The 144,179-nt window shown below is 39.5% G+C and overlaps 2 protein-coding genes across 3 annotated transcripts; both read right to left on the bottom strand.

The window, feature by feature from the left end:
- Positions 1-32,313: 32,313 nt before the first annotated feature.
- On the bottom strand, positions 32,314-42,677 carry CAVIN4 (caveolae associated protein 4). 2 transcript variants are annotated; one of them, XM_007968574.3, is made up of 3 exons: positions 42,584-42,677; positions 40,989-41,345; positions 32,314-33,805 (listed from the first exon to the last, which is right to left on the bottom strand). In XM_007968574.3, the coding sequence occupies exons 1-3, from the start codon at positions 42,602-42,604 to the stop codon at positions 33,101-33,103; spliced, it is 1,083 nt and encodes a 360-aa protein (XP_007966765.3). In that variant the 5' UTR covers positions 42,605-42,677; the 3' UTR covers positions 32,314-33,100. The 2 variants fall into 2 exon arrangements, with proteins under 2 accessions (XP_007966765.3, XP_007966764.3); XM_007968573.3 differs by lacking the exon at positions 42,584-42,677 and having other exon boundaries at positions 40,989-41,792.
- TMEFF1 (transmembrane protein with EGF like and two follistatin like domains 1) lies at positions 41,898-136,749 on the bottom strand. The gene is made up of 10 exons (XM_007968572.3): positions 136,083-136,749; positions 112,266-112,375; positions 102,370-102,499; positions 98,446-98,472; positions 94,948-95,044; positions 72,602-72,750; positions 70,347-70,412; positions 58,655-58,778; positions 46,898-47,056; positions 41,898-43,023 (listed from the first exon to the last, which is right to left on the bottom strand). The coding sequence occupies exons 1-10, from the start codon at positions 136,279-136,281 to the stop codon at positions 42,939-42,941; spliced, it is 1,146 nt and encodes a 381-aa protein (XP_007966763.1). The 5' UTR covers positions 136,282-136,749; the 3' UTR covers positions 41,898-42,938.
- Positions 136,750-144,179: the final 7,430 nt, after the last annotated feature.

Below are 144,179 nucleotides of genomic sequence, written 5' to 3'. Positions count from 1 at the left end.
GTTTAGAGAAGAACATAAATGACCTGACGGAGCTGAAAAACATAGCACAAGAACTTCATGAAGCATACACAGGTATCAATAGCTGAATCGATCAAGCAGAATAAAGGATATCAGAGACTGAAGATCAACTCAATGAAATAAAGTGAGAAGACAAGATTTGAGAAAAAAGAGTGAAAAGAAATTAACATAGCCTCCAAGAAATGTGGGACTATGTGAAAAGACCAAATCTACATTTGATTTGTGTACCTAAAAGTGACAGGGAGAACAGAACCAAGTTGGAAAACACTCTTCAGGATATTATCCAGGAGAACTTCACCAACCTAGCAAGACAGGCCAACATTCAAATTCAGGAAATACAGAGAACACCACAAAGATACTCCTCAAGAACAGCAACCCCAAGACACATAATTGTCAGATTTGCCAAGGTTGAAATGAAGGAAAAAATGTTAAGAGCAGCCAGAGAGAAAGGTTGGGTTACCCAAAAAGGAAAGCCCATCAGACTAACAGCAGATCTCTTGGAAGAAACCCTACAAGCCAGAAGAGAGTGGGGGTCAATAGTCAACATGCTTGAAGAAAATAATTTTCAACCCAGAATTTCATATCCAGCCAAACTAAGCTTCATAAGCAAAGGAGAAATAAAATCCTTTACAGACATGGAAATGCTGAGAGATTTTGTCACCACCAGCCAACAGACCTGCCTTACAAGAGCTCCTAAAGGAAGTACTAAACATGGAAAGGAATAACTAGTACCAGCCACTGCAAAAACATACCAAATTGTAAAGATCATTGACGCCATGAAGAAACTGCCTCAACTAACGAGCAAAACTACCAGCTAGCATCATAATGGCAGGATCAAATTCATACATAACAACATTAGCCTTAAATGTACATGGGCTAATGCCCCAATTAAAATGCCCCCAGACTGGCAAATTGGATAAAGGGTCAAGACCCATTGGTGTGCTGTATTCAGGAGACTTATCTCACATGCAAAGACACACATAGGCTCAAAATAAAGGGATGGGGGAATATTTACCAAGCAAATGGAAAGCAGAAAGAAAGCAGGGGTTGCAATCCTAGTGTCTGATAAAATGGACTTTAAACCAACAAAGATCAAAAGAGTCAGAGAAGGGCATTACATAATGGTAAAAGGATCAATGCAACAAGAAGAGCTAACTATCCTAAATATATATGCACCCAATACAGGAGCACCCAGATTCATAAAGCAAGTTCTTAGAGACTCACAAAGAGACTTAGATTCCCACACAATAATAGTGGGAGACTAACACCCCACTGTCAATATTAGATCAATGAGAAAGAAAATTAACAAGGATATCCAGGACTTGAACTCAGCTCTGGACAAAGCAGACCTAATAGACGTCTACAGAACTATCCACCCAAATTCCATGCTCATGGATAGGAAGAATCAATATTGTGAAAATGGCCATATTGCCCAAAGTAATTTATAGATTCAATGCTATCCCCATCAAGCTACCATTGACTTTCTTCACAAAACTGGAAGAAACTGCTTTAAATTTCACATGGAACCAAAAAAGAGCCCACATAGCCAAGACAATCCTAAGCAAAAAGAACAAAGCTGGGGGCATCATGCTACCTAACTTCAAACTATACTACAAGGCTACAGTAACCAAACAGCATGGTACTGCTACCAAAACAGATATATAGACCAATGGCACAGAACAGAGGCCTCAGAAATAATGCCACACATCTACAACCATCTGATCTTTGACAAATCTGACCAAAAAAAAAGCAATAGGGAAAGGATTCCCTACTTAATAGAAAACTGGCTAGCCATATGCAGAAAGCTGAAACTGGATCCCTTCCTTACACCTTATACAAAAATTAACTCAGGATGGATTAAAGACTTAAACATAAGACCTAAAACCATAAAAACCCTAGAAGAAAACCTAGGCAATACCATTCAGAACATAGGCATGGGCAAAGACTTCATGACTAAAACACCAAAAGCAATGGCAACAAAGCCAAAATTGACAAATGGGATCTGATTAAACTAAAGAGCTTCTGCACCCCAAAAGAAACTACCATCAGATTGAACAGGCAACCTACACAATGGGAGAAAATTTTTGCAATCTATCCAACAAAGGGCTAGAATTCAGAATCTATGAAGAATTTAAACAAATTTACAAGAAAAAAAAACCATCAAAAAGTGGGCAAAGGATATGAATAGATACTTCTCAAAAGAAGACAACTATGCAGCCAACAAACATATGAAAAAAAGCTCATCATTACTGGTCATTAGAGAAATGCAAATCAAAACCACAATGAGATACCATCTCATGCCAGTTAGAATGGTGATCATTAAAAAGTCAGGAAACAACAGATGCTAGAGAGGATGTGGATAAATAGGAACACTTTTACACTGTTCGTGGGCATGTAAATTAGTTCAACCATTGTGGAAGACAGTATGGCGATTCCTGAAGGATCTAGAACTAGAAATACCATTTGACCCAGCCATCCCATTACTGGGTATATACCCAAAGGATTATAAATCATTCTACTATAAAGACACATGCACATGTGTGTTTATTGTGGCACTGTTCCCAATAGCGAAGACTTGGAACCAACCCAAATGCCCATCAATGTAGACCGGATAAAGAAAATGTGGCACATATACATCACAGAATACTATGCAGCCATAAAAAAGGATGAGTTCATGTCCTTTGCAGGGACATGGATGAAGCTGGAAATCATCATTCTCAACAAACTAGCACAAGAACAGAAAAACAAACACCATATGTTCTCACTCATAAGTGGGAGTTGAACAATGAGAACACATGGACACAGAGAGGGGAACCTCACACACCAGGGCCTGTCAGGGGGCTGGGGGTCTAGAGGAGGAATAGCATTAGGAGAAATACCTAGTGTATATGATGGGTTGATGGTTGCAGCAAACCACCATGGCATGTGTATACCTATGTAGCAAACCTGTATGTTCCGCACATGTACCCCAGAACTTAAAGTGTAATTGAAAAAAAGTTTAAAAAAAAAATGATTTTTTTTTTGCAATTTTTTTTAGCTCATCAGCTGTTGTTAGTGTTCATGTATTTTACTGTGGCCCAAGCCAATTCTTCTTCCTCCAATGTGGCCTGGAAAGCCAAAAGATTGGATACCTCTGCTTAATCATTTTAGCAAATATATATACACTGCCCTAACTTTCTGAAAGATTGTGGTCTAGCCAGCAGGGCCACCATTTCCATATATTATCTAATGCAACACCTGAGTGGTGAGCACAAACTTAACCAAATAATCCCATTGGTGAATTAATGATTACAAGCTTGATAAATGCTTGGAAAGAGAAGAACATGGTTCTCTAAGAAGTCGCCCTGCTTAGACGGAAGGTGGGAGGTGGGCTGGATAATCCAATCAGAAGATTGATTAAAAGGAGCATGACATTCCGTAGACAGAGAGAAGACCATCAGGCCCAAAGCAAAAGGAAAGCAAAACAATCCAAACTAAAGCTGGAGAGACAGGCAGGGGGTAAACCTTATAATCCAAGCTTTATAACCCAAGCTAAGAAATTTTGGTTTTATTCCAAGCACAATGAGAAACCACTAATAAGGGTGATTAGATTATTTACCTTATACAATTACTCTAGCTACGGCATTACTGGAAGGCAGAGGAGGTGGCCAGAATCAATGTGGGGAAAACAGCTAAACTATCACAACCTGCCTCAAGTGTCTCTTAAGTATAATTATAGCCTAACAAATACATAAACATAAATGTACAGAGCAGAGGTGACCTTATACAGAGGGAAGAATGATGAGAAAAATCAGCATGGCCATAATCAAGAGTTTTATAGCCCTTTTTCTAAAAGTTATAAACCGTGGGAATACTGTGATGACTTCTTTTTATAAATATATATCTGAATTTACTTTCAAATGCATACTTAACCTTCTTTACTGCGTTTTCCCTTGTTCTCAAAAGTTATATTTGAGTCTCCCTTCAAATGTCATTATTCCCCCATTTTCACAAAATCTGCTTTATGGAAGCAAACCACTTTTTGAATGTACGAGTATTCTTACAAATACAATGACTTCCCTCATCTGTGAATCCCAAAACAATTTCTGGAAAGGATGGAGGTGGCAGAGAATTTTTAGTTATAACCATGAATTAAAGGTAATCCATATAACTTATGATTTAAGACATCTAGCTTTTGCTGTAGATGCTACCTTTTTTCCTGTATCAGACATATTAATACATGGTAAAAGTTGTATTTCAGAGGAGGAAGTGAGGAAAGACAGGGAAAGGAGCATTGAACAGAAGAAGAAGGAAAAAGAGAAGAACACTCCTTCCCACGTGACCTTGTTTTGCTCCTGATTTGGCCTTGTTTGGATCCTGAATTGTAAACAGACCTTCTTAAGACAAACAGGGAAATTTGAATATGGACTGGTGGTATTATATGATCTTGAGACATTTTGTTAGGTGTTATAATGCCATGGTAGTATGTAAAAATATATTTAAGGCCAAGTATGGTGCCTCACACCTGTAATCCCAGCACTTTGGGAGGTCAAGAAAAGACGATCACTTGAAGCCAGGAGTTCAAGACCAGCCTGGGAAACACAGCAAAAAAATAAAATAAAATAATTAGCTGGGTGTGGTTATGTGCCTGTAGTTCTAGCTACTCAGGAGGCTGAGGCAGGAGGATCGCTTGAGCCCAGGAGGTCAAGACTGCAGTGAACCATGATCATGCCATTGTACTCCAGCCTGCATGATAGAGTGAGACCCTGTCTCTATGAAAAAAAGAAAAAATTTTTTTTTTTTTTTTTTTTTTTTTTTTTTTTTTTTTTTTTGTGACAGAGTCTCGCTCTGTCGCTCAGGCTGGAGTGCAGTGGCCGGACTCAGCTCACTGCAAGCTCTGTCTCCCAGGTTTACCCCATTCTCCTGCCTCAGCCTCCCGAGTAGCTGGGACTACAGGCTCCTGACACATCGCCCGGCTAGTTTTTTGTATTTTTTAGTAGAGACGGGGTTTCACCATGTTAGCCAGGATGGTCTCGAACTCCTGACTTCGTGATCCGCCCTTCTCGGCCTCCCAAAGTGCTGGGATTACAGGTGTGAGCCACCGTGCCCGGCTGAAAAAAATTATGTAAAAGTTTTAAATACAGATGCAGATTCAAGCATTATATGTAAACTAACATGATATCTAGGATTTGCTTTCTAATACTCCAGAAAAGGGATAAGATAAATAAAAGGTGATTGGCAAAACTCTAGTAATTATTGAGGATGAGTAGTGGGACACAGTGATTCATTATATAGTCACATGTCACTCAACAACTGGGATGCATTCTAAGAAATTCATTGTTGGGTGATTTTGTGGTCATGTGAATATCATAAAGTGAACTTAACACAAATCTAGATGTATAGCCTACTGTACACCTAGGCTATATGGTATAGTCTATTGCTCCTAGGCTACAAACCTGTACAGCATGTTACTGTACAGAATACTGTAGGCAATTATAACATGATGGTATTTGTTTATCTAAAAATATCTAAACAGAAAAGTACAGTAAGAATACAGAAGAATACAGAATTAGGCCGGTGCAGAGGGTCGTGCCTTTAATCCTAGCACTTTGGGAGGCTAAGGCGGTCAGATGGCCTGAGCTCAGGTTCGAGACCAGCCTGGGCAACATGGTGAAACCCCATCTCTATTAAAATACAAAAAAAATTAGCTGGGCATGGCGGCATGCACCTGTAGTCCCAGCTACTCAGGAAGCTGAGGTAGGAGAACTGCTTGAACCTGGGAGGCAGATGTTGCAGTGAGTCAAGATTGCACCATTGCACTCCAGCCTGGGTGATAGAGTGAGACTCCGTCTCCATTAAAAAAAAAAAAAAAATACAGAATTATACTCTCATAGGACCACTGTTAAATATATAGTTCATCATTGACCAACACATCATTATGCAATTATGCAATACATGGCTGTACTTGTTTCTTAGTTTTATATGTGCTTAAAAACTGAGGCAAAAGGAGGTAGAAGCCAAACTGCAGTGGGCTGAAGAGTAACAGGAAAATACTTTTACGTTTTGCTATCTCAACTTCTTCAATGCATCTTTATGAAATGCTAAGCTTTGTTCTGACTGGGATTTGGGAATTTAAGACAGTTCATGGTTGGGAGTGTGATCTGGTTTGGTTGTGTCCCCACCCAAATCTCATCTTGAATATAGCTCTCATAATTCCCAGGTGTTGTAGGAGGAACTTGGTGGGAAATAATTGAATCATGGGGGTGGTTTCCCCCATACTGTTCTCGCAGGAGTGAATAAGTCTCACAAGATCTGATGTTTTTATAAGGAGTTTCCTCTTACACTTGGCTCTTTCTCTCTCTTGCCTGCCGCCATGTAAGACACACCTTTCACCTTCTGTAATGATTGTGAGGCCTCCCCAGCCATGTGGAACTGTGGGTCCACTAAACCTCTTTTTCTTTATAAATTACCTAATCTCAGGTATGTCTTTATTAGCAGTGTGAAAATAGACTAACAGAGAACATACTGGTACAGCCTCAGTTTTAGGGAGACAGTGGTCTAGGAACCCCAGGAAGTGTCTAAGCACAGGACATAGCAGTTGCTGGTAGAACATTGAGCACCAGCCAGGAGTCCTGCCATGCTGGAGGTGGAGACAAAGGTGATAAGATGGATTTGTGGAACTTGTTACAATTCCTTTAAAGTCCTATATATAACTAGGGGAGGTGAACGTGGTCAATGATGCACTTACAGTGTTCAACAAACTGAGTGCACAGACTCAAGACGCAGGCTTGAAAGGGGAAGGCATGCCCTGGGGATGGACAAACCAGAAGCCAAGAAATTAGATACACATACAGATAAAACCTAACTTACAAAGCACTCATCTTGAGACATGAGCTGTTCTAAACTCTTTACGTATATTCATTTATTCCTCTGTGAGTAGATATTATTCTATTTGAAAAGTACAGAAACTGAGGAACAAAGAGATTCTATAGCTTGCCTAATCTGGCAAATTCTAACCCAAGCAATCTGACTTCAAACCCCTGTTTTTGACCTCTATTCTATACTATTCTTTACCCCAAACACACACATGCCCTTAGGAATAACAACCAGATAGACACTCAGTAATATGTTTGTGGGTGAATATTTTTTCTTTATGTTTGCCCATTTTTTAGGTTTTGTGAGTTAAACATATTATTCACATCTTTATTTTTAAATCCATAAATATATGTTTTAAATGAGGCCTTTCCTTGTTATAAATTCTCAAAATATTAATGTGAGATTTTGCCTCAAGTAAATGAAAGAAAAAGTCCTTTCTGGAAGCATTTTTGATTTATGCTCTTGAAAGGATGTTCCCTAAGAATAGGAAAGGACTATGAGATAGAAAATGTGACTATGAACATGGAAGAGCCCCAGGAAAATGTTCCTGTGTGGTCAGAGACCTCTTGACACTACAACAGAGAGATGGGATTAACACAGTGTAGTGAATTGCAAAAATGGCCAAAAATGTTTCCACCCTAGTATCTATGCTCCCTTGAGATGGGACTTTGCAGGAAGGGAAGGACCCCAGAAGGGGAAATAAAAGCCATCCAAAGACTTGCTACATCTCTGTTTTACTTTGAACCAGCACTGATCCAGGTAACCACAAGTTAGAAGGGCAGATTTGCTGTGGGAAATAAAAGATTAAGAAACATCATGCAGAGAGCTGCAAAGCTCCTAGTGTGACCACTAAGGATCATTGTCCGCTCATTTCCTCTCTTTCCAGTAAGACATTCTTAGTATTCAAATGTCAGGGAAGTCAATTTCATCTTCATAGTATTTTCCCACTGTTCATATTGCCATGGAGAACTGAGCATGGCCACTGGATAAAGATAACATTTTTATTTCTTCTTTAGTGTCATTCCCTGTGAGGATGTTTCTGAACTATGCAAATTTTAAACGTTACATGTTTAACAATATGTGGGGAAGCACATAGGGGTTTTTTTAAGTTATAAATAAACTATGGAAAGTGTATGCAGTACGGTTGAAACAGAATAGCCCTTATGAATTACATTATTGAGAGCCTCTCTATCCTCCATCGCTCCTATAGTCACACCATAGTCATCTCCTGAAGCAACAGTCACTGAGTTAGACCATAGCTTCCTAATCTTCTGACCTCATCAGAATTTACAGTCCATTGGCCCATCCACCTTTTCCCAGCCATTAGCCCATCCTGGCTTCCTGCTCACCCTATGCAATTCACATGCCAAGAACTATCCTTTCCATATTTCTTTCAATTTCTCACATTTCCCTGGCTAAACTCTATTACTGGATATGTCCAATCACCCACCTGCCCCTTGCACATACCTGAGCTTCTGTTCATATTTGAGAAAAATCCCCAAAGGCTTCTCTAGTCAGCTTGCTCTGCACTATCACTACTGTGATGGCTAATTTTAGGTGTCAACTTCACCTCAAAAGCTGGTAAAGCATTATTTCTGGGTGTGTCTGTGAAGGTGTTTCCAGAGGAGACTGGCATGTGCATCTGTTAACTGAGTGGGGTTAGATCCACCCTCAATGTGAGTAGGCACCATCCAATCGACTGAGGGCCCAGATAGAACAAAAAGACAGAGGAAAGGCAGATTCACTTTTTCTCTGAGACATCATTTTTCTCCTGCCTTTGGACATCAGAACTCCAGGTCCTCTGGCCTTGGGCCTCCAGGACCTACGCCAGCATTCCTCCTACCACCAACGCTACCGCCATGACATTCCTAGGCCTTCAGCTTCATACCAAGTCATACTACCATCAGCTTCCTTGGTTCTGAGGCTTTCAGACTTGGACTGAGCCATGCTACCAATATTCCTGGGTTTCTAGCTTGCAGGCAGCCGATTGTGGGACTTTCTAGCCTCCATAGTCATGTGAGCCAATTCCCCTAATAAATCTCCTATCAGATATCTATATATCTATACAGCCACCCTCTGTATCCAACAGTTATGAATCTGTGGATTCAACCAACTGCAGGCCAAGAATATAGTATTCAGATTGAAAATACAGTATTTGCAGGATGCAGAACTCATGGATAGCGAGGGTTGACTTTTTGTATCTATAGGTTCAGCCAGGCCAAGTGCAGGACTTGAACATCCATGGATTTTAGTATCCACAGGGAGGTCCTGAAACTAATTCCCTGCAGATACCAAAGGACAACTGTATATTTATATTGATACAGATATGAATATATAGTTATATATCCTATTGGTTCTGACTCTCTGAAGAACCCTGACCATACAACTACTTAAACCTAAAACATTCTTCTACTTTCTTCAAACATCTAATCTCCCCTTTAACCTCCTCACTCCCAGCAGATAATCTCACCTTGTACTTACCACAGAGAAAAAACACTATCAAATGAAAACTCCATCAACTTTCGTTTCCTCCTTCCCTCCTGTTATGATTAGGAGTACTCTCCTGTCTAAAAACTATCCCTCTCACCCATGTTCTGGATCCCATTCCCCCATCATCTTAGGGTCTTCTAGCTAGTAAATAATAGCCCACCCTCCCTCCAGCCTCACTTCCCATCTCTCTCTGCTCTACTGACTCCTTCAGGTCAGCATTTGAGCAGATCCAAGACTTTCTTCAAAGTGATAGTTAATTGTATGTGTCAACTGACTGAGCTAAAGGATGCCCAGATAGCTGGTTAAATATTATTTCAGGATGTGTCTTTGAGGGTGTTTTGGAAGAAACTGGCATTTGAACTGGTAAAGAAGATCACCCTCCCCAGTTTTGGTAGGCATTATCCAGTCCATAGAGAGCCTGAAGAGAAGAAAAAGGCAGGTGAATTTGCTCTCTCACTGCTTGAGCTGAGACATCCATTTTCTCCAGTCCTCAGACGTCGGTGCTCCTGACTCTAATGTCCTCAGACATCAGCACCTGATTCTCAGGCTTTAGAACTCAGACCAAGACTTAGACCATCGGCCCCCTGGTTATCAGACCTTCAAACTCATGCTGGGCTTTATATCATTGGCTCATCTGGTTATCAGGGTTTTGGGCTTGGACTGGAACTTACACCAGCAGCTTTCCTGGGCCTCCAGCTTGCCAATGGCAGATATTGGGATTTCTCAGCCTTCATAATCACAAGAACCAAAGCCTCATAATAAATTTTTTTCTCTGTATCTATCTATAGCTATATATCTAGGAGAATCCTAATATATCTTCCATCATATACACACACACACACACACACACACACACACAACATTCAATCAAGTAGAACTTATAATATATGTAACATCCAATCAAACTAGCATCCAAATCAAGTAGCCCGCCCCCATCCTCTGGTCCTTAATAAAAACCAATGGAATATATATATATATATCTCCACTCATGCCCCATCTACCTTCTTTTCTTTTCCCTCCTTCACAGTTAAACATCTCCAGAGAGTTATATACCTTAACAATCTCTATTCATCACCATCCACTCTTTCCAATCTGGATTCTACTCTTACCAGTCCTCTATAACTGCTGTCACTAAGATCAACAATGATCACCGTGTCAAAATCCAGTTAGAAGGGAAAACTAGAAAAATTTCCTCAAGGAGCTTAAATTGATCACCTTGTCATGATTGCCCATCTTCCCTTAGAAAAAACTGTAAATATAGAAATTATAGAAACTGTCACCTTATCACAAAAACTCTAATCAAAAATAGCTTACAGTCACATTTATGGAGTAACAACAAAAATTCAGCAAAGCTAAGTACTAAAAGTAGATGTTAAGAAAATTTCATAATACATACAGCTTGCTAAAGAAAGTCAGAGATTTGTACTTGTTTCAATCTTTTTCTTTAATAACTTTCACATGGTAAAAATAACGCCTGCTTGTTCAATAACTAAAACAAAAGGTACACAAAGAAAACAATCATCCAAATCAAGCAGTCCGCCCCCATCCTCTGATCCTTAATCAAAACCAGTGGAATACTTTTCCACATCTTCCTCCCAGTCACAAAAACATACACAAGCATGTAAATACATATAGAGGGGTTTGACTTGTTTGCTGGTTAGCTATTTGGTCAGTGTTGTTGGTTGGTTGGTAGGTTTTCTTCAATATACTTTATTTTTTAGAGTAGTTTTAGGTACACAGAGAAATTGAGCAGAAACTACACAGAGTGCTCATATGCTCTCTTCCTCCCACCCCAACATCGCTTCCCCTACTATCAGCATCCAGCACCACAGCGGTCCATTTGTTATCATCAATGAACCTACACTGACATATCATTATCACCCAATGTCCATAGTTTATATTAGGGCTCACTCTTGGTGTTATACATTCTATGGGTTTTGACATAAATAATATGTTATGCTATGTCATACAGTTACGGTATGGTACAGAATCATTTCACCACCCTAAAAATCCTCTGTGCTCTGCTTCTTCATCCCCCCTGCCTCCTAAATGCTGGCAATCACTGATCTTTTTACTGTGTCCATAGTTTTCCTTTCCAAAATGTCATACAGTTAGAATTACACAGTATGTAGCCTTCTCAGATTGGCTTAACTTTAATAAGCCTTTAAGATTCTTCCACGTCTTTTCATAGCTTGGTAACTTACTTCTTTGTATGATTAGGAGGACTCTCTTGTCTAAAAACAATGGAATAGTATTCCATTGTCTGGACATATCACAGTTTGTCAATTCGCCTAGGAAGGACATCTTTATTGCTTCCAAGTTTTGACAAATCGGGATAAGGATGCTATATACAACCTTCTGCTGGTTTTGTGTGAACCTAGGTTTTCAACTCATTTGGAAATACCAAGGAATGCAACTGCTGTCATGTATGATAACAGTATCCCAGCTGCCTTCCAAAGTGGCTGTACCATTTTGCATTTCCACCAGCTATGAACAAGAGTTCCTGTTGCCCCATGTAAGTTTGTTTTTATAGAAACAAAATAATTCTACACACGTTACTCTACATCTTCCTTTTTTTTCTTAACATAAATCATGGATATCCCACAAACCACTGATAAAGACCACATTCTTTTGTCTTAATAATTTGTGCATATATATTTTACATATATGTATGCTTTTATACATCTGTATAATTATATATACATGTATGATTTTATATATATATTTATATATGTATTTACATAAAAATATATATGAAAGCATTCATATTATTCTCAAATTCTGGCTCCTTCATTTTACCGTGAGCAAATTAAAATCTCAATGCCTTCATTTTCTCATCTCTACAATAAAGATAATTTGGTGAAGGTTTAGTGAGTTAAGATATATAATGTGTTTATAACTATACCAGATACACTAAACACTAATGTTATTATTGTAGGAAAAAGGTTATTAAAGACATTAAAAGAGCCAAAGAAATTACTAAGTGTCTGTCTAGCACACCCTTCCAGGTTATATTAACCTTTCATCATCTTTGAGCTATTTTACAACTCTGTAAGTTGTAGCAAATAGAAAACAATGTAAATTATTTCCATCCATAAAAATGCAAATTAATTGTATCTAGTAGAATATAACTGATTTTTCCCTCATAGATAGATCTGTTTTACATCTATTTGTAAATTCATTCCAGTATTCTTTATTTTCCTACATAATTTGTGGTGATTTTAATTTCCCTTTGAACCAACTGTAACATTTTAACTTCATCCTTCATTAATTAATGAGTTAAACAAACTCTTTCAAACTCTTTATACATGTTCATTTCATATCTGTATGAGAGTCATGATTTTATATACATTTTTAAATTGCCCTTCAACACTATTATTATAGTGGGTTTTTTTTCAAGGAATGCTTGTGAATCAAAATGTTACACCCACTTCTTTATATGTACAAAAGCAAAGATATTCTTATAAAGGCAAGTGTGCAGAAAATATGTGAAATACATAACACAAATATCTTCATTGTTAAAAGTGCTTGAAGAAATCAGCATACCGAAGCATATATCAGCATCAAGAATTCTGTAACAACCAAGAATTGGAGTGAAACACTAAAATCCCATAAATATGTATCATGTAAATAATTACAGCTGTAGCTTACAAATTCAAAGAAAAAAGGTTCTGAAATAACATATAATATTTTTTAAATAAATTTAACTACAATAATATGTCTCTCAAACCCTTCCGTGCCCCATCCTTTGGTAGACAAGAAATCGATTGCATAATTACTTTGGACTATAAGAAAGAGATTCCCTACATGCCTGAAAAACTTTCTACAAAAAAGGTACCATTAAGGGGAGGATAGACAGCCTGCCTGCTTTGTTCTCACAAATATTCACGAGCAGAGAATTTTCCTTCTGGAAGCTCCTTTCTGCAGACCTTGCCCGGGGAACAGACCCTCTTGTTGAGCCATAGCTATCATCTGCCTAAACTAAGGGGATCTAACAGGGTCCAGCAAATCTCTTATTTGTGTATGCTCAAAGATAATCGGCTTGATTCTGATTTGCCGGTTTTTATAAGAACACTAAGAAATGGTAAGGAATATCCACTATCTCCTCAAAATGTTTGGCAGGAAGAGGTTCTGAACAAAGTGGATTTAACGTGGATTACGTAAAATTTGCAAAATGAATTAACCTGATTCTGACTCAGCAATGTCTGAGCACTTACAAATTCATAAATGAGCACACCATCCATGCCAAGAATATTTTTTGAATGAAAGGTAAATAGCTATAGAAGTACAAGGCCTTTGATCCTTATCTTGACAAATGAAGTACTGTAGTCCCCCCTTACCTGCAGGGGATACATTCCAAGACCCCCTGTGGATGCCTGAAATCGTGAATAGTACTGAACCCTATATATACTATATTTTTTCGTATACATACATACAATAAAGTTTAATTCACAAATTACGAACTATAAGAGATTAAAAACAATAATATAATAGAACAATTATAACAATATACTGTAATAGGCCAGGCACAGTGGCTCATGCCTGTAATCCAGCATTTTGGGAGGCCAAGGTGGATGGATTACTTGAGGCCAGGAGTTCAAGACCAGCCTGGTCAACGTGGTGAAACCCCATCTGTACTAAAAATACAAAAATTAGCCAGGTGTGATGGTGCACACCTGTAATCCCAGCAACTAGGGAGGCTGAGGCACAAGAAATCGCTTGAACCCAGGAGGTGGAAGTTGCAGTAAGCCAAGATTGTACCACTACACTCCAGCTTGGGGGACAAAGCAAGAATCTGTCTCAAAAAAAAAAAAAAAATATATATATATATATATATATATATCTACACATATATGTGTATATGTGTGTGTGTGTGTGTTTGTGTGTGTATACACACTGTAATAAAAGTTATGTGAATATGGCCTCTCTCTAAATATCTTATTGTACTATACTCACCCTTCTTTTGTTGATGTGAAATGATAAAATGCCTACATGATGAAATGAAGTAAGGAAGCAGGACAGAGTGAGATTTCATCATGCTACTAGCACAGTGCTCAACTTAAAACTTATGAATTGTTTGTTTCTGGAATTTTCCATTTAATATTTTTGTACTGTAGCTGACCACAGGTAACTGAAACTGCAGAAGGCAAAGCTACAGATAAGGTGGGAATACTGTAATTAGCATAACAGTGACTTACTAGCCCCACTGTGGGAAAGTATGCTAAGAAGCTACAAGGAATTTACATCATATAGGCCCATTTTTTCCCCACTTAAAAGAGAAAAAGATATAGCACACTTGAATATTTAATTCCTGAAATGAATTTATAAATATAATTCTGATTTATATTTCCATTTCTAAGAAACCTTAAGAATCTATATCATTCTACCCAGAATGTTTGCTTCCCAGAAAGAAATCAAGTCTTTCCCCAAGAGGGTCAAATCACTATTTGTCATGAAAAGTCAGTTAAATGCTAACCAGATATTAAGGCTTCTAAAAAGTTTATATCCATCTAGACCAGAAGTTCCCAAACTTTGTCTTTAAAGGGTTAGATAGTAAGTTTTTGACTTCGCAGACCATATGGTCGCTGTCATAATGTTAGAGGCATTTGAACCAGAACAACTCCATCTTGAATAGGGGCTGGGTAAAATGAGGCTGGGACTTGCTGGGCTGCATTCCCAGGAAGTTAGGTATTCCCAGCCTCTAGATGCTTACGGTTAAGGGAACAGATTGATAATGTCTACTAAACAGACCTAGACTCAGGAATGTCCTGATATCCCAATATCTTGAGAAGAGAAGCATCTGTAATTTTGCTTTAAAGATAATAATATCAATTGCTGCAAAATATAGTAATTAAGAAAATTAATCCTTTATCACAAGCTGTATTAGTCCATTTTCACACTGCTGATAAAGACATGCCTCAGACTGGACAATTTACAAAAGAAAGAGGTTTAACGGACTTACAGTTCCACATGGCTGGGGAGGCCTCACAATCATGGCGGAAGGTAAGGAGAAGTCACATCTTACGTGGATGGTAGCAGGCAAAAAGAGAGCTTGTGCAGAGAAACTCTCGTTTCTAAAACCATCAGATTTCATGAGACCTATTCACTATCACAAGAACAGCATGAGAAAGATCTGCCCCATGATTCAATTACTTCACCAGGTCCCTCCCACAACACGTGGAAATTCAAGATGAGATTTGGGTGGGACACAGCCAAACCATATCACAAACCCTTGTAGTAGAATACATAATATAATATAATTAATTATATAATATAAGCAAGCAGTGTACCTAGTTGGGTGCATCCCTCCTCTTACTTTCGGGAATGCCCTGCTCTGCCTATGGAGTAGCCATTCTTTATTCCCTTACCTTTTTTAATGAACTTGCTTTCACTTTCACTTTACTCTATGGTCTCACCTGGAATTATTTCCTGCACGAGATCCAAGAACCGTTTCTTGGGGTCTGGATCAGGACCCCTTTCTGGTAACAATAACTATTCATAGTTGTGCAAAAGATTTAAGATATACCAACAAATGGGCATGGCTATGTGCCGATTAAACCTCATTCGCAAAAGCAAGTAGAGAGAGAAATTTAGCCCGAGGGCCACAGTTTGCTGACCTCTTTCTCTAGGCCTTTTAGAACTCACAGTTCATGCAAAACAAAGTATGAGATGAAGAGCAGTAAATATTATATACGTGTCCCTATTTTCAGAGCTCAGGGTTCTTTGCTCTCCCTAAAACTGTTTCCTAAATCATGCAGTAGCCTCTCAAGCAAGCAAAAGAGAAGCCGTCTTGCTTGATAGTATTCCATACAGTTCCTCTGGGTCAGTGAAGAAGTGAAGATGCAGCGAACATTTTCAGAGAAGTCTTCTGTGTTAAGTGACTCAATCATACTCACTTCAAAGAGATCTCCCGGCTCAAAGGCATTTTAACCTGAAGTGCCACTTCTTTCTCAAAGGACATCAAGTACCAGAGTATCTTAGCCTGCCATCTTGTGGCAAATTGGAATATGGACAGGAAAATCGCTGGACCAAGACTGGAACAAGCTGGAATGCCTGCTTTGTAGCAAGCCCTTTGTAACACGTGCTAGACACAGGGGCTCCACAGGGAGGCAAGAAAGCCATAGTCCCTTGCCTTCAGGGAGCTGACAACTGTAGAAGAATAGATATTAATAAGAAAAATTACATGGACATATGTAAAATCACAGGTGTGAAAAATGGTCTGAAGGAGCTGTCCATCATGCTTTGAAAGTGGATAAAGTAGATTCAGCCTAAGCAGGAAAGGTGGAGAAGATGTCCCTGAGGATAAGATGATTCAACTGAGGTCTGAGATGAGTAGGGATTTGCCAGGTCAACAAGTGAGAGAAGATGATTCCAGAGAGAGAAGCAGTAACTGTAAAAACCATGTGGTGGAGAAAAGCTAGGGGGACTCTGGTATGAGATAAAGCCAGGAGGTAAAGAGGGGTCAGATGGTGCAGGACCTCAGAAGGCATGAAAGGAGGTGTTTTTCTTTATCCCATAATCAGAGTGAACCCATAAAATAGTTTAAGTAAGGCAGAGTGACAGAATCAGGTTTGCATTTCAAAAAAGATCACATTCTGTATCAGTTAGGGTGCAATGAGGAAACAGAAACTATGCAGCAATTTGAACGGGGAAAATTTAACATCAAGGATTATTAGCTTTTTAACAGGAAATTGAAGTCACAAGGGATGGTCTGTGAGAAATAAAGAAAACTGGAGACGAGGAGAAAGAAAGAATTACAAGCATAGCCGATATAAGAAACTGCCACTAACCAAGGAGGAGCCTCCTACTGAGACCTGGAGCTTGTTGGAGATGCCATGGCCGTGGCTTACCGGACAACACAAAAGTCTCAGCGGTGGGATTTACTGAAAAACGCACCCTCTAGGGTACCAGGGAAAGCCATTGAAAAGGAGGTCACTCTCCAGAGGCACTCCACTATGAAACTGCCCAAGAGCATGCCACAGGAAGTTTCTGGCCACTGGGTGCTGCTGGCCATGGTGCACTACAGCAGCTGGTACCTGAGAAACTGCCCACAGGAGGTGAGCCCTGGGGAATCTATGTGCACTGCAGGAGGCTGCAGAGAGCCAGAGAGCCATACAGTCCAACTAGGAGAGAAAACTCCTTCCTCCTCCAGTGTCTCTCCAGTGCCCTCTGCTGACAAAGCTTAGCAACAAGCCAGTTGGCAAAGGAAACGTATTTAAAGAACCCAGCCAGAGAAGGCAATGCAGAGTGGATTTGAAACTGAGGGGCCGGCCGGGCGCGGTGGCTCACGCCTGTAATCCCAGCACTTTGGGAGGCCGAGGCGGGTGGATCACGGGGTCGGGAGATTGAGACCATCCTGGCTAACACGGTGAAACCCCGTCTCTACTAAACATACAAAAAATTAGCCGGGCGAGGTGGCGGGCGCCTGTAGTCCCAGCTACTCGGAGGCTGAGGCAGGAGAATGGCGTGAACCCGGGAGGCGGAGCTTGCAGTGAGCCGAGATCACGCCACTGCACTCCAGCCTGGGCGACAAAGCGAGACTCCGTCTCAAAAAAAAAAAAAGACAAGAAACTGAGGGGCCATAAATTGATAACCAGCAAACATTGGCCTCTTAAATGGAGAGCTTTCTAGAAGAAGAGTAAGAATGCATACAAATAAACCATTTAGGAGGTGCTTAAGTAGCCTAGGAGAGGGAAGAAAAGGAGATGATAACCTATAGGTTCTGGAACAAATACATGAGCAAGTTCCCAACGGACTATGGGAAGGACACCAAGTAGCATGGCTTATGTCCCTGTGCTCACTGACCTTGCAGAAGAGCTGCCTCGAAAGGCATGGCTAAGAGACCAAGGAGAGCCAACTGTCATACACAGGTCCTAAGACAAGAGATTGGCAGCACCAGCTGTGTGGAGTCCATTCTTTGTATACAAAAGGCAAAGGAGTAGTGTTGCTCCCAAGAGACAGACTTGCCAGGCTTAACAAGAACATCAGTTCCAACAAAAGCCAAGCCCAATCCATGCAAACAAACACTGTCATAGCCAGGCCCACGAGGGCAGGCCTTTGGATCTAAAAAATTACTAGACAACAGCGAGCATGACTTGTGACAAGGCCTTTTGGCTGATAGCCAGCAATCCTGGCCTTTTGGGGCTTCATACAGGCCTTTGATCTACCTGCTATCTCAAGAAAATGGGGGGAGGGGAGTCCAGGTGAGGAGGTGAAGAGTCACAGCATGTCTCTGAGTCATCCCTCATGTCTCCCAAACATTAAGTCGCCAAGTAGCAGAATCTGAGTACCCACTGAGAAGCCAGAGTTGATGTAAATTTATCAACAACTATAATTTACTAAACACAAAAATAAGCATTTAGAATGGTTTCCTCTAGGCAGTAGAACTGTGACTGGAGAGAGAAGTAGGGCAAGTGACTATTGCTTTTTTTTTTTTTTTTTAGATGGAGTCTCACTCTGTCGCCCAGGCTGGAGTGCAGTGGCGCGATCTTCGCTCACTGCAAGCTCCGCCTCCTGGGTTCACACCATCACACCATTCTCCTGCCTCAGCCTCCTGAGTAGCTGGGACTACAGGCGCCCGCCACCGTGCCTGGCTAATTTTTTGTATTTTTAGTTGAGACGGGTTTTCACCGTGTTAGCCAGGATGGTCTCCATCTCCTGACTTTGTAATCCACCTGCCTCGGCCTCCCGAAGTGCTGGAATTACAGGCATGAGCCACCGTGCCCGACCATTGTTTTTTAAATAAACCCTTCAGCGTGTGTGTGTTTTTATGACTTCACTGAAGGTGGAGAGTTTTCAATTGGATAAAGTTGTTATATGATTTTGATATTGGACTGGAATTTTAATAACTCAAATAAGATTACTCTTGGGTCTAAAAGTAACTAGAAGACTTATTATTATCTGACAGTGGCCAAAGAAGTTATAAGAATATGTCTGAGCACATGTATACATATGTAACAAACCTGCACATTGTGTACATGTACCCTAGAACTTAAATTAAAAAAAAAAAAAAAGAATATGCCTGAGATGGTCAGTGGGAAAACAGCAGTTTCTCTCTCCTGGTACCCCTCTGAATTCAGCTCTCTCAATTTAATGGCACACATAGGAAGCGTGCTGAGAAAGAATCGAGTTCTGCTGGTTGGTGGAATGAGGATTTTGACAAATCTGAATGTAGGGGTAGTCGTGGTTTTTGAGATTTGAGTAAGCTCTTTTGTTCCATGAAAGAGTTGCTTGCTTGTAGGTTGGCTTGCATAATGCTGCAGTACCAAGCTAAGATTCTTCTCATTTTGGAAGTGTGAATCCATATCTCAAAATCAGTAGTGAAACAGACCATCCTGGTGGATTTGCAAAGCAGGACTTGGCTAAAACCTTGAATTCATTATCTGTCCACAAAGAAGATATGAGGTCAAAGAGTAGAGATGGGAAGAAAGGTCAGGTGAGGATCCTTTGGGGAGATCTGCTGAACCCTCAACCAAAGGAAGTGGTGTGAGGGGCCTGCCTCTAACCTCAAGCTTACCAAAGAGGCCTCTGAGGGACCACTCAGGGAGCTTGCAGTCCAAGGGATGCAGTGCACTGCTGTTTCATTCCCATCCAAGAAATCTGGAGAATGGTGCCTTTCAGGTGTGGCAAATTCTCAAGGCTAATTTTTTTTTTTTTTTTTTTTTTTCCCTTGTGGAGCTCTCTCAAAGTTTCCTCAAGCAATGCCTCCCCTCCAGCGGATTCCTGACAACCACCTCAACTTACGCATCTGACAGTGAGGCTCCAAGCCCCTTCTGCTGAGCTCTCACCTTCGAGAGGAAGTGTCTTAAGGAGAATTTTTTTTTCCAAGTGGCCCCAGCTCCCTACCACTGACCCGCTTGGCCCAGGAAAAACTCACTCATCATTGCCCTCGTCATCATATGTACAGTTTGTTCCTAAGTCTAATTCAACCAACGAGACAGAAACTGCAAAGCTTAAACAGCTCGGTCGCCAGCCATAAATAGAACAGTGCCAGGAGAGAATAATTTTTCAACTATAAGGAGACCAAGACAAGGGAGTAATTTACATTTCTGGTTTGCGTGAGTGGTGCTGCAAAAATAGCCCGTCATATGTTCATCACTATATTTTAACAAATTTCCTATAGGTAGACAGCTAGATTGCGACAGGAATTAACAGACATTCCTACAAAAGAAACCGGACTGAAGCCAGGCACTGAACCTGGAAGCTGACGGACACGGGAAGAGAACACCCGCCCCGCAGACCTCGGCGCCTGCGCCAAGTAGCCGGACCGGCACCCGCGCTCCGCGACGCGCATGCGTTACGCCATTATCGCTTTTCGCTTGGTTCTTCCCCGGGCCGGCGCCGGGAAATGCAAAATTCCCTTCTCGTAGCCTGCGGAGCCGGTTTCAAGAGAGAGAGGTGGCTTCTGGAACCACCCGGTCCTGCCGGAGCGTACGCTCCCCCGCCTACCTGGGGACTGGGAGGGGTTCCGGGGAGAGAGCCGAGGTCCTGCCTCCTGCAGCCGCACCTGCTCCGGCCAGGTGCGTGGTATTCGAGTGTAGATTTGTTGTAAGGGTTAAAGTACTTAAAGTTCCTTGCCTGAAAGAGCATAATAAATTGTGGCTGTTGTTACCTGCTTCCGTCACTTCTGGCGCCTGAGATTTGGTTCTTCCTCTCCAGGAGTAATTTTGTTTGCTCAGTCATCTTCCACCTGCTCGAGAATTTTAACCAGTTGCCACACCTGTGGCCTTCACTTTATCCCTTCTTGGCTGGGCCTTCTCCTTCAGCCCGTCTCCCCCATTATTTACAAATACCCTCCTGTTTTCTGTGCTCCTTCCTATCCCTACCTACCTCTCCTGTCCCATCTCTTGAGAGTTATCAAAGATTATCACATTTGTCTCTTCTCCTGCCATCCCATCTACCCAACTCACTGGAATCTGGCTGCTTCTACCTACTCCACTCAAACTGCTACCAGCAAGGTCCTCAGCGACCTTGTCATGCACCCCAATGAGCACTTTTCCAGGCTGCTCTCTCTGCAGTTCCTGACACATATATCTGAAACTGCTTCAAATCCCTCTGTCATCCACAATGCTCACACTCCCAGTTTTCAAAACTCTCTGATCACCCTATTTGCCACGAGTGTGTCTTCCCTCCCCTGCCCATTTCTGTTGGCTCCCAGGACACATGCTTCCTGTTTTGTTTTTTTCACACTCCACACTTGTATGGGGTGAAGATCTCTTTAACGTCATTGTTTTTGCTGTGCTGATGACTCCCAGATCTGTACCTCTAGCCTAGACCTTTCCTCTGAGCTTCAAACTCCTGCTATCCCACAGGCACCTCAGACTTAGCACCCCTAAACCGTATCTTTTCCAGCAAACCTGCTTCAACTTCTGTACACTTTCTTCTTTGTCCCTCTTCTCACTGGATAGCATCATGTGCTGTCTCAAGCCAGAAATCCAGGAGCCACCTTAGACTCCTCCCTCTCCATCATGCCCAGCTGTGGGCCGGGTTCCCTAGGAAACAGACTCGGAGATATTGTAGGTGGTTTGCCTGATGCTCTCATAAACAGCACCTGTGAGTGCTGAAGGATGCAGGATGGAGACAGGAGTTGAACAGTTAATAAGGTTTAAACCGAGGCTTCAGCCAATGTTATGGCAAGCTCTGGACCCAGGAAGGTCCTTCACAGCTGTTCCACGCTGAAGCCAGGAGCCACACACATACCCCCCAGTCAACCTGTCACTCAATGTGGGCTGCTCTCAGGAAGGGGCATGACCTTGGGTGAGGTGGCTGTCTCTGCTGAGGGCAATTTCTGGAGACAGACTTGGGCGAGAGCCATCAGCCATCAAAACTCCCAGCATCTGGAGGGATAAGAGACAAGTCTAGAGGGAATCTAGAACCCACTACACCCCTCATACTCAGTCACCAAGTGTTTTACCTATTTCTACATTTTAATTTTCAAATAAAGTCCCTCTCTTTTCAGACCACTCTATCTGAGGCACTGTGGCAGGGACAGAGTAATGGGCTGAGCAAACACAGTGCCAGTGCTCAAGAGGCTTACAATCTAGCTGAGTGAACAACCACCTAAATATATACTTTTAAACTACAGTAAGTGTTCTTATTGTATAACAGGGGAGGCTTTCCCCATCAGGGAGTGATGTAGAGGCATGGAAAGCTTCCCTGAAGAAGTATCATTTTCAATGAAATCCGAAAGATGAACAGAACTAGGTGTGTGCTTAGTTGGTTGGGAGGGGAGTAGGAAAGGTGGGGGCAGGCAAGTGGAACTGCCTATGCAAAGGTCCTGAGACAGGTTGGATAAGGCATTGGAGGACCTGAGAGGCCAGTGTCTCCGGAATGCAGAAACTGAGGAGGAAGAATAAGAGATGAGGATGAAGTTAGGCATGTGGGAGCCAGATCCTGCAGAGCTCATATTTGAGCCTTTTTCTCCTAAAAGTTATGAAAGCCACTGGATGATTTTAATCTCTATGTAGTAAAAATGCTATGTCTTAGTTAAGCAGAATATTCAACTGCCCACAATCAAAGTAGATAAAATGGATCATATACATCTACAAAATGGTTTCAAACTAAATTCCATTAATGTTAAATGCTAGGAGCAAAAAAAAATTTTTGTAATGCAGATATCTTTATTACAATAGCCTGCTTCTCTGTCTCTAGAGGCTACTTGTAGTCCCTCTAAACAATAATGCCTAGCTATTTTTGACTGCTTACTAAATGCTAAGTGTGCTAAGTGCATTCCATAAAATATCTGGCTTAATATAACATCTTTAGGTGGGTACTATTTAGAAACTGGGTTCAGATAATATAATTTGCCCAAGTTCTCACAGTCAGTAAATGGCAGACACAAAGCCAGTTGTCCAGTTATAAAGCTAAAGCTCTTGATTGCTACACTGAAATACCCCACCTAAACTTTTGGAAACACTCAACTTCACGACTTTCAGTATCTCCATGCTGCCTTGAACTTCATTCCACCATGCCCTACACAGTAGACTCCCTTTGTAAATCAGTGCCAACCTGATGCAAGCACAGGTTTGGAATACACACACCCTTAAACACCATACAACGAACCACAGCTACCTTTGGAGGGCCACCACTAGAACCAGGATACTTTCTCCTGGCTCATCCCACCTGATACTTTTTCTCCTCCTTACCAACCCATGATTTTGATGCTCTAATCTCTGGCAGCTGAACCCACCAGCGCTAACTAATATATGATAATATATGCTAGATAAACGTAAATTTACCTGAATAAGAGCCAAAGAAAACCAAAGGCAAATTCACTATAGTATTCTACTAATCATCCAGTTTGTGATTTTCTGTGTCAAACCTCCGCCTCTATTAATCTACAGTGGATAGGTTCCAGACTCCATGTGCATAAACAATTATGAAAATATCCACTAGATGTCAGCCTTGAGCTGCAATGGGGCTTAGAGAGCGAGCATGGAATGGAAAACTCGGGAGTCTGGGTGAGTTTCTTTGCAGTGTAAACTACGGCAGAAACTATAGTTAGCTTTTTGTATGAACACAATGGCTTGATTTTTCAATGAGTATAAATAAAATAAATTAGATCATGTCGTTCTTCATATTAACACGTTCCCATGGGTCCCCTTCTCATTCAGAGTAAAACCCAAAAGTCCTTAGAACAGCCTGTGACAGCCCACTGCTCCCACTCTTGCCACCTCATCCATTTCAACCACACTGTCTCCTGAACACAACTGAAATTTTTCCTAGAAACACCTGTATGGTTGACTGTTTATCAGATTCAAAATATTCTGTTCACCTTACCAGAGTCCTTCCCAGACACCCTTTCTAAAATAGCACCAGCCTGCACCACTCCCACTCATAACGCCCTGCCCCTTTACCTGACTTCTTCACAGCACCTCTCACCACCTAACATACTATATTTACTAGTTATTAGTCTTTCTCTGAAATCTCTGAAAGCAAGAATTCTGTTCACTACTTTACTCCCAGAGCCTAGAAGAGTGCCAGGCTTAGAAGAGGTGCTCAAAAAAATACTCATCAAATAAATGATCTTAATTCAAAGATATTCAGAGAAGAGGCCATAGTTCAAAGAGGCATTAATTTGTTTTCATTCAGTAGATACTTATTAAATACCTATTATCTTATTAATGAGAAACACAGTAAGTCCTTTGCACTTACAGTATCTCAGAGAGAATGCACACACAATTTTAAAGGGCTTTACAAAGCGAGAGATATATAGGCCAGGTGTGGTGGTTCATGACTGTAATCCCAGCACTTTGGGAGGCCAAGGAGGGAGGATTGCTTGACCTCAGGAGTGTGAGACCAGTCTGGGCAACATAATGGACCTCATCTCTATTAAAAATAAAGAAAAAAAAATAGCCAGGCAGAGTGGGCACATGCCTGTGGTCCCAGCTACTTGGGAAGCTGAGGTGGGAGGATCACTAGAGCCTAGGAGATGGAAGCTGTAGTGAGCTGTGATTGCACCATTGCACTCCAGCCTGGGCAACAGAGCAAGCCCCACCTAAAAAAAAAAAAAAAAAAAAAAAAAAAAAAAAAAAAAAAAGGCCAGGCACGGTGGCTCACACCTGTAATCCCAGCACTTTGGGAGGCTGAGACGGGCTGATCACGAGGTCAGGAGATCAAGGCCATCCTGGCTAACTGGATGAAACCCCGTCTCTACTAAAAATACAAAAAATTAACCGGCAAGGTGGCAGGTGCCTGTAGTCCCAGCTACTCGGGAGGCTAAGGCAGGAGAATGGCGTCAGCCCAGGAGGTGGAGCTTGCAGTGAGCCAAGATCGCGCCACTGCACTCCAGCCTGGGCGACAGAGTGAGACTCTGTCTTGAGGAAAAAAAAAAAAAAAATGGGGAGAGAGGTGAATATAACAATATGGCTGCCCCCTATGAAAAACTGTGAAACAACAGAAACATGATGCATGCAACATCTCTCTAGGCACTTCATTTACTACTCTGCCTCCAAATACAAGATTGTTCATTCAATTGTTAGAACCTCCAGATGGAAATGTTTCTGCAGTAGAAGCCTTTCTTTGTGATTAACCCGATTCCCGTCTCCTGCATTTAAACCCATTTTCTTTTTCATTTTATTTTGCTCTGTCCTCAATGACAACAAAGACTACAGGTTACCCTTCTCTAGATTCCTCCTCATGCACAATTTACAGTGTTCTTGCCTTTGATCTTTAATTCAGTTGAGAATTGGGGTTTTTTTTTTTTTTTGCTTTTTTTTGGGGGGGAGGGGGTTTGTTGTTGTTGTTTTTTGCCAAAACTCCTAATTAAGTTTCATGATTTCCATATACAATTTCCCCATTCCTATACCTCATGCCCCTGGAAAAATGTAATAATTGTCATCCTTTCTACACAAAATTTTGAGACAAAGTCAGGAAAAATAATCCACCATATGCACATGGCTTGGTCTCATCAAGCCACAGAAGTAAATCACAGGCTTCCTTGGACCCGGGCCAATGCAGGCTTCTCCAGCTTCTCTACCTTGAGAGGGGCTGGCATTCTGGAGAATAAAGAGGGTGGAAGGATGCTTTAGCAGATTATCACTGGATAAGATGATTAAAAAAAAAAATAGGTAACTAACCAGCAAATCTTAAGTGATTTTACCCTCCAATAAAGGTTTGTCTGAAATGCTGATGATTTCCTTTTATGTAAGATGAACGAGTTTCAAGTAGAGAATATGTTGGCACATTTTCCTAATAAATCTACAACCTATGATTTATTGAGATATTTTCTCTCCTGTTAAAGAAAACACAGTTCTATTTCTTGGCAGCTGACAGCATATGAATGTTTCACTCTGAAATCTTTTCTATTGCTTTCAACTAGAAAGGAACACATCCCATGCATAATTCTGTAATTTATTTCTTCTCCTTATGGAAACTGTCCAAACAAATGTGGCCACTTGAAAGGTGCTAATACAATTAAAGTGATACACTCATTTCAATATATTATATTTTACCCTAAAAGAACGTATTACATAACCAGAGTTTCTTGAGAATTTAAAGCCTGTTCAGATAAAAAGCCTAGTTTGACCCTAGTAAGTTATGAATATTGGCCCATGACATTATTAGACCTTGGCTGCCTTATAACATGAAGCTGTGAGCAAACTTCAGCCAGGAGTAACACCTTAATGGATTCACAGTAACAAACTGAGCCAAACTCTTCAGACGGGGGTGCTCATTGTAGTTCTCAATTTCAGCTTAGAACAATATGTAATGTTCCTCTTAAAGTGATTCTATCGGGGGCTGGAAACCAGAATGAGGATAGACACTGTTTGCCCTTTCAAAGGTAATGCCAGTCACAGACTGATCAGCAGAATTTTTGAAATAAGAGTCCAAGAACAATTGTTCAGAAGAATACTTTATTTTAGAAATTTGACAAACAAAAGATCTTTATCCACTCCTTTCAAATTGCATGAAAACTCACAATTGCACTTATCTATACTTCAACAAATGTGTTATCCAGCCTTCGTCTCTGGGCTGGGATCTGTAATATCCGACTTGCCTACCTTCCACTTGGTCCTCACTTGGTCCCCGCGAAGACATACGTACCTCAATTCTGTGTGTCCACAACAGGCCTCAGAAGCACTACAGGCTGAGTATCCTGTAACTGAATGCTTGGGAACAAGTATTTGGGAGAAGTGTTTCAGGTTTTTTTTTTTTTTATTTTAGAATTTTGCATTACACAGGTTGAGCATTTCCTTAAAATATCTTCTCCTTGCTCAAGAAGTTTTGGATTTAGGAGCATTTCAGGTTTTGGATTTTTGGATTAGGGATGCTCAACATGGAGCAGCTAGGTTCAGAGGGCTCTGTTTAACTCTGCATAGTAGGCCTGAAAAGTGCAAATGAGGCTGTGGCTTCAAACTGGACCCTATGTTCTGTCCCAGAGGCCCTGGTCTCTCAGCCTCCCCTCTCCTTGCTACCTGCTCACTTGAGTTGGAGGTGACCACAAAGGGAAGGCACTCCATCCCCACTGCTCTGCCTGGCTGAAGATGTGAGCAGGCCTGCAGGCTTCACTGCTAGCTGAGAAAATGGACTCTGCTCCTGCTCTGCAAACCTTGCTCACCTACCACCACATCAGAGCATGCAGGTCCCACGGAGGGCCTAAGCCACATTCGCCAGCTGAATTTACTAAAGGCCCTACTTTGGGGGGATTTATTGAACACATGCCCAGCCTGTAATAAAGGTGTTCTCCATTTTGCTGACAATCCTTATATGAACTCTCCATAAATCAGAAACTTGGAGGGGAAGAAGAATGGGTTGCATCAAACCCACCTTGAACCTCTGATATATTTTTGGTACCATGACTCGTATCTAATATGACAGATATGGTGGGATTAAATTTGAAAACAAGTACCCACAATGAGATCGAGGCTCTTGCTGCCACCATGGCAGCTGACTGGAGAAGCTACGTGAACCTGGGCAATTGGCCCTGGCCTATGCAGCTGGTCACAGCAACTGTTATTGTGATGTTAGATGGAATAAAGCACAGCTTTGTCTGGAATCCTCAGGTGCCCACAAAAAAATAAGATTAAAAAATTATAATCCATTCTAAGAATCAGAAGTAGCCTCTCTTTGGACCACACAAACAGAAACAGAAATTCGGCCTTGAGCAAAGACACAGATGAGAAAGCAGCTTTCACAATGGCCTTAGATCTGCAAGGCAGTTCTGCTTCCCAAGGACTTCCACATCTTGGTGGAGATGGCAAGGCACCTGCTAGAGCCAGAAAAGGGTCCCTTCAAAGGAGGCTTCTTCACGCATAGGTGGGAGCCACAACAGCTGGATTGGGCAGAACTCTAGAAGGGGAACCTCTGGAGTATGGGCATAGTTCCCTTTTGTTCCTCAGCCACACTGAGGGACGAGTAATGAAGGCTGTCAGAGAAGAGACAGAAGCATCAGGAGAGGGCTGTATTAGAACAGTTTTATATTTCCTGTCCCAGTGAGTGGCACCACTTGTGACTTGCCCAACTCAGAAACCTGGCAGTCATTTGTTCCCATCACAACCCACAGCCAAGCTGACCCCTCCATAGCTCAGTTACTGCTTTACGTTAGGTACTCCTCTTACCTGGAAAAATTCAAGGCCCCTACCAACTGGTCCGTCTGCCTCTGGTCTGTTAACAGGACATCCTTTAAAATCTCTCAATGGCTCTCTATGGCCTTTGACATAAATCTCACAACACCCTCATACAATCTCTCTAGCTGCATCTTGCCTTGAATTCTATTCTTGACTCAAATGGCCTTCAAATGCCAAGCAACACTTTCTCTAGTTTTCCCTGACAGCATTTCCCCAGATTATGAGATATTTTTCCTCTATGTTCCCCTATCATCCTTTCTGCAATTTGAGCATGATGTGTCTATCTCCTCCACCAAGGGAAAAGTTCCTTAAGCATAGGGACCACGTCTTTCATCTCTGGATTCATGAGACAGACGGCTAGCACATGGGAGGCTCTCCAAGTGCTGGTGACCCAAAGATGAGTAAAATGCAGTCCCTGACCTTAAGAAGCACAGTCTAGTCTAGAAGACAGTTACACAAATAAACTGCGATACAGTGCAAGTGCTAGGGCAGATGCATAATCAAAATACTCCATAAACAGCTTCCATCTCCACAGTTCCATCATCTGACACATAGCACTAGTCACACTGCTGAATTTTTGCTTGTCTCCCAGAACTGTGAGCCTGAGATATGGGATAGGAAAGGGTGGGGAAGAAGGAACTTCTATTCATCTTTGAATCCTCAGTGCCTCACATAGAATCTGTGTGTGTGTGTGTAAAATATGTAGTAGTCATGCCCTTCCTAGGGGATGAAGGGACCAGGGAAAGCTAAAATTAGGAAATAGACATTCTCAGTGAACTTGAAGGGCATCTCTCAGAATGAAAGGGAAAGTGGTGCTCCAAGACATACAGCATGGGCAAAGGCATCAAGTGGCAGAGCATTTGGGGAGGGCCTTTTGACAAAAGTGGTTGATTTTAGGAAGATGCCCAAAGTAAATCTGAATTTGAGGATATTCTGCCGCTCCAGTCCACCCTCTCAGGGATCCTTGGATGTCCTAAGAGATGCACAGTGAAGTTGTGGTTATCCTAGATCTCCTAGCCACTGCTTATGAAATATAATGACAGATTCTGACCTGGGAAGGGCAACTATAAATCCTGAGACAACGTAACTCAGAGGTGGCCATAAGAACAACACACAAAATTTAGCATGAAGTTTTTCCTCTTTTTATTCACCACAGACCAGGGACTAGCATGCACCAAATTCAAACAGAATTGAGGGTGAAACCATAATGGTCACTCTGCCAATTTAGGAATCATGATCTGTAATTTTCTTAGCAGGGTTCAATAAGAGAAGCTATAGTAAACATGTCTCAGAATAAAAATGAGCCCAACGATTTCATGTAATGGAACTGCAGTTAACAACGGTTCTGTGGAATATTTTACATAACATGACCCATGATTTTTAGCTGATAGAATCACAATGAACTGCAGGTCTTGGTCTAAACCAAACCCTTTAATGTGCATGGAAGGTAAAGAATGAAATCAAAATGTTTTGTATTTTTATCTTGATTTGTATTTTTAACTTATGGAGGCTTCAGGGAATTCTCTCTCACACACACACACACACACACAAACACACCCCACAAGTACACTTTCAGCAAGCTGAATATACTTTTCTTTTTCTTTTTTTCTTTTCTTGAGGAGTCTCGCTCTGTTGCCCAGGCTGGAGTACAGTGGTGTGATCTCGGCTCACTGCAACCTCCACCTCTTGGGTTCAAGTGAGTCTCCTGCCTTAGCCTCCCGAGTAGCTGGGATTACAGACGCACGCCGCCATGCCTAGCTAATTTTTGTATTTTTAGTAGCGACGTGGTTTCACCCTGTTGGCCAGGATGGTCTTGAACTCAAGTGATCCGCCCAACTTGGCCTCCCAAAGTGCTGGGATTACAGGCATAAACTACCACACCCGGCCTTGAATTCTCATGTACTTTGTTGTTTGCCCTGCTTCTCTAACCTGTAAGCTAGAATCAGGCTATCACCCACTCACAGGAAAGACCTGGATCATCACGTGCCGGAGACAGACTTGCACCCCGCTACTCTGTCCTGTCTATTCTGCAGAAGAGCCTGTGTAGCTCTATGCACCCTGGTGTCTATAGATGCTGCACTGTTCTATCTCAGAGCAAGGAATCTTGCCAATGGCTTTATTTGAATACACCGTTTAAAATCTGGTATGTATAATTTCTAAAATATAGATGAATAAGTAAAATAATCTGTCCCTGTTATCTGAAACTTTTAAAATAGGAACACTGACAAGAATATTCCTTATATCAAATGGGACGTGTGAGTTTGCAGCCCATTATTTTTATATCAAGAAAATTAAGTTAAAGCGATAATAAATTATAAATGTAGAATTTGGGAATGTCCCAAATATGGGAAGAAATGTAGAGAGACAGAAGCAAGTACCAAGAAAGCAGTACAAGTTACAATAAAATTCCAGGACATGAAAGTGTTCAGTGTTTTGGGGTTGCACAAAGTCTACCACGATGAAGAGCTGACCAGGTTATAACTCCCTTCTCATCAAAATTCAAATACAGCTAGATGTGAAATGTTCCATAAAATGTCAAGTCTGGTTATATAATGAATCAGTAAGCAAACTGACTTTATAAAAATTCCCTGACAGTAATGTTTGCAGAAAAATATTTCAGGCCAACTGATATTTATTCTACATAGGACTAGAAAAAAGAAAAAGCTTGTAACTTCTTTACATTCACTGTTTGCATTATTAGTAAAAATATTTATAGGACACTAACATCAAATGTTGTAATAACATTTTCTTAAATTCAAATTTATTATGGCTCTTAAGAAAATATGTGATTAGGCATCCAAGATTTTTCCAAAATGTCATAAAAACATTTTAAAATTATTCACTTGAAAGTGTTATCCAATGTTGTATACACTTTAGTTTTCAATATAAAAAGGTAACAAGATGAACGATTTATGATTTTATGTATTCATGCAGGGTGAAGAGGAAATGATGCTGAATCAGACTCCCAAACCCAAACATCTGAGTAACTGAGTCAAATATTTTCAAGCCGATTTATGTATGCCTGTGTGTATATATGTATAACTTATTATTTCAACTACCACATGATTATCCAAAAAATGATCTGAAAGTGACAAAAAAAGTGGGAGAGCTGATCGTTGTCCCAACTCTTCAAATTCAACAATTTCATCATTTCTTCTCTATTACAACACCATGCCATATTAAACATCCTACAAGTACAGAACCAGTATTACCATTTCTTTTTTTTTTTTTGAGACAGACTATTGCTCTGTCGCCCAGGCTTGAGTGCAGTGGCACAATCTTGGCTCACTGCAACCTCCGCCTCCTGGGTTCATGCAATGTTCCTGTCTCAGCCTCCTTGAGTAGCTGGGACAGGCACATGCCACCACGCCTGGCTAATTTTTGTATTTTTAGTAGAGTCAGGTTTCGCCATGTTGGTCAGGCTGGTCTTGAACTCCTGACCTCAGGTGATTCACCCGCCTCAGCCTCCCAAAGTGCTGGGATTATTCCCATGAGCCACCACGCCCAGCCCATTTCTTTCTTTCTTTAGCAACAATAGACATTGTTCTACTTCCTGGATTCCACCATCTAAAGCTAACAGATAAGGGGAATCTGGCTTCCTCCCAAAGCAGCTATGATGAACTCCTATCAACATTGTTTTGGACAGTTGGACCCTGAAGGGTACGCTCAGGAACTAACAGGAATATTTGCGGTCATTCCAAACCCAATGCATCAGGGCCAACTTTAGAAGCATAGTCACAATTTTATGCCTCATACTGCTCAAACAAATTAGTGCTATAGTCCACTAAAGATCTTAATCAAAACGAAATTAGAAAGGGTTTGGCCAGGGAACATTTTGAGACCCAACTAAAACCCAAGGTTTAGTTAGTCTGATGAAAAAGTGGTCACCCAAACATTTATTTATTTTTCACTCCTGATTCTGTGAAAAGGCTTCTGAAGACCAGTTTTAGTTTCTGTCCAACCTAGGACCTTATTGATTGGTGGTTAGGGCTTTTTCAGAAGGTGTAACTCTTTCAATTCTGTTTTTGAAGAACTGGTGGGGCTTGTTTTCTTTGGGTGTGCTTCTTGTTCCCCCAGAATGTGTGCCATTTCCTTTGATCATCACAACAGTCCTCTGAGGTGGGCAACAGAGGCCAACCCTCTCCTTTTTCACTGACGAGAACAAGCAGATGACTTGCCCAGGGCTTTCTTATAAGTAAAGCTATGATACTAGAACCAAATGCTCCAGTCCAAAACTTCAATTTTTTAATGTGAAAGCATCAAAAAAGGGGTGTGACTGCTAATTTACTAACAAATCTGTTGATCTGAACATTTGGATGATATAACCCACACATGAGTTATTCCCCTTTGAGGCTGGCCACAGTATCAATCCTAACCAATATTTAGAGTCCTCTTGCAAACGATGGCCGCAAAGTTGCCCTTACCAAACATGTAACCGGCCCAACCTAGGAAACTATTTTTCTGGTGGACAAGAGAAAGGAACTAAAAAATCCACAGCTGCCGTGAAAAAAGAGTGAAAATAATATTTATATTATCTTCAAGATTTTAAATATAAGAAAAAAACATAAATTTATGTTTTCCTACATGGCACAGAAATGTAGATGACTACACTATTCAAACTAAAACTGCATGATTAGGAGTTTCATATTTAGGATATACTTAATTCCTCTTTACGATGAGTGCTTTAAATCTAACAAAAGAGATTCATCATCCTCTACTTTCACCTGAGATTTAAAAGTAACTTTTACAGGCTCAGGGGTGGGGATTTCCCTTTCTTCGTGGGCAGGATACACCGGCCTGGCTGCCTCATGTTCTGGTTCACTGAGCTCATCAGAGTAGAGCTCACTGATGGGGCCCAGAGACTCGCTCCTGGCAATGATGTCCACGCCCATCTCCCTGGCACATTCCTCACCTTCAGCCACTGTTCGGTCCTTGCCTTTCCTGAGGCTACGCATCTTAAAAGCCTCCTTTGAGGGAGCTGCATTAGAAATAGATTTCTTAAACCTCTCCCCTGACTGTCTCAGCCTCTCCCCTGACTGTCTCAGCCTCTCCCCTGACTGTCTCAGCCTCTCCCCTGACTGTCTTAGCCTCTCTCTCCTCTCCGGGGTCACTATTCTAGTTCTAATTCTGTTCACTTTCTTGTCCAAATTTTGCCGTGTCTTCTGCATGTTTTCTTTGGAAAATGCCTTCTTGATATTATCAATGCGTTCCTTGCCTGACTTCCTAAGCCTGGCAGATCTGCTTTCTTCAACATAATATTCTTCATCCGAAGAGAGATCTATTGGGGGATCAAAGACATCCTCCTCCTCTTCTTGATTCTCAGTTAGGTTTCTGTCTTTAACAACAGACAGGGATGTTGGACACCGAAACTTCTCCTGAAGGAGAGAAAAAACAAAGCATATTAGTGCTTCCTTTGCACTACAGATCAGCTCTTTTACCTTCTGGCCATGCCTTGTAAATCTTTTCCATGGGCTGTTTATCCTCTGCCTGCTCCTTAAATGTTAGCATTTCTTAGGGTTTCTCTTACCTTGGCCCTTTCCTCTTCTTCATCTCCCAGGCTCACCCTGGGCAACCTTAACCACTCCATTTTTCAGATCCAATTGTAAGTAAACTCACATGTATTTTATCTTCACTTTCCTTCTCTCCTAAGATGAAGACACATGTGTGAATGATGGGCAGACTGCTCCACAGTATGACGTAACACAGTCACCTTGAACTTACCAAGTCCAAAAATCAAGGCCCATCCACCATCCTCTCCATTCCTACTTCTTTCCCTTACCTCTCAGCACTAACACCCATCCAGGTGCCACATAAGATAGAAACTCCTGAATCACCATCCCAAAGATTTTCTCTCCTTCTCATTCCATATCCAACCAGTCACCAAGCTTTGTTGGTAATACTGCCTAACAATTTGTCCGTTCCCGCCTCCTTCCTCATTCCCTCTACCAATGTCTTGATTCTGGCCCTTGTCATCTCACTCCTGAACTTGTGCAATGCCTCCTCACTGATCCTTCTACCTCCAGAACATCACTTAAGTATTTTCTGAGAAATATTACTAAAGCATAGCTTTGATCACATCTTTTCTCTGCTTTAAACTTTGGAGAGCTCATCAATACTCAACGAAGAGTTCAAATTGTCCAGTATGATGAGAAGGCTCCTCAGCTTTAGCTAAACCTACTTTCCCACTCTTCTAGCCCAGAAACATACAATTACTCTCAATTCCTCAAGCACAAGATATTTTCATCCCTCTACGCCTATGTATATGTGATTTCTGGTATCTTCTTTTTTTCATAAAGACGGGGTCTTACTACATTACTCAGGCTGGACTCGAACTCCTAGACTCAAGGAATCCTCCTGCTTCAGTCTCCCAAGTAGCTGGAACTACAGGCACATGCTACCATAACCAGAAGTTTCTGACATCTTAGGTCCCCTTTCACCTCTTTTTGGCTTTGTAAATGAAATCTTTCTTCAATAATCCAAGTGTCCCCAACTTCCCCAAGTGGCTAACTCTATCTCAAATTTACACATACATCCTCTGTTTATAACATTTATCACAGTTTGAATTGAAGCTATACTCAAAAATGTGTGTCTCCTGGAGGTCTTCTCCAGATTCCTTGAAAGCAGAGATCATGTGTCTTATTTATGTTTTATGCCCAGCATCTATCAGACTGTCTTGAACATAGTAGGCATACTCAATGAATGATTATTGGATCAAACAGGTGTACACCTTCCTTCAACAAAGTTATTAAGCACCACCACAAACCAGTAAATTTTCTGGTTCTAGAAACTGTGAAGCTTCTCTGAAGACAAAAGAGTGAAAAAGCTTATATTCTCGGAGAGGGACAAACAAGTAAAATCTATATAGCACGTTAGATGGCACGATACACACTAAGGTGAGAACTAAAGCAGGGAAGGGGAATATGCAGTGACAAGGAGGTGCTGTTTGAACTACAGTGGTCAGAAAGGCCTCATTCATACGGTGACACCTGAGCCTAGTCCTGAAGGCTGCATATAGATCTGGGAAGAACAGAGAAACAGTGGGGAGGGCTGTGTGGTGACAGCCGAGTGATGAAAGGGCAAGAAGGGGAGGCAAGAGGGTAAGAGAGATAGCAGGTGGTCTGGGTCACGCAATGCTCTGTATCCAATGGTGAAGTCTAAGCATAACAGGAAGTCTTCTAAAAGCCTGGCAGGAAGCCGGGTGCAGTGGCTCATGCCTGTAATCCCAGCACTCTGGAAGGCCGAGGCAGGGGGATCACCTGAGGTCAGGAGATCAAGAGAAGTCTGGCCAACATGGTGAAATAGTCTCTACTAAAAATATAAAAATTAGCCGGGAGTGGTGGCACATGCCTGTAATCCCATCTACTCAGGAGGCTGAGGCAGGAGAATCACTTGAACCCGGGAGACGGAGGTTGCAGTGAGCTGAGATTGTGCCACTGCCCTCCAGCCTGGGTGACAAAGCAAGACTCCATCTAAAAAAATGAATGAATGAATGAATGAATAAATGGTTTGCAGGAGAGTAGTGCCAGGATTTGCTCCACATTATAAAAGGATCACTCTGTTGAAAACAGAGTGTAGGGGCAAGAAAAGAAGCAGGGTGAACAGGTGGAGGGCACTGAGGTAAGAAGCACTGGGTAAGGTTGCTGACAGGGTGGGGGGTGAGAAGCAGTCTGATTTGGAGCTGCTTTGAAGGCAGGAGCCAACAAGATTTGCTGCTAGATCTGGATGTGGAGTGCCAGAGTGTCAAGAACGATCCTCAAGTACATGGCCTGAGCAGATGAAAGATAGATCTGCCATTAATTGAGATGGGGGAGACAGAAGGAGGAAGAGACTGGAGGGGAAGGATGGGATCTGAACACGCTGTCTTGGAGACACCCACTAGCCATGCAAGCAGAGGCACTGAGCAGGCAGCTGAGTAGATGAGTCTGGAATTCAGAAGAGAGGGCTGGGCTAGACATCCAAATTTAGGAGTCACTGATGTAAAGATGAAATTAAAGTCATGAGACCAGATGAAAGAGATCACCAAGAAACTAAGTGAATGGATCTATGCTCTGTTTTACTCAAAACTCTTTGGCACCAAGGTGTGTTTCAGAATTCAGAACATTTCAGACTTTGGAAATAATATGATTTATTACATAACATTCCCAGCAAGATCTTGGAAGAAACATTTCTGTGGCAAAAAAAATATGAATATTCACACTAAGTTGGGATAAAAGCTAGAAATAGCCTCCTGCTACTTTAGGTCAGGTTTTTCTACTGAATAATTTCAGGTCAAGTTAGGTCTTGCTGCCAAATATGTTATTAAAAATATTTTTGAGAATTTTTGAACATGGGTGTTACAGAGCATGGATTTTGGACTGGTAGAGGGAAGAAATGAGAAAAGAAAAAAAAAAGGACAAACAGCTAGTGAGGCAGGGGGAACTCCCAAAGAGTGTAGTAACCCCAGAAGTCCAAAGGAAAGAAGTTTCAAGGAGAAAGGGAGGGGCTGGTTAAGGTGTCTCATACCTATAATCCCAACATTTTGGGAGGCTGAGGTGGGAGGATCACTTGAGGACAAGACCAGTCCAGGCAAAAAAGTGAGACCTCATCTCTACGAAAATTTTAAAGTGTAACCAGGCAAGGTGATGTGCACCTGTAGTCCCTGCTACTTGGAAGGCTGAAGAGGGAAGATCGTTTGCCCCCAGGTGTTGGAGGCTGCAGTAAGCTATGATTGCACCATAGAACTCCACCCTGGGCAACAGACGAAGACCCTGTCTCTTTAGAGAGAGAGACAGAGAGAGAGAGAGAGAGGAGGTCCAATCGTGCCAACTGTGTCAAAAGAATAAGGATAAGAATTGGATTTGGGACATGACACACACTGGAAACCTTGAGAGCCAGCCCAACCACAGCAGCTAGAGGAACCCTACTGAATAGGGAGCATTTCTCAAACTAAACAGACAAAAGTTGAAAAATTATGAGATTTTTAACTGAACCACAAGTTAAAATTTCTAAAAGAAACTGTGCCCCCACATGAGATCCAGATTAAATCTATTCAATCAAAAAATACATAAATATATACAAAACACATTTACGCATATTCCAAAACCTATCAGCCTGATAAGAAGATATCCCTGGAACCTTATTTCTTTTGATACTTATTTAAAATTAAATTCTTTGGCTATAGGATTAGAGTGTCTAGGAGCTAAAAAAAGGCAGGGGTGGGCGTCTCATAACTCTCTGATGAATCAGTTAGAAGCAGTGAAATTATTCCTCTCCTTTCCTGACACCTGCTGCAGGGAGTAGCTTCAGCAACACAATGTGGGTTGGCACGGCCTAAGAAGGTATAATTAGAAAGGGAAAGAGCCAAAAGTTAATTACTGTTAGGTAGGGGGAAAAACAAAATCTTGCTGTGAAGAAATCAGATATAGCTTAGCCCAGGAATCACATACCCTCCTTTAAGTACACAACAAATAATATAAAATCAGTCTTTAAAGTAAAACAAAACAGGGGTAGAGTCACAAAAAAGTACTTGTTATGTAGATCTATTAGTTGCAACTCCAATGAGACAGAGCTATCACGAGCTAATGGTGAATAGACCGTTATAATTGAAGATTGTAGATGTTGAATTATAGTTGACTTCCAAATATAACTGTATCTTTTAATATAAAACTCCAGGTAAAAAGACCATTTTTGTAACAGAATGAATACTGTGCATCAGAGTACTGTGGGCTGGACTGAACATCAAAGTAATATAGCTACGGGATGTAAGGGCGAGTAGCTGCAACATCTGTCACCCCACTGATTACCAGGGTTGATTCAGCTGATCTGGCTGGCTGAGTGGGTGTCCCCTTCCTCCCTCACTGCTCCATATGCATCCCTCTCGAAACTGCATGCTCGGTCAAAGAGGACGACCATCCACGATAGAGGCGGACTGGTCTTTGGTCAAGAGTATATGAGTAGCTGTGCTCCCCTGCTACAACCTCCAAACAAGCTCTCAAAGTAATACAGCTAGGGAAATTTTGAATATACAAAAGTCTGAGGCTTATTAGTGAAGATATAGTATGCTCGAAGAGAAATAATAAATGTATAAGAAATAGGTAATGTTTACTATGACTGAATTGCTTAGTTTCAAGTTAATTTTAGTAGAAGGGGCAATCTCAATATAACCATTTATATACCTTAACTATGATGATTAATTATAACTAATTTTAACTGCCAAGAATAACCATGTGACCATGTATACAGTGTTCTAACATCCAATGCATCTTTGAATCAGAGTTCTACGTGCATTATTCTTTTCTCTAAAAGCTCTCCCATTATAAATGATAGCAATTACTTTTTGACAAACTGCTGCTTACTCTGAACAACTTAATTATACAGAATCTTCATGGCATTATTTCTTACAAGAAAAGAGATGTGCCCTAAACTAGGACCCCTCAGTTGCTTTAAATAACTGCAAAGGATCAAAGAAAAGAAAAATCAGCAGTTAGTTACAGGGACTACACAGGTGAATACAGAAACATCTTAAAGTTTAAAGAAGAGTTATATCAATGAACAGAGTCAATGGAAACTTTTCAGAAACTTCTTTGCTCTTGCTTTTGTAAATCTTAATTGGCACTTAGTCCACTGCTTTGCACAAAGGTTCTCAGCAGTCATGAATGCCAAATATGTTTCCTGGCCATGCGCCCATGCCAGTCGAGGGTAAGATATACCCACAATTCCGAACGTCTTCAGAAGGCAAATCGAAGAATGGATACTACATTTCCCATTGCACTGGAACTGGCCTCTGAAAATCAGGTGACTGATTTTTTTCAATTTTTCAATTTTTTTTCTTAAGACAGGTTCTCACTATCACCCAGGCTGGAGTGGCACAATCATGGCTCACTGTAGCCTCAACCTCCCCACAGGTGACCCTCCCACCTCAGCCTCCTGAATAGCAGGGAACACAGGCACGCGACACCACACCTGGTTAACTTTTCTATTTTTGTAGAGACGGGGTTTTGCCACATTGCCCAGGCTTTTTTTTCCCCCCCAATTTTTAAGCCTATAGAAGGACTTCCAGGGACATGAAAGGAAAGGGAAATGATAAAGAACTTAAAATGGCATAGTCTGCCCTATCTACCTTTGAAATAAGCAACTCTTCACTCTCCTCCCTATTATTTTTCCTAAATAACCTACAGGCTTTTAAAAACAGACCTAAAATACCACTCAACCATCCCAGTGTAACCTTATCAGTCAAGAGAGGGCTATGGAGAATTGCGTAATATGTAAAGAATGCCATGGGGAGTTATAGGCCACATCCCTAGTGTTTTACAAATTATCTTCTACGTAATCCAACCGTGTTCCCATTTCATTTAGTTTATATTCTTCTAGTTTTTTTCCTATGTACATAAGTACTCATTTTTAAAATACAGGTGTCATTTTAAAAAATAACACTTTATATGCACAGTGAACATTCCTGCACACATTCCTGATTTTATGCATAGAACAAATTCTTTGACATGAAACTTTGGGGCCAAAAAGTTTGTGAATTTTTAAATTTCTGAATACATACTACCAAATTTGCCTTTCAAAAATGTTTTATCAGTTAATATTTCTACCAACAGAATATGAAAGTGTTTTTTCCCAATTCTTAAATTAACCTCTGGGTATAGGTTTTAATAACTGCCAACAGTTAAATAAGTGAAAGTAGAATTTTATTCTTACTTGTGTTTTGTAAACTGCCTGATAATGACAGTTTCCTACTTTTCTACTGTGAAGGAATGTTCAATTTTTTTCCTTTTAACTGTAAGAGTTTTAAAAATATACCATAGATATTACGCATTTGCCATGAATATGTTCCTATTTCCAAAAATATGAGTGCCAAGCACAGAATATGGGAACTTAGCTCAACACACAATGCCACACACAAAATACTGTATTAAATCACTTAAGTAAAAAGACTTTGTAATCAAACATAGGAAATTATTTATGTGACTCATATATTTATATTACTATAACAATAAGAAAAATAAGAATAATTGCCTCATTGTTCATTGGAAAATAGCTATCATTGTGATCTATATGTAAAAATTCCAATACACAAATTACATTCTGAAAAGTTTATATCTACTGTTTAGGCCTTTCCAGGCTCTCCACATAAGCCAAAAAAACCACATTGTGGAGCTACTGGTTGTCAGTTTCTTCTTTTAGAGAATAAAGAGGTGTTTTAAACTAGAGGCTTCTGAGTCTTCTTCTAGTTCTAACATTTTCAAAGTATATGAGAGGGCACCATGCTAATAAGGCTAATATGCTGAAAGGGACTTACCAATATTAAGTTTCAAAGGCAAGAAATAGCCTAAGCTATGAGCCACAGTTCATATTACATGAAATGGTTGAGAAGCTCAAAATTCCAAAATGATAGATAGCACTTTGGTTAACACAGAAATGGTTTTATTCTGAGATTGCTGCTAATACAGAACTCCATTGTATTAACACATACAATAGTTAAGATGTGACACTGGAAACCTCTGATATGACTTATTGGTAATTAAAAGATGCAAGAGATTAGAACATGCAAGCTGAACACAAGTGCAAGCTTACCTGGAATATTACCACGCGAAATTTGTTTTTCTTCATTATTTCCTCTTGCTTGACTTCAACTTTTTTAACATGAATTTGTTGCTTCTCTACCCGGGCTTTCACATCTTTAATGTGAGCACTAACTTTTCGGGTTTTCTCAAACAACTTGTTAATGATATGCCCTGTATTGCTATGTGACTGTGAAAGCTTCAACAGGTCAATCTGGACGGATTTTATGGCATTTTCCATTTCCCTGTGTCTCTCCTCTATTCTCTTCTGGCTTGCCTGCACACTGTCCACGATGGAGGCTACTTTGTCCAGCACAGTCACAATGGTAAGAGCAGCGTCTTCATCTTCTGTAACACTCGACAGGCGATTCTGGTGGATTTTATCAGCATTTGAAGCAGACCCATTATGTTCCATTTTATTTATTTCTCAGCGTAAGATGTCCTAACCACAATCAATTCTGGCACTTGGAGCAAAAAGTCAGCTTGATAACAGGCAACAGGGTTGTTTAAAGAGTTGGAAACCCCACCCCTGGAGAATGGTCAAGTATTTATAACTACAAATACCCATATGTGACTGTTCTGTAATCTGAACCCTTGCAAAGTACCGGGGACTGTTCCAAACATGCTTGCTGACTGACTAAGGGACTCAAATAAGACTGTGTGGGTAGAAGAGGAAAGCTTTTTTAAAAAGTTCACTAAAGCCACCATGTAACTAATATTAAACCTAGAAGCCAAATGGTCAAAAAAGCAAACTCCAAATGTTGGGTAAAGCTTTGGCCTTTAGATAATTTCAATCAGTATTTGTAACAGGAAAGGGGAATTCTGAACCAAAATCTGCTTTTTCTACTAATTTCACATATTAAATATACTGAAACACCAATATCAAAAAATTTAGTAAATAAACACACCAAAACAGAGTCCATATAGTGAAAACATTATATTATAACATGCTTTTCCAAACAAAATATTAAAATTAATAATTTTAAACATATTCTTTAAATTCTACATGCATACTTTTGAATATCTAAACTACATGTTAAACAGCTAAATACATTCTACTCACACTTCAGATCTTTAAACACCAACAATCTATGAATATTAATCTATTACTACAGGACAAATTTGGATAGAGGTCTTGGATAAATTTTAAGCTCACTTTAAGAGCACCAATCATTAACAATCATTTTTGTATTTTATTCACAAACACTGATACGATTTGTTTATTTATGTTAAAACAAATATTTTCTTGAAAAATGAATGTGTATTAAAGTAGTTTAACTGGTAGAGTAGGCTTTATTCCAATCTGTTAAACAGCCTATTCTCACAATATCTAAATCTACTTTTCAATGATCTCTTCCATCATTACTAACATACTTGTTCAAATTATTAGAATTATTTTTTCAAAGGGAGGAATAATCAAATTCCCCAGTCCATATATCTTATAAATATTTTACACCTAACACACACAGCTTTACAGTTCATGCGATAGGCAGTGTCTAAAAAATCAGTTACTAAATCTCAAAAACATTTAAATATCTATTTAAACACAGTGTCTTCTAGATTTTTTTTTTTTTTTTTGTAAGAAAAGTAATCTGTAAACATCTTTACCTTTAGTTCATGCTTGGTCATTTGCTGTGGTCATTGTGGAAGAAGTGGATATGACTTTATAACCATTTGTGAAGTAGTCCATCTTTGCAAAAATATTACATTCCATGGGTAAAGAACAAGTCTCATAATTACCATGTGGTACAAATTTGTGAAAGCAATTTCTGTATTTAAAAACATAAAACAAAGACTACTAAACAGTCCAAAACTGTCGTAGCTGAATATTCTAAATACGAGCCAACAGTACTACACTAAAAATGTCCAAAAATAAGGCCTCTGAAATAAATATTTCCATTCTTTAAAAAAAGACATAATAAATGTACATCACATGGTCAGTGTACATATAAAAGTCATCAGTTTAAACCATTCTGGATGATGTATCTGAAGTAAAATGACCTAGGTTTTGCTTCTGTCGACGTCCTCTATTGTTTTTGGGGCATTTTCTGTTGCATTAAAAAAAGAAAGAGAGAAAAATATTGTTTTGATGATTTTGTTTAGGATATTTCAAATGTTTCCAAAGTAATACACATTTTGCACATAAAGACACATTGCAAGCAATTACATGAAAGGGAAATGAGATGGTATCTGTTGCAAGACAAGATGAAGATGAACACAATTCGGACCGCTACCTCCCCTACAAAGCTGGGAGTTGAGAGGATTAGATATGTAATATAGGTACTGGCACAAGCAAAATTCATTCCCAGTGTCTATGCTACTATGTAGACATCCCTGACAGATATCCCACCCTTCCTCCAGCCTAGAAACTCCCTAGTCACAGTGACTGATAATATGAAACCCCTACAGTAGAAAGGACTCTGGCCTATGTACCTTCCCTGAGCATTATGACAAGACAGCTCAAAAATGATAAGAACAGGTTAGATGAAGGGAGAAATCAGGAAGAAGTGTGCTTATTAACCTCAGCTATGAATACACAGGAATGTCTACTGATTTTAGACAATGACTCAAAAGAAGCTGTCCACACCCTTCTGGGCCAAACCACAGAAGCCCATAAGCAACTGCCACACTGAAGATGAGGGACATTCTTTAACTCTGCTCTCATTTTACCATGTTTCTCAACAGCAGTACAAATCTCACTGTGTTGGAACTGCTCTTGTGCCTGCACACTAGACTGCAAACACAAGGTGCTGTGCTTTGCAATGTGGAATAAGGGGACTGAGATGAATTCTGGGCTCTGCTAATAACTAACTGTGCAACCTCAATTCTCCTAAATGTAAAAAATAAATTAGGAGTTGGACTAGGTTCTAAAATTTCTGCCAGCAAGAAATTTACAAACTAATGGCAAGAAAGTCTTATAACAATGAATACTCCTCATTTTGTTCAATTGCAAAGAGTACAACTTTGCCTTGACTTAAAAGGGTTGACAATACTTCCATTTTGTATATGGTTTTACCTCACTAATCCTCATTTTAAAAGTATGAGGTAGATAGAGTTAGAATCATCTCCATTTCATAAATGAGAAAACTAGCTGACAGATCAAGCAACCTTCTTTTACTGTCACTAACTCACCATGACCTTGGAAAAGTTCCAATTTCCTAGTGCCATGGTTTTTAAATCTATAAAATCAGGGCGTTTAGCTAAGGTGATGTTCAAGGTTCCTGCCAATCTGTCATTCTATGAGTCTGAAAACATGAAAGGAGATTCTAAGAAGAAAAGAAGAAAAACTGACTCATGCAGTCTTGATAAACAAATCAGTGGGAACATCCTTTTAAAGAAGATTCCTCCCATGTGACAGCCGCCATGGTATATGTCAACAGCTGTCCCATAATGGACTGTGTGGGAGAGATACTTAAAAATTCAATGGAAATAAATCCATAAGTACATATATATTCTAAATATTCTAAATCCAAGATAGCAAGACATTAAGACATTCTAGGGGAGGAAATACCATAATAAAAAGACAGGCCTCCAGGAGAAATCTGTGATAAATTCAATGAGATGACTCTTCAATCGTTAGAGACAGTGGGGAGTGAAGACACTGTGACACAGTTAGAAATACACTGTGATGTCTAAGTGGCTGTGAGGGCAACAAGGAGGGATCTGGAGTATAAACTAGAGGGTACCTACTTCAAAACGGCCTGCCAGGTAATTTTAATTGAGTAGTTGAGCATTATAGCACTGAAGGACAGAGTTGGGTAAAGGACTGTTGTAAGGGGGCTTTCCTAGCTCTAGGACCTTAGACCGAGGTACTTCTTATCTCAGGGCTTCAGTTTCCCGACTTCTCTAAATGAAGGGGTTGAACTCAAAGTTGCTTCCCATTGAACCTAACATCCTTTGATCCTCTTAAAAATGGCACTATCTGGCTGGGCACAATCCCAGCACTTTGGGAGACCAAGGCAGGCAGATCACTTGAGCCTAGGAGTGGAAGACCAACCTCAGCAACACGGCCAAACCCAGTCTCTATAAAAAAAATACAAAAATTAGCCAGGCATGGTGACGCATGCCTGTAGTCTCAGCCACTCGGGAGGCTGAGTAAGCCCAGAAGGTTGAGGTTGCAATGATCCAAGACCATGCCACTGCATTCCAGCCTGAATGACAGAGTGAGACCCTGTCTCAAATAAAGGCACTATCTCCAGGCCTCAAACATCTTCCCTTACTTTACCTTAATTTTTCTTCTGCCTTCCAAATCATTTGTTACCTCACTCCTATTTAACTCTAATAATGTCTTAAATGGTCTTCCCCCTACCTCACATGTTCACTACTTCAATGAATTTTTCTGATGACTCATTAATACTCTGAAAAAATGGTTTATACCAAGTCCTTTCCCTGCTCAAAAACCCTAAACTGCTACAATATCAAGTTTGAACCCTGCTCCCATGACATGGTCATACTGGGCAAAGATGTTTCCCAAAATGACTCAACATGGAACCTTTCAGTGGAAAGAAAAATGAATGGGAATCAAACTGAATCCAACAATTCCACTTACTAGTTGGATGACTACAGGCAAATTACTTAACCTCTGAGTCTATATTAAATGGCTATAGCCAGTCCTGCTGTTAAATGTTTTTTCCCTATCTTCTCTTTCTGTTATCATTATTTGTTACATGATTATGCCCCTACTTTGATCTACCGTCCAATTTTATATTCAGTAGTCTTGCCTAAGGGCAGATCATCTGTTCTGTGAAATAAAGCGCACTGACTTTAGTGCCTAGGTGTTATGAAAAATATCTGTTACTTGGAGAACTTTTTTTTTTTTTTTTATCATTTCTAGATTTATCATTTCAGATCCAGATGGCTGAGACTACTGAAGGTCTGGCTTCTATCCAGACCTTGGATAGAAGGGCCATAAATCCATTATGGCCTGCCAATATCTGTATTTGACATGCTTCAACCTTCTGCCCAGAATAATGCAGGGAAGTGGAGAGATGATGCTTATGAGACTTCTGAACCGAATCTTAAAGAAAGAGGTAAGCAGGAAGAAAAGACATTAGACTGGGAAGCACAAAGACAACATGAACTTGCTGGATTTACTCTGACTTTTCTCAGGTCCAGTTCAGTCTGACTTATGTATTTCCACTCAGTTTAGAAAAGACTCATTTTATGCCATTGCAATCCAAATAAGTCATTTAATTTATGACAAATGGTTTTATTTATAATAGAGAATTTTAAAGCTTATTACTTATTGCTGCAATCCAGAAAATGAAGTAATGTTAACACAGTGATATCACAATAAAATTATCTTCAGCCTCTGATTTCTTCCTTTCTTACTATATTAACTGTGAGTAAAGTACATTCTTAGGGCATAAAACACCCTGCAGTTGTGCAGGGCTTAAAAATTTTCTGCATGGTTCTTCTATGCATGTGCAGACCATTCTAGAAATTCTAAGCCAGTCATGGTGGTTGACGCCTATAGTCTCAGCTACTCTGGAGGATCACTTGAGCCCAGGAATTCGAGGCTGCAGTGAGCTCTAATTGCTACTTCACTCCAGCCTGGATGATAGAGTGATGCCCTGTCTCTTAAAAAAAAAAAAAAAAAAAGAAAGAAAAGAAAAAAAATTGCTACTAATATTATTTTCCCAAAATGTAGTGCTCAAAGACTGTATACAATCTCAGATCCCTAAATTCCTTTATCTCATTGACTATTCTCACTCCCTCTCTGCTTGTCACCCAGATATACTTGTAAGACTGGGAATTAGTCCTTGCCTGTATTCTAAAGAAGAAGGATAGAGAGAGACCACTGAAAACCTCTGGGAACTGATCATAGGATTTTTCCTAATAGATTGGTGGCCTCAAAGCATTCATAAATAAACAGTTGCCTGCCTCTAATTTAAAGTTGATATTTCTGACATCATTACCTACCTTGTTATGCACATTACAATTGCTACTATGATGGCGATCTGTACAGCTCCAATAATTGCTGCAATAAGAACATGAGTGAGCTTTTGCCTACTTGGCACTACATAGAGAATACTAAAGTCTGTCTTTTCACAGTGCTGTCCAGTGTAGCCAGATTCACATCTGAAAAAGGAAAAATATATATATTCCTATGAAAATTACAAATTTTGATACTCCCCAGCTTTTACATTAAAAAATACAAAATAGTAATAAAATGTAAACAGGAATAGGAAATCAAGCACTTTCCTACTATCTGGGGGAAAAATGTCATTTGTATATTTCCCTACTGTCTTTTTGATATGCCTACATGGTGCTACTTTCATCTAAGTTATATCACATTAACTTTAAAGTTGCTGAATATTGTTAATATACATCCATTTTGTTATTCTTGCTTTTGCTTTTGGTGTCAAATCTAAAACAGTATTGCCTCATCTAAGGCCACAAAGATTTACTCCATTTTTTCATTTTTTAGATTAAATTTGCTTAAAAATTGACAAATAAAATTACATATATTTATCATGTACAATAGGGGTCCTCAGCCCTCAGGCCATGGACCGCTATTGGACCAATAGTAGTTCATGGCCTGTTAGGAACCAGGCCACACAACAGGAGGTAAGTGGTGGGCAAGTAAGCAAAGCTTCTCTGTATTTACAGCCACTCCCCTTCACTCACATTACCACCCAAGTTCTGCCTCCTCTCAGATCATCACTGGCATTAAGATTCTCATAAGAGCACAAACCCTATTGTGAACTGCGCACACAAGGTTGACTGCTCCTTATGAGAATCTAATGCCTGATGATCTGTCACTGTCTCCCACCACCCCCAGATGGGACTGTCTAATTGCAGGAAAAACAAGCTCAGAGCTCCCACCAATTCTACATTATGGTGAGTTGTATAATTATTTCATTATGTATTACCATGTAATAATAATAGAAACAAAGTACACAATAAATGTAATGCACCTGAATTATCCCCAAACCATCACCCCCACCCCTAACCCCCAGTCCATGGAAAAACTGTCTTCCATGAAACTAGTCCCTGGTGACAAAAGGTTGGGGACCGCTGATGTACAACATGATATTTGGAAATGTACAGACATTGTGGGATGGCTAAATCAAGCTAATTAATATATGCGTTACCTTGTATAGTTATCATGTTTGTGGTGAGAACACCTAAAATCTACTTTCTTAGCATTTTTTTTCAAAATAGATACATAAAATTTCAAAATAGAAATACTCCATCCAGTGACTATAATATAGCTAGCTTATCTATTCCCAATTCTAAGACATGTCAGTTATTTTCAATTTTTCACAATTATAAATTAGATGTGGTAAACATCTTGGTGAATATGCACCTTTCTATAGTTAGTGTTATCCCTTAGGGCTAGGTACCTGAAAATTAGACTATTGAAAAAACAGGTATAAACATTTACAGTTCTCTGAATATAGCATCAAATTATATGCAAGACACTTTTCAGTGTATAAAATATAAACATGTAAGATGCAGGGGTATGATGAAAATAAGTTATTAATGACAGAAACAATGTCAAGCAGTCAAGGAGGTAAGCTGTAGGTGCTAATCTTAGAAATTATCTGAATTCCAATTAAAAGTAGATAAAAAGGGAACTGCATCAGCTGATGATAATTTGACAGGGAGAAATATTTAAGACACTTAACAGACAATTTACATTTTTAAGCTGACAGCAGTGAAATGTATAAATTAGCCAGTCTTCAGTTAGAACTGATTAATAAAACATTTGAAGTACAAAAATAGTATTTATTAATGTCCTACAACTCATTAACAAAAGAATTTGAGGCAGCTTATCACAAAGCACACATTAAAACAACAAAAAAGAAATGATAGAGGAGGGAAACAGGGAAATCCAGTGGTAGTACAAGTCTACCAATCCAGTCCCTGAGGTTCCTAGACACTTCCCAGTACATTTCACATTGGGCTCTATGCTTCCCAGCAAACAAACAAACAAACAAAACACAAGCAGTGGGCAGGTATATAGATCATGGAAGAGAATTGAGAGCCTAGAAATAAACCCACACATCTATGGTCAACTGATTTTGACAAGGGTGCTAAGATAACTCAATGGGGAAAGAATCGTCTCTTCAACAAATGGTGCTAACTGGATAGCCACATGCGAAAGGATGAAGCTAGACCTCTTCCTCGTGTCACACACAAAAATTGCCTCAAAATGGATCACAGATCTAAATGTAAGAGCTAAAACTACAAAACTCTGAAGAAAAAACATAAGATACAGTTATTATGGAAAACTGTATGGGAGTTCCTCAAAAAATTAAAAATAAAACTACCATATGATCCAGCAATCTCATTACTGGGTATATAACTAAAGGAAATAAAATCAGTATGTTGAAGAAATATCTGCACTCCTATGTTTATTGCAGCATTATCACAATAGCTAAGATATGGATTCAATCTAGGTGTCCATTAACAAATAAATGGATAAAATAATGAGGTATATATACAAAACGGAATGCTATTCAGCCATAAAAAAGAAGGAAATCCTATCATTTGCATGGATGGGCGTGCAGAGCATTATATTAAGTGAAATAAGCTAAGCACAGAAGAGAAATACTGAGTGATCTCACTCATATGTGGAACCTAAAATAGTTGATCTCATAGAAGTATAGTAGAACAGTGGTTACCAGGAACTGGGGTGGTAGGAGGTGGTTGAGGACATGTTGGTCAGGGGATACTAAATTTCAGTTAGATGGGAGGAATAAGTTCAAGAGATGTAGTGTACAACATGGTGACTATAATTAACAATGTAGTGTATTCTTGGAAAATGCTGAGGATTCTAAGTGCTCTCACCACAAAAGTGGTAACGATGTGAGGTAATGCGTATGTTAATCAGCTTGATTAGACATTTCACAATGTAAATATATTTCCAAACATGATGTACATTATATATATACATAATTTTGTAAATTTTTAAATACATTTAATTTTAAAAAGAGAATAAAACATAGGAGTAAATCTTTATCACCTTAGATTAGGCAATAATTTCTTAGATATGACACCAAAAAGCAAAAGCAGCAACAACAACAACAACAAAAGATAAATAGCACTAAATCAAAATTAAAATCTTTTGTACTTAAGGACATTATCAAGAAAGTAAAAAGACAACCCACAAAATGGAAAAAAAATGTAAGTTCCATAAATCTGATAAGGGACTTATATCTAGAACATATAAAGAACTAATACAACTCTATCATAGCCAAAAAATAAAACAGCAAAGGATGTATACTGACATTTCTCCAGAGAAGATGTACAAATAGCCAATAAGCACATGAAAAGATGCTCAACATCATTAGCCATCATGGAAATAAAAATCAAAGCCATCATATATACCAGTTTTTATAGTTACTAAGATGGCCTAAATCAAAAAGTCAGATAATTACAAGTGTTGACGAAGGTACTGTAGGGCATGTAAAATGGTGCAGCCACTTTGGAAAACGGTCTGGCAGTTCCTCAAAATGTTAAACACTGGGTTACCATTTGGCCCGGCAATTCTACCACTAAACTTTACCCAAGTGAAATTAAAACATGTTCACACAAAAACTTGCAAATGATCATTCAGAGCAGCATTTTTCATAATAACCATAAAGAGGAAATAACCTAAATTTTCACTGATTGATGATGAGTAGATTAAAAACATGTGGTTTTATCCATACAATAGAACAGTATTCGGCCACAAAAAGGAATGAAGTACTGATATACGTTATGACATGGATGAACCTGGAAAATGTTACGCTAAGTGAAAACAGCTAGACACATGAGACCCCATACTATATGGTTCAATTTACATGAACTATCCAGAATAGGTAAGGCTATCGAGATAGAAAATAAATTAGTGGATGCCTAGGGCTAGGGAGCATGAGAAGATTTGGGAGTAAAAGCTAAAGGGTATGAGGTGTCCTCTTGAGGAGAAGAAAATGTACTAAAATTGATTGTGGTGATGGTTGCACAACTCTGTGGAGAAGGAAGGAAGGAAGGCAGGGAGGGAGGGAAAAGTAGTAGGACAGTTGACACAAAATACAATCTCCATAAAATAAAAACAAATAAGTTGTTCAAAAGAAGCACAGTAATCAAACAAGTTGTTCAAAAGAAGCACGGTTGTTACTGTTATGAAACTTAAGGGAACTTAATCTCATTGGTCCTCATTTAAAGAGGGCACCTTCTAACATAAAGAACAGTATCCTCAACAACACAGCTGCAGTAAATTCTATGATATAATGAAGTCTCATGGGATTTTTAAAATAATGTCCTTCATGATAAGCTAATGGACAATAGTCAAAGCTCAGTAAAATAAAAGCAGTTCCATAGGGAACTGTAACAATGTCCTAGATATGCAGCTCTCTAATGGTTTGGCTTAAGCCAAAGATTAAAATCTGAGTATCAAAAAGAATGAATATGCCATATATCATCGCTGCAGTTCTCCCTGGGTATTATTTTCTCCAACTGACTTTCGGTTATACTATCTGATATGGTTTGGCTGTGCCCAACCCAAATCCCATCTTGAATGGTAACTCCCACAACTTCCATTATCGTGGGAGGAACCCAGTGGGAGGTGATTGAATTATGGGGGCAGGTCTTTCCTGCACTGTTCTTGTGATAGTAAATGAGTCTCGTGAGATCTGACGGTTTTAAAAACAGGAGTTTCCCTGCACAGGCTCTCTCTTTGCCTGCTGCCATCCACGTAAGATGTGACTTGCTCCTCCTTGTCTTCCCCCATCACTGTGAGGCCTCCACAGCCATGTGGAACTATAAGTCCAATTAAATCCCTTCTTTTGTAAATTGCCCAGTCTTGGGTATGTCTTTATCAGCAGTGTAAAAACAGACTAATACACTCTCCTAATACCTAGAGCACTAACTTCTAGGTTATTACTTCTTCTTCTGTTACTGATTAAAGGCAGATCCAGGGATTCAGTCCTCCACTTTCTACTTTCATCCCAAACACCTTCCACAGGCAATCCTATTCACTCCCACTGTCTCATGTGTGAATTCATTCACACATTCATTTACCACAATTATTGAGCACCTGCTATGTGCCACCTACTGTGGTGAGCATTTGGGATGCATCAGTGAACAGAATCGATAAAGATCCCTGGCCTGCTTACCAGCTACCAGAAGAACAGTGTCAATAAACAAAGGAAGTGAATTAAATGGTTATGTTAGAAGGTGATAGATACTATAGGGAATGTGGGGTGTGGGGTGTTAAGGGAAACTGCAAACACCAGGTATGAGCCAGGAAAATTGCAGGAAGGGAGGGTTGCAATTTTAAATAAGGCAGTCCGGGTAGGTTAAGAAATTGACATATGCCAGGCACGGTGGCTCACGCCTGTAATCCCAGCACTTTGGGAGGCTGAGGCGGGCTGATCACGAGGTCAGGAGATCGAGACCATCCTGACTAACACAGTGAAACCCTGTCTCGACTAAAAATACAAAAAATTAGCCGGGCGTGCTGGCGGGCACCTGTAGTCCCAGCTGCTCGGGAGGCTGAGGCAGGAGAACGGCGTGAACCCGGGAGGCAGAGCTTGCAGTGAGCCAAATTCCTGCCACTGCACTCCAGCCTGGGCGATAGAGCGAGACTCTGTCTCAAAGAAAAAAAAAAAAAAAAAAGAAAGTGACATATGAGTAAAGACTTGAAGGAGGTGAGGAGTCTGCCATGCAAACAACTGGAAGACAGTATACCAAGCAAAGGAAGAGCCAGTGCAAGTGCCCTAAGGTGGAAGCACCCACGCATGCATGGCATGCACAAGAACAGCAAGTGTGGCTGGAGAAAAGGGGGTGAGGGGGAGGAGAGCCAGACAGAGAGGTGAAGAAACAAAACTAAGTAGGGCCTTCTGCACTGAGTGAGATGAAGGAACCGCTGGAAGGGTTTTAGCAGAGGAATGATATGAACTGGCTTTTATTTTAAAAGGCTCACTCTGCACTTTGGGAGACCAAGGCAGGTGGATCACCTGAGGTCAGGAGTTCAAGACCAGCCCGGGCAAAATGACGAAACCGTCTCTATTAAAACATGCAAAAATCAGCCTGGCCAATGTGGTGAAACCCTGTCTCTACTAAAAATACAAAAAATAGCCAGGTGTGGTGGCGCACGCCTGTAATCCCAGCTACTCAGGAGGCTGAGGCATGAGAATCGCTTCAACCCAGGAGGCAGAGGCTACAGTGACCTGAGATCACACCACTGCACTCCAGCCTGGGCAACAGAGTGAGACCCTGTCTCAAAAAAGGGAAAAAGAAAAAAGGCGGGGACACTCACTCTGTCTGCTGTTTTGATTATGGACTATAGAATACAATCACGGAGGCTGTTGCAAAAACTCCAGGGAAATATTGGCCTGCACTAGGAATAGCACTGGCAATGGTGAGAAGTAATCAAATTTTGGAGATATTCTGAAACAGAATTCCCAGCTGATTGGATAAGAAAGAGAAGACAGAGATACATCAGAGGGTGTTTCGTCTGAGCAACTGAAAAGATGGAGTTGGAATCAACTGAGATGAAGAAGGTGGCAGGTAAAGCAGGTTTAGGGAGGGAGAACAGATCAGGAGATCGGCTTTAGTCCTGTTGAGATTGAGGTGTCAGACATCCATGTGGAAATGTAAAGGAGGCAGATGGATCTACGAGTTTCAAATTCGGCAGAGAAGTCTGGGATTTATGTAAATTAGGAGTTATTAGCATATGTCATGGAAAGCCCTGAGACTGGACAGAATCTCTAAGGGAAGAGGACTAGGACTAAACCCAAGTACACTACTACATTGAGAGGTCAGGGAGCAAAGAGGGAAGCAGCCAAGAAAACTGGAATGTCCAGCAAATCAGGAAAAAAACAACAGACAGTATAATTCTTGACACCAAGTGAAGAATGCATATCACACATGAGGGGGTGATCAACTGTGTCAAATGCTACTGATCATCCAAAAGTAATTTGAGACTAAGTACTGACCACTGAATTTAGAAATGAGAACAGTCCCAGTGGAGTGTTAGGGACAAAAGCTTGTTGGGGTGAGTTCAAGAGAAATGGGAAGTGAGGAACTGGAGACAGACTTTAGGCAACTCTTTCGAGTTCTATGAAGGAAAGGAAACGAACAGGACAGTAACTGATGGGAATGAGAATGAGCAGTTTTTTCCAAGATGGAAAAAATAAAAGTTTATCAATATATATGAGATATACTGATACCAAGTTCTATGACAGAGAAAAAGGGAGAGGATTGCTGGTATGTGATAGTGAAAGTGTGTGCAAGTTCTCATATTACTTCCATTTTCTCAGTAAACTTGGAAAGAAGATCAACAGCCAAGAGTGAGGATGAGAGAGGAGGTACGGCTAATCTGAGGAAAGAGGAGAAGGTACAAAGAAATCCTATAGGAGAGGAGGAGAATGCATAAACTGCAGGTGTAGAATGACTGCCGGCACAGCATAAAGGACTCACCTAGAGACCTATAGATATGTCAATGAGACTAGTTAACCTGGTGGTATGCTTTTCACCGACAGCCACGATCAGCTGCACGTATAGGTATGCAGTAGGTGGAGAGTTGGGAGGAACCAGGACTACAGTTTTGGCAAGTGAGTATGATGAAGCAACAGAGGAAAGAGGGATTCAAATGCAAAGGGAACTACAATGACTGGCCATGGAATTTACACTAACGAGGGAGGGGAAGAGAATATCCAGGGTGTGAGGGACACTGAAAAGGTGATAGGATCAATAAACGGGAGGGCTAGTGGGATAGAAGAATTGCTAGGTAGAAAGTAAAATGGATATGGTAGAGAGGGAATGATTCTCAAATGTATGTCTTCAATCACATCTCTCTCATCAGTTCCAAAACTAAAATATATCCAGCAGCCCACCAGACATCTGTAAGCGGATATCCCACAGTCATCTTAGACCAAGCACGTCAAACTGAATATATCATTTCCCCTCAAACCTTCTCCCTCTTCCCAATGCATTTCCCACTCAATCTTGTGTTAGCCAGAAACCCAGGAGACTCTCCTGACTCTTCATCCCACTAACCTCCACCAACCCCCAGGTTCTCGTGCTCATATCCAACCTAACAGGTCGGTCACCAACATCTATGAGTTCAACCACCTAATGATTTCTCTGCAATCCATTTATTTTATCAGCCTCACAACAACTCCTTCATACTTAATTCAGGCCCTTACTTCTTACTAAGTCTCCTAAATTTTCTAATCTACTTTCCACAATGTCACCAGAGTGACTTTCAGATTTGATCGCAGCATTGCTACTTAAAATCCTCTAATGGTGTCTCACTGCCTTTAAAATAAAAGCCAAGCTCCTGGGATAGGCCAAATGTTCCTATAAGATCTGACTCTTCCTCCAACAATGTCCCCCACCCATCTTCAGGCTGACATGCCTTTTCTGAAGTCCCAAATCACCTCATGTATACCTGTGTATGACAGCATTTTTCATATTATAATTACTTGTCAGTCTCTTCTACCAGGTTGTATGGTTTTTAAAGGCAAGATCCCTGGATCTCTGTCATAGTTGAATTTGACACCCCAATATCAGGGAGAATTTGGCATTAATGCATCAATCAATCAATCAATCAATAAAAAAACAAATCAGGCCAGGTGCGGTGGCTCACGCCTGTAATCCCAGCACTTTGGGAGGCGAAGGCAGGTGGATTACCCAAGGTCAGGAGTTCGAGACTAGCCTGGCCAACATGGCAAAACCCTGTCTCTACTAAAAATAGAAAAATTAGCCAGGCATGGTGGCACATGCCTATAATCTCAGCTACTTGGGAGGCTGAGGCAGGAGAATTGCTTGAACCTGGGAGGGAGGTAGAGGTTGCAGTGAGTCAAGATTGCACCACTGCACTCCAGCCTGGGCAACAGAGCAAGACTCCATCTCAAAACAAAAACAAAACAAAACAAAAAATCAATGGTACCATAATGCTAGAAGATTTTAACCTAATAACAGGACTATAGCTAAAAGCTGTTTATCCTTACTTGTTTACTGCTACACACACACACTTACCTACTAGCAGAAGTACAAATATCATGGCCTGATTCCTATAGACATTGCATAGACTCAGACAAAAGAAAAAGATCAACTGCTTTTAAGGAGTTACAATTGTGCAGAAAAGAGATTCTTTGGCATTTAAGATATTCCTTTTTTTTTTTTTTTTTTTTTTTTTTTTTTTTTTTTTTTTGAGACAGTGTCTCTCTCTGTCCCCCAGGCTGGAGTGCAGTGGCATGATCGCAGCTCACTGCAAGCTTCACGCCATTCTCCTGCCTCAGCCTCCTGAGTAGTTGGGACTACAGGCGCCCACCACTGCACCCGGCTAATTTTTTGTATTTTTAGTAGAGATGGAGTTTCACCGTGGTCTCGATCTCCTGACCTTGTGATCCGCCTGCCTCGGCCTCCCAAAGTTACAGGCGTGAGCCATCGCGCCCAGCCGATACTCCTCTTAAAAATTTATCATCATCACATGTCATTCAAAAATATTTACTGAGTTCCTACTGGGCTAGGTCCTACACTAGGCACAGGGAAAATACTGGTTAACAAAACAAAGAGCCCCTAATGGGCTTACAGTCTAATAATATCAACTGCTATTCACTAAGTACATACTACATACCAGGTATTAGGCTAAGCACTTTACATATATTATCTCGCTTAATTTTAACAACATGAGATAGGTACTATTACTATTCTACTTTAAGAAAAATGAAAATGAGGCTTAGATATTTTATGTAACTTCCAAAGAACACACAGACAATAATTGACCAAGTCAGTGTATCCAATTCCAAAGCCTTTAACCTGTACACCATTCAATCCTCTTACTTTCAGTTAGTAAAATACTAGAAAATGACCTGGTATCACATCATTACCAGAACATGATCCTCTCTCTCATCCTTCATTTAAGTATCTTGAAAGATGCACCATCCTAAGAGGACAAGATCCAAACCTCTATCAAGCTATCCATGCCACTGTAGGACGAACATGAAGAGCCCGCTGTAAGATTTCGTTTTTAAACTGGCTTGGGCCAGGAGCAGTGGCTTACGTCTGTAATCCCAGCACTTTGGGAATCTGAGGCAGGCAGACTGAATGAGCTCAAGAGTTCAAGACCAGCCTGGGCAACACAGAGAAACCCTGTCTCTACTAAAAATTAGGCTGGGCACGGTGGCTCACGCCTGTAATCCCACTTTGGGAGGCCAAGGCGGGCGGATCATGAGGTCAAGAGATCGAGACCATCCTGACCAACATAGTGAAACCCTATCTCTACTAAAAATACAAAATTAGCTGGGCATGGTGGCACATGCCTGTAGTCCCAGCTACTCAGGAGGCTGAGGCAGGAGAATCACTTGAACCCAAGAGCGGAGGTTGCAGTGAGCCGAGATTGCACCACTGCACTCCAGCCTGGCGACAGAGCAAGACTCCATCTCAAAAAAACAAAAAACAAAAAATTAGCCAAGCATGGTGGCACGTGCCTGTAGTTCCAGCTACTCAGGAGGCTGAGGCAGGAGAATCGCTTGAACCTGGGAGGCTGAGGTTGCAGTGAGTCAAGATCGCACCACTGCACTCTAGTCTGGGCAACAGAGCAAGACTCTGTCTCAAAAAAAAAAAAAAAAAAAACCTGGCCTGTTATCATTCATACAGCTGGATTTTTTAAATGTTCACAGAAAAAGAAGAGGAGGTTAGGGTTCTTCAAAGACAAGGAGAACTTTCAATCAGGAAAAAGCAAATGTCTTAACAAAGAACTATTCAACCATTAACAGTTTACAATGTTTTGTTTTGTTTCTTGTTTTTTAAGCAGGAGAAAGGCCGGGGAAAAAAATCAGGAGCAGGGAGTTAAAGAAGTAGAAGGACCCAAGATACTGGATTTCCAATTGCTTCCTCTTATTTTTTGGAAAGATTCACCGGCTTCTAGGTGGACCAAACAAAGGAAAAGTATACTATTTCTCCATGTTTTGATATTTTGACTAAGAAAGGAAAAAAAGGATCTGGTCAAACTCTAGGAGGCAAGGGTAAGCAAAATGACAGCAATGTCCCCTTGTCTATAGAAACATCACCTGGCCAACTAGACCAACATCAAGTAGATGATGAGCTCCTAGCAGCAGCAGCAAAAAAGTGTATCCATAGACAGGCAAGAGCAGCAAAAAACACCAAGATCATTAGGTAGGGTATTGGAAAGTCTGAGACTTAGTTTTTTCCCAGCTCTATTTCTAACTTGCTGTTGACCTTGAACAAGTTACATAACCTCTCTGGAATCAGGGAGTTGAGGATTTACGCCCTTTCCATTTTCATCTCTCAATTCACACCTGGTTCTTCATCCCCATCCCCTTATTTTTAGAAATCTACTTTAGCACCTATTTTATTTGAGTTACATGTTCTCTGTTCTTAATACAGTCTTTAGTCCCTCAACCACCTTGTGACAGATTGCCTAAAAACCAAAATAGTGTTGGAATATGGCACATTTATTTTTTATATTAAAAATGCATAGTATTATATTTTAAATTTGCCCATAATCTCAAAGCCCTTTAAAAAATTGTTTTTTGTTTTCTGCATATTACTTGCCAGTTTTCCAAATGATGCTGCTGATTTATTTTTTTACTTGTCTACTGCAAATAAACACTACTTTTTGGTAATATTTAGCCTACATTTCATTCCCTTCTATAGAGCAACAACCACTGATGAAAAAAAATGCTCACCACTGATCTGGAAGCACTGACTTACCTACAAGAAGCCTTCTGAGTAGAATAGATGAATTCACATTTTCCATGGATACAGTAACCATTGAGGTTTTCAGGGCAAGGCATGTGGTTTCCAATATAAACATCTTCTCTTTGATCACTAGCATCTTAAAAGAACATAAACCAGATCGTTCAACAATGAAACGCAAGCTGAAAAATAAGGACTTTTCAAATGTTCTGAAACAGCAAATGAATTCACCTGCTGTCAACCACCTACTGGCAATTTGAAAAGAAAATTTATCAGATAAGGGGTTAGATAAGATCCAGGGTCTCTTCTAATTCCTATTATGCCATAAACACAGCGGTAAACTTTAGATTCAAAGCATTTAAAAATACTTGCAGAATGTGACCGCTAAGAGTTACTGTTGTTTAAAAACAATCTGGCAAAGAAAACTAAACACTTTTGCTAAAGAAAAACATGCTAGCTCTAGAAGAAAGTTCACCTCTGTGACAGAGAGATGGTGTACACAGAAATGGCTTTTGGGGAATGAACTTAATCATCTATTTGAGGGATATGAAATTGAGGCCAAAGAACACTGAATGACAGAGAGCAAGTTATGGGATTCTGGAATTTTAGGGTGAAAGGTTTATTTTTGGAATGAAAATTATCAAGCATATTCATTTTTTTCCAAGTGAAAATAGCTTTGCTGCTCTTTTCATATAGTTTTTCTTAGTATATGGTCATTATTTTAAAAATTCAAATAATATAGAGGTTAAAAAAGAAATTCAAAATAACCTGAGATCTCGCTCTCCAAAAATAAAACACTATCAACATGTTGATGAACATCTGCTCAGACTTAAGTATAATGATTTGAACAGAACTGAAGTGAAGAAAAGGAAGAGAGTCAGGAAGGAGAGATGGAACGGGTCAGGAAAGATGAAAACATAGGAACTTGGTCTTCAAAATCAATCAGATTCATTCACTCATTCAGTCATTCTCCATATATACATCACATACTCACATATGCACACACACATACACAAATAAATTTGGGAATGAATTTTTATACTTTTTTTGGTATATGCACCAATACATTAATCCTAAGCTCGAAGGACCCAGAATTCCCCAATATTTACAGGCCTGTCCATGTGCAGGAAAATCCCCAGGCTTCCTGCCATTTCTGTCTTACACAGTTCTAGCTAACAGATTCTGTGCACTACAGCCATACCTTCAGCATACTACCCTCTTAAACCTGAGACTTCATAACTGTAAACTTAGAATAATAGGACCTATACTTCATGCAGTTTTGAGAGGATTAAAGGAGATAACAAACGCAAGTAAAATACCACCAAAACAACCAGCTATTTAAACAGTACATCACGTAACATCACAGGGCCTATCTCCCCAAAATACAAATAAAAGGTGCTAATAAAATTTTTTTAATGTTAATGGAAACAAATTAAAAAGGAATGAAATAGTGAGTTGTATGTATATGTATGGGGAAGATTAAGAGGAAGATCAAGGGAGAAGTGAGAATAGAGGTGTCAAGCGTAAAAAAAACCCTGAGAACCAAAAATACAGATTGTCTGAGGATAAAAATTTACATATAGACAGAAAAAAACCTTAATGATTATTGAGGTCAGTGATAGTGGAACTAAAGCAGAGAGAAACAAGACCAAAATGATATTATTTTTCCTCAAAGTATAGATATTTACATTGTGCTAATTTAATTTATGCCTAGAAAGAGAACAGATCTAAAAGTCAGGGAATCTAACATACAAATTCTCAATTTAAAAAATGTCTTTACTGCTTTGTGACCTTGTTCAAATCACTTATTCTTTCTGAGGGAGCTGAATGAGACCAGCACTACCCAACACAGGTATAGTACAACACACATATGTAATTTTACATTTTCTAGTAGCCCAGATTTTAAAAAGTAAATAGAAACAAGTAAATTAATTTTAATCATATAATGTAATCCAGTATAGCCAATAAATAACATTTTCACATATTACCAATATTAAAAATGGAAATATTCTTACTTTTTAAAATAAGTCTCCAAATTCTGATATTTTATACCCACAAAAGATCTAAATTCTGACTAGCCACATTTCAAGTGCTCAATAGCAACATGAGCCTAGTAGCTATCATAATGGAAAGTGCAAAACAGATCACTAATTTATCATCTACCGATCACCTTGTATATGCTGGGCACTCTGCTAGGTGCTGGGAATACAAAAATGAAAACATATCCTGTCGTCAACGGGCTTATAAGGTCTCCTCCAGCTCCCAGACTATGATTCTGCCATGGCAAAAGAAATCAAGCCCTCTTCTGGGTTGCTATGATCCTGAGCACTTACTCTTCTATTATAACACTCACAGTACTGCCTGTTTTATTGCTATTTGGGTTTTTTAAGTCAGCCTATACTATAAGACTGTGAGCTCCTTAATAATCTGGCTGCTTGGGTTATTCATTTCTGTATAACTCCTAACACTTAGAATGTAGTACATATAATGGCTAAGAACACAGCTCTAGAGTCAGACTGCCTAGGTTTGAATCCTGGTTACAACACTCTCTAGCTGTGTGACCTAAAGGCAGTTACTTAACTATTTCTGGCCCTCAGTTTCTTAATCTGAGAAATGAAGATGACAATGACGTCTACTTCTTGTAGGGTTGTTTTGAGGCCTAAATGAGATAATATATTTAGTGTATTAAATATGTAAGTGTTTACAGAACTTAGAACAATGCCTGGCAAACAATAAGTACTTAACAAATAAGTATTACCAAGTATTATTTCGTGCTCAACAAATGTTTGTTAAATGAATAAATTCTAATTTTCTCCTGGTAAAGGGAGAAAAAAACAGTTATAAATTGTATCTTTGTTGTTTTCCATTGACAAAATTATTATCCAATAAAGGTTTCTATCTTGAATCCCTTCATGAACTAGACTGTCTGTAGTAGTCCTATCCTGCGTTTTCTAACAGAGGTCAAAACTTAATTATCATATCTTTTATTTATTAATACTTGTGATCCAAGCAGAAGACTTTCCTAAAGTAATTTAGCTTTGATGAGAAATAGTTTATCAGAAACCAAATAACTGAAATCAAATATACTTTTCTTGCTACAGTTTTAAACTAAAAATGCCACTCTACATTCCCCATCAGACCATAAGTGAACTGAGGAAAGCGGTCATCTCCCATAGCATTTCTCAGAACATGGCCATGAAAGGGTATAACAACGGGACTATAGAGAATAAGGTTATGCACCAACCTATGATAATAAAGTCCTATAAGGATAGAGTCCTAGTAATAGGACTGTGCAGGTCTGTAGAGGCTATGGTAATGTACTAATGTACCATAAGGAAGTTCTTTAAACAGCAAGGAGTTTCAAGAATAACGCAGAGCTGAGAGCTATCAGAGAACTCAGCTAGGTGAAAGCAGTCAGAGAAAGTTAACTAAATTAAAAACAAAGTTTTGAGAAATTAATAGGAAAAGTATGGCACCAATAAACATACACTGGATGAATTAATGAAAGAATGTGGTATCAAGCTGTAGGCAAAGTGAAGCTATATAAAACATGAACATGTCTAATAAGGCTTTGAAACTTCTGCCAACATCCAAATTCACAGAGTCTAATATTCCGCTCAATGCCAACTTTATTCATCCCATTAAACATACATACTATTTCTGGGCATAGCTACATGCTCAGCTAAGCTACAGAGGATATTAAAAAAAAAAAAAAAAAAAAAAAAAAGGCATGCATGGTCCTTGCCCTCAAGAAGCTTAAAGTCAATTCAGAAAATCAGCATATACACATGAAAAACTGAATAACATAAGGGAAGGGGTCCCATGTGGCAGTTTACAATTAAACGGCAAAAGATGGTTTTATAACACTAGGTGCTATGGAAGTTCAAATTGAAGGAGAACTCACTGGAGGCTAAAGGATTTATTGATAGGGTAGGACTCAAGTTAAGACTCAAAGCATAAATAGATTAGACAGAGGAACGGTGGAAGCCAAAGGGAAGCTATAATGCACATGGCATTCTTAAGAACAAAGAGTAGCAACCTAGGTAGAGTATGATACATTCAGACTGGGGAAGGGTATATGTCAAAGTTGGAAAAGTAGGCTGAAACTAGATTATGGAAAAATTTGAATTCTAGGTAAGACATGTTTTCTTCATCATATGGACAAGGAAGACACTAAAGGTCTTTTGAAGACAGCACAAGGAAAGCCGGGTTTTACATGAAAATTAGTTGAGATAGTTGCCTAGAGCTGGTGGTTAAGTGAACGGGGAGTGACTGACTAATAATGGGTGTGGAAATTCTTTTAGGGGTGAAGGAAATGTTCTAAAATTAGATTATGATAACACTTTTACAACTCTGTAAATATACTAAAAACCACTGAATTGCACACTTTATAAACAGGCGAACTTAATGGCATGTAAATGGTATCTCAATAAAGATATTAAAATAATTGGATACCAGCATACAAGATAATGGGGCAAGGGAACTAGGAAGATTATATATATATATATATATGTATAATATATATATGATATATATTATACACATATATATCATCTATACATATGTATGTATATTATATATATTATACATATATATTGTATATATATCACCTGATACATCTATCAGGTGACCAATTAAAAGGTTAATACATAATCCATTAACTGGGAATGGTGGTACACACCTGTAACCTAAGTTACTCGGGAGGCTAAGGCACAAGAATCGCTTGAACCCAGAAGGTGGAGGTTGCAGTGAGCTGAGATCGCACCACTGCACTCCAGCCTAGGTGACAGAGCCAGACTGTGTCTCAAAAAAATAAAGAAGGTTAGTACATAATCCAAACTTGTGGCAATAAAAAGCTAAGCTAAATCTCAGCAGTAGGAGTAGACACTAGACACACAGAAAAAATAAAAATGGTTTGAAGATATTTTGGAAAGTGAATGAGCTCAGAAACTCAGATCTGGAAGGGTCCTTGGAGGCCATCTAGTTTGATAAAGGAGTATCTTTAGTTTTATAACCCTCAGAGCCTAGGTCTACTTGAACACTTCCAAAACTCGTAATACGGTTCATTCTAATACCATCAGATTTTCTTTATGTTGAATGAAATCTCGCTTCAACTTGATGCAGACTTCCCCACATCTGTTTACCCTCTCCCCTCTATTAACCAATCTTTTACTTTTAAGCTCAGATTTTCCCAGTCCCATTCCTATTCCAACAATTTACAACTATCTTGAAGAGTGGTACCCAGTACTAACCCCTGTACATTTAAGTGTTCAGTAGAACAAAACTGTTCTCTTTATTGAAGATGCTTGTAATACAGAATTATGTAAAAATGACTCCAAATGTGAGCCTAACGATGGGGGTTCTGTAGAGAGAATGTAGTAAGCTGAGGTCAAGTTTAGATCTCCAGTGATTCAAAAAGTATTTTTTAAGCATCTGTTATGTTCCAGGCACTATGGTAGTTCCACAAGTTTGAAGCAATGGCAAAACAAACATGTAAGTACAAGGCAACTGAATATGTGAAACCAGTGCTTGGAAAAAGATCCAGGCTCGAGAAGAAGTATTAAGGTTCACCAAGGTAATAGCTCAGAGGGGATTAAATATATGAAGGTAATTAAGAAAGCAAGGAGGCAGAAAAGAATTCTGGAATCATGGTACAAAGGGAAGTAGCAGCATTTAGGGCCAGAAAGTCTGAATTCCAGTCGCTGTTCTGCCATTCTATATGGGCAAAACTCTTGCAGTTTCAGCTTCTTCATCTGCAAAATGAGGATAAACTTGGTTGTTATGAGGACTAAATAACACAAATATGTGAAAGCACCTGGCACATAGTAGGGCACTTGATTAATAACTATTAAGTGAAAGAATATCCTACTGATGTCACTTATGAACAATAATATTAAATGGCAAGATAGATAACTAACTCACCAATGGTGAGACTGTTGAGCACAGCCAGGTTACTGAACATGAAACTAGGAAACAAAAGTTTTAAAAATAACCATAATAACACTGACAATGAACTCAGTAACACAGTGTTTAATATTCATAGTGATCTTAGGTAGTAGCTATTACTGTCCCTAATTACAGATGTGATCAATGAGGCTCAGAGAAATCAAGACACACAGCTAGTAGGCACAGACCAAGTCTGACTCCAGAGAGCAAGCTCTTAGCCATTACAGTATTATTTCTCCAAGCTATCCTAGGAGATGTGTAGGAAACAGATAAAAAGCAGAATGGCCAAGCACCTGCTCTCCAGGCCAAGTAAATTAGCCAACTTCAAAAAGGAAAAACAAAAAGGCTCAAAAGATGTAACATAACATGGTTTCAGAAACAACAGCAGAGACATCACCTGCACACAGTAAGAACTGAGCACAGAATGATCCTGCCTAAACAAGCCCTTAGTCAAGTGGTGACAGGCTCCATGAACAACAACTGCAACTGCTAGTCTCTGAACAGTGTGTGTGTGTGTGTGTGTGTGTGTGTGTGTGTGTGTGGTGTGTATGTACAATACAAAAAGTATACTTCGTCACCAACTGGCTCCTTTCACCCACAGAGGCATTCAGAAACAAATCCGCCACCAGCTGCAGTGCTTTCAAATACAAAGGATAGTTGTGGTTCTAAGGGATGATGTTATGAAAAAACCCAGTACCAGATGGCTTATCTGCAAAGGCTTGCTCCACTGGCTATCCGTCCTGGTCCAACAGTGTACAAGCAAAATAAAGCATGAGGAGTTGCTATCAGCAATGGAGACACATACCTGGAAGGTAAACTGCCGAGGTCACAACTATATCAACACTGCATCAGTAACCCTAGGGCTCATTATTTCTATAAATCTCTACAGTTAAAAAATTCAAAATATTCTGTCTTGCTTCCCCTATACTACCCTGCACCCCCCAGCCTTCATCACTAACATATCCCTCCACACATCCTTCCCTAACCACAGTCTGCTCGGACTCCATTAAAGAATTATCTTCCGCTATGTAAACTACTGCCCACACTCCAATGCCTCCCACGCTCCCAATTCTAAACCCCACTGTCCTCCATACCAGCCCTGATTCCTCCTTTCCTAGCCTGCCCACTGTGCTCAGAGAAACACCCCTTCTAACACGAATAAGTTCATCTACCTCAACTACTCCCTTAGAAAATAGTCCTTTCATCTTCCTGATGTACCAAGACCACATTACTTCCTAGATTCCCTTCCTTCCCTCTTCCCCTGATGTGCTCACCACTGTCACTTCCAGCCCAGCATTCCACTCTCAGCTCCCCAGCACCTTCCTCTCTTAGGAGCCTGCTAATCATCCTCTGCATGACTCTCCACCAAGCTCCATGACATTCTCTGATTTCCTTCATTGATCTTAGCGTTTAGCTCACAGTCTTTCCTTTTGATGAGGCATATCTGTCAAAATCATTTTTAAAAGGGCATATCAAAAGGGCTGGACCGAAATATCTAAACAGTCACCAGTAATGGAAATGATATCAATATCTCGCTATCTCAGGTATCCCTAGCCAGCAGCAGGAGGAGAGACTAATGAGGCTCAAGGATGAGACCAAAGATGGGGTGGGGTTTGGGACAAGGTGGAGTTTAGGAACAAAGTGAGAATGTCTTCATAATAATAAAAAGGGTGGTATGGTTAGATTATAGGCTGTATGAGCATATTTTTGAATCAAAATGGTCACATTAAAATGTCATATACCACAAAGAAACTTCCTGCAGGTGGAAATGGTATTGATTATAAGGTATGGTATATGTGAAGTATATCCATTGATCAAGATTTGTGCATTTCAGTGCTATAAATTACATCTTTAAAAACTATAAAACGAGAATGATGATAATCACATGGGTGGAGGTATACAAAGAATGACAATGCTGACAACTGTTGAAGGTGGGTACTGGGTTTATGAGGTTTATTATACTATTCTGTTTATGTATCATAAATACATGTTTTCTAAACGTCACAAACCCATCTCCCATACAACTCATGCTCAATCATATCCTTTATGGTAACTGTTGAAGGTGGGTACTGGGTATATGAGGTTTATTATACTATTCTGTTTATATATCATAGATACATGTTTTCTAAATGTCACATACCCATCTCCCATACAACTCATGCTCAATCATATCCTTTATGACTTCAACATCTACAACAGAACTTCTAACACTCCAATTTCAATATTTACCACAAGTTTTCCAACAGCCCAAGAAAAGCTCTAATTCAGCAGCTATTCTAGACATTCAAATGCTCCATTTCACAAGCACTCTTCTCTAAGAGCTAAGTTTTAAAAGACATTTCTTACTGAGCACTATCTTCCAATCTTTCCAGCTTCTTGCTGGTGCGGTGTTCCTGCTTTTCATTTTGTAGCCTCTATCCCCAGATCACTGCCTTACCTACCCAATCTTGGCTGTGTGTTGCAGACGTGGATATTTACTAAGGGCCTCCTATAAATGCTGTGAGAACAAAAAATAAAATAAAAGCAAATGAGGTAAAAATAAACAAATGCAATAAAAACAGAGTTACCTTTTAACCTCTATTTCCTATGAGAACACTTTTACGATTTGGGTTTCATCTTTCATCCTTCATGGAAGAAATTTGGTCCAAGATTGTCAATGATCCCCTTGTCTTCAAATTCTAGCATAGTTTAGTCTTTGTCTTCTCATACCTTTCTGTAGCTTTTTAAGCTACTGGTCATCTTTTCCCTCATAGCTTCTGTGTACTCTTCTTGATTTTCTTCCTCTCAGTCCTCTTTCTGCTTCATCCCAAGTTGGGCTTCTCTCCTTTCTAAATAATAGGGCATCCAACAGAACTTTCTTCAACTCTGAAAATGTTCTATATCTGTGCTGTCCCATATGGTAGTCACTGGTCATATCTGGCTACTGAACATCTGAAATAGGGCTAGCATGCTTTTAATTTTTTTTTTTTTTTCAAAACAGGGTCTTGCTTTGTTGCCCATGCTTAAGAGTAGTGGTGCGATCTCAGTTCACTGCACCCTCGACCTCCTGGGCTCTAGCCATCCTCCCACGTCAGCCTCCCGAGCAGCTGGGACCACATCACATACCACCACAACCAGTTAATTTTGTTTAGAGACAAGGTCTCACCATGCTGTCCAAGCTAATTTCATTTAAATTTAAATTTAAATAGCTACATGTGGCCAGTAGCTACTGTAACAGACAACACAACTCTCTCTCATTCATTCTTGTGGCTTCAGTTATCACCTCTATATCCAAAGACGATTCACAAATTTATACTGAACAAAGTGACCTGGATGAGTTCCACAAGCACCTCAAACTCTAAAATACAGTCAACCATCAACTCCTCCCTTACTTTATTCCAAACACCTTCACCTACCTAATATCCTTAGTTCTGTGAACAGAATTCATTATCTAAGCCATCTGAGCTTGAAGTCTTAAGTCATTTTTAACTCTCTGTCCCTCATATCTAAGAACATGTATATTCCTTTTGACTTTACCTAACTGATATCCCTGCCTCCATCCCAATGTATACAATATGCACAATATTTCTGCCAGGTATCATTCTTTCAAATGGTTAACTTTGTAGCCTTGCTTTTTTCAAATATATTAATGATTCCCCACTGCCCACAAATAAAGTCTAAATTCCCTAGAGTAGCACAGAATTCAACACTACACAATCTGGCCCCAAGCTATCTTTCTAGCCTTGCCTTCCACTTCTACCTCTTAAGCCTCCTATTCTCCAGCCCAAAGGAATTCTTACCTTTCTCCAACACATCCTGTCATAGCATTGTGTGCATATCTATGCTCATGCTCTCCTCTCCTTACATATCCTTCTGACTCCTGTTCATCCTTCATGGTTCACTCAAGTTCCACTTCTTCCACAACATTTCACAGATTCCCACTGTTCCCCACCAAAAATTAACCTCGACTTTTCTGAATTCCCATTGCACTTTTAAACTGTATTGCACGTATAGCAATAATCAGTTTCTACTTTGTTAGAAGTTGGTTATCTGCACTTACTATATCACAAGATCTTTAAAGATGCATATATTTTAGACATCTTTCTAACTACAAACAGTAAAATGACCAGTATAAATTAGGTATGTAATAAATTATATCTACTAACTATGATAATTTCATTCAAATTAGAGATCAATTCTTACGGGTAAAAGATTTTCAGTGTCTTAAAAGTGGCCCAGGCTCTAAATTATCCATTATCAATGGCACACAAGTGCTTTGGAACACACAATTCCCCAAACTGCCCTAAGTATGAGCTTCCAAATACTGAAAAATCGCCTTCCTATTCTAGTCAAGTACTATCAATATAGTGAATAAAACTGAATCTGACCTATTTTGTCTCCTACGAGAATACAGGAAATTTTCTATTTTAAATACAGCATTGTGTATCAACATAGGAAACATATTTCAGGAGCTCATACCAACCTTTTTATTATTATGAAGACATTCTCACTTTGTTCCTAAGCTCCACCTTGTCCCAAACTTCACCCCATCTTTGGTCTTATCCTTGAGCCTCATTAGACATATTTCAGAGCTCATCTAACTCAGGTTTGATATGATTCAAGTAAGAGAAGTAACAAATTACTCAATGATAACAGCTACCATTTGTTGAACACTTACAAGTATATCCAACACTGTTTGAAGCACTTAACATGTATTATCTCATTTAGTTTTTATGAAACTCTATGAAACAGGTACTATTATCACTCCCATTTTACATATTGTTTAGAAATTAGGTATAAAAGGTAGATCACATATCTTTTAATGGTATAACCAAACAAATGGATAGATGATGCCCCTGTGATTATATAGAGGTCCTGGCCTAGAAGGCCAAATATATAGACCTGTTTCAGTTAACCAGATACAACCTCACTGATCCTCAATCTTCCCATTGGTTCTTACCTATCAGAGCAGTTATAAGAATCAAACAAAATAATGGGTGTGAAAACAAGCAAGAAGAGCAATGGCTTTGAAGTCAAGGGACCTAGAATCCAGCCTCTGTTCTGACCTTTACTACATGAGACCTTGTGTAAATAAAACCTACTGCTTCTTTGAACCACATCCACTCTTTAGACAAGCACAGAGTACCTACTTATGTGCCAGATATTCGGCTAGGGTTAGGGACACAGAGTGAACATGACAGACAGGTTCTCCTCTCCTCACAGAACTCATAGCCTAGAGGGAGTTACAGATGAATAAAAAGGCAGTTATAATAGAGTGGGCTATATAAGGGAGTATACAGGAAAGGTATCTAATATAGACTTAAGAGTCAAGGGGTATTTCCCAAAATAAAATGACTTCCAAGCTAAGATTAAAAGGATAAGAAGGAATTAACCAGGAAAGGAAATAAAGAGTTTCAGGCAAAAGGAACAAGGTTCAAAGACCTGCGCATCAGGCACATGTTAACAGGAAACTCTAGAGGGGTAAAGAGGATTTTTATAAAACATATTGAGAGATCTTTCTGTATAACTTCTTACAAGTGCATGTACATCTAAAATTATCTCAATACAAGCTTTAATCAAAGAAAGCACATATAAGAGAACCTTATAAAATGAGATGCACTTTGGCTGTTTCTGTTACTATTAATACTAACTAACTGTGTTATGTATATTACCATAGAGAGCAAAGTTAGAGGTGTTGTTATAATGGAAACAGAACTAATAAGGACAGCTAGTGACCATATTTCCATAGCTGGCCAAAATTTGGAGACGCATGATTCAGTACCTTTCACATCTGGTCGATATTGTAGTCCATCATCTTTCTTTCCCAACAAACTATTGTCATCTGTATCTGTAAGAGAAAACGGTTCTCAAATTAAGATATATACAATGGTTAAGTCATATCATGATACTCCCAATAATTGCAAATCATTCCAAGTTCTTCTTAACCTCTGTCCCCTTATCCTGCTCACGTTGTCTACTATTCTCTAAATCAATTATGTCATTTCTGTCTGAGGCCTCCAGGCATCCCAGGTATAAGTGCTCTTTGCGTGCTCTTTGCATGATGAATAGTCAGTTTCATCTATACTTCAGCTCCAATGTCACCTCCTTTAAAAACTCTTTCCTATGCAAACTAAAACAACACCTACTCTGAAAAGAAAAGGTTAACCCTTTCTTTCTCTAAAAGACAACTGCCTCAAGATTTACCTTCTCCTACCCACTGTTACCCTGGAAACATCAGATTAAGATAAATGGGGACTCTCAGCTGTGTTATGAAACGCTTACTATAAAAAATGACCCCTGATTTGAGAACTGCACCTGGACTGGGAAGACTATAAATGAGCCATAACCACGTGTTTAGAAGCACAAGCTTCCCAATACTAGTGGGGCAGGCATAGGAAAGACACAGTTAAGTTTGTGGATGAAAGATTACAGAGGGGACTAAGACAAAACTTAAGGCCCAATCACTCCAAAGGATGCATTTCAATTAAACTCTCAAGCTTGACTGATATAGTTTGGTTCCGTGTCCCCGCCCAAATCTCATGTCTAATTGTAATCCCCAATGTTGGAAGAGGGGCCTTATGGAAGGTGACTGGATCATGGTGGCAGATTTCCTCCTTGCTGTTCTCATAATAGTGAATGAGTTCTCACAAGATCTGGCTGTTTATAAAAGTGCATGGCACCTCTCCCTTTGCTCTCTCTTCCTCCTTTTCCTGCCATGTAAGATGTGCCTGCTTCCTCTTTGCCATCCACCATGATTGTGTTTCCTGAGGTCCTCAGCCATGCCTGTGGAACTGCAAGCCAATTATACCTCTTTTCTTTATAAATTACCCAGTCTCAGATAATTCTTTATAGCAATGTGAGAATGAACTAATACACTGACCAAGTGCTCTGAACTTGAAATTCCAAAGAGTATCATTCAAACATGCATATTTTCCTCAGAGAACACAGTCCTTCCTTAAGCTAGTCTTCCCACCCAAGCGCTAAATGCCACCCCATTGGGGTGGGGGGACCATACTTCTTCAAGATCAAGGCTAAGTGGGACATCTAACCACAAGGGATCCCTGTCAGCAAATGGTGTCCTCTATCATGCCCACACTCAACTCCTACCTAAAAATTGTCTCATGAGCTTCTTGGGTATTCTTTGGTAGTTTAGACCAGAGGTACTGCAATCAATTGTGTAGTGTGTCACAAATAATTTGTAACCAATATAATGTACCTAATTTTGGCTTAAAACCTTTTCCCTTCAGCTCAGATAAAAACATAATATCCTTTTAATAAGTCTAAAAAGAGAGGAAGAAGGGAACTAGTAAGCAAGAAAGATGTATAATCCTAGTCCATGAGTGTGTGCCTGGCCCACATATGTGACCAAGGAAATAATCCATCTTCCCAGCTCATCTGAATATTACTGAGGAAAGAAAATTGGGAACCTCTGGCTTTAGAGACTGAGTATTTCTAGTAGGGGTGGAAAACAAAAACTCCTTATTATATGGTATCATGGTTTCTAAGCTACGACAAAAAGCAAGAAGGGCAAAAAGAATTTTAAGCAAAAGGCAATACATTTTCTTTACATTCTCTAACTTCACACCAAAATCTGTAATCACACATAATATGTACAGGGAAAAATGATACAGATAATGGGAAAACAAAGTAAATTATTATGCTCTATAAAAAAAGGTTTAACAAATATATGGTAATAACATAGTTTTACTGAAATTAAAATAAGTTATCTAACTCTTAAACAGCTATAATCACTCCAAATTTGAGATGACATTAGAACTATAAATAATAATTATAATTCCATGTTAGGATCAGTTAGCAACCAAGAACTAAATAAAAACCAAGAAGCATGGTTTATGTCTTGAAAAGATGAAAATAAATGAAAAAAAACTAAATTAGTAATTTAAAAATCTGAAACACAAAGTAATAAAATAAAGCTTCGAGGATTTCTCATTTTGCAAATTTGAAACACTACCAAATGTACAATTATATGTATACAATAGTAAAGATGGGTCTCTGAATAAATAAAATGGATTTTACCTGTGCAATGGCCAAGATGCCTTATATCAATTTGTTCTTGCTTTATACAAGATGCTTCTCGAACAAAACAGGGATTGTTATAGGAACTCCCATCAGAAGCACACACAGGATTAAAACTGTATCCACTGCAATCTATATTACATACACACCTGTTGGAAAAGACAAAAATTACCTATATTTTACAACAAAAATATTTCACAATGCAGCAACAGCAAAAAAGACCAATTCTTTCTCCTGCTTTCTGTAACAGAAGTCAACATATTGTTTTAAGTCACTGATAAAAGCTTAAACAAATATCTAAAAAAAAAATTTAGGTGAGGATTTAGAGATAATTTCATCAAGATATTATGAATCCAGTGGTTTCTCTAGAATTTTCATATCTAGCTAAAGTAATCAGGAGACATCAATGACATTAACTAAAAAGCAAAATGGTATAGTGGAAAGGACACAGAATTATGAGTCAATAGTCACGAATCTAAATTCTACCCCTACTTATCACCAGATTTGTGTCCAAATTCTTCCGCTAAGTCTTAGTTTACTGATCAGTAAAATGGAGGCGATAATAATGGCCAGGCATGATGGCTCATGCCTGTAATCCCAACACTTCGGGAGGCCAAGGCAGGAGAATCACTTGAGCCCAGGAGTTTGAGACCAAAATATAAAAAACTTAGCCAGGCACAGTAGTGTGCACCTGTGGTCTCCGCTACTTGGGAGGCTGAGGCAGGAGCATCACTTAAGCCCAGGAGGTTGACGCTGCAGTGATCCATAATTGCACCACTGTACTCCAGCCTGGGGGACAGAGTGAGACTCTATCTTAAATAAATAAATAACCTACCTTACCAAATAACTGGGAAGGTTAAAAAATATAATAGATATGAAATACGTAAAATGGAAACCCTCAAAAGTGTTTTCTAGCTACATGTCTACCTATGTAACTGAATGTCCACTGAACACTGACTGTTGTACTACGGAGAAGGCGAAAGAAGTCCAAAGCAAGATCACTCCCCTCAAGAATGATACAATCTAGTTGAGAATAGAGAAACAAAAATAAAAATATAGAGACTCTCCTGTTTATAGTAACACAGAGGACTAGGAACCTTTACTAACCTTCCTGATAAAAACAACAGAAAATACTGGGCAAACATTTAAAAACATTCTCTTAAATACATTCACAAGTTGGTAAGACAGTCAGAAATATTTAGGACAGAAGTTATAGGAACACAGGAACAGAGAAGGGCCAACTGAGCTCTCTAAAGCTGATTTTCACTTTGAAGGCATTTGCCAAACTGGGTAAATTCACTTACCAATTTTTTGGCTTTGCAGGCCTGATGTGGTTTGGCTGTGTCCTTACCCAAATTTCATCTTGAATAGTAACTCCTACAATACCCATGTATTGTGGGAGGAACCTGGTGGGGGGTGACTGCATTATGGCGGCAGGTCTTTCCTGTGCTGTTCTCGTGATAGTGAATGAGTATCATGAGATCTGATGGTTTTTAAAATGGGAGTTTCTCTGCACAAGCACTCTTTTTTCCTGCTGCCATCCATGTAAGATGTGACTTGCTCCTCCTTGCCTTCTGCCATGATTATGAGGCCTCCCCAGCCATGTGGAACTGTAAGTCAAGTTAAACCTCTTTCTTTTGCCCAGTCTCGGGTGTATCTTTATCAGCAGTGTGAAAACAGATTAATATAATAAATTGGTAACAGTAGAGTGGGGTGCTGCCAAAAAGATACCTGAAAATGTGGAAGTGACTTTGGAACTGGATAATGGGCAGAAGTTGGAACAGTTTGGAGGGCTCAGAAGAAGACAGGAAAATGTGGGAAAGTTTGGAACTTCCTACAGACTGGTTGAATGGCTTTGACCAAAATGCTGACAGTGGCACAAACAATAAAGTCCAGGCTGAGGTGATCACAGATGGAAATGAGGAACTTGTTGGGAACTGGAGCAAAGTGACTCTTGTTATGTTTTAGCAAAGAGATTGGTGGTATTTTGCCCCTGCCCTAGAGATCTGTAGAACTCTGAACTTGAGAGAGATGATTTAGGGTATCTGGCAGAAGAAATAACTAAGCAGCAAAGCATTCAAGAGGTGACTTGGGTGCTATTAAAGGCATTCAGTTTTATAAGGGAAGCAAAGCTTAAAAGTTCAGAAAATTTGCAGCCTATGTGATAGAAAAGAAAATCCCATTTTTTTGAGAAGAAATTCAAGCTAGCTGCAGAAATTTGCATAAGTTACAAGCAGTCAAATGTTAATTCCCAAAACAATGGGGAAAATGTCTCCACGGCATGTCAGAGGTCTTCATGGCAGCCCCTACCATTATAGGAGGAAATAATGGTTTCCTGGGTAGGGCCCAGGGTCCCCGTGCTCTGTGCAGCCTAGGGACTTGGTGCCCTGCATCTCAGCTGCTCTAGGTATGACTGAAAGGGGCCAATGTAGAGCTTGGGCTGTGGCTTCAGAAGGTGCAAGCCCCAAGCCTTGGCAGCTTCCACATGGTGTTGAGCCTGCAGGTACAGAGAAGTCAAGAACTGGGGTTTGGGAACCTCCACCTAGATTTCAGAGGATGTATGGAAATGCCTGGATGTCCAGGTAGAAATTTGCTGCAGGGGTGGGGCCCTTATGGAGAACCTCTGCTAGGGCAGCGTGGAAGGGAAATGTGGAGTCAGAGCCCCCACAAAGAGTCTCTACTGGGGCATCACCTAGTGAAGCTATGAGGAGAGGGCCACCTTCATCCAGATCCCAGAATGATAGATCCACTGACAGCTTGCACTGTGCATCTGGAAAAGCCACAGACACTCAAGGCCAGCCCATGAAAGCGGCCAAGACGGAGGCTGTACCCTGCAGAGTCACCTGTACCCTGCAGAGCCACAAAGGTGGAGCTGCCCAAGACCATGGGAACCCACCTTCTGCATCAGCATAACCCAGATACAAGATACAGAGTCAAAGGAGATCATTTTAGAGCTTTAAGATTTGACCGCCCTGCATGGGGCCTATAGCCTCTTTGTTTTGGCCAAATTCTCCCATTTGGAATGGCTGTATTTACCCAATGCCTGTACCCCCTTGGTATCTAGGAAGTAACTAACTTGCTTTTGATTTTACAGGCTTATAGGCAGAAAGGACTTGCCTGGTCTCAGATGAGATGCTGAACTGTGGACTTTTGAGTTAATGCTGAAATGAGATAAGACTTTGGGTGACTGGTGGGAAGGCATGATTGGTTTTGAAATGTGAGGACATGAGATTTGGGAGGGGCAAGCAGGGGAATGATATGGTTTGCTGTGTTCCCACCCAAACCTCATCTTAAACTGTAACTCCCACAATTCCCACATGTCATGGGAGGAACCAGGTAGGAGGTGACCGAATTATGGGGATGGGTCTTTCCTGCATTATTCTCATGATAGTGAATGAGTCTCACAAGATCTGATGCTTTAAAAAATAGGAGTTCCTCTGCACAAGCTCTCTCTTTGCCTGCCACCATCCATGTAAGATGTGACTTGGTCCTCTTTGCCTTCCGCCATGATTGTGAGGCCTCCCCAGCCACGTGGAACTGTGAAGTCCAATTAAACCCTTTCTTTTGCAAATTGCCCAGTGTCTTTATCAGCAGCGTGAAAATAGACTAATAAAGGCCTCTGGGAACAGAAGATAAAGAACACTGATCCACCTAAGATGGCCTCTGGGAACAGGAGACAAAGAACACTGACCTACCTAAAGTAGGGAGTCTGGAGACCCTAAAAAAGTTAGATCTTTAAATATGTGTCTGTGTGTGTGTATGTATGTGTGTGTGTGTGTGTGTGTGTGTATATATCTCCCTCAGCATGAAGGTAAACTGGAAATGAGCTGTCATATTCCAAAGGGACTATTTAAAAAATTAAAAAGGTTGCACTGACCCATAAATTTGAAAAACGAAAAGAAAACCAGCTCACCTGAGAATTCAAAGCCACAAGCCAGCCCTCACACAGATAACTACAACTTAAAATACTACTTGGTTGTTTTGAAAAATCTCAAACCCAGAATTAATTTTAAGGGATCAAGGACTAAAAGAGGCTCTAGGCCAAGCTTGTCCAACCCACAGCCCAGGAAGGCTTTGAATGCAGCCCAACACAAATTCATAAACTTTCTTAAAACATTATGAGGTGTGTGTGTGTGTGTGTGTGTGTGTGTGTGTGTGTGTGTGTGTGTAACTCATTAGCTATTGTTAGTTTATTTTAATGTGCAGCCCAAGACAATTATTCTTCTTCCAATGTGTCCCAGGGAAGTCAAATGATTGGACACCCCTGCTGTAGGCAAATGACAGAAGCAAATGCAGTCTTCTCTGGAGAAACTCAATTTCACCCTAGACCTAAATGATTTTCCACAGATACAATTCTGAGAAAAATATGCAGCTCAGCCCACAGAGATACATTCAGTCACATACCTACAACAAAGAGATAAAACAACATGAAAAGAAGTCGATTTTTAAAAGAACCAAACAGAACTTCCAGAAATAAACAACATATTACTAGATACAAGAAATGCAATGGGCAGATTTAACAGTAGATTAAAGAAACTAAAGAATAAGTGAATTAGAAGACAGGTCAGAGGAAATTAACCAAACCACAGCAGAGAGTCAAAGAGATGGTGCATATTTAAAAAAGAGCCATGGGCTGGGTGCAGTGGCTCACCCCTGTAATCCCAGCACATTGGGAGGCCAAGGCGGGCGAATTACCTGAGGTCGGGAGTTTGTGACCAGCCTGACCAACATGGAGACACCTCGTCTCTACTAAAAATACAAAATTATCCAGGCATGATGGTGCATGCCTGTAATCCCAGCTACTTGGGAGGCTGAGGCAGGAGAATCCCTTGAACCCAGGAGGTGGAGGTTGCACTGAGCCATGATCGTGCCACTGCACTCCAGCCTGGGCAACAATAGTGAAATGCCGCCTCAAAAAAAAAAAAAAAAAAAAAAAGAGAGAGAGTGAGAGAGAGACATGGAAGAGTCAGAAGATGTAACAAAAATCTGATTAGCATTCCAGGAGTTAAGAAAATGAGGCAGGAAAATATTCTCAGCAACTTCTCTTCAAACTTTTTAAAACTAAAAAAGATACTCATCTAAATATCCAAGAAGCCCAATGAATCCCAAACAGGATTACTAAAAATGGATCCACATACTGAAATATCATAGTGGAATTTTATAATGAGAAAAAAATTTTTTAAAGCAGCCAGAAAGAAGAGAAAGATTACCTTCAGTGGAGTAAGAATAAGAGGAAAAACTGACTTTTCAAAAGCAATACTGAAGCCAAATTGTTTATAGCTAAAAGTGAAATAGTACCTGCTATGTGCTAAGGTAGAATAGAATTCTATTTAAGACAAATCTTTTGAGAATAAAAAATAATAAAATAAAAGGAACTTGGAAGGAATACAAACTTACAAAATTTGTCACCTGCTGACTGTCAGTAAAGGAAATTCTAAAGGCAATAGAAAAATGATCCTTTAAGGAAAGTCTGAGATGCAAATATAAATGAAGAACAAAGGTCTAAACACATGGGTAATATAAGAACAACGGTGCTCTGTGTGGTTAAATTTTTTTAAGCTGGAAATTAAAATACATGATGATAACAATAGCACACAAGTTTGGAGAAATTGAAATTCAAGTGTTTAAGGAGAACAGTAACATTAAGCAAATTTAGATTGTGATAAGCTGAATACGCATGTTAAAATTGCTGAGGTACCATTACAAGAAGGAAAATCCACAACTTCAAAACTACCAGAGGAAAAAAATCCAAAAGAAGGCAAGAAAGGGAAAAGAAAAAGGAGAAGCAAGACAAAAGTATAAAATAAGAAAAAATTAAAATACATCAGTATTTACAATATATTTAAGTTGACTACATTTTCCAATTAAATAACAAAGGTAGTTGGCTGGTAAAAATACAAAAGCCAGCTATATGTTGCTTGTAAGATACATGTTAAAATGATGATAACAAAAGTTGAAAATACTAGGAGAGTGAAAGAGATACATCACCCTTGGCATAGAAGAAACCTCGTATGGTTATATTTAATATCAGATATAAAAGACTTTAGGTCAAAAAGGATTATAGGAATTAAAGAAAATCCCTTCATAATAATAAAAATATTTTATTCAGCAGGATAATACAATTCTAAACATTTTAAGTCTCAAAATCTAAAAAGTGAAAACTGATATAACCACAATAAGAAATTGCCAAATCCAGCCAGGCGTGGTAGCTTACACCTGTAATCCCAGCACCTCGGGAGGCTGAGGTGGGCAGATCATGAGGTGAGGAGTTTGAGACCTGCCTGGCCAACACAGTGAAACCCCGTCTCTACTAAAAATACAAAAAATTAGCTGGGTGTGGTGGCAGGCACCTGTAATCCCAGTTACTTGGGAGACTGAGGCAGGAGAATCCTCGTGAGATTTTGGTATCTGAGGGGAGTATCAGAACCAGTTCCTCCCAAATATTGGCAGATGACTGTACTGCTAAAATTCTGTTTCTGGCCGGGCGCGGTGGCTCATGCCTGTAATCCCAACATTTTGGGAGGCCAAGGCGGGTAGATCACGAGGTCAAGAGATGGAGACCATCCTGGCCAACATGGTGAAACCCCATCTCTACTAAAAATACAAAAACAAAATTAGCTGGGCGTGGTGGCAGGCACCTGTAGTCCCAGCTACTCGGGAGGCCGAGGCAGGAGAATCACTTGAACCCAGGAGGCAGAGGTTGCAGTGAGCCAAGACTGCGCCACTGCACTCCAGCCTGGCAACAGAGTGAGACTCCATCTCAAAAAGTAAATAAATTTTTAAAAAATTATGTTTCTTGCCTTGGTAGATTCACAAAAGCTCATTCCAATTTTGCACATTAAATCAAATGTGTACATTTTAGTTTTCATATACTTTTGAATATATATTTTATAATTTAAAAATTAAGGCAACAGAAAAAACTTTTAAATTCATAAGAATATTCACTAAAGTCAAAAAATATATATTGTACCAAAATTTTAATTTCTGGAAAACAAGAGGTGAAAGAACCAAAGAAAATAAAGTTAGCCAATCCCAGAAGGTGAGTTCAGGTGAAAGTTTTGGATAAGGAAGGGGCACAGACAACTGCAGAGAATAACAAGCTACTATGCATGGGTGAAAACATGTACACAAACATTTAGTCATAATATCTCTGTATCTAAACAAATACTGAAAGAATGCCATGCTGAAAAGGACTTTAGAAAGCCATCTATTCCGATCTTCCACTCAGTGCAGGGCTCCTCTCAGCAGTATTTGTGACCTTATTGTTACATTGCCCCTGCCAGAGTATTTGTAGCGATAGACGGCTTATTATCTCACCAAGGCAGTACATCTCATGGGTAGTTATTACCTGGGCTGAGCCCCAAACATGCATCCTAATTAATTTCCACCCATTGACTCTAACTCTGGCCTCTGAATCTATATGTAGTAAGCCCCAAATATCATTTAAATATTCAAAGATTATCATTATATTGAATACAAGTTTTCACCTGAAGTTTATTCAATGATTCCTCATTTGTTATATCATCCTGATAACCCTCCAAATTCAGTATCTCATAATATGAGGCCAAAAACAAAACAAGGACTACAGTACAGAGAAGCTATTACCTTAACTGTTCTGGACACTATGCTTACATAACACAGGCAGGATAGGATTAACTTTTCTGATAACCACATCAAATTTTAGACACATACTCAACTTCTTAAATATACTCAACTCTGTAGGTATGGCCTGCAAAACATGTCACCACTATTGTCCCAGGGTTAGGACTTCACATTTATCTCTATCAAATTTTAGATTATCTCAACATGCTGAAATCTTCTGGACTCTAATTCTATCATCTAACATCTCTTCTAGACTGACATATTCATAAAGTTGGCAAGTCATCAATAAACGCATTGACTAGAACAGGATAAACACAGTCATGTGTCATATTCTAAGAAACCTACCTTAATATTTCTAGAAAAAATAATCCATTACTGAACACCTTTTAAGGAAGTTGTTAACCACCTAGAATTGCAGCTATCATCTGACCTGACTTCCTATGTCATGTATACCAAGCCAGATTGATGATTATCCTGCTTAGATTCATATACATTACAATTAAGGCTCAGCCCTGGTACCGCAATCTTATCACACTACCAAAAAAGAAAAAGAGGTTAGCTTTAGCATGCTCTTACTAACAATCTCAGCATGCACTCAGAAATAAAGTTAATAAAACAGAAGACTCAAAAGAAATGTAATCCTAAAAGGTCAGAGGCTCAAAGATCATGGCTTGCCCATTACCAAAGTTAGTGACAATGCTTTTTATATTAAACAAATGTACAAAGACTTTTCCCATTACTTAAACAAAACTTGAGGTGTTGAATTAATTGTGAACCTCCCTGCTCAACTTTCCAAGGAAAGGCCACATTTCCCCTCATTTTTTTTTTTTTTTTTTTTTGTTCCCAGTTCCTCGTCCTCAAGGCTCAGCATAAAGGGGAAAAAAATCACACAATAACCATTTTCATTTAACAATTTTTTTGAGCCTTACAATATGATGCAAGGTCTGCATCAAAACTTCCAAGATATTATCCCTAGAAATGGGCTTTCAAAGATTCAATCTATTTTTTTCTACTAAAGAACAGTATTTCAGATTCTCTCAACAGGGTCTTGATATACACACAACATTAGTTTTACTTTTGAAATAAATGACACACTTCTAGCACTAATAAATATAGCCTGATCTATATACACATTGCTACATTTGAGAGAGCCCATGCTCATTTCCACAGAAGATACTGTTTTTTAATATATCAAAGTAAAACAAGGTTTTTCAAATACTCTCCAAATTCCAAATTACTATATTAAATATCGAATCTAAATATATACTTGCCTTTAAAGGAGTAATACAATAAAAACAATATTTGAGAATGATTATTCTCATGGCTACAGGTAAGCTGCAGTGAAATAACGTGAAAAAGAGTAGCAGAATAGAGGGGGTCAAATCAGGCAAAGGAACAGAGAAAATTAATTTCAAAGAGCAATCTGGTAAAGTTAACAGATTTTCTTTTTTCTTGTTGTTAGTTTAGTTTAGTTTTGTTTTTTGAGACACAGTCTCACTCGGTTGTTCAGGCTGGAGTGCAGTGGCACAATCTCAGCTCACTGCAACCTCCGCCTCCCAGGTCCAAGCCTGCCTCAGCCTCCCAAGTAGCTAAGATTACAGGCGCATGCCATCATGCCTGGCTAATTTTTGTATTTTTGGTAGAGGCAGGGTTTTGCCATGTTGGCCAGGCTGGTCTCGAACTCCTGTCCTCAAGTGATTCCCCCACCTCGGCCTCCCAAAGTGCTGGGAGTACAGGCATGAGCCACCACACTCAGGCCCGTTAGATTTTTCTGGTGAATTCCTATTAGTAAAGGAAAATGAGAGAAAGGTAACAAAAGGGATGATCCAAAAAAGGGAAGTGCTTCTTTCCTTTCAATATGCCCCAAGGAATGGGAAATACTTTTAAATGATATGAATTAAGTAATTAAGGAAAGGGATAAAGACAAAGTCTTCACTAAGCAAAACAGATTTCTTGATTCATGGAGAACACAGGTGGAAAACACAAAGGTGAAGAAAATGAAGAAGTAATGAAAAACAAAAGGAATTAAGAAACAACAAGTGGGGAAAAAGTACAGCTCAACCTGGAATAAAGGCACTATTTCCTGTCATTTTACCACATATTTTATATATACATATGGATGGTGTAAAGTAGGGATCAATCCTGGCAATTACAGCAGTGGGTCAATCCAGACCAATGCCTGTTTTTGCACACCCAGAAGCTAAAAATGGTTTTCACATTTTTAAAAGGTTAGGTATGGTGAAGACCACATGTGGCCTGCTAAGCCTGATATATTTACCACCTAGCCCTTTATAAAAAAATTTTGCCCACCGCAACCTAAAGGATAAAAGTGGGCAAAACTGGGATGGCAATAAAATAGAAATGGTGGTTAATGGAAGAGAATGTCAGTAACATAGCAAAATACCATACCAGTCCAATAAGAAACAAGTAATCACTTGTTTAACAAGTGGCATTGTTTACAGCGGGTTTTGCAGCCCGACCAGGAAATGCCTTGATCAAATGTATGAAAAAGACAGTGCTCCTTGGTGGGATGGTATCACTGCATCTAAGACTAACAACTGTGAAAACAATCGCTACTGTTTTCAATGGAATACAAAGAAGGAAGATTAAATTACCATCTCAAGTAAAGTCCAGCTAAGTGAAACAATGAGCGAAGGAGGAAAATATTAGACTCCAGAGGCCACGGGTACGACTGATTATAGTGATTACAGCTGTTTGCAGACTGGCAAGCGTAGCAAAGGTCAGGATGCCCAAAGCACAGAAGTGTGCACTCAAATGAACAGAAATCACTCTTCAGTAAATATGCTAAATTCAAAACATTTAACTACATTTACTCTGCACCTACTGTGTGGGTAGAGTCCCATTTGCCTCATCTAACCCTGACAATTATAAATTATCAATAGAGAAACTGAGTATGAAGGAAATCTAAAAGCCCCAGATCAAAAAACTAGTGAGGGGCTGAGACCAGTGTTTTCTCTATTCATTACAGCTGTTATACCAAATAAATATCTGAGCATGGAAAGTACCACATGAAAAGGTATTTTTCATGTTTATCATAAAATTTTTCATGAAACTCTACCACATCCACTTCTAACACTTCCACTTTTCTTTCTAACACACCCGGGACACTCCTGCCTCAGACTTTCCCTCTTCCTGAAACACTCTTCCCCAGACAGCCTCCTGGTTCCATCCCTCACCTCAAAGGTTTTTCTCAAATCTTAAAAGACTAGATAAAGGCCGGGAATGGTGACTCACGCCTGTAATCCCAGCACTTTGGGAGGTCGAGGTGGGTGAATCATGAGGTTAGGAGATCAAGACCATCCTGGCCAACATGGTGAAACCCCATCTCTACTAAAAATACAAACATTAGCTGGGCATGGTGGTGCATGCCTGTAATCCCAGCTACTCAGGAGGCTGAGGCAGAAGAATCACCTGAACCCAGGAGGCAGAGGTTGCAGTGAGCTGAGATCACGCCACTGCACTCCAGCCTGGTGACTGAGAGAGACTCCGTCTCAAAAAATAAATAAATAAAATAAAAAGATAAAAAAAACTAAGCATCCATTTAAAAAGTCAGAAAATGAACAACAGAAAAAAAAGCCAATAAAAACAAAAGGAAAGAAAATATATAACAACAGAAATTTAAAAGTTACAACAGAGGTTAGTAAAACTAAAAGTTGGTTCTTTGAAAAGATTTTCAAATTGATAACACAAGCTTTTCTGCAGGCTTTTTCCTGAGAGAGAAAAAGAGAAAAAGCAATATCAGGAATGAAACAGAGTAAAACTTCAAAAGGGATTATGACTTAAAAGATAATAAAAGGTTATTGTAAACAACATTATGCCAGCAAGTTTGAAAATCTAGGTGAAATGAATAACATTTTAAAAATGCTATCAAGTTCTAACAAAAAAGGAAATAGAACCTTAAGGGTACACTAATCATTAAAGAAACTAAATCAGTTGTTCTTAAAAAGTCCCTTAAACATAGCATCGGATCCAGGCATTTTTTAAAAAGACAATTTACGAACACATCCATTCCAATCTTTCAAAGTAGGTAATTCTTTTTCTTTTTCTTTTTTTTCAGACGGAGTCTCACTCTGTCGCCCAGGCTGGAGTGCAGTGGCACAATTTTGGCTCATTGCAACCTCCGCTTCTCAGGTTTGAGCGATTCTTGCGCCTCAGCCTCCAGAGTAGCTGGAATTACAGGTATATGCCACCACGTCTGGCTAATTTTTTTTTCTTTTTGTGTGTGTGTGTTTTTAGTAGAGACAGGGTTTCACCATGTTGCCCAGGCTGTTCTTGAACTCCTGATCTCAGGTGATCTGCCCACCTTGGTCTCCCAAAGCGTTGACAGGCATGTGCACCACGCCTGGCCAAAAGCAGATAATTTCAGTCTCACACAAAGTCATCCAGAGACTAGAAAAAAACACTCCCTAACTCATTTTAAAAGGCCACATAACATGAAAACTAAACAAAAGAATAATTATAACTCATTGACTACAAATGAATAAAAGAAAAATCCATGAGTCCTAACTGATTGATAGAAAAGAAAATCCCACTCTTTCAATAGATAGAATACCAACTAATAATGTATAGGTACAAAAACAGACTGCAATCATAAAATAAAAGTAAAATGCTCTAAAAATGAGTACTCTGAAAACAAAAATGAGCTCCTGGAAATTAAAAATTGCAGCAAAAATGAAAAACTCATAAAGTTGAAGAAATTTCTCAAAAAGTACAGCAAAAAAATTTAAAACAGAAAACGGGAAAAAAGATAAAATGAGAACTAGTCAAGGATGTCAATATCCAAGTAACAGGAGTACCAAAAATACAAAAAAATAAAAAAAAGAGGAAAGGATATCATCAAATAATTAAAGAAAAGTTTTCAAAATGGAAGTCAGTAAGTATCTAGGAAAGGGCATAACATTGTGAGATATCACTACACTGGAGACCAAAAGAAGACTCTACATGCTTCAAGAGAGAAAAAAATCATATACAAAGGATCAAGAATTAGAATGGCTTTAGACTTCAACAGCAACACTTGAAGCTAGAAGACAACAAAGCAACATTTTCTTAATTCTCAGGGAAATTTGTCTCACACCTTGAATTATGCACTTGCAAAGTTCTAAATAAAATATTAGGTGTAGAATAAAAATACTTAAACACTTCAAACAAGGTCTCAAAAGTTTTTAAAATCTTACACCTTTTCATAAGAAGCTGCTATAAGAAGTAATAAAATGGGAAAGTAAAACCAAGAAGTGAGAAGCAAAAAAAGAAACACGGTACCCTATATAGGAGGGAGAGACAAAGGAATTTCTAGGAAGATCCTAGTGGTATAATAAAAAATATTCTTGGTCTTTGTTCCCAGTTCCTGGTATAGAGTTCCCTTGATATTTCTTGAATGATAGGAAAGTTCTTATATTCTACTGAGATGACTCATGGGGTGAGGGGGCAGGGAGTTAATATCACCAGAGAAACCAACCACAGTGATTAGAGGGTTAGAACTTCTGCCTCCCAGCCCCACCCCAATTCTCCTACCTCTGGGAAGGGGAGAGGGGTTGGATGTTAAGTTCAGTCACCAATGACCAATGAGTTAACCAGTCACGATTACATAGTAAAACTTCAGTATAAAAACTCAGAATAAGGGGGGTTCGGGAGCTTCCGGTTGGTGAGCACATCTCAGTGGTGCACTTGACTCCATGGGGACAGACGCTCCTGCACTCAGAACCCTTCTGGACCTTGCTTTATGTACTTCTTCATTTGGCTGATCATTTGTATCCTTTACAAATAAATAATAAGTAGAGTGCTTTCCTGAGTTCTGTGAGTTGTTTTAGCAAATTAGGTAGGGCATGGGAACTCCAAAATTTATGGTCATCTGGGCAGAAGTGGGGGTAGCCTGGGGACCTCATTTGTAGCTGGTTATAAAGAGGGGACAGTCTTATGGGACTGAGTCCTTAACCGTGGGTCTGCGCTAACTCCAAGTAGTTACTGTCAGAATTTAATTGAATTGTTGGACATCTAGGTAGTGTCAGAGAGTTGGAAAATCGATTGTCGTCGGAAAAAATACCATACTGAAGGAAGATCCTGGGATGACAGCTATATACAAGATGTAGAGGGCAATCAGTCCACAATGAAATACTTTAACTCTAGACAGCTGCGTGGATGGCCATCACTACCAAGATGCCTAGTGCTACCGTACCCAACTTTCAGTCAGAAGACAGACTGCTCAGGTAAGCCTGGCCCAGATTCTTATGTGTAGTTGGCTTGTCTTGACCATAAGATAATGAAGTTCCTCATCACACACTGGGGCCTGTCAGGAGTGGAGGGCTGCGGGAGAGATAGCATTAGGAGAAATACCCAATGTAAATGACGAGTCAATGGGTGCAGCAAACTATCATGGCACATGCACTATATAACAAATCTGCATATTGTGCACATGTGCCCCAGAACTTAAAGTATAATAAAAACGTTAATAAAGATAATGAAATTCCTACTCTCCCCTCCACGTCCTGCTGCAAGAACAACTCAGCCCACTCAGTTAATTGACATACTCTTGACACCTGAAGGTGAGCTATGGGGAGATTATAAAAGTAAACAACACAGAGCACAGCAGTCCATTCTGATCACATTTCTACCAGTGATCCATACATTAGAATCCTATCAGATGCCTCAACTATAGTGAGCCCACATTCTCCATGACCCTGTGACTCCAATACTCATGGCTTTGTCCACTGACTTCCCCAAAAGGGAACTCTGTAAACTCTCCGAGGAGCTGAAAACCAGACCCTGCCACAGAGGCTGTTCAAAGTGTCTTCTGTAAGCCTTCCTCTCTAAGGGGGCACTATTACCCTTTCCTTCCATGGCTAGGTTCACACAAGGTACTGGAAATAATAGCAGTATTCTATTTTGTACCCTAGGTGTTATGTACATAGGTGGTTTTTAATCAGTATTCCTTAAATTGCACATGTATGTTTAAACACTTCTGTAAGCAGTGTACATTTTACAATAAAGATTTTAAATAAGGTACAGAATAAGGTATAGTGTGATGCCATTAGTTTTTTAAAAAAAAAAATATATATATATATATGTACATATTTGCTTGCTTGCACATACATAAAATACCCCAGGAGATTAAACAAGAAACAGATCACAGTGACTGTCTCTAGTGAAGACAACTGAGTGACTGGGAACAGGGGTGGAAATGAGACCTTTCACTCTAGAGCCTTTTTAAGCTTTTGAATTAGCAGCACTAAATTTCAAAGGCATGAATGCATATATACATACATAAATGAATGCATAAATTCAATGGCTTCTATGATTTAGCACTATAATTTTGGCAAATCACAACTCCAAGTCTTTACAACAGGGAAAATACCTCAAAACACTGCTGACAGGATCAAATAAGATTTTGTAAAAAGTCCTTTGAAATCTATCAAATACTGTGCACATCTGAATGGCATTATTATTACTGAAAAACATCCACCCTTTCACTTCCTTTCTTCTTAACCCTATACAGAAAGCACCATTCTTCTCAATATAGCAAGTTTATTTACCAGTTAGGAAAACATTGGCTTAAACTAATTCATGTCAAGTTACTGAGATTTAACAAACACCTAATAAAGCCTGCAACAAATTTAATGCTAGTCTTTTTCACACATCTTAAATCCTTACAACCACCCTGTAAGCAGCTCTAAGTGAATAATAAAGGCCTAGTGTTGATTGCCACTAATTCAACCAAGGCCTATAAAAGGACCCATCCTAAGATACCCAACCTTATGGGCAGTTTACCCAAGACAGAAATCAGCAAGACAAAGTCCCTGCCCTCAGGAAACTCACAATCTACTTAGTCTATGCAGAGGTTGCTTTTTCAAGACCAAGGAGGAACACAGAATATGGTCACACAACTCATAGGAACTGTGGGAGAACGCAAGGTAAGAAGAGGTGGTGAATCTGACCTATGTCACACATCACATGGCATCTAAGGCTAGAAGGAGGAATAGGAGTTAAAACAAGCTGATAAACAGGAATGGTACTCCAGGCAGGGGGAATAACAGGGGCAAAGTGGGTAAGAAAGTGTTCAATAATAACAGTGCATTCAGAAAACTGCAGGAGATTGTGGGGAGGCGGAGTTTTGCATTTTAAAGGCAAAACTCTCTTACTGGCAACTGTCAAAGGACTTTAAGAAGATATTTCTGGGCTGGGTGCGGTGGCCCACGCCTGTAATCCCAGCACTTTGGGAGGCTGAGGCGAGTAGATCACGAGGTCAGGAGATCGAGACCATCCTGGCTAACATGGTGAAACCCCGTCTCTACTAAAAAAAAAAAAATACAAAAAATTAGCTGGGCGTGGTGGCAGGCACCTGTGGTCCCAGCTACTCGCGAGGCTGAGGCATGAGAATGGCGTGAACCCCGGAGGCGGAGCTTGCAGTGAGTCGAGATCATGCCACTGCACTCCAGCCTGGGTGACAGAGCAAGACTACGTCTCAAAAAGATATTTCTGGAAGGCCAGGCGCAGTGGCTCAGGCCTGTAATCCCAGCACTTTGTGAGGCTGAGGTGGGTGGATCACGAGATTAGGAGTTCAAGACCAGCCTGACCAAGATGGTGAAACCCCATCTCTACTAAAAAGACAAAAATTAGTCAGGCATGGTGGCGGGCACTTGTAATCCCAGCTATTTGGGAGGCTGAGGCAGAGAACTGCTTAAACCCGGGAAGCGGAAATTGCAGTGAGCCGAGATTGCACCAGTGCACTCTAGCCTGGGCAACAGAGGGAGACTCCGTCTCAAAAAAAAATAAAAGGTATTTCTGGATAAAGGAGCCTGTCATTACTAACATCCAGATTATACTTTGAATAAAATAATGCTTAATAAGGTTTATGTTTTTAAAAACAACATAAAATTATTTTTCCATTATAATCTAAGGGGCTACAGTAGGGACTTATTAAACCTAAAAATAGTTTTAGAATATCCAGAAAAAGGCAGTGCTAAATGACAAAAATTACTACCTCCTAGTCAGAGGACTAGGAGGAAATAAGAGCAGAAGAATGGAAAAGGTACTTCTTCAGTTCTTGTTTTAAAAAGTACATGAAGCTTCCAGAAAGTAGGATATACTGCAGGACACAAATGTGTAGCATTGTTCTGTTTACACAAGAGAAAAGATGTCATTGCACCTTCTGAGGGAGACTCGTCAGATTGTAGTACTGAACAGGAATCTGCGTCAAAACAGAAAATGGTACCACAAATGACTAAGATCCCCAGCAGGTGGATTAAACTGGTTATCCATGTTGTCTGCCACACTCTACACCTGTATGATTCTCTGAGCAACTCTGAGATATTTATATCACTCAGGGGGATAAATGGAAACAGCATCTCCAAAAAGGAGACTTACATAAAAGAGGCAGAAGAGCAGGGGCTATTTCCATATAGTGCATTTGCAGACAAAGTTCAAAAGAAATAACTGGAGGATTTTTATAACTCACCTGTATTGACATTAGGGCTTATGATTCTACAGACTCCTCACACCATTCCTGGTTGGGATTTAGGTGGGGTATATAAAAGGTACTAAAGTATCCAAACAGCTGATGGCTATCTTACAGTAGTAACTTCAGCCTTGGACAGATCAGAAATACTGTTTAGAAAGAGAGGGGGTGTGGTACTAAGAATATGTGGTTTAAGAAATATAAGTTGCTGTAAAGGAAGTGCTGTTTTCAAGTTTTAAGACCAAGTAGGAAATCTATGCACTGTTTCACAGTGGTCACAGTGAAATACTGAAACCCACTTATGTGGGGAGTCATATTTCTTGGAGCCTCAACCACCTACATCTCTAGGTATAAATTTGAAAGGTAAGCATTAACAAACATAACTGTCACAAACCCAAGCAAAGCCCACAATGCCATCAAAGAAATGCAGTGAGTTTCAGGAAGGAAGGGTGAGGGGGAAGCCTCTTAGAAGCAAAAATAATTTAAATTATAAATGAATTAAAATAGCCATTGAGCAGACAAGACAGATAAAACAGATGTAATAAATAAAGTTCATGCACTTCACTCAGAAGAACCTATATACTCTTATTTTACATTTAGAAGTTATTCCTACTTTAGATACAGTTTCTGCAAGTGTTTGTTTCCTAACAGAGGAAGCAGAGAAGCAAATTAAAAGTGGAGGGCATCTACAGTCAAACTCATTGCCAAGGCACACTGACAGCATCTAGAAGCAGCAGCTAACAGCCTTACAAGACAGAAAAAAACATGTTTTTAAAAAACAGATATAGAACCCAAAACACAAAGCTAAATGAAGCCTTAAGTGCAGTAGTGAAACAACCATACATCATTGGCCTCTACATGTGTGTGCACAACACAATAGATTGATTCCTTGTCATAAGACCTATGTTCTGATTCTCCATTCAGCCTTTCTGAACTCACCTTCACCTAGAACAATCAGGATAATACTTCCTTGCCCTACTACCAAACAGAACTGCTGAGAATAGCTTAAAAATATATGTAAAAAGGGCCGGGCCCGGTGGGTCAAGCCTGTAATCCCAGCACTTTGGGAGGCTGAGACGGGCGGATCACGAGGTCAGAAGATCGAGACCATGCTGGCTAACACGGTGAAACCCGGTCTCTACTAAAAAAAAAACAAAAAAACTAGCCGGGCGAGGTGGCAGGCGCCTGTAGTCCCAGCTACTCGGGAGGCTGAGGCAGGAGAATGGCATAAACCCGGGAGGCGGAGCTTGCAGTGAGCTGAGATCTGCACTCCAGCCTGGGCGACAGAGCGAGACTCCATCTCAAAAAAAAAAAAATATATATATATATATATATATGTATGTAAAAAATGCTCTGAAAACTGTAACATACTACATGATATGTAACTGTAAGAATATGTTAAACATGTCCTGTATATTCTGTTTAAGAAGGCAAAGAAGTATGTAATGTATTTAAATCAATTTATATTTAAATGGCTAAATTAAAAAAAAAAAAAGCACTTCTCTTAATAGCAGAAAATTAACTTACACGGCATCACTTATCCCCTCACCAAAATACCAGATTTTTTTTTTAACAACTATTAGCAAGAGAAAGACTTTTTAAAAGCAAGAGAAAGATTTTAGCTGCTCTTTGCAAATCAGGTAGGTTGGATAACATTTTTTCTGACAGGAAAGACATTTCAAATTGAGAAAAGACAAAGTATGTTTGACTTTCTGGGTTGTTTGTTCATTTGTTTTTGGAGACAGGGGCTTGCTCTCTCACCCAGGCTGCAGCACAGTGGCATAATCATGGCTCACTGCAGCCTAGATATCCCAGGCTCAAGCAATCCTCCTGCCTTGGCCTTCTAATATTCTGAGATTACAGGTGTGAGCCACCACAGCTGGCCTACAATAAAATTTTAAATGAATACTTACACCTAAAAAAATACATGCAATACACATCTATTATACTTATACTATAGAGCAATACTTTTCAAACTGCAGGTCATAATCACTAGTGGATTATGAAGTCAATTTAGTGGTTCACTGCCAGTATTTTATAAAAAAGTAAGATAGAAAATATTAGAGTACATTGCATTTAATAAAGGTAAGTACTATTCCACAGAATTTTGTTTGACTTAATATTTACTAGTGCAATGTGTATGTAAACAGGAGTGCTGGATAACAATGCAAATGTATTTTTTACATGAAGTGTAGTCAAAAAAGACTGAAAGTCACTCGTAAGAAATTCAATAAATAGGTATTTGATTTCTAGATGCCGGCTAAGAACTAACAGAATTTAAAAGCAGCTACTACTCAGAGTGACCAAGACTCAATACAAAAGTAAAGAAATCACAGCTGGGACCAGGCTGATGAAAAGGGCAGTGTTTTTGTTTTTAAAAAAAAAAAAAAGTCACTAGGCAGCAGTCCTCAAAGTAGGAAAAAGATAACATTCCTTCCAGGAATTTTTTCTTTAAAAGAAAATTAGAAAAAGGTAGATGGTAAGAAAAGTACTGTACTGTTAATTAGAAGAATATACCCCCACCAAACCCTCTGACTTTAGTCCTCAATGGTTTCATCTTTAAAATGAGAGGATCAGACTAGAAGATAAATTTTTTATTTTTTATTTATTTATTTTTTTTTTGAGATGGAGTCTCGCTCTGTTGCCAGGCTAGAGTGCAGTGGCGCGATCTTGGCTCACTTAACTCTTCCTACCAGGTTCAAGCAATTCTCCTGCCTCAGCCTCCCGAGCAGCTGGGACTACAGGTGCATGCCACCACGCCCAGCTAATTTTTGTATTTTCAGTAGAGACGAGTTTTCATCATGTTGGCCAGGATGGTCTTGATCTCTTGACCTCATGATCTGCCCTCCTCGGCCTCCCAAAGTGCTGAGATTACAGGCATGAGCCACCATGCCTGGCCTGAAAATAAATATTAAGATCCTACCTTAATACTCTGATTCCAATGGATAATAATAATTAATAATAATTAAGTCATAACAGAACTACTTGAATTATAACTGAGCTTTTGTTCTTAATAACTAAAAGTTTATCTTTTAAAAAGAAAGTTATGTAACATCTTAATAAATAACAGGTTTTTATATAAAAATCAAGACTTAATGGCTAATGTTATATTTCTGCAGCTTTCCATTTTCCAGACCTAAACGGCCCAGCTGGATGGGTAAAAATTACCCTTAGATACATTACTATTCACCTGGCTAGCAACCATGAAAAACACATGGACGGTACCTTGAGGGAGTTACATAACCGCTATATAACTTTCTTGGTACCATGGCCCATTTAAAAGTTAAAAAAAAAATTAAATAACCACTGATACACATTTACACTGTTAAAACAACTGCAATCAGTAACAAGTGCTTTACAGACTAAAAGATTAGATATTAACAACATGTCTTTTTGTCTCCTTCCATAAAAGGATCAAACGCTTTAGCTTAATCACTTTTTTCTAAATAAAGATACTAACTGCTTCCTTCGTATTTCCCTCTTGTCACATCAATTTCCTTGCCTGATGTTGGCTGCTTGTCACTGTCTATGTGCTCCTTAGCCTGCTGGTAAGAGCCTGCATGCTCCTTACTATTGGTAAGCCCTTCCATGGTCTATGTCCACTTCCTTATGCTTAGAGCTGATATCTACAACAACAGTGGTAGCAAGCTGTCAGATAAATAGACACACAAAAAATTAATTTAGTACACACGACAGAATTGCTTTGATTGGGAATAGGCTACATATTACATTATGAGGAGGTGTTTACATAACGATATGTATTTTATCATGTAGATGTCTAGAACTCCTGACCTCAAGCAATCCTCCCACCTAAGCCTCCCAAAGCACTGGGATTACAGACATGAGCCATTGCACCCAGCCTATCATGTAGATGTCACATCTGGAGCCACTTCTGAGAGTAGATGGAATACGTTTCAATTCTAAGCAAAAGACTTCCATCTTTTTAAATTAGGCATGAAAAATGATAATAGAAAAATGTATAAAATAGGGATGCACAGAGGCACCATGAAAGGAATAAAAACAGACCAATAGACCAAGCCAGTCAATCACTGACAGCTATTTTGTCTCTGAACACTATTACAGAAGAGTACTAAGGAAGAATACAGACACACACACATATATTAAGGTGTTTCATCATGCCATATCATTAGTACAAAATAAAAAGAAGAAACAGCATAATATCTATTATCAGTTCTCTCTGTAAGTCCATATTGCTCATCATTTATTTCTCTACTGTTCTATAGGCCAGTATCTGCTTTGGAAAACATGTTCTTCCAAATCAAACCACTCCTAATGAAATGAATGGACACGGGTCAATCTATGTGACCAACGTGCAGAAACAGTAAATTCAGGTTTTGTTGAGTTCATTTTTTACTGAACTTACTTTCTTTTGCCAGTTCTCACCCACTTTGAAATATGCACCAAATAACACAGTTTTACCAAATGCCATCCAAATAGCTGATTTTGTACATAATAGTGAAAATTGAGTGTTCTTAATTTGCAAAACTAACTTTGGACATTTAATGCTAATTAGATCATATTATTACTGTTCAGTGAAAGGCTCAAATATGTAGTTAAGGGCTGAATAAACACGGAACTGGAGAATACACACCAAAAATATGTACAAGTAAGGAAGAAAGCACAAATATCTTATAGAAATAAATAAGTGTTTTAAAATAGATACTAAGTGGAAACTGAGGAAGTGAAGAAGATCCATTTATGCTCCCAGGTCCTAAAGTCAACATTAAAGCTTTTAGAATCAAATATACAAAAAGCCAGCACTGCAGGAAAATGAAAGAAGCATTAGATTGGAAATAAATAGAATACTGATGAAAGGAAAAATCAAACATGACTGTTGATAAATGTCTGCAGCCTTACTGTTCTACAAAAGAACACCATTTCTTACAGGGAGTGAATGGGAAATTGGACAGACAGTGCTGTCAGCTACAAAACCCACCTTAATGAAGGCTGAACATGAGTGACAAAAGCACTTGGTATAAAATATATAAAACTATCCAGAGGAAAAAAAGGCATAGATAAAACCAGAAAAACTATAAATGGATTCTCATTCTAAAATACAACGCTTAAACTGACTTAAATAGCCATAGTATTGTATCAACTTAAAAGTCAATAGACTAGCATTAAACAACAACAACAACAAAAAATTGAAAACACACAAAAGATACAGAACCAGGTAAATGATACCTTTCCACAATATAATCATACTGACGATTAATCTCTAAATAACTTTGTCCCTTCCCCTCAACCAACTCACCCAACATTTTCTGCATCTTCATCACATTCAGCTTTATATTTGCAGGGTCCACACTTGGAGTGTTTTCTGTGAACTTCTGCCCCTGACCCTTCCTCTTCTGTTTAAAAAGAAAAATCAAATTTTCAACCAAAAGTTGGGATCCTTTCCAGATACGCTTCATGTTTTCAGTAGTCATTATCCTGTTTCTGAGGAAAATGTACCTGAGCTCTTGAAAACAGTCACCTCCAAAATCTACCAATGCTTGAAGTTCAAAAATGTTGCCAGTACTGAGTACAACATATTTTGTGAGGAAAAGAAGTTTTGGTGCTGGCAAAATGATCCCTTAAACTATGTAGGCAGAACAACACAGTAGGTTTGATAATGAATTATTTTTTTAAAAAAATTACCATATAACACTGCATAAGGGAGAAAGAAAAGAGACAGGAGAAATACATTTAGTCCTGTGATTACCCTCCTGTTGCAATCAGGCTGTGCAAAGTTGGTCAGCAGATAAGCACCTGACCACAAAAGAATGTAACTCTCACCTTTTCCTCGCATCAGTTTCATACCTGTCTTTCTAACTACATAAAAACTAACTTCAGAGTTAAAAGAAATACTTATTTCCAAATTTTAAAATGGAAAAGGGTCTCTTTATAAAGGACTTTTTTTTTTCTACTTGGCCACTTAGCACAGCCAAAAATACACAGATACAAAAGTATGCAGGTCTCCTATGACCCAACGCAAAAAAAAAAAAAAAAAAAAAAAAAAAAAAAAAAAAAAAAAACAGTAAATATCACCAGCCCGAGACTCAGTTCACATCCCACACTGAAAGGGCCTTACATTTTGTGGGTCTCAACTAGAGTGGATCACATCCTTAATCTCAAACTGGCCAGGGAGATCAGTTCTGAAATCAACTTAAGGATTTCAGTTCATTCAAGGGATTTCCCTTGAATTTGGTTTGAAAAAGATTACTATTCAGGGAGTCTCTTTTTTTTTTTTTTCCAGATGGAGTCTTGCTTTGTCACCTAGGCTGGAATGCAGTGGTGCAATCTCAGCTCACCACAACCTCCGCCTCCTGGGTTCAAGTGATTCTCCTGCCTCAGCCTCTCAAGTAGCCGGGATTACAGGTGCACACCACCACGCCAGGCTAATTTTTGTATTTTTAGTAGAGATGGGGTTGGCCAGGCTGGTCTCGAACTCCTGACCTTGTGATCTGCCCACCTCAGCCTCCCAAAGTGCTGGGATTACAGGCATGAGCCACCACATCCGGCCTCAGGAGGTGTCTTATAATAAAGAGGGTGTTAAAAAGGTACACAAATTTGCCATGCCTGTTTGGTAATGCTGCCAAACTTCTAATTTTTGGTGTCTGCCTATCCTTAAGTAGAAATATTCCCCTAAACTCTCATGAATACTCCCAAACAGATACCAGGGATTATCATCCTAAGTAATCCTGAGGCCCCAAAACATCATAATATTCAGAAATACTACAGTTACCATGAGCTCATTAAGGTCTGTATATTAACTGGAGCAAACCACTTAGCCCTTCTAACTCATACGCCCTAAAAAAAAAAAAAAGGTCAACCTACATCCTCAGGGCAAGATACCCAGCAATTTTTGTTTGTTTTTTTTTGTTTTGTTTGAGACAGGATGCAGTGGCATGATCACCACTCACTGCAGCCTCAACCACCTGGGCTCAAGCAATCCTCCCGCTTTAGCTTCCCAAGTAGCTGAGACTACAACGCCATCACACCTGGCTTTTTAAAATTTTTTTAAATTTTTTTTTTTTTTTTTTTTTTAGGATGGAGTCTCGCTCTGTCGCCCAGGCTGAAGTGCAGTAGCGCAATCTTGGCTCACTGCAACCTCCGTCTCCTGGGTTCAAGCAATTCTCCTACCTCAGCCTCCTGAGTAGATGGGATTACAGGTACCCACCACCACGCCTGGCTAATTTTTGCATTTTTAGTAGAGATGGGGTTTCACTACATTGGCCAGGCTGGTCTCAAACTCCTGACCTCAGGTGATCCACCTGCCTCGGCCTCCCGAAGTGCTGGGATTATAGGCATGAGCCACTGCGCCCAACCTCTTTTTTTTGTTTTCTTTGTAGAGACAGGGTCTCACTATGTTGCCCAGGCTGGTTTCAAACTCCTGGGCTCAAGTGATCCTCCCATCTCAGCTTCCCAAAGTTCTGGGATTTTAGGCATGAGCCACTGCGCCCAGCCCAATATTGTATTATATAAGCAAATCTTAAGATGAACTCTCACTTCTTTAATATAGGAACAATGACAATGACGGTTTCCTAACTGAATACCTGACCACAGGGGCTAGACTATATGATCATCTAAAATCTGTTCCAGCTCTAAGATCTGGAATTTATTACCTGATCCTTCACATGTGATTATAAAGCTTTGGCTTAAACATGTCCATCTACTTCAAATTCTATTGTTTGGCAGCTTTAACATTTTTTTTTTTTTTTTTTTTTTTATAGCTGAGACTGTCATCCTTGAATGTCTCCTCAGGACAGTTCTCCTATTCTCCAGGAGACCTTCAAAGTCCCTTCCAACACTGAAATTTTAAGATTCTATGAAATGTAGAAGTATGGAGTGAGCTTTCAGGCAGTTTTGAAAGGATCATAACTGCAGTTTCCATTTGTATTAAGTGTGAATTGTACTGAAGTGGGTGTTCTTCGGTGTACCCCATAATACCTCAAACATTATTTTGTATACAGTACATACTTATTAAGAACTATAGCCTCATTAGACTATGATACAGATTAGTCAATCTCAATTCTGATCATTTAAACTCCATTATATGCTATTACCAAATATTAATCTTTTAAACAACAGAAATACTTCATATATTTGTAAAATAAAATTAAAAACATAGATAGGAAATTGTTAAAGGTTTAAATTAAACTCTAAACTCCATGAGAGTTGTTGGGCAAGTCTTCCTTTTTCTATGTACAACTTCCTCTGGAGTTTTTAACCCTGTACCATGAAAATTCCTTATGAGCAAAAACTTGAAAGCAAGGGATGGGAAAGAGTTACAAATACTCTGGTCCAAGCTAAGATCACTTGTGGGGATGATCCAAGAAGAAGTCACTTTGATGCAACCTCAATTTAACAGAAACTACAACATCTTCCCCTTAGTCTGACAACAAAGTTCCAGGGAAAAATGCGAGAAACAAGAATGCCTAGAGCTGAGAGGGAGAGTTGGGTTAGGAGTGCATATTTTCTTTTTGAGGTAATTAAAATGTTCTAAGAGTGACTGTGGTGATGAATATATAACTCTGAATATACTAATGAATATGTAACCGTGAATTTACTAAAAGTCACTGAATTGTACACTTCAAGTGGCAAATTATATGGTATGTCAATTATATCTCAAAGTTGTTTTTTTTTAAAAGAGAAAGAAAGAAAGAAAGAAAGAAAGAAAGAAAGAAAGAAAGAAAGAAAGAAAGAAAGAAAGAAAGAAAGAAAGAAAGAAAGAAAAGCAAATATCCTTTAAGAGGTACTTGAAACTTACCTCCTTCTCCAGATCCAGATCCATTATCTGAGAAGAAAAACAAAGAATGAATATGAACATTTTTCCTGGCAATTTCATCTTATCAAATAATAAAATTTTCTATCAAAAATAAAACTGTGATATCCATTCTCAGTTCCTTTCTCAAATTTTTGATATCTTACAATTTGTTCTTACATACCTATTTTATGCTGCTCTCAAAATATAAATTGCTTAGATACATAATCATCTATATTTCATATATCTTTGTATCCCATTAAGGACATATCCAGATGCTTTGCACAGAGTAAAGACACTAAATACTGAAAAGTAAATGGCTAAATATAAATAATTAATTTTAATCCACTCATTTAAAACGTAGGAGAAAATTTTAGTTTTGTTAAAGCTTGAGAGAAATAATGAATAAGCTGCTTTTATTAGAAAGGCAGGAAAAGAGCTTTGGGTCTTACTCCAAAAAAAAAAAAATCTTCTTAATGAAATCTGCGAATAAAGACCAAAAGCCAAAAGGTAAGAAAAGCCCCAAGGTTTAGGAAGCAAAGAACCAAAGGCTTGAGGTTTTTACATTACTAATAAAATTAACTTCCTCTAGAAAATCCAATCAGAAGGAAACTTACCTGACTTGTCGCTAGTGAAATTAAAAAGAGCCTTCATCAAAATTACCAGAAAGAAGCCAGTCTCAAGTATAATTAACATAAAATATTTATTCTATAATCCTAAAGGAACCAACATATTAGTACAGAACATGTTGAAAACAGGGTAATGATATAAAATCATGAGCACAGAGTCATGTAAAAAAAAGAAAGAGCAAGTGAGGAATTTGACACTTTATCTAGCACTTTCCAGGGGAGAGGATACCCTGGATCCTAAAGAACCCATGCTAGCTCTCCAAATTGTCCTCTAGAGCAGAAAACAACACTCAACAATACTGTTCCCTTCCCTTCAAGCCCCTTCAGACAATAATCAAATTCCCAGATACTGCAGAAACAGGAGGAATTAGAAAAATATATATTGTATACAGTACCAGTTGTAAAATCTTCATGGGATTTTATGGAAAGTCTTAAATTATGTTCAATTTTGATTAATCAACCACAAAATGACATTTTCTCTGAGTAAATAAGGAGGAAGTAAAAGAGTGATGGAACAGGAAAAAAAAGGAGAAAGGAAACTCAAAATTGTTTTTATGACCAAACTCTTCTTAGGAAAACACCCCTTTATTACTTCGATTCCACATACAATGATTGGGTACATATTATGTGCCAGGCACCATGGTAAATGCGAGGAATAAAAATGATAAATAAGACATATTCCCAGTATATGAAATACTACTCCCAATCTTTTATTCAAACCATGTCTAATTTTAATAAATATAAAAACTCATACCTTCCTTTGTCTTTTAGACTCCTTAAATACATTAAATACCGTGGCTACTATGATAACAAGGTAGAAGTCTCCCTGTAGGTTATATTTTGTAAATGGTATGCGTTTCCCCAACCTACAGGATTCCATCCCACCCTGAGATTATAATATACATCCCTAGGCAAGACAGTACCTTCCCGCTGAGAAAGCACTGATTTGGCTGGAGGTACTTATGTCAGATGAATGAAATACAATGTGGTATACGTATAGAGATACACCCAAGTTTGTTTACACAAACAAACTCTGCCAGGAGATGTCACAGAAGAAAGATTTCACAGAGGAGAAAAGGCTTAAGACCAACCTTAAGCATAAGAAAATGAGTTTTCAAGTAAGGAAAAGAGAATAGTATTTCTAGTTCAAGGAACAGGATCCACAAAAGACCAAATAACAAAACACTGCCCACTCAGAAAATGAAATCAATATAGCAGCTTATAACTTTGCTCATTCAATTCTTATTTAACAACCACAGGAGATAATATCCACTTAACAAGTTAAGGAATTGGGGCTTAGAGAGGTTAAGTGATTTGTCCAAGGTCACACAATAAATAAGGGTTGGAGTTAGGTTAAGGTGAGGTCTTGTAACCCTGGTGCAGTGCTCTTTCCAATCTACCACTCTGCCGCCTAATGTTTAACATTGACTGTTTATCAAAGCACTTAGTGTCTTAAACATATGTTCCTCATAAATGAAGCATAATTTGGGATTGGAAAGAACCTCCATATTCCTCTTTAATTTCTAGATCATTCTGTGAAACACAATGTACTTAAAGAAGTATATAAGAACCACACCAAATCATAGTCTACTAGCCTCAAAACATAATAATTTATCCAAGCACATGATTATTTTAGTGTGTATAGAAAGAATTTGGTCTTACTACAAGAGAGGTCTGGGTTTTTCCCTCTGTTTCCAGAAGGTAACCTACGTCATACCTGATAGGAGGATATTGATTAAGGGAGGGTGCTGACCACACTGGAACTTAGTGTTGGGGGTTGGGCCACATTTAAGTCTTAGGGTGGGGGTTGGTTACACTAGAAAGACCAATCATGAAGAGTAGACCAATCATGGAGTCTACGGGTCACACAGTATTAGTGGAACCAGAGTCTTCAACTAACCACACAACCAACTCATCAATTATACTTACACAATGAGCCCCAATAAAAACTATGAATAGCAGAGTACAATGGCTCACACCTGTAATACCAGCACTTTGGGAGGCCAAGGCAGGCAGACTGCTTGAGCTCACAAGTTCAAGACTAGCCTGGGCAACATGGCAAAACCCTGTCCCTACAAAAAAAAAAAAAAAAAAGAGCCTGGCATGTTGGCATGTGACTGTAGTCCCAGCTACTCAGGAGATGGAGGTAGGAGGATCCCTTGAGCCTGGGAGGTCAAGGCTGCAGTGAATCATGATCGTGCCACTGCACACCAGTCTGAGGGACAGAGTGAGACCCAGTCTCATAAAGAAAAAACTATGAACACTGACGCTCAGGCAAGCTTTCCCAGCTGGCAATACTCCATGTGCACTGCCACACGCTGTAACTAGGAGGAGTTAACACTGTCCATGCCCCCACTGGGAGAGAAAAATCAGCAACTCCATGTTTGGAACATTCCCAGAATCTGTCCTAGGCATCTCTTTCTTTGGCTGATTTTAACACGTATCCTCTCCCTTCATAACCATGCACATAATACCTGTCAGTGAGTCTGTCAGCCCTTCTAGCAAATTATTGAGCCTAGTGGTTAGCTGGGGAACCTCTTGATCTCAGCTGGTGTCAGAAGTGAGAACAACCTTGGAGACTGTCCCCTTTGACTTTGTAGTTGATTGATCCTAAAACTGTCACATTTAGTAAAAGGGACAATTTCTGAACACTGTAATATATAGGGAAAGAAAGGAAGTGGAAATCCCATAAGAATGGCCTTCACCTTTACCACTAACCTCAATATAATAATTCAAGTTACCTCACCTGCATCTCTATCCCCAAACATTAATACAAACACAAGTAAGAAAATAATATTAATAGTTCACCAAATTGACCACTACTAATTCAGGAAGGAAAAAAAAGATGAAGTAAATTCAAACAGCATGGGATGAAGAGGTGGCAGAGAAAAAAACTTGGAAAGCAACAATCTGTGATACTGCTAATGACTTTCTACAGAAATTCCTCACCTCTTTTTAAAAAATCATCAAGACCGATCCCCTGTCATTCCCCACTTCAAAGCTCACTCTGTCTAATGTTCAAATCATAAGGCAAAGGACATGAAAAGAAAGTCCCTACAAAAAGGGTGTTAAGCCTTAACAACGTAGTAACGAGTAACATAAGTCCATACAAGACTACCTGGGGTTAAAAAAAGCAAAAGCAACAACATTAAATGAGGGCAAAACAGATTCCCCCACTCCCCACAACAACCACCACCAATCCATGCAGCAGTTGTGGAAATATACCTCTGACTCAAAACTCCCTTTTAGATACGATTCCACCATATTTTCCAAAATTTATTCAGAAGAATATCATACATACCAGAGTAGCATGGTCCTCTTGCTACTACTGTTATCTCTTTCTGGTGCTTACAAGCAGCCCTTCTGAGAAAGCATTCATTTTGATAAGTGTCCCCATTTGATCCACAGACAGGAATGTAATTTGTATGGCACTGCAAAAGAAACAAAAATAAATTCTCAGAACTAGGCATGAATATTAATAGCTTATTTCACATTCATGAATGCAATACCATAGCATTATGACATACTTCACTACTGAATAGTCTGGTTTTTTTTTTTTTTGGTTTGAAAAGAATTATGCTACTTCTTATACCGTTTTTCACATTCATAAGGAAAATAACTACCAACTATCCATAAAAATGAGAATGAAAATCTCTATTTCATTTGCTTGCTACGAAAAACCACTGAGGTAAGAGGAAATTATTAACAATGTAAAGAGTGCTAGTTATGTAATAGCATTTTATTATTATCAAAATTCATTTATTCATTCAAACCTAATCATAAAAATAGAAAAAATTCATTATTCAAAACATCTAGTAGGCAAAGTCCCAAGGTAAATGGTATGGAAGACACAAAGAAATATAGGATGATCTCTGTTCACAGAAACCTTACAATCTTGTAAGAGAGTCATACAAGTAGGAAAAAAATCAATACTGCAAAGCTAGATCATGTACCAAATCAGTAAGCATGTAATGCCTAATACCGATTATTGTGAGCTGGAGTATTCAAGAAAAGCATGCTCAGAGAAAGTGGAATGTGAACTGAGCCTTGAAGGATGAGTAGAAATAAGAAAGATGAAGAAGAAAAAACACAATACACATCTGAGAAATGACACTGGACCTGCATGTAGGAAAACTTTAAAATATCTACATGTTAGAAATATCATAAATGACTAAAGTTTTAAAATCTGGGGAAAATGCTATAACAATATGATACAAGTTATTATTACTTAAAAAATAGAACATACAAATTAATAAAAATGGGACCAAAAACAGACATGAAATGTTTACAGAAAAATTACAAATGGCCAGTTAATGCATAAAAAATTATTGATCTTCACTAGCAATCAGAGTTGTCCACTAAGATGAGATGCTATTTCCAACTTATAAAATTGGCTATTAAAAAATTCAATTAGGTGGACATACCACCATACCAGTTTTGGTCATCTAAATTGGTTCTACTTTGGGGTAACATAATTAAAGAATATGTTTCAAGAATCCTAAAAAAAGAATGCAGTTTTTGATCCAGAATTACACATTTAGAAATCCATGTGACAGAAACCTATACACATTTATTACAGCCATTTCCAACAGAAATTTATAATATCAATAACCTAAAATTCTTAATGTCTAACAAGACAATGTTTAATTGAAGTATAACTGTTCAAGAAATTAATATTGCAGTCATTAAGAATTACCTTTTGAACTTAAACAATCCAACAAGCAAAAGGCAAATAATTCTATTAAAAATAGGTCAAAGGACATGAACAGACACTTCTCAAAAGAAGACATACAAGTGACCAATAGACATGAAAAAATGCTGAACATCACTAATCACCAGAGAAATGCAAATCAAAACCACAAGAAAACATCATCTCACAAGTCAAAATGACTATTATTAAAAAGTCAAAATAACAGATGCTGGTGGGACTGCAAAGAAAAGGGAATGCTACACAGATGGGAACGTAAATTAGCTCAGCCACTGTGGAAAGCCGTTTGAAGATTTCTCAAAGAACTTAAAACAGAACTACCATTCAACCCAGCAATCTCATTACCGGGTATATACCCAAAGGAAAATCAATCATTCTACCAAAAAGACACATGCACCCATATGTTCTTCGCAGCACTATTCACAATAGCAAAGACATGGAATCCATCCAGGTGCCCATCAATGGTGAATTAGATAAAGAACATGTGGTATATATACACCAAGGAATACTACACAACCATAAAAAAAAAGAAATCATGTCCTCTGCAGCAACATGGATACAGCTGCAGGCCACTATCCTAACTGAGGAACAGAAAACCAAATAACTCATGTTCTCATTAGTGTTAGGTAAACATTGGATCTACATGGACATAAATATGGGAACAACAGACACCGGGCACTACTAGAATGGGGAGAGAGGCAGAAGAGCCAGCGCTGAAAAACTACCTATTATGTACTGTGCTCACTACCTGGGTGACAGGATCATGCAATAAACCCATCTAACAAACCTACACATGTACCCCCTGAAATTAAAAGTTGAAGTTTAAAAATAATAATTGTAAAAAAGAATTACCTTTAAAAAAATATATTGTGTGACAAAAAACGCTAACAAAGTTAGGCAAAAAGTACATATATAATTTCTGGGAATTCTGTACTATTCTTAAATGCATTATGTATTCCACAAAGCTAACTGTAAATGTTTTAAATAATATGATAGTATAAAATAAAATATAGAAAGAAAATAAAGTATATTTATAGCCAATTTAGAAAAAAAAAAGAATATGCATAAAATAAATCCTGGAATTAAATGTCAATAAATTTTTCATATTATCTGTCTTCATGGTTTCCTAGTTCCCTATTTAAGATTTTCCATATTTGTCTATTTTTCTTCAATGAGCAAGACTTAATTTTATCATTTATCTACTTTTAAAAAGTGATCAGATTTACTTTATGAAGCATACATATGGCATGCTACCGTATGTATATGTATACGCACTGGTAAAAACAACTTCTAGTAAAATATTTTATAACCTAGTCGACTTTGCTATACATCCAGTATCAGCAGAATCTTACATCAACTTGTATTAAAATTATCTTTTTATTTTAGGAAGCCTCCCTATTATAAACATTCCTCCAGTTTTTCATGGATCACATTCCTTTCTTCTCTCTCCCTAAAATTTACACAATAACTAGTATGATGTCTACATGAGTCAATATGTTACTTTGTAATCATACAATACTCAATTAGCCAAGGAAACTACTATGAGCTCCAAGATATCAAATGCTAAATCCATGAACTTTCCAATCCCACTTTCATTCCTCAACAAACGCTTACTTTCTAAGGTACTGTTGTGTTCACAAAGGTGCCAATATCGCCCCCTAGGGGTGGCTGTCCCTGTGGAGGCATTCTTGATTGTCACATTGACAGAGGGACCTTACTGTCATTTACCAGACAGATTCCAAGGATGCCTGAAGTACTGCAAAGGAAAGGACAGTTCCATACAACAAAGACAAGTACCACATAACTTCTGGCTATTCATGTAGGAATTTTGACAAGCCTTTCCATAATACTACAAATCAGTCTGATCTGTTATATCTTACCCTAATATTGGTTTTTATTCTAGCATCTACTATACATCTACATTTTTGTTTCATGTACTCCTGGTATGAAATTACTTTTAATTTTTCTCTTTTTTTTTTTTTTGAGACGGAGTCTAGCTCTGTCGCCAGGTTGGAGTGCAGTGGTGCAATCTAGGCTCACTGCAATCTCTGCCTCCCAGGTTCAAGCAATTCTCCTGCCTCAGCCTCCCGAGTAGCTGGGATTACAGGCACACACAATCATGCCCAGTTAATTTTAGTATTTTTAGTAGAGATGGGGTTCCACCGTGTTGGCCAGGATGGTCTTGAACTCCTGACCTCGTGATCCACCCACCTCGGCCTCCCAAAGTGCTGGGATTATAGGCATGAGCCCCCATGCCTGACCTGCTTTTAATTTTTTTAATCCAAACATTTATTATAAGTAAACATAAACATCTGATGGCTGTATTTTCTTCTATGGTAATCACACCTAAGCATTTACATTCTGAAATATTTATTTTATTATAAATTACTTTTGTTTCTTCTTTACATTGCAATCATGCATTCATTTCTTTAATCATGTGTTTATGTAGGTTAATTTATCCATGAATTTCTCCTAAGGATGGTAAAGAAACTGAATATTAAAATGAAGCATTAACTCTGATAGGGCTGAGAATCTCAACATTTATTCAACAGTTTTTATCCAGTAAGCATTAGTCCACAACTTTAAGTGTCCTTTAACTTAACTATCATAACCATGAAGCACACAGTTTAATGTTTAGAGCCAAGGCTATGAAGCCAAAAACGTCTGAATTCAAATCCTGGGCCCACCAACCATGTGACTATGGGCTAGCACCATCACCATGTTCAACAGTGTACAATGGTGTACCTACCTAACAAAGTTGTTATGAAGATAAAATAAGATAATCTATCTTTGGCATTTCTATCTGACCATGGTACATTCTCAATAAACATTAGCTATTTTTGCTGTTGCTTGTATCATTTCTCAGTCATAAGTATTTGCCAACAGTCACTAATAAGTGGAAGAGCCACCAATTCCTCCCAAATGATGTATTTTAACCACTACACACTCAAGTTAGTCAGTGGGGAATTGCCATCTGTCACTTGGTGATACTGAGCAGAGGACTTAATGTCTCTGAAATTCACCCTCACGAGCACATACCTAGGAGTGAGTGTAAGATGGGAGAAGCAGACCTGCTGTTGGTCATTCTCAGTTTCCATGAGTCTCTCCTGGAAGCTTCTAATTATGCCAATGGACAAATTATGGGATTTAGACAATTTTAACAACATGCAAATTCTGACTTATGCACTGATGTTGGATTCTAACTCTAACCTAAAGTCTGCTTCCTCTATATTGCCACCCTTGCTGGGAGGAAGAACTCTCCCCTATACCTTTTCTTTAGCTAGAAGAATGTGATGATGTTGCCAGCTATTTTAAGTAGTTTAGAAAGATGGAACAGTGTACAACTCCAGAACTGCATCCATTCAAGCATTTATTGTGTACCTACTGTGTGCCAGGAACTATGCTGAATACAGCAAGTAGAAAATAATAACAAGGTTGGGATGGTTAATTTTATGTGTTAACTTGACTGGGCCCCAGGGTGCCCAGACTAAACATCATTTCTGGGTGTATCTGTGAAAGAATTTCTAGATGAGATTAATATTTGCATCAGTGGATCAAGTAAAGCAGACTGCCCTCCCCAGTGTGAGCGGGCACTATTCAATCCATCAAGGAACTGAATAGAATTCTTCTCTCCTTCTGCTTGACTGTTTAAGCTGGGACATTGATCTTCTCCTGGTGCCCAGGCCTTCAGTCTCAGAAAGGGACTTATACCACTGGCTTTCCTGGGCTAGTATACAGATGACAGACTGTAGGACTTCTCAGCCTCCATAATCAAATAACCTAATTCCTTATTGCTCGCTCTCTCTCACATTCATGTGTGTGTGTTCGTGTGAGTGTGTGTGTTTCTCCGGAGAACTGTGACTAATAAAAGGTCTAATAAGAGGGCATGGCACCTAGCAAGAGCAGACATTGATAAATACAGGAAGAAAGATACATAGTTCAGAGAATGCTAGAACAAAGACAAAGAAAGAAAACAGGAAAAAAAGTCATAGACTCGACTCTACACAAAGTTTTCAGGGAAAGATGCAGTATTAATCATTTTTCTGTATACCAAATTAACAAAAGTGGCTTTGTTTATATATGTGGCAAGATAATAGCTCTTATTAGCAGACTGAAAAAAAAAACAATTTGAATTTTTATTTAAAATCCTGTCATCTGTTAAAATGTATTCAAATAATGTCCCAGAAAGCTTCTATTTAGCACTAAAAGCATGCTGAATCATAAGCAAGTTTTTAAAATGAATTGAAAGATATTGCTAAAGCATCCAGCAGAGAAGGGTTTAATGGGCATGTCAGGTCATTATTTTTAAGCTGGCAATAACCTAAGTCTAGCTTGAACAGATTTATAATCTTATAAAGGAAGGTAGAATGGTCAAAGGAAGGTTCACTCGGTAGCAAGATCAAACTATACTGTAAGCCCTGAGGCAGTTTGCTCCTACAAGGCAAAGAACCAATCTTTAAACATCTTTACATCCTCAGCATCTAGTCTCATACCCAGCACAAAGTAAGCACTGGATAAATGTCTAATGGTGTCAACTCCTAATATATTTTCCTTCCTGGCTTTGCCACAAGGTAAAAATGTAAGGAATTCAGACAGATCATGGAAGGATTTTCTAGCTGTTCAAGTATATTTTTTAAAAGGTCAAAAAGGCTGTTTCTTTATAATCTTAGAGTTTCAGGGAAATACTTTTCTCAAAAAATGAAGAAAAGCAGGGCTGGGCATAGTAGCTCGCACCCATAATCCCAGCATTTTGGGAGGCCGAGGTGGGAAGATTGCTTGAGCCCAGGAGTTCAAGACCAGTCTGGGCAAAAAAAAATTTTAAACTCAGCCAGGTGTGGTGATGGACACCTGTTGTCCCAGCTACTCAGGAGGCTGGGGTGAGAAGATCACTTGAGCACAGGAGGTCAAGGCTACAGTGAGCTCTGATTGTGCCACTGCACTCCAGCCTAGGCAACAGAGTGAAACCCCATCTCAAACAAACAAACAAAAAAAAGATAGATAAATATGATGTGAAAATCTAAAATTTCTTTGTGTCTAAAATATAAACAAAATGAAAATGAAACTAAGATACACAATTATTTTTGTCAATTAAGAATACATACTGTTAAAAAGAAAAACAAAAAAATGAAATTAGGATAACTTCTTTAAAATATAGAGTTTTTTGGAATCTATTCTTACTGGAAAGGAACAATCTCTAAGATAAAAACCATTAAATGATTTAATACTTATAAGGGGAATTAAACAAGTTTATAGACACATAAAATATTTCTAGAAGGAAATGCAAGAAGTAACAGATGTTGCCTCTGAGAAGTTGATACTCTGGAGTGGAAGCTTTTTTTGTTATATATCTTCTTATATTGTTCAAGTTGTTTACTATGGGCATACATTACTCTTTTTTAAAAATAAATCAAAGCAGTCAGGCACGGTGGCTCACACCTGTAATCCCAGCACTGTGGGAGGCCGAGGCAGGCGGATCACGAGGTCAAGAGATCGAGACCATCCTGGCCAACATGGTGAAACCCTGTCTCTACTAAAAACACAAAAATTGGCTGGGTGTGGTGGCACGTACCTGTAGTCCCAGCTACTAGGGAGGCTGAGGCAGAAGAATCACTTGAACCCGGGAGGCGGAGGTTGCAGTGAGCCAAGATCATGCCACTGCACTCCAGCCTGGCAAGAGTGAGACTCTATCTCAAAAAATAAATAAATAAAAATAAATAAATAAATCAAAGCAGCAGGTTCTCTTGAGAGTTTATGCGTTAACAAATATCAAATGCTCAGGTAATAAGCAATATATATATTCCAGTATTGTACTATATAGAGTGTGTGTGTGTGTGTATATATATATATGCATACACATATATGTCTTTACAAATCAAGATGAGGGAAAAAGAAAATACCCCAAAAACTAGACAAAGAATATGAAATATTAATTCACAAAAAAAGTCAACAAATATATGGCACATTTTTAATTTCTCTAGTAATCAAATGCAAATAAAAATTGTTTTTGCCTTTCAGATTTATTAAATTTAAAAGGACCAACAAAATCCACTACCAAAAGGTTGAGGGGAAATAGGACATCTGATATGAGGCTACTGGTAAGAATGTTAATCTGCGCATGAGCATCTATTGGCCCAACAATTCCACCTCAAGGAATTTAACCTAAGGAAATACAGCAACTGAAGAGGGGAACAGCCCCAGTCTTCCCCACACAGGGTGGCTAAATCTCCAACAACAAAACCCACCATCTTTCTTTTAACAAACCAGAGAACAGAGTTGAGGACAACCACAGCCACTAAAAAGTGAGAGGGAAATCTCAGAAAGGAGAGAGTTTGAGGGGAGTCCCAGGTTCCACATACAAACACAGAGCACGCTTCTGGCTGACCCCTAAACCACACATGGGATAGACTCCAAGTAGCCCCAGTGAGGCTAAAAGAACTGAATTGATACTTGTGTTGCTGCCCACCACAAGTAAGGCAGAATTTGCAGTTTGAGTTCAGCCAACTGTTTCAAAAATAACAATAATCTTCAAGGAACATAACAAAACCCACACACTCTAAAACATATGATTCACAATGTATAGGATAAATCTAAAGTTACTCTAATGTGAAGAAACAGGAAAATATGGTCCATTCTCACATGAGAAAACAATCAACAGAGGCAATACCTGAGGATGTCCTAGATGTGGACATGAGCAGACATATTTTAAAGCGGCAATAACATGTACGCTCAAGGAAAATATGCTTACACTGAATGAAAAGAGGAAATCCCAGCAGGTAAATAGAAACTCTAAATTCTAAACATAAAAAATCTACAATTAAAAACTCACTGGATAGGAAGAATTGAGATGACAGAAGAAAGGATTAGTGAACCTGAAGACAGATGAATAAAAATTATCTAATGTAAAGAACAGGAAAAACAATTGGGAAAAAAATGAACGGAGTATCAGGGACCTTGAGACATTATCAAAAGGTCTAACATACATCATGGAAGTCCCAGATTACAAGAAATAATAAGCAGAAAAAAATATTTTAAGAAATAATGACAAAATAATTCTCAAACTGGGTAACAAACAGATTTCAGAAGCTCTGCCAACCCCAAGCATGATAAGTTCAAGGAAAACCACACCATAGTACTTAATAATCAAACACAGTAAAGACAAAATCTTAAAAGCAGTCAGAGAAAAATGATGCATTAGGTTCAGGGGGAAAACAGTTCGAATTATCATGGAATTCTCATTTCGTTCTGGCTAAAGTCACCTTCCATGTTATGCAGAGTTCTATAGAAAGGTGCTTTTGGCAAAGAAATGGTGTCCCCAGCCAACAGGCAGCAGGGATCTGAAGCCAGCCAAAAGCTACCTAAGAAAGGTTGGCAGAAGGTGGCTGATGTGAAAATGCCCAAGAGAAACCCTCCTATCATTCTATGTAATTGAATGTAAAGCCCCTTTGGACTATGAAGAAACTGGCTGGACAACAGTATACCTACCTACCCTTCCTCCTTTACCTAAACTCTCCACTTCTTTTAATTAAAATAAACCACCTGATAGTTTACAGTTTTCAAAGATGTTTCATATGCAAGCTTTCTTTCCAATTTTGATTCTCATTACAGAATCATAAGTAAGGGTAGGAAACGTGCCTTCACTTTTCTGATAGAATACCGATGCCAAGAAAATTACCTGAGATCATACAGAAATTTGCCTGAGGTCACAGGGTTACCAGAAATACTAACTCTCCTATGCTTTCATTCTGGATTTCTGTACCCTTTCTTCCCCTCAAAATCCAAATGGTGGGCATGTTTAAAAGAAAAGTGTGAGTAGAAAAAAAATTCTAGTTCCTTTTTCGTCTCATATTAAATCAACCATCAGAGACCATCTTGTAAGAAACATTCTGAAGTCTGAATACCATTTAACCAAAGAAAATAAAAAGAAAGAATTAAACATAACATATTTCCTTTGTTTTACTTTTTTAGACAACAGAATCACAACTAAAAGAGCATCTGAAAAGCAAAAATATTTACACTCTTAGTTTGAGGTTCCACTTGCTATTCCAGCTCTAACCTTGACTTACCCCGAGTCTCCAAGTGAGTCAAGTTCTGTGGCCTGAAGAGATGATACAGCAACAAATAAGAATGGAAGGGAAAGAGACAGACTAGAAGGAGAAGAAAAGGAAAAAGATGCCAACATTTAAAATAAGAGACTCTAGTTCAACCTGTACCTTCTTTCCTTTCAGTGACAATTATACCTTACATTTAAATAGAAATTTGATATTTTTTCAAAGAATTGTTACATCTATTATTGTCAATCCGCTCTCTCAATTCCATGCAAGAAGCATGGAAGACACAAATAACAGGGCATCATCTGACAAAAAAGAACTGAGGGACTGTGAACCCAATTTCTTTATGGGGTTCAAGATGTTTTCGATTTTTTAATTTGAAGAATTTAGAATTATAAAATATGAATATAAAACTTTTCAAAATAAGTTGGGTTTCCTCACCTGAAATTGGCATGCACATTTCAAACCATCTCCATCTTCTTTACAGACTCCTCCATATTTACATGATGACTCATCACAAACTCTTACATCAGACTCCCTCACATTTAATTCTGCAAAAGAAAAAAACTGTTTGACATATATATTTGGATTTCTATTACACATATGTGTGTGTGTTGACATATATATTTGGATTTCTATTACACATACGTGTGTGTGTATGAAAAAGTCCTTAAAATGTATTGAGCCCCCCCATTCAGAAGTGTAATAAGACATAAATAAACAAAAAGAAATTCTGTAAGACACAAAACGCTCAGTATTCCCCAAACAGAATCCTGCATAATAATGAGCCTAAAAGTAACTCAAAATAGAACTCGAAATTTCAGGACTTAACATAATTTCCAAAGGTAAATCTGTAGAATTCTTCTATTTGGCCTTCTAAGACCTTAAGATAACAATCCTACTATTTCTTATTTAACATTTTAGGTTATTTTTCTAGTAAGTTACTTTTAAGGCTAACGAAAATTAACAGTAATATTAATTAAATAAGATAAAAAATTATCTTAATTCTTTTGGTATTCAGAATAAATTTTGGGTGATCATTATTAATTCTAGACAAACTATTTTAACTACAAAAGAACAGTGAATTTGAATTTCAGACAATAAATATGGAGCATTTATGTATACAGAATTAAAGATTCAAAATCTTACTAGACTTAAAACTTTTAATGGACTGATTTAAGTTGACTCTACCAAAGCAAGCAGAGCCAATCAACAATACCAGCATTCTGTGGTCATTTTGCTCCTGCTCCGACATTAAGCATCAAATTAAGCTTCAAGGTTGTGCTTGAAGCTGCCAATCAGTGAAAGTGGATGAAAATCACTACAATGCAATTTTCATATCCTTTCTATGGGAAATGAGAGCTTACAAAAACAAATGCACTTAGGTAAACAATAAACAAATGACTGTTTTTAAAAAAAAAGAAAAAATCCCAGTGTAGTGGTGAATACGTAAGTCTGGGAGCAGAGAGGGTCCTAGATTAACAACTAATTCTCCTACTCAAAAGCTGAGACTCTGGGAAAAGAGCAAGGACTCCTGTATCTCTAGATCATGATGAGGTCCTGGCAAAGAGACCTAAGGGAGCACTTCTCCAGTTATCCCCATTCCTGGTTGCTTTCTATTTCTAGATTTCAAAGCAGACTCAGTAAACTAAGTCAAGGGAATTCTACGTCCGGTGACAACTGTCCTAGTGACATTTCATTACCTCTCCCTATCCCATTTGTTCTCACTGCTCTGCAGTGGTGTCTTGGGTCTCCTACTCCCAGCTGACCCTCCGAGGAGCTGGCAATCAAGTACCTGAATCCCTAAGGAGTTGATAGTCAACAGTACTTACTTGAGTAGTCACTGTCAACTAAGCACTTTACAAGGGTAGGATCACGTGTAGGTGGGTTGCAAAAAAATTATCTTCCTTAAATGATCTCAGGTGGGTTACAAAAGCTTATTTTTCCTTAAATGATCTCAGGTGTACAGAATTGGATTAAAGTGCAAGCATTTACCAAAAAAAAAAAAAAAAAAAAAAAAGACATGAGTGGAAACTTAAAGCAAGAGAAAGCTAACACAAGCATTTTGTTATTCTTACTGTTCCACAAACTATTCTAGGTAGAGAAGGCCATCTTTCATTCCTCATCACCCTGGCTGTAGGAAGCTTTATGTCCTTGGTTCTCCTTACCGCCCCATTTTTGCTGTCTCTTCCCTTTCCCCCTTGACCATTTGCTTTAGCTCTTGAGGCTCAATCCTACGTAAAGGATTTTTCACCCTATCTACCCACACTTCTGCTAGGAACTTGAACAAGGTCTGGTTCCAATTACTATCAAATACACATCTTCAGACCAAAGGAAGATAACAAAATATTAATAAAGAACTGCCCTGGAAAAGAGGGTAAAAATGTACAATATCTGCTCAACTAAGAACTTAACCAACTTTAGGGGCTAGAGAAACAAGAACTGCACAATTTGACTAATGAAATACAGTGCATTTGTCTTTTCTCCTTTCTTTGTAGGCTTAAAATTCACACTGGGTTCTATTACAATCAGACATAAAAAAACAAGAATAAGTCAAGTTTTTATTTTGTCTGTGAGGCAAGATAATGCTCTGAGTTATGATTTGCCACTTTGAGACTCTTGAATTGTAATGTTTTATCTGTTGTACTTTACAGGTACAGTGGATTGCAAGCTAGAACCTAAACCATCCCTGCCACCAAGAGTCATGTGTGGTAACCCCAAGGAATGTTTGTATGAGGGACTACAGAATACTTTAGGGGAATAATCATCCCTGCTAATGTGAGGCAGAAAAGCTTGGTCCCACGGGCTGGGTGCGGTGGCTCACGCCTTTGGGAGGCTGAGCCAGGTGGATCACCTGAAGTCAGGAGTTCGAGACTAGCTTGGTTAACATGGTGAAACCCCATCTCTACTAAAAATAAAAAACTTAGCTGGGCATGGTGGTACACACCTGTAGTCCCAGCTACTTGGGAGGGTGGGGTGGGAGGATCGCTTGAACCCAGCAGGCAGAGGCTGCACTGAGGAGAGTGTGCCACTGCACTCCAGCCTGAGTGAAAGAGTAAGACTCTGTCTCAAAAAAAAGAGCTTGGTCCCATAAACACAGCCTTGAACAAAAGAAGTGACCCCAAGCATAGTCCCTTCTCAAGACTTGGTTTGCTCCTCCAGCCAGCCCCAAGAACTCGTAACAGAGACAGAGGAGCTACAACAAAGAAACTAAAGAAAGATTTTCACTAAAAACGAAGTGACAAGCTCTGCTTTGATGCTCACACGACAAGACATAACACATGGTGAGAAAGGAGCTGGGACACATCAACAGCCCCCGAATATCAGCAATGCATCTAGCAGGACCGCACAAGACCAAGGAGATGGTAGTGTCAGGCAAAGAGGTAGACCTCTGATATCTGACAGGAGGTACCAATGTGCAACTGCAGAGGTAGCAAACAGCACAGGAAGAAAAAGACAGGTGTCATGTAGCAGTGGCCAGAATGCATTAGTGAGCACACATCAAACACAATTTGGTGACTCCTGGAATAAATCTTGGAGGGAGGCATTTATGAGGGAGCTAGAGGTCCTGTATTATTAATAGGTAAGGGTAAAAGTCATGAAATTCTGATTACTCTGGTTATTAGTCATATTTTATTTTATGCCTATCTTGCTATCAAATCCATGCTAGTTTCATGTGTGTTAATGCATAAATGTGATTAGTTTATCATCAGAAAGCAATTACTAAGCATCTACTAGGTACTTAATATGCTAAGAATTTTGGACACACAGGAAAAAAATGTTTAACAGGGAATGACCTTGCTAATATATGCAAGAATTAGTGATGAATTAAATACAGTCTATAATTAAGGGGATAAATGTGTCATACAGTCTATGACTGCTGTAGGAGTTCAAGAGGTAGGGGACAAAACTGGATTTGAAGCATAGGGTGCAGTGTCAGAAAAAACAAGACTTGTATTGACCTTGAAAAATTAATAAGGCTTTTTTATCATAATAAAGCTAATATAGGATCATTATAAAGAATTTGGAAAAGATATTTTAAATAAAGAATGTTCTAATTGCCCAAAATATACGAGTAATACTAAAAGACAGAAAAGAAAAGAGAATGTTTTTATGTAGGAAAACAATGTAAGTGAAAGTAGAGAGAAAGTAATTTCATAGTACACACAAACAATATTAGTATCAGTGGTTCCAAAACCATGTTCCTCAAAGGCACACTGGTGTCCTGGACTAGTGTACCTTCATTAAAACCAAATATGAAATTTTCTCATTTGCAAAGGAAAAAAAATCAACAAAAAAACTGTTCTCATTTTTAAGGGGTTTTTTTCCTTTATGTTTCTTAAACCTTCAATATCAGATTATTTCAGATTTGTTGCTGGCTATCAACTAACATCAGATGATTTCAGATATTTTGCTGGCTAGCAGTAAAAGTATGTTCAACAAATAGGTAAGGAATACTAATACAAATATTCCAACAATGTTTCATGAGAACATAGGTCAGGTCATGAATGTCACAAGCTCATGAATGGACATTTTAAATTGTTTTGTAGTTGTGGCAGTCACTGCTAATGCCTACCTTTGATCTATTCTCTCCTTCTTACTTAGTAAGAGAACTCCAATTTTGTTCAGGGAAACAAGGTACCAACTAAATAACATATATTTCTCGGCCTCCCTCAATCTGTGTTCATATGTAGGTACTGTCCCTTTCTCCTTCATTCTTCCTCTTTTTTTTCCCTTGACTGGAGACCAAACCTGTTGCCTAAAGTTGCAGCAGCCCAAAGATGACACAGCAGAAAGACCAGGAGCAAGACAGTAAGATGGAAGAATCATGAAATCACCATACCTCCTGTGGATCTCCTCTTTCCAGACTTTCCATTACAGAAAATAATGTATATAAATGAATACATTTTTTAAAAAGCCCTTATCATATAAGCCACCACTGGTCACACCACTGATACATGCAGTTAAACATAATTCCCAATAGAATGACTGTGTGTAAATTTAATAAGATAAATATTTCTAAGCAATGGTCTTAAAAACTTTTGTGCTACATCAGAGATCATATGATAAGATTAATTTATCAAGAGACCCACAACTTGCTGGTGTTCTGACTCCTCACAATTTTTTTTTTTTTTTTTAAAGACAAGGTCTCATTCTGCTTCCCAGGCTGGAGTTCAGTGGTGTGAACATGGCTCACTGCAACCTCTGCCTCCTGGCCTCAAGTGATTCTCCCACCTCAGTCTCCCAAGTAGCTGGGCCTCAGCCTTCTGAGTAACTGGGGGCCACAGGCGTACACCGCCATGCCCAGCTAATTTTTGTATTTTTTGTAGAGACGGGGTCCACCATTTTGCCCACACTGATCTTGAATTCTTGGGCTCAAGCCATGTGCCCACCTCAGCCTCCCAAAGTGCTAGGATTACAGGCCTGAGCCACCATACCCAGCTGATTCCTAACAAATTTGAGAACAGAATCACTGCCTTAGCTTAAACCCAATACAGAAGGAATCTATTTTGGGATCATCTTCTGAATGTTCCTTCTTTTCAAGTATTCTGTACAGTACCAGGCATCAAGAGGACACTCTACTACCTGTCAATGATTATGATGATTATGCACCTGCCTTCCTGAAACCAAAATGGAAATTCAGTAAAATGGATGAGCCATTACTAAGTCCCTCAAAAATCAATTCTCCGAAGAGAAATGTTTTACACAAAGAAACACTCATAAAAGTTGCTCAAAACAAAGTATTTTGCTCTTGTTGCAAATCTGTCCCACAATTCTCAAAATGTACAACTTGTCTCGAGAATTTCATTAACATTTCAAAGCTCAGAAACAATACACACTAGTGGCAGAAACTCTGCTTTCTATGAACCTGAGCTGCCCAAATTCCCAACTTCTGGCATCAACAACTAGGTTCAGGCTCTGACTCAAAATGAGATCCAGCAGCCTTCCAGAATGATACGACTTTTCTACCACCCTTCCATTAAAAAGAAGGTAGTTCTGGGGATCTTATGAGTTAGCTAACACTCATGGAGAGCCAAAAGGAAATAAACTTCATTAGATGTTACAATAGAATTCAGGGTTTCTCAATCTAGGCACCAGTGACATTTGGAACCAGATAATTCTTTGTTGTAGGGAATATCCTGTACACTGGAGGTTGTTTAGCAACAGCCCTGGCCTCTGCCCACTAGATGCCAGTAGGACCACACCAGCTCTGACAACCAAAATTGTCTCACCACGTCCTGGGACGGGGGGGTTGGGGGGTCGAGGGGGAGGGGCAAAATTATCCCCAGTTGAAAACTACAGTAAAGGGAAAGCAAAGACTTTACATCTAATTCTCTGACACAATCACTATAAGGAAAACTAGTCAAATAATCAGTAGTCTCAAAAGATCTCAACACACTGCCACAGCTATTCTCCATTTCAATAGAGGGACTTAAAAATATTGATTCCAAGTTTATGTTAAATCCCCCTCCTTTAATAGTACCTTAACCTCCAGCAGGCCTCACTTCCTCCTTCTTCCTATAGCAACTCTTCTTCTTCAAGATCAAAGCAACCTCAGATACAATGGCTTTTTTCTTAAGTCCTCCAATCCTTTTCGAGACCTTTCTAGAACAGTTGATACTTCTGGCCTCCCCTTGTAACCAAATAGTCTTCATTATCCCCTCAATTTTCTGACCTCTTTTAATTTACCCACTCCTTTTTCCTTCTCCTATTGCCCAGTCTGTGTCAATAACACTCTTAGAACGTATCTCCAACTTAATTAACTCTCCAGATTAACTGAAGTGTAGCATTCTCTATAAAACCTACAGAACAATGCCTATGTCACAATGAATTCTCAAGGCTACTAGACCCTCTCTAGAACATCCATGAGCACTTTAGCTCCAACCAGGGTAGCTGTTCTTGTGCTTCAAGAGTCAGTTACCCAGCCTACGTAGTTGTTACTACAATTATGTGATTTCAACATTTCATATGAGTGAAAATAAATTACTTTTATGAAAACTAAATTGAAAGACTTGAATAAGGTGAGCTACTTTTTAAAAAAACCTACAGTTGCACTTAGAATTCTGCATCCACAGGTCTTTAGCTTCCTTTTTAAAGGGATTAAAACTGCAATTTGTAATCAATGCATTATACAAGTGGTTTGTTCAAGAAAGAGGAGGCCGGGCGCGGTGGCTCACGCCTGTAATCCCAGCACTTTGGGAGGCCGAGGCGGGTAGATCGCGAGGTCAGGAGTTCAAGGCCAGCCTGGCCAACATGATGAAACCCTGTCTCTACTAAAAATACAAAAATTAGCTGGGCACGGTGGCACATGCCTGTAATCCCAGCTACTCGGGAGGTTGAGGCAGGAGAATTGCTTGAACTGGGGCCCGGGAGGGAGAGGTAGCAGTGAGTGAGACTGTGCCACTGCACTCCAGCCTGGGAAACAGAGCAAAAAGAAAACCATTTTCAAAGAAAAAGCATGGGCCCTCTTTCAAAACATTTAATAAATATGTATATGTTAAAATAAAACGTTACATGCATTTATGAATCATTTTTGTGACTCCCTACTTTAAATAACTTTCCCAATTAACCAAATAACTACCAAATTATTGTGGGACCAAGACAAAAGGACCCCTACTGTATAGTAAATGTTCTGCCTTCAACCATCCCATGTGTCATCTCATTTTGTTCATTCTCTGGCAGTATTCACATTCACACCCATCACTTCGAGTCTTCAAACCTAGTTTTCCCAACCATATTAAAGCCATGTCATCTGTTTTTGCTAGTGCTATTTCCAGTCTTCAGAGCATTGCTGGGGAAAGTCCTATAAATTAATGTTCCCTAAGGCCTTATTAACATGTAGAAAACTGTAGTTCATCTCTAGTGGATTCTGTATTGACTCCCCACAGAACATGTTCAAACTTTTCACTTTGTCCTTTAAAAAAATTTTTCATGAGTTTATACTGACTGTCTAGATGTCAGCAGTATTTGGAGAAATCTGCCCTTTTTCAGAAAAGCAAACCAATCCAATCTGACAGGACCCTGCTGGATGGTTTCACTCCCAGAACAAGCCCAGTTTGTTCTTGAACCTGTACCCACCTGCCTACAAAACAATTCCATGATCTCTATACTGAAAATAGCAGAAACATTTAAAATATTAAAATATTTAAAATACTGCACACCAGGAAATGGTATGGTACAACTATGGAATATTATAAAGCTATTTAAAGATGTATATTATATAATACGGAAATAAGCTTATGAATCTTAAAGTGAAAATGCAGACCACAAAACTATACACATAGACTATGATTTTATATGAAAAACCTGCCAGGAACTGCGATACAGGCTTTTAGTCCCAGCTACTTTGGAGGCTGAAGCAGAAAGACCAAGAGTTGAAGATCAGCCAGGACAATATAGTGAAACTCATTTCAAACACACACACACACACACACACACACACACACACCCACCCCATACATATAAAATAATCCAGCCAGGAATAAACAAAACCGGTAACAGTAACCTGTTACAGCAGTTGAACAATGAGTGATTACTCCCCTTTTCAATTTTCTATATTGGTTATTATTTAACGGGGGAAAAAAAAAAAGAAAACCTCAATGTGATTTCAAAGACAACCCCAGAGACAGTTTGCTACACAACACACAAAGCATAAGTTTCAAGATCAGGAAGGGCCAAATTCACGTGGTAGTCCTCCTTTTAGAATAATACTTTCCCTTGATATTGTAATGATTAGATAATGTATGCAAAGGCAATCATGCCTAGAACAAGTAGTTATACAACAAAGATTCACTTTGTTTCTTTTCCCAGATATGACTTCAACTCCCAACCAATCTAAGGGGCACCTCTAATGACACAAATCACTGAGAACACATTTCAGGGTATAAAATCAAGCAATAGATTTAGCAAATGTTGACTTCAAGTCCAAGAAAATCAGAAGAATTAGAAATTAAATCCTCTTCAACTTGTTTACTAATCACATTAGTTATCTTCTAGTATAAAGATATGAGGAGGAAAAATAAACTTTACCTAATATTATATGATACAAAACCAAAAGCAGTTTACATTAATATTAAAAAGCATCAACTGCAGAGATAGCTAAAACTTCTCTAAGCTATACTTAATGAAAGAAATTTCACATATGCCACACAATCATCTGACTCTGATATTTTTCATTCCATTTTGCATACTACTGCCAACTACCCTGTTAAACCACACTTTGCTCCTGTCAATCCTCCACCCCCACTCCTGCAATCTTCCTCCGCTGCCTACTTCAATTCTAAATGCCTGTATCAGGACTCTCCAGGCAAGGTGACAGGGAGAACTACTGCAAGATCAGATGGAAGAAAAGGCCTGGGTCCAAAGTTGAGTGTTTAAGGCCCCCAGGGTCTTTCCAGGCCTGGCCAGTCCTAGCCAAAGATGTCATGGTTGTGACATTCTCTCCCTCACGGATGTTTCTGATCTCTGGGGTTCTGACACTAGCTTGGCAAACCATAACCTGAATCTGTTATGGTGCAGTTATTAAAATTAATGATGAAAAATCTCTATATTTTCTGACATGACACATTTAAAGGCAGACTTTTTAAAATGTATGTAACACAAACTTTTTAAATGCCTATTTTAAAAATCTGGAAGGTACACTCACCAAAATAGGAACCACAGTTATCTCTTGGTAGAATTTAAACCTTCTTCATTATTCTGTATTTTTCTGAATTGAGTTTTACAACAAATTTGTATTACTTTTAAAATCAGATAAAGCAATTACATGCTACAGTATATAAGAACCTTGAAAATTATGCAGGTAGGGTGTAGTGCCTCGTGCTTGTAATCCCAACACTTTGGGAGGCCAAGGCAGGAGGACTGCTTCAGCCCAGGAGTTCGAGATCAGTCTGGGCAACATGGTGAAAGCCCCATGCAAAAATTCGCCGGGCGTGGTGGCGCATGCCTGTAGTCTCAGCTACTGGGGGACTGAGATAGGAAAATCACTTGAGCCGGAGGTCAAGGCTGCAGTGAGCTGTGATTGCACCACCACACTCCAGCCTGGGAACAGAAATCTTGTCTCCAAAAAAAAGAAAAAGGAAAAGAAAATATTATGTTAAAAGAAAGAAGTCAGGCGCAAAAGGCTACACATTGTATTATTCTATTTATATGAAACATCCAAAATAAATAAATCCACAGAGAAAGTCTCTATGTGGTTACCAGGGGATGGGGGCGGGGAGTAGTGGGACTGCCTGTTAAAAGGTAGAAACTTTCTAGGGTGATAGAAATATTCTATAATCAGATGGTAGATAGTGATGATCATTGTACAATACAGTAAATGTACGAAAACCACTGAATTGTATACTTTAACATGCTGAATTTTACATTATGAAAATTATCTCAATAAAAAATAAAAATTTTTAAACCATATAAATCATGCTAAATTTTGGAAAAACTGAAATAAAAAAATTAAAAACAGGCATTATAATACGCTTTTTAAGAGGCACACCCTGGCATCAGACCACCTTGTTCAGTATCCCGGCTCTACCACTTATCACAGTTGTGTGAGCTTAGTAATTTACCACTTGTGCCTCCATTTCTTCATCTACAAAATGGGGACCATAACAGTACCTATATCAAAATTCTGATGGAGGATTAAAGGTATAGAAAGCACTCAGAGCAAAATAATAATACACATCATAAGTACTCTATTAAGTGTAAGCTACTATTGTTTTTTATTAGCACCAGTTCTGGAGAAGGCATAGAAAAATGAGCACTCAAACAAACTGTGGAAGTACACAGTGGCACGACCTCTCATGTGTCCATATGTATTGCCATCTTAATTGTCTTTATCCTTTTATCCAACATTTCCAGGAAATTATAACAGATATAAAAGAAAAACATATAAAAACCCATGTCCAAGATTGTTAACGTCAGCATTTTCTGTAAAACCAAAGTGGAAAACAACCTAAGTGCCCATCTTTTGGGAATTAAATTATTGACATAATACTATACAGACATTGGTAGAAACACACGTAGTGATATGAAAAGACAACTAAGACCTATTGTGGAAAAAAACACACACACATTGTAAAACCATACACACAGTTTTACTCCCATTATTTTGAAACATATACCTGTTTACATATATAAGATTTTGCAGGTATATTCAATACATTTCCTTCATTAAACTATTTTTTAAATCAATAATCCAAACACAAGAACCCTGTCCTCTGGTTCTATTTCTAACCACTATCCCTTAGTGTCTCCAACACTAAGTGCAATAGGAGGTAGCCAGAACCCAGCAAAATCACCCACAAAGACAAAAATCTATACAACAACTTGCATACTGGCACTGAAAAACCTGGTATTAATCATTTTAAAAAGAGAATTTTTTAAAGACTTCACAAAATTCTGGTGCATTAGAAAGAGTTCCACACTTGGGGTTCCACTTATCTGATTAAGTAAAAGTAACTATATGATCTTGGCCAAGTGCTAAATCTGAGAATCCCAGTTTCCCAGAATTAAAAAAAAAAAAAAAAAAGGAGCATAATAGTCCCTTATAGGATTCCAATGGTTATAAGAGATCCTTACAAAATAACACTGCAAACTATGAAGAAGACTGACAGTTACTCTTTGGCTGAAACCACCAAAAACAAACTTAAAAAGACACTACCATAACCAGAAACCCTGACAAATTTTGTTGTAAAACACTGAATAATTTTTTTTAAAAAAACTAGGTCTAAATAAATGGGAATTTGGATGTGCTTATGGTACAACCTTGAAGTAAACAATGGTAAACACAAGTGTGCCACCTAGAAAACACCTCAAACCACTTTAGAGAGAGAAGGAGGCTGGGCACAGTGGCTCAAGCCTGTAATCCCAGCACTGTGGGAAACCAAGGCAGGCGGATCACCTGAGGCCAGGGATTCGAGACCAGCCTAGCAAACATGGTGAAACCCTGTCTCTACTAAAAATACAAAAGAAAATTAGCCAGATGTGGTAACGGGCACCTGTAATTCCAGCTACTCAGGTGGCTGAAGCACAAGAATTGCCTGAACCCGGGAGGCAGAGGTGCCACTGTACTCCAACCTGGGCGACAGAGTGAGACCCTGTCTCAAAAAATACTAATAAATAAAAATTAAATTTAAAAAAATAATAAAATAAAGAGAAGGAAAAAAGCTATAGAAAACAAATATAGGACACTAAAAGATTGAGCTGACTTGTGAACAATAAAGAATCATCAACTAGGCTATAAACAACAGAATTGACACAGCAGTATCAGCAGTTTAGTTTCACGTGCAAAACAATATTAAATGAAAGCTGACAAGGCAAAAATAAACTGAACTTAAAAATCCCTAGCCAGGCACAGTGGCTCACGCCTACACTTTGAGAGGCTGAGGCAGGAGTATCACGTGAGCCCAGGAGTTCAAGACCAGCCTAGGCAACATAGGGAGACTCTGTAACTACAAAAGATAACTTTAAAAAATTAGCTGGACGTGGTGGTACACGACTGTGGTCTCAGCTACTCAGGAGGCTGAGGTAGGAGGATCAATTGAGCCTGGGAGGTCAAGACTGCAGTGAGCCATCATGCCACTGCACGCCAGCCTTGACAACAGAGAGACACCCTGTCTCAAAAAATAAAAATAAAATATCCCAAAAGGAGATCTGACCTCTGAACAACAGTGGCTCCAGTATCAACAGAAAATGCAAAGCAAAACAACATGAATATTTTTTTAAAAGTTCAGGCCTGGCGCTGTGGCTCACGCCTGTAATCCCAGCACTTTGGGAGGCTGAGGCAGGCTGATCACCTGAGGTCAGGGGTTCAAGACCAGCCTGGTCAACATAGTGAAACCCCATCTCTACTGAAAATACAAAATTAGCTGGGCATGGTGGCATGCGCCTGTAATCCCAGCTACTCAGGAGGCTGAGGCAGGAGAATCATTTGAACCCAGGATGCAGAGGCTGCAGTCAGCCGAGATCACGTCATTGTACTCCAGCCTGGGCAAAAAGAGTGAAACTCTGTCTCAAAAAAAAAAAAAAAAGAAAAAGTTCAAAATCTTTCTGATGAAAAATGAAATAATTTAGCATAAACACTGAGATTAAAGAAGAGAATGGCAATTATCACAGATTTCCTCCTATTTTTCCATATTTCTCAAATTTTCTACACAGATTATATATTGCTTTTATAACAAAGAAAAAAAGGTGTGGGCTTTTCCCTTTTTTAATCCATGTAAAAGACAGACTCAATATCTGCACAAAAATGAGAGAAATTGAGCTGTGGTTGAAAGTATAATAACCTGCCAAAGTTTTTAAAGGTACAAGAATATGTTAAGAACTTTTAGAACCTTAAATGACTTCTGAAAAAAATGACAAAGCTACTGAGCCATGGAAAATAAATGATACTTTTTTAAAAATAAATGAATTTGAATAGTAGCAAAAGATTTATAATAAATTAAGTCACCTAATAAACTAAAAGCATATAAGGAGAGAATTTTAAGATTTAAGCATAGAATTTCCAATGAGAAGTATGCCAAGCTCTTAAGAAGCCAATAATAGAATAATATGAATAAAGAAAATAGTTAAGTTAAAACAAGCTTTCTAACAATGTAAAAAATGAAGGGGGATAAATGGGTTGAAGTTATCTCCCAATCCAGCTTAAAAGAAACTGAGAATTTAAATTCCATTAAAGAAACCACATATATAGGGAAAATGAAGGATAACAAATAAGAACTTAAATGAAGATGGTTAGTTATAACAAAAAAGACAACAAAGGTTGGTGAGGATGTGGAAAATGGAATGTTCACACACAGCTGATGAAAATGTAAAATGCTGCAACCATTTACAGCAGTTTGGCAAATCTTCAAAATGTTAAACAGAGTTACCACTTGACCTAGCAATTCCACTCCTAGGTGGAATATATACACCCAAGAGATATGAAACCACATGTTTACACAAAAGCTTGTACACGAATATCCATGGTGGCATTATTCATAATAGTCAAAAAGTAAAAGCAACAAAAATGTCTATCAAGAGATGAATGGATGTTAAATGGATAAACAAAATGTGGTATTATTATGAATTATATATTCAAATATATATTGAAATATTATTCAGTCACAAAAAGGAATGAAATTCTGATACATCCTACAACATGGATCAACCTTAAAAACATCATGCTAAGTGAAAGAAGCCAATTATAAAAGGTCATATTGTATGATTCCATTTATATGAAATATCCAGAATAGACAAATCTACAGCAAAAGGTAGTAAATCCTGGCCAGGGTTGGTGGCTTACGCCTGTAATCCCAACATTTGGGGAGGCCGAGACAGGCAGATCACCTGAGGTCAGGAGTTTGAGATGAATTTGGCCTGGCCAACATGGTGAAATCTTGTCTCTACCAAAAATACAAAATTAGCCAGGCACGGTGACAGGCATCTGAATCTCATGCTGAGGCACAAGAATCTCTTGAACTGGGGAGGCGGAGGTTGCAGTGAGCCAAGATTGCATCACTGTACTCCAGCCTGGACAATAGAGACTCTGTTTCAAAAAAAAAAAAAAAAAAGATAGTAGGTCAGTGGTTGCCTAGGGCTGGATGAGGAGAGGTGGGGATTGGGGAGTGACTGCTAAAGAATGTAAAGTTCCTTGGCCAGGCTCGGTGGTTCACGCCTGTAATCCCAACACTTTGGGAGGCTGAAGCAGGCAGATCACCTGAGGTCAGAAGTTCAAGACCAGCCTGGGCAACATAGCAAAACCCTGCCTCTACTAAAAATAAAAAAATTAGCTGGGCATGGTGGCAGGCGTTTGTAATCCCAGCTACTCGAGAGGCTGAGGCAGGGAGAATCGCTTGAACCTGGGAGGCAGAGGTTGCAGTGAGCCAAGATCACGCCATTGCATTCCAGCCTGGGCAACAGAGAGAGACTCCGTCTCAAAAAAAAAAAAAAAGTAAAGTTCCTTTTGAGGGAGATGAAAATGTTCCACAACCTTGTGACTATAGTCAAAAACACTGGATTGTGCACTTTAGAAAAAAGATGATGATGGAGGGGCACAGATATCAATTACTTAATTTAATGTAAATGAGTTGAAAGAAACTGAAAGCAGAATGATCTATAACTCTATTGGGAGACAAATCTCAACACTTTAAAATATAAACACAAATCCAGAAAAGGTCGGGTCCTATGATAACTTTCGGAGATACTTGAAATCTACTCTATACAAAGGTAAAAGTACAACGAATTATGATACAAGATAATGTTCAATGTATATGCCTTACATAGAATAACAAAAATATAAGAAAAACTGAAAAACTGTGAAAAATAAACCTATCATTATAAGCGGAAGTTTTACTATTTAATTAAGAGGAGATGACAAAACAAAAAATGTAAAGTATGGAACTAATATAAAAGATAAATTAACCCTCTTCCCTTGGTAGGGGCCAACTTGACAGAGCCAAGTTCAGGGGAAAAAAAAAAAAAAAAGACAGATAGACAGATGATAGAGAAAAAATAGATACAGAAAGAGAGATTTAAGGCAAATGTGGTAAAATCTGAATTGGGGAAACTGGGTATACTATCACATTTTTCTAAGTTTGAAATTATATAAAAATAAACTTAAGTAAAACTAATAGTTAATATAACACGGAGACTGAGAAGTCAAGGAAATAACTCTTCTGGATATAAGAGTCTTTCACAAAATTTGTTTTCATACTAGGATACAAAGATACACCTTGTTTGTTTGTCTGTTTTCTAAGACGTTGTTTCTCTCTTGTTGCACAGGCTGGAATGGAATGGTGTGATCTTGGCTGACTACAACCTCCACCTCCCAGGTTCCAGTGATTCTCCTGCCTCAGCATCCTGAGTAGCTGGGATTACAGACATGTGCCACCATGTCCCGCTAATTTTTGTATTTTTAGTAGAGACTGGTTTTTGCCATGTTGGCCAGGCTGGTCTCCAACTCCTGACCTCAGGTGATCCACCCACCTCGGCCTCCCAAAGTGCTGGGATTACAGGCATGAGCCGCCGTGCCTGGCCACACCTAGTTTTAATATGAAAACCCAGAGATTCCATATGACACATTCTTGGCCCATAATGCAAAATCATGAAACAATACATCTGTAACATATATAAACTCATGTGTTTCACAATGATGAGAGAAATTTTATCATAAATGTCAATGGAGTTAAAGAAACATCATGATCTATATCCACCTAAAGAATTTAGAAAGAGAGAAAAGGGAAAGTTTAAGGGATAAAATGAATAAAAGAAAAAATAGACATAAAAACATCAGATAGTGTTTCAAGGACAATGGTATAATCAGAGATAGCAGGGTAGGTTTCAAATACAAAGAAGGAGGAAGTGGATTCAAGGAAAGAGTTAAAAAGAACGATACAGTGGAAGTTACAAGGAGTACAGGCAGGAGAGGAGTTCAGACCAGAAGAACTAGGCACTGGAGAAATACAGTCTCCCATCCAACCGTGTAATTATGAATAATAGGAATGAGGGAATATATACCAATTTTGACTCTCCTCCAGACAGGCTCTCCATCTCAAAGAGCATCACAATTCACTCCACTATCTATAGGAGGAGATCCAGAAGTTTAGAGAGAAAAAGATCAATAAAAGAGGCTGGCTGGTTGAGAACTGGGCAAAGTAAAGAGCTCATGCCTCACTAGACAGGACTGACTGATTTCACAATGTGGAAAGAAAAGCCCAATGTTGACAGTACCTCCAAGTTTAGAAGAGAATGCAGGCCAGAAGTGATGGTTCATGCCTGTAATCTCAGCACTTTGGGAGGCCAAGGCGGGCAAATCACTTGAGGTCAGGAGTTCAAGACCAGCCTGGCCAACATGATGAAAACCTGTCTCTACTAAAAATTCAAAAATTTTTAGGAGAATGGCGTGAACCCGGGAGGCAGAGCTTGCAGTGAGCTGAGATCCAGCCACTGCACTCCAGCCTGGGCTACAGAGCGAGACTCCGTCTCAAAAAAATAATAATAAATAAATAAATAAATAAATAAATAAATAAACAAAACAGACAAAAATCTCTGCCTTCATAGAGCTAAATACAGACAGAAAACAAGTAAAATGTACAGTATGTCACACAGGAAAAGGTGTTCTGGAGCAAGAAAAAGCATGAAGGAAGGTTAGGGTGTGAGAAAGACATTGTGGATGAAGGGTGGAGAAGGCTGTAATTTAAGGCATCACTGAAGGTGACATTAGAGCAAACACCTGTAAGAACTGGGACAAGGAGATTCCAAGCCAAAGGAACATCAACAGCAAAGGCCTCAGGCAACAGCATGTCTGATGTTTCCAGGTGATGTTCTCTCCCCATACAGCCCAGCTCAAGTGTCATTCCAGGAAACCAGTTTTGATTACTACAAATCAGAAATTATTCATTCCCATGACACAGTATCTGTATCTTCCTTAGGGCACCTTGTACAGTGGAAATCCTCTTTTCAAACGTATACAAGAGTGATCATTGATCTATTAATCAAAAAAGTCAGTTAAGGCAGAAACCATTTAAAATGATACCTATTTTAGCCATTTTAGTCTTAAATACATAATTATACATTCATTTCCCAATGTATCACCAAGACCTTTTTTTTGAGTATAAGTCTGTCAATGGCAGTTCCCTACTTCCTTAGATAAATCACACCCATAATCCATTAGAACTACAATGTCCATTTTCCTTTCCTTTAAGTAGAACAGGGGCTTAAAAATACTTGCAATGTTTTCTGCGAAATCCTTCCAAAACTTATAGGGTTTCTCCATTCTGTTGCAGTTGTCTTGACCATAATTTAATTCATTCAGGGCAATTCTTTCAGCTTCTTGTCTTTATCAAGTCTTTTCAAAGCATTCCGTAAAAACAACTTTTTGTAATCATTATTTCATTGATTTGAGTAATATTTATTAAATTATACTCATAATTGCCACTCGTATCAATAAGTTTGAAAACAAATACAACTGACTCTTGCTTAGTAAGCAGAAAAATCAAATGATACACAAACAATGAGAGCTAACTTAGCATTTGAGCATCTGTGTGCCTGCTGTGGGAATTGATTAGTATGATTTACTAAGGGAATGATTACTCCAAGATGCCAAAATCAAGCCCGGCAAAGGATCTGAATAGATATTTCTCCAAAGAAGATATACAGATAGCCAATATATTCATTAAAATATGCTTAATATCAATAGTCATTAGGAAAATATAAATAAAAACGACATTGATACAGAACTTCACACCCACTAGGCTGGCCAAAATCAGACAGACAATAGCAAGTGTTGGAGAAGATGTCGGAGAAATTAGAATCTTCAAACATTGCTGGTAGAAATATAAAATGGTGCAGCCACTTTGGAAAACCATTTGCTAATTCCTCAAAACGTGAAACACAGAGTTACCATATGACCAAGCAATTCCACTCCTAGATACATACACAACAGAACTGAAAACATGTGTCCACACAAAAACCTGTCCATGAATGCTACAGCAGCATTATCCATAACAGCCAAAAAGTAAAAACAACTCAAATATCCATCAATAGAGAAATGGATATGCAAAATGTGGTTTATCCATACAATGACTATCATTTGTCCATAAAAAGGAACGAAGTTCTGATACACACTACAACATGGATGAACATTGAAAACATTATGCTAAGGGAAAGAAGCCAGACACAAAAAAACACACCTCATATGACTCCATTTGCATGCATATCTAGAATAGGCAAATCCATAGAGACAGAAAGTAGATTAATAGTAACCAGGGACAGGGGACATGAGGAATGTAGAATGACTGTTAATAGGTATGGGGTTTCTTTTTGGGATGACGAAAACTTTCTGGAATTACAGAGTGGTGACAGTTGTACAATTTTGTGAATCCATACAAATCCACTTAACTGTACACCTTTTAAAAAATTCTATCTTGTTCGTGCTCAATAAATGCTTATTGATGGGGAATGTTGGGGGGAAGCAAGCCCAGATGTGGTAAAAAGAAACTTTCACTGTATATATCTGTAAAAGGCTAACCACCTCTGTAAGATTATAAGGCCCTTGAAAGCAGGGAATCCTTCTCATATATTACCCTTAACAGCCAGTATATTAGATTACACTATGCAGTATTCAATCAAGGTTTGCTAAATTAATTATTATCCATCCACATTTTACACACCAGGGATCTAGAAGAAAAAAGCCCTGCCTGAGATTCCCCATTAATCAGAAAAACTCACTTTTTATTCCCGAGAATCCTGAATTGACATAAATAAGGCATGTCTCATAATCTGCCATTTATATCACCCATTAATACCATTCCTACCACCATATAACAATCCAGAGGACCCACTTCTAGTTAAAACCCATTTCAAATTCTCTACCTTATATCTATCACCAAATGCCACTAACTGATCTCTCAATATGTTCTTCTACCTCTTTAACCACATTCCCTAAACTAGAAATGCCCCACATGGTTAGCCTCATTTGTTCTTCTCAAATACCCTAGAGCCAAAAAGGACTATCATCATCTTCATGGTACAAATGAAAAACAAAAAAAGTCAGTGTAAGGTTACCTGGTCTCCTGAATTCAAGTTGATCTTTCTTCACATATGTCATATATTTCAAAGTTTTTTTCTCTTTGGATAACTAGGAACTTTCTGGTAGGTTAGCTTTTTTAAAAAGCATAAATAAAAAAGATATAAAATCAAAGTTTTTCTTTTAATCACAGTAAGTCTAAAGTCCAGAATGAGTGGAGAACTGGGGCAAGATGACAACAAAAAAAGTCTTGTTCCAGCCTGAGCATCATGGCGAAGCCCTGTCTCTACTAAAAATACAAAAAATTAGCCAAGTGTGCTGGCATGCACCTGTAGTCCCAACTACTCAGGAGGCTGAGAATCACCTGAGCCCAAAAAGTTGCAGCCTGAAGTAAGCTGAGATTGCGCCACTACACGCCAGCCTGGGCAACAGGAATGAGACCCTGTCTCAAACAAACAAACAAAAAAGTCTTGAGAACAAGAAGAGATAAACCAAAGGCCCACTGCTTAGGGAAGATGCAATATCAAGAGACGACAGGGCCAATTCCCTATGCTTCATCTTCATCAAGGAACATGATCTTCAAGCTAGGGAGGTCAGAAATCTGATAAAAGGAAATCAACTTCTAAGGTAAGTGGCACGGATAGGGGACAGTAACAGAATACAGAGCTACTTCAAAAGAATATGCTCTCTGATCCAAACAACTCACACTCCATGATACTGAAAAAACTTTTACATCTGCCTTAAAAACTACCACTAATTATCTAAACTACCTTGACAAGATGCCAGAAGACCAGAAATAAAATAAATAAAAATAAACACATCCTCAAATTTCAAAAAAGGGGCAATGCAGGCCGGGCGCAGTGGCTCATCCATGTAATCCTAGCAGTTTGGAAGGCCGAGGTAGGCGGATTGCCTGAGCTCAGGAGTTCAAGACCAGAATGGGCAACACAGTGAAACCCTGTCTCTACTAAAATACAAACAATTAGCTGGGCATGGTGGCGTGCGCCTGTAGTCCCAGCTACTCAGGAAGCTGAGGCAGGAGAATTGCTTGAACCTGGGAGGCAGAGGTTACAGTGAGCCAAGATCATGACACTGCACTCCAGCCTGGGCAACAGAGCAAGACTCCGTCTCAAAAAAAAAAAAAAAAAAAGGCAGAATGCAGATCCAGAAAAACATCTATGGGTAAACCTGCCATGTAACTGCTGAAAAATTCTAAAATGGATAAATAAGTTTTCCAATACAGTAAAATAAGAAAGCCACCATCAGCTCCTTATTAAGGCAGGCTATACAACATGTGCTTTTTATTTAACAAGATTACTAAAATGGAAAAAGGGAGGATGACAGGATGATACATATACATAACAATCTAACAAGACAATATGAAAGAATCTTTTAAATAATAGGCTAGTGAACAAAATGGGAAAATGTTGAACAGCAGAAGCTCGAAAACCTGTTAAATTCAACTAACAGGATGCATAGCTAGTTGAACATCTGGTTGACTAACGTAACAACATCAACCAAGTTGGTAGAAAGTCTCCAGTAATATGTCGCAGGGTTCCACCCTTTTTCACAATCTAGACAACTTCTATTAGTTTAATGAAGCCATAGAACTGCTCTTCACGTTTGCAAGTGAAAAAAACCTGTCAGTGACCCAACACACACAACCTGACCGAATCAGCTCCAGAAAGGTTACAGTAGGCTGAAATGATGGTCCAAAACCAAAAATGAATACCTACAGGGAATCAAGGGCTGCATTTAGTTTTAAAACTGAAATAGGCCAGGCGCATTGGCTCACACCTGTAATCCCAACACTTTGGGAGGCCGAGGTGGGCGGATCACTTGAGGTCAGGAGTTCAAGATCAGCCTGGTCAACATGGTGAAACCCCATCCCTACCAAAAATACAAAAAAAAATTAGCTGGGCGTGGTGGTGGAGCGTGCGCCTGTAGTCCCAGCAACTCAGGAGGCTGAGGCAGGAGAATCACTTGAACCCAGGAGCCAGAGGTTGTAGTCGGCCAGGATCACGCCACTGCACTCTAACCTGGGTGACAGAGTGAGACTCTGTCTCAAAAAAAAAAAAAAAAAAAAACCTGACTAAGCAAACTTCAGTTTGTGTGGGGATACCTAGATAATAAAAGCTACTAAAAAAAACTATGCACAATTTCGAGCTGCATTAATGGATGTGTGTGTCCAGACTGTATTACTATGGTTCTCAAATTTAGCAACTAAAAAAAATGTTTTCCATATGAATTGTTCCCAAATCTTCATCCTAAAAAGTTACAAGAATCTACAAGTATCATTTAGTTAAAACTCTAGCTTTAGACCCAGTTATTCAAGTAAATCTTACTGCTAGGAAACATTTTATTTGATCAGCTTAATTTATTGACATTTATATCAGTGATAAATATGCTTAAAAGAACACTCAGATATTACTAAATCCAAGTCACTTTTTTAAAAAGAAAGGAAACTAACAGAAATTAAGCAACTTTCCCCAAATTACACAGCTGCTTAACAAGGGCCATGACCCCTAGATCAGTCTCCTTTTTCCCACACCACGTGGCACCCACCCCTCCTCTTCAATGCATAGTACCCCAGGGTGACTGACTGAGCCCCAGGCTTCACACACACCACACAAAAACACAGGTTCACTTCTCGGCCCCGGGACTATCCCTGCCCATACTCCAGGTCACTCCAAGCCCCTACATTCCGTCTCAGAACCCAAAGAAAACACACACACACACACACACACACACACACACACAGTCGCTCTGCATTGCCAACCCACATCCTCAAGGGTATCCAATCCTCTTTTTATTTCCTTTCTTAAAACTTGAACTATGCAAGTTAGAAAGCATACACAAAAACACCCCATCAACACACATTATATTTTCCTAAGAACAAATTAGCTTAGCAAAAACAAATACCCGGGACACATTACTGGAAAAATATTAACATGGTGTGATCACTTACAAGATTGATAATTAATATTTGTTACATAAAAAGGCACTCTAATATATAACTGGTTTTTATTCTTAAAGTGTGATTATGTAATGAAGCATTACCCCATATCCCGTTCAACATCAGAAAAATAAAGGAAAAGTTTTTTCACGGATGGAAATGTTTTTAATGGACATGCTATTGTTTACTGTGCTCAAAACTGCCCTTCCCCTCATAAAACATTACCATATGAAAATTATTAAAAGATGTAAGGCCTTCAAACCTAAACAGCAGGCCAAAGGCTCGCTTCATTTAGGGTAGCATAAGCATCTGCGCTGAGCTCCTCTTGCTCCTTCCTCACTCTTCCAGAAATAATGCCCCTTCAAGAGCCCAAAGGTACAAAGGTTGTCCGGCAGATTCCCAGTGGCCTTATGTTCCTCCTTCCTCCCCCTACTCCGCCTTGGTTTAAAGAAGACAAGAGAAGGCACCAGAATTGATAAAAGGGCAAGTTAGCAAGGATGTGGCTTATGATCACCAGCTAGGCCAGCTCCAAGAAGATCCCCCCCCCCTCAAAAAATGAGACCTGAACGCCTCTCTTTGCCCCAGGGCCATAACCCTTGAGCGCCTCTGGGACCCCTTTAGAAATGAAGAGGGAACTTTACTGCTGGGACCCTCTCCCCAGTGTTATCCATTAAAGCCCCAGCAAGCTCTTTGTTTCCAACAGCTGTGTGGGGGCAATCGGCCTTGGAGAGAGGGGAGAGGTCACTCCCTTGCTCCCGCTGCTGCCAATATCCAGGCCCTCCCGCAAAACACACACACACACAGGCACGGCATCTTCCCTGGGACCCAATTCTCTCTTTCTACACCACTTTAATAACCCAGGTTTACACCTTGCTACACAAGGGCATTCCCTGAGACCTAATTTCCTCTTTCTACACCCAAACCCTACACAGGATTTGTAGGGTGATGACTCCCAAGCCCCCTCCCCTTTGAAAAAACACAAATGGGGTTCGCTACAGGACACCCATCCCTCCTCTTCAATGCATACCCCAGGGTGACTGAGCCCCAGGCTTCACACACACAACACACAAAAACACAGGGTCACTTCCCGGGCCCTGGGACTTTTCCTGCTTTCATCCACAGACCCGAGGTCACTCTAAGCCCCCAGATCCCATCTCAGAACCTAAAGAACACACACCCCCGCGCGCGCGCGCGCGCACACACACACACACACACACACACACACAGACGGTCACTCTGCATCACCAACCCGCGTCCTCAAGGCAACCCGTTCCCTTTATCCACACGACCCCCACCCCCGAGACCCCAGTACCTTAAGGAAGAACCTCCCCAGCACATCAGCACATGGTCACTTCCCTGCCCTCACCCCGCCCAGCCCCTCGCCGTCTCCCACCCACCGCACTCCGCACACACACAGATCCCTGCCTGGGGCCGCCCTCCCTCCCCTGAGCCTTCACAACACAAACACGCGCTCCCGCGAGCACACCCACGACCACACCAGGAGCCCCTGCTGGCCGCTCAGCCTCGCCGGCCCCGGCCCCACTGCCTCGCCACACGCCGGGCCGCCCTCGCCCAGCCACTCGACACACTCGGACGCACCCACGGCCACTCCCATCCCCAGCGCCGGTCCCCAAGCCACACCGCACGCTCGCGCCCTGCCCTCCGCCCTCGCTCACCCTCGGGCCCAGCTCCCTGGGACCCCCACGACGGGGTCTTTCCCAGCCCGGCCGACCGCGGGGACCAGGAGGGAGGCGGCAACGAAGGGGTGGGGAGACCTAGGGCCGGCTCCGACCGGTCCTACCTGAGCAGTTGATGCTCTTGCCTTTGCCGCCGGGACAGTCCCCGCCGCCGCCGCCGCCACCACCACCCGGGGGCTGGTTGGACGCGCGGCTCCCGGGCAGAGAGAAGGCGAAGAGCAGAAGCACCGACGTGTAGCAGCAGAAGGCGAGGGGAGGCGCGGCAGGCAGCCGGAGCGGCGCCTCAGCGGCCGCGGCGCCCATGGCTGGCGCCCCTGGACGGCGGGAAGCGCAGGGAGCCGCAGGCCGGGGGCATCCAGCCGCGCGCCCAGAGCCCCGCCGCTGCCTCGGCGCCTCCTAGCAGCCGCGCCGCTGAGCCGTGGAGCAGCCCCTCAGCATCCCCGCCCCACCCGTAGCACCCGCCAGGCCCGGGCCCGCGGCGCTCGGGACGGAGTCGGTGGGTCCGGGCGCGTGCGAGGGTCGCGGGCGCGCGAGGGTGCGCGCGAGGGTGCGAGCCGGCGTGAGGGAGACCGCGGCGAGGGGAGCGAGCAGGCGCTAGCGCGGCGGGCGGGGGTCGCGGGCCGGAGGCAGGCCCAGCCCCTCGCTCGCCTCCTTGCCTTCCCTTTGTGTCCGTGGCCGTTGCCACCGCGTCACAAAGACCCCGGCCCGCCCGGTGAGGGGCGCGTGACGGAGCCGCCGGCGGGAGGGGTGGCTGCGACCCCGCCCCGCGCACACCCCCAGCTCCCGCGCCGACAGCTCCGCCCCCGGCCGCAGCCGGCGCCGCCTCCAGGGGAGCTATTGTTCCTGCGGCAGGGCAGGGGCGCGGGGGACGGGGTTGCGGCCACCCCTCGGCGGTAGGCAGCACCGTAATAGACTTGCTTGCCGCCCTTTGTGAGCGTTTTTGAAGCGTTTCGTTTGCCCAGCAGCAGGGCTGAGAATGAGGGCAGGTGGTCTGTCATATATCTATAATAGTTTTTAGGTGAAGAAACTGAGTCACGGAAGAGGTAAAGGTGACATGTCCAAGGTCGCATACCAAGAAATGGGCAGGACCAGGATGGGAACCCAAGTTTTGACTCTAGCCATGCAGTTCTCAAAAGATGTTGGATGAATGGTTACATTTCTAGGTTCCTCATCCCCACCTTATTCCCATAGACTCACATACAACTGAGTTGAAAATAGTTTTACAAAAGTTTGTATTGCGCCGGGCGCGGTGGCTCAAGCCTGTAATCCCAGCACTTTGGGAGGCCGAGACGGGTGGATCACGAGGTCAGGAGATCGAGACCATCCTGGCTAACACGGTGAAACCCCATCTCTACTAAAAAATACAAAAAACTAGCCGGGCGAGGTGGCGGGCGCCTGTAGTCCCAGCTACTCAGGAGGCTGAGGCAGGAGAATGGCGTGAACCCGGGAGGTGGAGCTTGCAGTGAGCCGAGATCTGGCCACTGCACTCCATCCTGGGCGACAGAGCGAGACTCCGTCTCAAAAAAATAAAAATAAAAATAAAAAAAGTTTGTATTGCCCTCTCCCCCTAACAATAGCTGAGATTTAGAGAGGATTTTCTAATATACAAGGCCTGGTGAAAGCTCTTTATGTGCATTCTCTTCCATTATTTTTTTACAGACCTCGGAGAGAGTTTTCATTCTTATCTCCATTCTACAGATGAGGAAGTAGGGACCCAGAGAGGCGTAGTGATCTGACTCCCAGTCCAGTGCTCTTCCTACCACATCCCGCTAGGTGATACCCAGACATAGGTACTAACATCATGGACTGAATTCTGTGAAAGTCCTCTACCTTTTTCATTCTATTATATTGCCTCCCACCCCAGAAGGAATTTTCAGTCTCATTGAAAAACTGATCAATTTGATTTATAAAATTAAGAAATGTGTGAAAAGCCACCAAAAACAAAGCCACATTAGGAAAAATGTCTTTAGTGCAAATATGAGACAATACACTTAATATAAAGGTATAGGTCAAGAAGAAAAAGTTGACATAATAGAAAAATAGGAAGCTTGACTCGTTCACAAAAATTACAGACAATAAATACATGAAAACAGATTTGAACCCACTAGTAATAAAAGATTAAAACCGCAAAACTCTGGCCAGGCACAGTGGCTCACACTTGTAATCCCAGCACTTTTAGAGACTGAGGTGGGCAGATCACCTGAGGTCAGGAGTTCGAAACCAGCCTGGCTAACATGGTGAAACTCCGTTTCTACTAAAAATAGAAAAAATAAGCGGGGCGTGTTAGCACGCGCCTGTAATGCCTGTAATCCTAGCTACTCAGGAGGCTGAGGCAGGAGAAGCACTTGAACCCGGGAGGTGGAGGTTGCAGTGAGCAGAGATCGCACTATTGCACTCCAGCTTGGGCACAAGAGCGAAACTCCATCTCAAACACACACACACATACACACACATTTTCCCTTCGGATGATTAACAAGAGTTAAAAGAATTGGCAGACTGATCACTACTAATTTATACATTTTAGGAGGGCAATTTGACTATGTATCAAAAAACCTTTAAAATGTGTTTACTCTTTAATCTAGCAATTCCGTTTATTGGAATTTATCTAAAGGATAACTGGACAAGCACACAAAAATGTATACATAGGATGTTCATCACAGTCTTTATAACTTAAATGTCCATCAGTGGGGACTAAAGTATAGTACCTCTTAGTACAATGAAGTATTATGCAGCTTTAACAATGATGATAATTAGGTTAGTGTTTACTGATGCAGAAAAAGCAGGATACTAATGAGTAATAAGAAAACCCTATTTTTTCTAGAATATGTATGTGTACACATCCATAGGAGAAAAAAGTGAAGAACACTATACAGCAATATATTAACAGTGGTTATGTCTGAAAGACCAGCTTATGAGTAATAATTACCTATAATTACCTGTTCTTTATATTTTTCTGTGTGATCTGAATTTTTTTCAATGAAAATTTTGTATCTTTTTTTTTGTTTTTAACAGGGTCTCACTTTGTCACCCAGGCTGTGATGCAATGGCATGATCACAGCTCACTGAAGCCTCAACCTCCCAGGCTCAAGCAATCCTCCCACCTTAGCCTCCTGGGTAGCTGGGACTATGGGTATGTACCACCATACACAGCTAATTTTTTTTCTTAGAAACAGGGTCTCAGTATGTTGCCTAGGCTTGTTATTTTAAAAAGCTGCTTCCTTTTGGCCAGTACAGTGGCTCACACCTGTAATCCCAGCACTTTAGAAGACTGAGGCAGGTGGATCACTTGAGGCCAGCAGTTTGAGACCAGCCTCGCCAACATGGCGAAACCCTGTCTCTACTAAAAAATACAAAAAAAAAAATGAGCCAAGCGTGGTGGTGTATGCCTGTAATCCCAGCTACTAAGGTTGAGGCATGGGAATTGTTTGAACCGGGAGGCAGAGGTTGCATTGAGATGAGATTGCGCCACTTCACTCCATCCTGGGCAACAGAGCAAGACTCTGTCTCAAAAAAAAAAAAAAAAAAAAAAAAAAAAAAAACTACGTTATTTTAAATTGTACTTTCATCACACTTTTTATACAAATAAATTCACATTTTTTAACATTTTATTAAGACTAACCTCACACCTCTAAACTGTTAGTGGCATGCCAAATGTTACAACTAAAATTGAACTTCTGGCTTTCCTGAATCCTGTGGGATCTCAGGTTCCTAACTGCTAAGCCACAGCTAAGTCTTCTTCTCAGACCTTCAGCAACTTCTCTGCTAAGCTTGACCTCTTCCACGCTTCCTTCCTGACCTGTGTCTTGGCTCTCCAAGCCCCAGTATTCTGCCTTGAATTTTCATTGCACTACTTACCATAGCCCAGGCAGAAATACTAAGACAAGTCAACCATTAAATAAAAAGCAAAAAAATGGTGGGGGTGGGTGGCTCACATTTGTAATCTCAGCACTTTCTGAGGCCGAGGCAGGAGGATTGCTTGAAGCCAGGAGTTCGAGACCAGCCTGAACAACATAGTGAGACCTTGTCTCTACAAAAAAAAAAAAAAAAAAAAAAAATTTAATTAGCCAGCGTGGTGGCGTGTACCTGTAGTCTTAGCTATTCAGGAGGCTGAGGTGAGAGGATCACTTCAGCCCAGGAGTTCAAGGTTACAAGTGAGCTATGATCATGCCATTGTACTTCCGCCTGGGCACTGGGCAACAGAGCAAGCAAAAAAAAATCCTGGGGCCATAAGTCACATCTGCATCTTTCCCCAAATCAGCTAATACAAATTCAACACAGATTTCTTGAAAACAACTCTGCTTCAGAAACAGAATTTGTCTGACTTTGATCATATAATCTCAGAGAGGGAAAAGGTGGTTAGAGGTGAATTAATATAACACCCATGACATGCTTTAATACTGCAAAAGGCTGTGGGACTCACTACATAAAAACCACCCAGTGAATTTTAAAAGAATGTAGATTTCTGAACAGTAGTCCAGACAGTCTAGGTGATGCCCAGGTATCTCTTATTTATTTTAAAGTTATCTAAGTAATTTAGATGCACTGTCAAGTTTGGAAAACCCTGACCTAAACTTGATCAGTCAGCTATTGCTCCCTAACAAACCTCCATAAAATCTCAGCAGCATGCCACAAGGAGCATTCATTCCTCATAGATCTAGAGGTTGGCTAGGGGTTGGCTGGTTGATCTAGGCTAGGCTTGGGTGGATGGCTTTGCTTCAAGATACAGATTCAGCTGGGTTTGGCTCCTGTGTGTTGGTTGAGTTCTGGTTCACTATTCTAGTATTCATTCTGGGGATGGGATCCAGGAGGAACTCTTGTCACGGAGATGGCAGTGGTACAAGGGGCATACCCAACTGTGCTAGCACTTTTTACACGCTGCTTGTATATGTCTGCTAAAATCTCACTGGCTAAGATCAGTCCCATAGCTGAGCTCAAAGACAAAGGATAGGGAAGTTTGTTCTCCTTATGGAGGTAAGTGAGAGGGAATAATAGGACGTGAATATTTTTAAACAAAAATCTATCAGAGATCTTATATGGAACATAATTAGTTATGCTCTACCACAATGTTTTCACTTCCAAGTAACAGAAAACCCCAATCCAAGTTAAGGTAAACAAAAAAGGATTTATTGGCTCAGGTTTTAAAAAAAAAAAATGTCAGAGGTAGTGCCCTCTCTTATGAGTTGATTTCTGTTCTCAATTAAGCTTCACTCATGGAAAACATTGCATTCCTTCAAGAAACCCTTATGAGCATTCGCTGCACACCAGAGTAGCCTCTGGGGGCAAGAGATCCTGCCCTCACTGTGTGGGAGAGAAGGAGACACTTGAAAATTAACAACTACAACTCAGTGTGATAAATACCAAATATAAATGGAGTGAGGGTGGGGTAGATGTAAATGGCAAATCCCATCCCATACTCCCAGCCCTGCCAATATCCTGGCTTTCCTAGACCTCCTGCTGGAGGGTCCAGCTGCATAACAAAGTCCTGATAAACAGTAATGAGACACTTTGGGACTGACAAATTGGCCCCAGTAGGAGAGAGTCACAGTGCTTGACATAGAAACAGGGGAAAGCAATGATTTATGGTGCAGCACTGGCAAAGCCTGGGATTGACTTCTGATCCAATTTGTGAAACTGGACCCCAATTTCTAGATAGGGGGGTCTTCGTAAAATGGATATGTTATTTATTCATTCAGCAAATTTGTACTGAGGGTCTACTCCTAGTGCCTGGGAATATACAATGGTAAGTACAACAGACCTGGTCCCTGTCCTTAGGAAGTTTACAGTCAAATATTAATCAAACAGTTATACAAATAAAAGTAAAATTGCCACATTGTTAACAAATGCTATGAAAGAGGAGGTTAGAGAGGTTTCCCTAAAGGAGTGATGCTTGCGCTAAGATCAGAAGGAGAAGTAGAAGTTAACCAGGTGAAGAGGGAGTGCTCCAGGCAGAGGGAACACTTCCCTGCAAGTAAGAGCATCTGAATGCCAGCCAGTTTAGTAAGAATCTAAAAAAGCAAGGTTGGCCGGGCACAGTGGCTCACACCTATAATCCCAGCACTTTGGGAGGCCGAGGTGGGCAGATCACCTGAGGTCAGGAGTTCGAGACCAGCTTGGCCAACATGGTGAAACCCCATCTCTACTAAAACTACAAAAAATTAGCTGGGCATGGTGGCAGGCGCCTGTAATCCCAGCCACTTGGGAGGCTGAGGCAGAAGAATCACTTGAACCCGGGAGGTGGAGGTTGCAGTGAGCCAAGACCGCGCCACCACACTCCAGTCTGGGCAACAGAGCGAGACTTCGTCTCAAAAAAAAAAAAAAAAAAAAAAAAAAAAAAAAGCAAGGTCAACTAGTTTAGGACTTCATTTATCAGGACTTCATTTATTGATTCAACAAATATTTACTGAACACCCACTATGATCTAGGCACTGTCCTAGGTACAGAGAAACAGCAGTGAACAAAACAGTCTCTGATTCTCACAGAGCTTATGGTCTAATAGGGGAGACCTGATAATAATAATAATTTCAGTGGGAAAGAATAATTGTTGGGTTGAGCCATGATAATCATACACCAAGAACCTGCTATGGCCCAGGTATGCCTATGTCCCAGGCACTTCGCATTTGTTGTCATTAATCTTCCCACCCACCTTTTTGGTAAGTATTATTTCCATTTTATAGATGAAAAAACAAAGGGCTAATGAGGTCAAGTACCCAAGGCCACAAGGTGAAGAAGTTGGAGTTACCTGGTTCATTCTGACTATAAAACCCCACCACATCACTAGCAGGAGAAGATGAAGAAGCATCATCATCTGACACATGATGAAGCAAAAAAATTGGCATTATCAAGACTGCAGGCACCTAAGAGTCTTCACAAGCCATCCTGACCATCTTGCAAGAGTGTCAAGAGATTTTGTTGGGTTTCTTGTGGTTATATTCAGAGATTCTTGTGATGCCATTGGTGGGGACTTCAGTTGGAATTACTGTTATTCTTATCCACTTCCCCTGAATGGTCCTCAATTACATAGACAAGGTAGAAGCCAAGAAGGCAAGGGTTACAGAACAAAAAGTGCTATGGGAATGCAGAAAGATATCCTAACTCTGCCTGAAGGAGAACAGGCTTCATTACTATAATTGTCACTTCTCACCCAAACAGTCCCTGTGAGTGGGTAGAGAAACTGAGGAGGCATCTCTGGGTTTTTCCTGCAGGTCTTCTTGTCATTCAATTGTTCAGCATTGCTCTGAATACAGAAGTAAGATTTTTCTTGATCTTTCAGCAAATGGAAATTTTCAGCCGCAATCCAAAAATTTCTCCAAGGGTTTTAGTTCATAAAGGAGTGTATCAATGAAATAGCTTCTCTGAGAAAGATAATCACATGTAAATGGAAGTAGGAGGTATAGCATAGTAATTAAGAGTGTAGGCTCCGAACCAAACCATCTGGGTTTGCATCTTAGCTCTGCTGTTTGCTAGCAATATGACCTTGGTCAAATTACTTAACTTCTTGGTGCCTCAGTTTGATAATCTGTAACATGGAAATAAAATTTTTATCTGATTCATAAAGGTTGTTATAAGAATAAAATGGGGCCGGGCGCGGTGGCTCAAGCCTGTAATCCCAGCACTTTGGGAGGCCGAGACGGGCGGATCACGAGGTCAGGAGATCAAGACCATCCTGGCTAACACGGTGAAACCCCGTCTCTACTAAAAAATACAAAAATCTAGCCGGGCGAGGTGGCGGGCGCCTGTAGTCCCAGCTACTTGGGAGTCTGAGGCGGGAGAATGGCGTAAACCTGGGAGGCGGAGCTTGCAGTGAGCTGAGATCTGGCCACTGCACTCCAGCCTGGGCAACAGAGCAAGACTCCGCCTCAAAAAAAAAAAAAAAAAAAAAAAGAATAAAATGGGTTCATAGATGTGAAGTGCTTAGAACCATGCTTATTACATCATAAGTACTCAATAAATCATTAGCTAGAAGTAGGAGTCGCATAGTAACCACATGATAAATGTTAGTTATTGTTAGTGGCAGTTGTCATTAACTGTACTTATATACCAGACTAAGAGCTCCACATGTATTATCTAATGTAACACAACCAAAAACCTAGTCTTTTTTTGGTTTTGGTTTTGGTCTTTTTTTTTTTTTTAGAGACAGGGTCACACTCTGTAACTTGGACTGGAGTGCAGTGATGTGATCATAGCTCACTGTAACCTTGAAC

Source organism: Chlorocebus sabaeus, chromosome 12, assembly GCF_047675955.1.
Source record: "Chlorocebus sabaeus isolate Y175 chromosome 12, mChlSab1.0.hap1, whole genome shotgun sequence".
In the NCBI taxonomy this organism is placed as follows: Eukaryota; Metazoa; Chordata; class Mammalia; order Primates; family Cercopithecidae; genus Chlorocebus; species Chlorocebus sabaeus.
The sequence above is the reverse complement of the archived record's forward strand: the minus strand, read 5'-3'. Positions and strand labels throughout refer to the sequence as shown.

Excerpts from the sequence above, each read along its gene's own strand:
- CAVIN4 (XM_007968573.3), bottom strand. The coding sequence starts at position 41,390 with ATGGAACATAATGGGTCTGCTTCAAATGCTGATAAAATCCACCAGAAT. Across the intron at positions 33,806-40,988 it reads TTCGCGTGGTAATATTCCAG|GAGAAGTTTCGGTGTCCAAC; the intron begins GTAAGCTTGCAC and ends TCTCTCCTTCAG.
- TMEFF1 (XM_007968572.3), bottom strand. The coding sequence starts at position 136,281 with ATGGGCGCCGCGGCCGCTGAGGCGCCGCTCCGGCTGCCTGCCGCGCCT. Across the intron at positions 112,376-136,082 it reads CAAGAGCATCAACTGCTCAG|AATTAAATGTGAGGGAGTCT; the intron begins GTAGGACCGGTC and ends TTTCTTTTGCAG. Across the intron at positions 102,500-112,265 it reads AATGTGCATGCCAATTTCAG|TGCCATACAAATTACATTCC; the intron begins GTGAGGAAACCC and ends TTTCTTTTGCAG.